The 126,777-nt window shown below is 43.0% G+C and overlaps 9 protein-coding genes and 3 non-coding genes across 41 annotated transcripts; 2 read left to right on the forward strand and 10 right to left on the reverse strand.

Annotated features, from left to right (window-relative positions):
* Positions 1 to 2,557: 2,557 nt before the first annotated feature.
* On the reverse strand, positions 2,558 to 28,249 carry LOC119034415 (diacylglycerol kinase delta-like). Of its 11 annotated transcripts, none has more exons than XR_005079561.1 (32): positions 27,915 to 28,248; positions 24,270 to 24,380; positions 23,935 to 24,015; positions 17,734 to 17,838; positions 17,521 to 17,653; positions 16,917 to 17,023; positions 16,615 to 16,740; positions 16,204 to 16,306; positions 15,912 to 16,074; positions 15,732 to 15,840; positions 15,350 to 15,489; positions 15,183 to 15,267; positions 14,909 to 15,003; positions 14,702 to 14,801; positions 13,923 to 14,232; positions 13,613 to 13,771; positions 12,273 to 12,401; positions 12,079 to 12,172; positions 11,860 to 11,970; positions 11,504 to 11,600; positions 11,242 to 11,349; positions 11,044 to 11,157; positions 10,815 to 10,949; positions 10,457 to 10,629; positions 6,955 to 7,066; positions 6,393 to 6,485; positions 5,993 to 6,112; positions 4,616 to 4,733; positions 4,380 to 4,510; positions 4,108 to 4,207; positions 3,560 to 3,903; positions 2,558 to 3,436 (listed from the first exon to the last, which is right to left on the reverse strand). XR_005079561.1 is itself a non-coding variant. In XM_037125441.1 (32 exons), the coding sequence occupies exons 5-31, from the start codon at positions 17,785 to 17,787 to the stop codon at positions 4,118 to 4,120; spliced, it is 3,309 nt and encodes a 1,102-aa protein (XP_036981336.1). In that variant the 5' UTR covers positions 17,788 to 17,838; positions 23,935 to 24,015; positions 24,229 to 24,380; positions 26,067 to 26,162; positions 27,915 to 27,938; the 3' UTR covers positions 2,558 to 3,903; positions 4,108 to 4,117. The 11 variants fall into 11 exon arrangements, 10 of the variants coding, with proteins under 10 accessions (XP_036981336.1, XP_036981287.1, XP_036981274.1 ...); XM_037125441.1 differs by adding an exon at positions 26,067 to 26,162 and having other exon boundaries at positions 2,558 to 3,903; positions 24,229 to 24,380; positions 27,915 to 27,938; XM_037125410.1 differs by lacking the exon at positions 27,915 to 28,248 and adding exons at positions 26,067 to 26,162; positions 27,309 to 27,504 and having other exon boundaries at positions 2,559 to 3,903; positions 24,229 to 24,380.
* A 7,094-nt stretch (positions 28,250 to 35,343) lies between these two features.
* LOC119009540 (complement C1q and tumor necrosis factor-related protein 9A) lies at positions 35,344 to 39,307 on the forward strand. The gene is made up of 5 exons (XM_037080908.1): positions 35,344 to 35,447; positions 37,159 to 37,495; positions 37,644 to 37,724; positions 37,803 to 37,883; positions 37,983 to 39,307. The coding sequence occupies exons 2-5, from the start codon at positions 37,162 to 37,164 to the stop codon at positions 38,873 to 38,875; spliced, it is 1,389 nt and encodes a 462-aa protein (XP_036936803.1). The 5' UTR covers positions 35,344 to 35,447; positions 37,159 to 37,161; the 3' UTR covers positions 38,876 to 39,307.
* Positions 39,308 to 40,789: 1,482 nt separating this feature from the next.
* On the reverse strand, positions 40,790 to 53,057 carry LOC119013625 (S-arrestin-like). 5 transcript variants are annotated; one of them, XM_037088328.1, is made up of 18 exons: positions 52,985 to 53,057; positions 50,016 to 50,149; positions 49,569 to 49,618; positions 47,664 to 47,732; positions 47,471 to 47,531; positions 47,348 to 47,392; positions 46,862 to 47,061; positions 46,514 to 46,573; positions 45,947 to 46,014; positions 45,710 to 45,845; positions 45,305 to 45,389; positions 45,079 to 45,151; positions 44,675 to 44,812; positions 44,510 to 44,587; positions 42,997 to 43,011; positions 42,842 to 42,894; positions 42,313 to 42,322; positions 40,790 to 41,372 (listed from the first exon to the last, which is right to left on the reverse strand). In XM_037088328.1, the coding sequence occupies exons 2-18, from the start codon at positions 50,074 to 50,076 to the stop codon at positions 41,279 to 41,281; spliced, it is 1,296 nt and encodes a 431-aa protein (XP_036944223.1). In that variant the 5' UTR covers positions 50,077 to 50,149; positions 52,985 to 53,057; the 3' UTR covers positions 40,790 to 41,278. The 5 variants fall into 5 exon arrangements, with proteins under 5 accessions (XP_036944223.1, XP_036944232.1, XP_036944253.1 ...); XM_037088337.1 differs by lacking the exon at positions 42,313 to 42,322; XM_037088358.1 differs by lacking the exons at positions 49,569 to 49,618; positions 52,985 to 53,057 and having other exon boundaries at positions 40,793 to 41,372; positions 50,016 to 50,544.
* A 1,409-nt stretch (positions 53,058 to 54,466) lies between these two features.
* atg16l1 (ATG16 autophagy related 16-like 1 (S. cerevisiae)) lies at positions 54,467 to 67,266 on the reverse strand. 11 transcript variants are annotated; one of them, XM_037119656.1, is made up of 22 exons: positions 67,072 to 67,266; positions 66,250 to 66,361; positions 66,073 to 66,166; positions 65,793 to 65,898; positions 64,944 to 65,017; positions 64,790 to 64,859; positions 64,640 to 64,721; positions 63,971 to 64,181; positions 63,823 to 63,888; positions 63,654 to 63,740; positions 63,339 to 63,398; positions 63,162 to 63,209; positions 59,831 to 59,936; positions 59,214 to 59,319; positions 58,994 to 59,064; positions 58,699 to 58,770; positions 57,858 to 57,978; positions 57,593 to 57,698; positions 57,052 to 57,201; positions 56,735 to 56,782; positions 56,535 to 56,636; positions 54,467 to 54,902 (listed from the first exon to the last, which is right to left on the reverse strand). In XM_037119656.1, exons 2-22 carry the CDS (start codon positions 66,353 to 66,355, stop codon positions 54,809 to 54,811), a joined length of 1,980 nt encoding a protein of 659 aa, XP_036975551.1. In that variant the 5' UTR covers positions 66,356 to 66,361; positions 67,072 to 67,266; the 3' UTR covers positions 54,467 to 54,808. The 11 variants fall into 11 exon arrangements, with proteins under 11 accessions (XP_036975551.1, XP_036975543.1, XP_036975536.1 ...); XM_037119648.1 differs by lacking the exon at positions 67,072 to 67,266 and adding an exon at positions 66,868 to 66,997 and having other exon boundaries at positions 59,831 to 59,933; XM_037119641.1 differs by lacking the exon at positions 67,072 to 67,266 and adding an exon at positions 66,868 to 66,997.
* On the reverse strand, positions 58,095 to 58,373 carry LOC119013855. Its single transcript, XR_005072843.1, has one exon.
* Positions 59,408 to 59,678, reverse strand: LOC119013842. The gene has a single exon (XR_005072838.1).
* LOC119013850 lies at positions 64,371 to 64,640 on the reverse strand. The gene has a single exon (XR_005072842.1).
* A 2,152-nt stretch (positions 67,267 to 69,418) lies between the features above and the next one.
* spint2 (serine peptidase inhibitor, Kunitz type, 2) lies at positions 69,419 to 79,697 on the reverse strand. Of its 3 annotated transcripts, none has more exons than XM_037119729.1 (11): positions 78,978 to 79,695; positions 76,789 to 76,959; positions 75,846 to 75,926; positions 75,720 to 75,794; positions 75,470 to 75,493; positions 73,371 to 73,532; positions 73,220 to 73,276; positions 72,961 to 73,131; positions 72,564 to 72,596; positions 72,177 to 72,285; positions 69,419 to 71,066 (listed from the first exon to the last, which is right to left on the reverse strand). In XM_037119729.1, the coding sequence occupies exons 1-11, from the start codon at positions 79,399 to 79,401 to the stop codon at positions 70,976 to 70,978; spliced, it is 1,398 nt and encodes a 465-aa protein (XP_036975624.1). In that variant the 5' UTR covers positions 79,402 to 79,695; the 3' UTR covers positions 69,419 to 70,975. The 3 variants fall into 3 exon arrangements, with proteins under 3 accessions (XP_036975624.1, XP_036975643.1, XP_036975633.1); XM_037119748.1 differs by lacking the exon at positions 78,978 to 79,695 and adding an exon at positions 78,382 to 78,418; XM_037119738.1 differs by lacking the exon at positions 75,720 to 75,794 and having other exon boundaries at positions 78,978 to 79,697.
* A 1,770-nt stretch (positions 79,698 to 81,467) lies between these two features.
* ppp1r14ab (protein phosphatase 1, regulatory (inhibitor) subunit 14Ab) lies at positions 81,468 to 85,749 on the forward strand. Its single transcript, XM_037076367.1, has 5 exons — positions 81,468 to 82,034; positions 82,252 to 82,452; positions 84,766 to 84,846; positions 84,935 to 84,967; positions 85,097 to 85,749. Exons 2-5 carry the CDS (start codon positions 82,270 to 82,272, stop codon positions 85,250 to 85,252), a joined length of 453 nt encoding a protein of 150 aa, XP_036932262.1. The 5' UTR covers positions 81,468 to 82,034; positions 82,252 to 82,269; the 3' UTR covers positions 85,253 to 85,749.
* Positions 85,750 to 86,362: 613 nt separating this feature from the next.
* On the reverse strand, positions 86,363 to 89,211 carry LOC119009894 (transmembrane 4 L6 family member 5). Its single transcript, XM_037081622.1, has 5 exons — positions 88,449 to 89,211; positions 87,781 to 87,849; positions 87,527 to 87,681; positions 87,136 to 87,328; positions 86,363 to 86,764 (listed from the first exon to the last, which is right to left on the reverse strand). The coding sequence occupies exons 1-5, from the start codon at positions 88,623 to 88,625 to the stop codon at positions 86,744 to 86,746; spliced, it is 615 nt and encodes a 204-aa protein (XP_036937517.1). The 5' UTR covers positions 88,626 to 89,211; the 3' UTR covers positions 86,363 to 86,743.
* A 1,879-nt stretch (positions 89,212 to 91,090) lies between these two features.
* On the reverse strand, positions 91,091 to 106,504 carry rnf168 (ring finger protein 168). 2 transcript variants are annotated; one of them, XM_037122311.1, is made up of 8 exons: positions 106,167 to 106,504; positions 103,923 to 104,086; positions 98,906 to 99,116; positions 97,507 to 97,577; positions 97,267 to 97,422; positions 96,309 to 96,403; positions 96,021 to 96,078; positions 91,091 to 92,937 (listed from the first exon to the last, which is right to left on the reverse strand). In XM_037122311.1, the coding sequence occupies exons 2-8, from the start codon at positions 104,046 to 104,048 to the stop codon at positions 92,302 to 92,304; spliced, it is 1,353 nt and encodes a 450-aa protein (XP_036978206.1). In that variant the 5' UTR covers positions 104,049 to 104,086; positions 106,167 to 106,504; the 3' UTR covers positions 91,091 to 92,301. The 2 variants fall into 2 exon arrangements, with proteins under 2 accessions (XP_036978206.1, XP_036978199.1); XM_037122304.1 differs by lacking the exon at positions 106,167 to 106,504 and having other exon boundaries at positions 103,923 to 104,096.
* A 1,712-nt stretch (positions 106,505 to 108,216) lies between these two features.
* On the reverse strand, positions 108,217 to 116,244 carry LOC119032757 (zinc finger protein 883-like). 3 transcript variants are annotated; one of them, XM_037122289.1, is made up of 7 exons: positions 115,910 to 116,244; positions 114,633 to 114,763; positions 112,688 to 112,877; positions 111,847 to 112,235; positions 110,558 to 110,606; positions 109,709 to 110,471; positions 108,217 to 109,492 (listed from the first exon to the last, which is right to left on the reverse strand). In XM_037122289.1, exons 3-7 carry the CDS (start codon positions 112,788 to 112,790, stop codon positions 108,703 to 108,705), a joined length of 2,094 nt encoding a protein of 697 aa, XP_036978184.1. In that variant the 5' UTR covers positions 112,791 to 112,877; positions 114,633 to 114,763; positions 115,910 to 116,244; the 3' UTR covers positions 108,217 to 108,702. The 3 variants fall into 3 exon arrangements, with proteins under 3 accessions (XP_036978184.1, XP_036978175.1, XP_036978167.1); XM_037122280.1 differs by having other exon boundaries at positions 114,536 to 114,763; XM_037122272.1 differs by lacking the exon at positions 114,633 to 114,763.
* Between the last annotated feature and the right edge of the window lie 10,533 nt (positions 116,245 to 126,777).

The raw sequence follows: 126,777 nt of genomic DNA on the forward strand, positions 1-126,777 counted from the left end.
TCACATCATACTGGTTTTGGAAGGGCTGAGGTTAAGACTGATTTTGTGGATTTTGGATTCACTATCTGGAATGATGGCTTAGATCAGGGGTGTCAAACTGATCCAGTAAAGGGCCATGTGGCTGCAGGTTTTCATTCCAACCAAGCAAGAACACACCTGATTTGGATCAGCCAACCAATCAGCCAACCAAGCAAGAAGACACCTGATTTGGATCAGGTGTGTTCTAGCTTGGTTGGAATGAAAACCTGCAGCCACATGGCCCTTTACTGGATCAGTTTGACACCCCTGGCTTAGATCATGATCATCATGGCTTCAGAGAGACCTTTGCACATCCTGCCACGCTATATAGTGGATGGTGATTCTTGCTATAGAAATACAATTGCAAGCCCTCAATAGAATTGCTGTATTTGTATTTTGAGACACATAGTGCCACCTTGCATTATTGAGGGAAGAGAGGTCCAGAAAAAGAACAGAAGTTTATGTGCATTATTGGCTTCTGCAGTGAATACATTCTGGAAAACAAGTCCTTGGGTCATCTCATGCCCTAACCTGATCTGTTACACGATACATTACAATCCATTAATTTGACCATTTATTAATCTTGAATTACAACCGTTGTTAAAAAAAAAATGAACCTGAATGAACATACTTAATTTGAAAGTATTTCTCTGAAAACCCACCAAACTCGTCCATTTACAATTAACTAAATCTGGTGATTTTGGTAAATACCTGAATATTGGATAGGAGCCACCTTGAATCTAACTGATTATCAGCTTAAATGTTTCAGAACCTTTAATGTGAACTAAAACAAATTGTGACTCCCTCCCAAGCATGTGCAGACGCAAGTGTTCCTTTTACGGGTTTATTGAAGTCTCCGTCGTCTCTCCAACTCTCCACAACCATCCAAAGACCTCCGCAAACCGTGAAACTAGCAATACACAGTATTACAGTTCACATTAGCAAACTCTAAAGTCTCAAGTACAAAGATTCATAACGAAAATAAAGACAAATAAATACCTCGTTGGCTGCATGCTATGAAAGGAAATCTGTAGGTCTTCTATCTTCAGTCTTCACTGTAATTTTAATATTTAACCGTATAGTTTATTCTATGTTCTTTTGATATCAACTTGACTGTCACATCTTAGCTGTTCACACAAAGTGACCATGTTCGCAGCTCTCTGCTGTTAGACAAACGCTACAGGCAGCCTCGCAGCAACGTAGGTGTCAAAATAAAAGTACCCTTGACTTTCATAATAAAAGCATGTAAAAATTACAAAAAATCTAATAATTCACAAAATGAGTTTCTTATACAAGATGAAAAGAAATCTTACATGAATATGAAAATAAAAATAGCAACAGTTACACAAATCAAAACACTTCAAAAACCATGAGCTAAAGGAAGCTGAAAAACTGTGCCGCAGCAGAGACAAAACATTGAAACCTGTTGAAAAAGTGGAGACATTATCTACTTTATTTCTTGCAGGACATTCAGATGTTTCTCTGTACACAACACAATGTATTTACACTGAGCGCCCTGCAGGGGGAGTTCTGTACAAAAAGTCAGTATCAGATAAAATAATCCAAAAAAAATACACCAGATGGTTAAGAGAGACTCAATTACCAGCGGATGAAGGCACTCGCTCATGAAAGCATCTGAAAACAAGAATAAGAGTGGTGCACACTACAGATGGGAGCTAACAAGTGTTAGCACGTTAATTGTAGGATTTAAATGTATACACAATTTAACCCACTTAGAAATTGTCACACTTTCAGGATGAATCACTGCACTATTAAGTAATAAATCCATACAATGTGTATCTGACTTCATCAACTTTGGTGTTTACAATATCAATTTTCGGTGAGGACAAAGTTTATTAACTTGGTCAACAGTGAGTGGAAAGTTAAACTGAACTCACATGAACAAGATGTCAGGTGACACATGACTACAGTTCTCTTTACATGTGTGCAGAGACATAGGTTAAAAATAACCCTTCCTCTGAGGCTAGAATACAACACATTAGACTATTAGAAATATTAGAGTATTTAAAAGAGTTGGAGAATATTTTATAAATATTTCAGCTTTACACTTCTGCTTGTTTAATATTTACATAAAGTCAACATATTGACACATTTATAGAGCGACTGAATATTTCATCTCAGTATCTTCTGATATGATCTGAACACGAACTACAAACAGGAAAAGAATGACTTCATCAGACTGAGCTACAACATCTGACACATTGATAACTGATTAATTTATTAACACTGATGACAGTCTGTCATGTTTCTGTGTTCAGTGATTCAACTTGTTTATCTGTGAGACTCCCAGTTTAATGATAACAGTGACAATTGAGACAGTGAAGGCAGTGTGTTGAGTTCATTGCTCTGGTGTAATCGATGGGATATTTAAGGCAAAAACTATGTGTTCAATCATGTAAGCACTTGCTTCACTGCTGATTTCAATCACAGAGTTTCTTAGCAGAAGTCAACCACCTGCACTGATATGATGAAAGATGATGATGTGTTCAGGTATAAATGATCTGATGTCTGACACAAGCTGTGACAGGATCAATTCTCAATTGATCATTTGGTTTATTAGATGTAAAAACAATGCAACGTCATTTAACTACAAAAAACTCAAGAACGTTAAATCTGTGATGACGTTTGATTTATTAAGAGGATGAATTGATTCCGCAGTCATCTCAGCTGAAGTTATTAAGGCTCAGAGTGTGAAGATGAATCATTAAAAAAAAACAGTTCTGAGTTTATCTGATTAACAAAACATGAATTTTTGTGAGGCTGAATGTGTTGACTTTGTTTGGTCCCTAAAACAGAAGGACACACAGGCAGACAGACGGGAAACATCAGACAGGAAACACAGCTCCTTTACGTCGCTGCAGAGTCTTCGTCAAACAGCCTGATGTGTTCAGGATTGTCTCTCCAAGCGTCATCACTTCCTGTTTTACTAATGAACTCTAAACATCAACCAGAGAAATAAATGTGTTTTAACAGAAAACTCTGTCAGTCAGTCTAATCCAACCTCAGTGTCCGTCCCTAAACTGTCTCCACTGGGTGTCATTAATGTCTTCTTTAATGATATAAAACGGTTCTTAACATTTTCCTGTGACAATTTAAAGGGTTCTGTTGCATCCCGGTACATCAAGTTTGGGACCGGAGGAGGTTCTGATTGGTTGGCTGCTCAGGTGAGCCCTGGTTCAACAGTTAGGCACCTGACATGGTGTGTGGAGTAACATTGAACAAAACCCAAGCCTTGTTAACTCCAGCTGGTTCAGTCTAACAAAACCTGAAGCAAAGGTAAGAGCCATCTATAGACGTGATCAGGCTCTGATCTGGTTCCATGTGAGTCAGGCTCCTCATGGAGTCTCTGCTGCTGTCAAGGATTTCAGGACCAGCTGACTCCCGATCCTCATCACACCTGGTGGACAAGTTCATCGTGGGGTGAAGAAGAACCATTTACTGCCAAATCTGAACCATAAAATAACAACAAGAGGACAAAACAATTCTGCTGACAGCATATTTATCAGTGAGTTCATCTAACCAGATAGCTCATTTCTTTCTCATCTGTCGGCCATCTTGTTTCTGTAATCACAGCCCAGTGTGTTTATGGTTCTGGTGCAGCCCTTCATGTTTGCCCCTGAATACTGATGATCTGATTTGTCAGTGGGTGAGATGACAAGGCACTAATGGATCTTCTGATTGATTCTCTCTGAAGGTGTATTGTGTGTCACCAAGCTGAGCAGAGACAGACTGAGTCCCGGTCCAGTAACAGAGTGAGCGAGTCAGGGTCCTGGTTCAGTCCCAGTGTTTGAGTCCAGATGTGCTGGTTCGAGGTCAGAGTTCAGTTGAGGTTGTCGATGGCAGCAGAGGTAGGAGGAGAGCTGACTGCTGGCAGAAAAACAGAGGTCGTTCATCATGCCCTAAACTAATACAGATGAGGAGTTTATTGATTTGATCAGATCAATATCAAATAAGATCACTAAAACATTAATTAGACTATTTGTATTTTCCTCTTGACATTGCTGAGAACATTATCAGTTGTCAGAGAAGATTATTAATTATTATTCATTGATCATAAATAGTAATCACCTGTGTGCGGTCAGGCCTCGCTGGCGCTGCTGTTCCTGTTGAGCTCTCTGATGCCCTGAAGGATCCTTTTCATGTGACCCACCTTCGTCACGCCAAGGTCCTGGAAACACCCATGCATGCATGCGTGTGCGCACACACACACAAATAACAGGTGTGTAAAAAAAACATAGAAAAATCAAACACCCTTCATGCAGTTAATCCTCCATGCAGCCACCAGTGATTCTGTTAGCACTCAACAGTTAGCAGTTTGCAATCTGAGCTAGCAGGAGTACCTTCAGGTCCCTCCTCTCCAGGTGGATAAGTTCAGCCCCCTGGACGTCATGGCCAATAAAGATGTCCTTATATTCAGTGAGGCAGAGAAAGTCCAGCCACGCTCCAACTTCCTCTGTCCCCCACTGGTGAACTGAGACACCGACAGGAGGTGCATCAGACAGACAGGAAACACCCCGACACAGAAAAAGTGCTTTTATAAGCGTCAGAGAGACAGAGAGAGAGAGAGCTCACCCACCTGGCAGTGAGAGAGTAGCACAGGTCTCTTTGTTCTTGTTGTTTTTGTCCTTCTTGAACTTCGGGACGAGACGGAACTTTGCACTTCGACTTCGCTTTGAGAAATCTGTCAAGGGACCCTTATGACAGACAGGTAGACAGAAGAGACAGACAGGTGGACACAGATGGTACCCAATAGCAGACATTAGTTTCTGATGAATTCCCTGAGCTACAGCTACAGTTGTAATTAAGCCACCAGTCACTCGGGTGACAGTGTACTTAAATTAGGTTGTCTTTGTTATCTCCATTACATGCTGTCTGCTATTACAGAAAAGACACGGATGATGTTGTTCCATCACTTCTGTTTGACACATTAAACTGAGTTTGAGTTATTGGCCTGTATTGATAATTATTAGACGTGTTCTCAGCACCAGCAGCTGTTGAGACAGCAGCCTCAGCATTCAATGTCATGAGGTCACATTTATCAGGATTTACATTGATTAACATGTATTTATATTTACTGGATATTGTCACAAGTCATGTTTGGAAGTGAAGTATTAAAGAGTTGACAGCTTTCATCAGTTCTGTCTTAGAGTTCTGCTGTAGGACCAGATGTGGCCCAACACTAGCCCCATTCACACTGCTGTTGGGATTCTGTGCCAATTCTCCGCCTCATCCTCTGTGTGAATGTCTCGGTGCTGATCCGCCTCTGGAAGTAGAATCAGAGGCGTACCAAACCAGTGTGAATGGATAAGCCAGCAGCACGTATCAAGGATGTGTTGGTCTGACAGTGCAGGGTTCTCCCCAGACGGTGGAATGGTGGTGCTGCGCCGCTATACTGCTAGCTCAGCACCACTATACTCACTGTCATGTTAGCTGCTTTGTAGTGGGTGCGGGTGACCAGCGAGCGTCCGTCCGTCTGTCCCCCGCCAAACGGCAAGGACAATCTCCCCCCCCCACCGTCCGACAATAGCGACCGTCTCCCCCCCCCCCCGGATGACGGTGCGCCATTACACTAAAAATTTCTGGGGAGAACGCTGCAGTGTGATAACTACATGGGTACTTCACTCAACTAAATGTCCCACTAAGCAATGTTACAGAACCAAACAACAATAACATAACACAATAATGCAGCAACTCCGTGTTAAAAGGGCTACTGACACAAAGTCTGGTGTTGTATGCTCTGAAATATTCCAGGCTGTCTCCTTGACCAGGATATTAGATTTAAGGATTATAGGTTATTCTGTAATGTCTCAAAATGACTTAACATTATGCAGGTGAATACTCGAGGAATCAGTAGTACTTGATTAACAGGACTACATACCGACAGTGTAACTAAGAATACCACCAATAAAACTGGCACTAGCAGGACTGACAAAAGCAGTATTTGGTGGTTTACCTCATGGTCTGAGGGGTCGATGATGGAACACAACCAGGGAACGTCAGCCAGCCGTCTGAGCTGCTGGGCCACAGAACTCAGAGCTGCATTCAACTGTTCCTGCTGAGGTGGATCCAGCTGCTGCACGTGCATGTACGCACACGCACACACACACACACACACACACACACACCAGGATATATGGACTTGAGTACTTGAAGATGTCTCAGTTATTAAACTCAGTTTGAATTTGATGGTGTGACCGAGATGAAGAGCAGGGTTTAGCTGCTCTCAGGTAAGTTTCACTCCTGAAAACAGGCAGCATCACAGGGACTTTGTGGTCAGGACAGAAGAAGAGATGGATGCAAGAAGAGAGGACACAAGGAAAGAAGGACAAAAGTAGAGCACTGGAGATTGTTACCATGGACATCTTCCCTGCCAGGAGCAGCTCAGTCTCACTGAGTAAGGCTTTGACATTTTCCACCATCTGAAGGACAACGCTGCAGCTCAGAGCCTGGAGAGAAACACAGGAAGAGAGACGGTTAGATAGGGATATAGGAAACAGGGAGAGAAAACAAGAGACAGAGTTTATTTTTTGATTCCTGTAAAAAAAATCACATTTTAAAAATCACTCTGAATATCATCAAAAACTTCAAGGGACTTTCACATTCTACATAATCAACATTAATGGTGAGGATAGCAAAGAGCAGGAAAACAAAGCTGCCATTAGGAAAGGACAGCATCAAAAAGAAAGGACGGGAGAGACCAGAAATGGACAGCCATGACGATGAAAGGAAAGCAGCGAACAGGAAAGTACAGCAGTGTATAAGATAAGAGAGCAAAGCCCATGAAAGGACAGCAGCGACCAAAATATGACAGTAGCAACCAGGAAAGGACATGTGGAAGAGGAGGGGATAAAAGACACAAGAAATTGACTGCTGTGACACAGGCAGGACCACAGAGACCACTATTGTGTTTAGTACCCCTGAGCTCTTGGAGTTGGCGTAGACCACGTCCATTGCTTTTGAGCTGGCGTTGACAGCATGGGCCAGTTCCTGTTCCAGACTGTGGTGAGACTGAGCGACTTCACGGATGCTGAAACACAAGAACATCAACATCAACCTCCATATCTTTCAATGACCACACACTTATACATGACCGAGCTATATTTTATATACAATATGCTGTCTGTAATAATTGTCATTTCAAGGTCTGGATTGTATTTATTTTTGCAGCTGCAACATTAGGACAGTGATAAAGTGAAACTCTCTCGAAAAAGCAACCAAGGCTTTATTTGTGATTGAATATGAGTCAAACCTTTGTGTCAAAGCATAATTACGATGAAAGAGGCACTTTAAAGATTTGCCGTGGTTTCGTTTTTGGGTCAAGCTCATTTTCAATCGGGTGCCGGGGCACTTTGGCGCCAACATAAAAATCTCCATTTTTAAAACAGTAAGAGAGCTCGACACAACATGAAACTTCAATCGTAGTATTACCAGGGTCTCTAAACATGAACACCAGCATTGAGAACATTGTTGTATACACAGAGTTTACTAAAATGAAGGTTTTTGAGCAACTCACGTTGGTAGCTGCATCTTCAGCGCGCCGCCGTCATGACAGACAAAAAGTGTTGAGCCCCGAGTGCGACCCAACAGGAAGGAGAGTAATGATGGCCCGCTCCTCAAGCCTGTCTGTTAGGTCGCCCGAAAACGAAACTACGGTAAATCTTCAAAGTGCCTCTTTCGTCGCAGTTATGCTTTTACACGGAGATTTGACTCATATTCAATCACAAATAAAGCCTTGGTTGCTTTTTGGCAAGAGTTTCACTTTAAGGTATAAAATACATCATATGTGGAAAAATAACCCTTAATAACAAATTTGATTAGATGTAGTTTGTTAACAGTGACTTGAGCAACATGTAAAATGAGAACATGATATATAATCTTGTCACAATATGATTCTACTATAATAAATGTATGATAATATTTCATGACAGTCTGATGATCCTATAATATCACAATGTTTAGTCTCTTTTCTGTTCAATTATTCACAATAATTATTTTGAAATGTATCCCATTGTTTTACTATATACTTATATAATATTTTTATTAGTATTAAGAGTGCAGCAGTCACTTGTGTTATTATGATCATTATTAACATTATGCCAATTATTTGCTCCTTTAACTGTTTGATCTTTTAAATGACACATCATAGTGAAAACGATCCAACACAATGTCGTCGGGCGTCCTCATATTTAAAACCCAAACAGATTTAAAAGAAAAGAATCCTGAGGACTCCAAGTGCTGCATTGTAGGCAATTGAGTGTGCTTCAGTTTGTTGAAAACATTTCACCTCTCATCCAAGAGCTTCTTCAGCTCTAGCAAACTGGGGGGGAGTGACAGGCTTTTAAACTCTGTTTGGGAATGTCCTTACAGAGTCATTAAGGACACGTGAGCTCTGAGATAGGGACACTTATGGGTTGTTGACCCAACCAGTCATCATGTGGGTTTGTCTGTGTTAGGGTCAGGTGTGAATTCTTGTTATCTATATACAGAAGATGTAAATGCTGTGGACAATAAAATCAAGTTAACACAGGAACATTTGGAGGAGACAGTCTCCCCTTCTTGGGCTGTGCAGTACACACTGAAGAAGACAGAAGCAAGTTGTACGGAAATCATAAACATAAAGATCAGTACGTGCTGTTAGACTCTCTTCACCCACTGGAGCACAAGCTTGAGGTCATCGGAGCCCTAAACTATTGTCCACTAAGTGAGAGGGGAAGGAGAAGGAAAACAAGCACATCAGGGGAGCACTTATAATTACGGATGTCCCAATCCGATCTGCAAGATCGGGATTGGGGCTGATAGTGGTATTTTTCTGATTGGGGGTTAGGGCTAGACATGTAATGTCTGCAATACGACCATTTCATGAGGGCAAACAAAAGAGCTGAATTAATACTACTGATTTGGTTCGATAAAATATTACAGAGCAGGTAATTAAATTGATGGCTCTGGATAACCAGCTCGTCTCCGTGGTAGAGTATCAGGGGGTTTTTTTGTCACCTGGAGTTGGTGAATCCCCGGTTTGCCCTACCATCTCTGCATTACATCACACTGACCACTCAGTTACAGCCTGTCATATGTGCACCAGTTTGGTGGCTCTCATACAGCAGAGCATGTAAAACAGATGCTGAACACTGTGAAATAGATAAGCAAAATGTCCACGTCATTTTACATGACAGCGTAAGGATTATGTAAAAGCAGTGGATGATATGGAGGCACCAAGCGTGGCTGCGTCTCACACACTGCAGCTGCTGTACACGAGGGTCTGCTGTCACACTGCAGCGTCACACACTCACCTGCTAACACAAGGAAGGTGGAGGCCAGTGTTTGAATAGCCAATGTGCAATAAGACAGAGCCATATGAAAGTATATACTTTGCTTCAACAACATAAAAAACCTATTATGGAACAGCTTGTATGAAGGTAATTCGTTTCTTACTGCAGCTGTATTATCCAGGAAAATATTAGTTAAGGCTAGTATCAGATCAGGACTCAGTATCAGCAGATACTAAATATTAAAAGACTCAGATCGGATCAGGGTAAAAAAAATCTGATCAGGACATCCCTACTTATAATATGTGCCTACCCAAACTGGATTTTTCAGAACCCCTAAAAGATCCAGAGCAAACACAGAGGAGGAGATGAGAAAACCTAACAACATCATCATTCTATGTCGCAGGAACATCTGACAGACTCGGGAGGATCTTTAATAAACATCATGTCCTGGTCAACTTTAAACCCACCAACACACTGAGGCAGAACCTTGTCTATCCTGAGGACAAAACACCCAGACATAAACAGAGAACTGTAGTTTATCTGGTTCAGTGCAACAGGAATGCACAAATTTGTACAAAAGAATGGCACAACAAAGGAGGACAGATTCTGCTGTCCACTTGCAAGTGAAGGAGAAAAATCATCCCTTTAAGGAAAACAATTTAAGAATCTTGTCCAGAGAAGACAGATGGTTTGAAAGAGGAGTACAATCTCCCCTGACATCTTGACAACCAATCACACCTGGGCACACCTTGCCTTAGCAATACACAGGCCGGTTTGATCAACAACCTAAGAGTGGCCCTAACAACTCTTTAAGGACACTCCCACACTGAGTTTAAAGGCCTGTGACTTCCCTACAGTTACTTAGAACAAAAGAAGCTTGGATGAGAGGCGAAACATGAAAAAATTCAAACAACGTTAAAAATTCTTGTTCTGTTCATCGGCTCATCAATTAATTGATTCATCACTGCAGATCTAATTTGCTAAGAATTATTTCAGGGTCAGTGGCTGCTGACTGCCATCTATCCCTGTGATCAATGAACAGTTACATTTATACAAATTGAAACATATTACAATCACTTACTTCTATGATGATAAAAATATATCTTTTATCAGGATGATTCAATAACAATGTTATTGAAGAGTGTTACCTGTGTATGAGAGCTCCTGCTGCCTGACCAAACTCACTGACGAGTGATGCCTCTTCCTCAGAGACAATTTCTGGTTGTGAGGACAGGAGGGGCTGAGGGGCCTGAGGTGGCGGGGTCCGCGGAAACTCACACTTCTGTTTGTCCTCCCACGATTTCAGGGTACTTTCAAATGCCTGGAACAAACACACACACACACACACACACACAGAAAACATTGTACATTGTAGTTGAACTGTTTTTATTTTATGCTCGCCCCCTTGGTATCAATAACGCTGGACGTAATATTACGAAAAGCTTTCCGTGGTATCAGACTGAGTGCACCTTATAAAGGGGAAACTGAGTGTGTGCTTGGACTGACCCTGTCCCTGGTGAGTGTCTGGGTTCGGTTCTTGTGGATGATCTTGATGTAACCTGGAGGCTGGACCCAAGCCTCTCCATCCACCTGTACTGGGACACCTTCATCACCCAGGATAGTGATCTTCACCGTCCGACACTGAGATAGTCAGACAGGTGAGACAGAGAGATAGTTCAGACAGAGAAAGCGAGAGAGAGCGAGGAAGACAGAAAGGTCAGACAGACCGGTGTACCTGAGCGATGCGGTGGTGCTGCAGGTTGATGACTCTGGAAACAGCCATCTGCATGCTGCCAAAGACCGCTACTACCTCCAGGATCTTATCATCGAAGGACGGAGCCGTGAATGTCTGAGATACAGATGGACAGACCAACGGTTAGAATGACGGACAGACAGGCTGACAGAGAGGTAGTCAGACAGGTTGATTTCTCACATCATCTTCTTTAGTTCCTCCCCAGAAGTTGGTTCCTCCTGCGTAACTGGGGATGTTAAGCACAGCGATGCCTTGCAGACTGGGCAGAGGGATGGGCCTCCCATCACACTGATGACAAATCACACTTCAGATTCAGGTTTTTTTTTTTAACACATTCCATGTTTGCGACAGGAAGTGATATCAGTGACAAGTTCTGATTAAATAATGTGTTTGAGCTCCGTGACTGTGACCATTTACTGGTCCAAAACTAGGTGTGCCTCACCTCGAGTAGGACCCTCTGCTCCAGGTTCTTGTAGGTTCTGTGCAGCAGCTCTTTGGTTCCCAGAACACCATACCACATCATGTTCTTAGTTCGACTCCTGAACAAACAACAATAACTGATTATTAAATAGATTTCTTGATTCAAACCAAACTACAGCTGTGACATCAAATACATATCAGTTACTCCTCGAGGGAGGTTTGATCTTAAAATTTCTCTGATTTCTGTGTAACTGAACTCTGTGTGCTGTTATTTTTTCAAAGTGTTAGCAAATCTACACTCTCACAAGGCCCAGGCAGACGTCAATGTTAAGTTAAGATTAAACAATTACATTGAAGGAGTTATGTTTTGTTTTGTACCTGCACTTCTCTGGATGTTCATCTCTCTTGTTATTGAAGTCCAGAGAGATTTTAGCATCCAATCCGATTCCAAAGTAGTTGTTCATGACACACTTTTCAGTATAGCAGTCCCTGAATCACACACACAAACATGTACACATACATATACTAACCCATTAAACCTCCTTATAAACTGAAGCTATGTCATGTTTAATGATGTCAGATCACAGACAGACTTACATGTTGTCAGGGTCACAGCTGAATGGGTCGGCATTCACCAGCAGTCGACTGATGACTGAACTGCTGGAGAGAGAACTTGAGATACCCCTGAGACCTACACACACACACACACACACACACACACACACACACACACATCAGAAAACTGTCATAATGACAAAATGAAATTACTATTTGATGTCACACTTTCTTACCTGGATAGAGGATCTTTGTGTTGAGCATGGGCATGTTCTCCCTACTTCCTGTCTGGACAGGAAGTGATGCAGAGCTGCCAAGTGACAGGCTGCCTTTACTGATCAGCTTCTCGCAGGGCGTCTTACTGACTGTAAACACAGACAGACAGGTAAATTTGTAACTGGTCTGAATTAAGTCCTCAGTCCAAGGACTCAACTGTCCTAGTCCCTGTTTGTACATTAAGTAGTTGATGTTGGTGTACTTATCAATGAGGAGTTCCCGCAATAATCACATCATCAATGGCGACCACAGTTATAGGTCTGTGTTATAAAAACAACAATACAAAGTGTTCCCGAATGAAGGATCAGCAGAAGAGCTTGTGTTTGTTTCTTTTTTGAGATTTGTGTGCTGGCGTCAACACGGAGTGTTTTATCTTGAAAAGTAACCCAATGTCATATTGTTGTTTCGGTGCAAGACTTTCTGTCTGCTCGGTGCTAAATTCAGCGGAATTGCTGTGTTGTTCTCTGCCATTCACCAGATATAGAAGTCCTGCTTATTTGTGCCAGAGGGCTCCGGACTGCCAGAGCTTGACGGAGCAGTTACGCAGTGCAGTGGACCTGCTGGAAGTGAACACAGAGACTAAACCTATCAGCTCCGCTGGCGTGGCGGAAACGTAACGCAGTGGAAATGGATCTGGTAGAATCTAGGCGTCAGAGCTCACACGTGTCCTAAATGACTCTGTAAGGACACCCCCCACACAGAGTTTAAAGGCCAGCCAACTCCTCTCCAGTTAGTCAAAATCACAGTCAAATCACATGACCAATTTTATGACATTGCCCCAAGATGCAGTCGCTGAGGCTCCGTTTCAACTTGTGTTGAAAGTGCAGACTTCAAAATCTATACCTCTTTTAAACCAGTTGTGTTAATAGGCAAAGTAAAACCAGACTCAAACAACAGTTGTATATAACTTTGTAAATTTCAAAAACTACTACTAATTTACAAATTTAGCAAACAACAATTTATATTTGCATTCTAAGTTTAAAAATGGTTTAAAAAACATTTTCCTACTCAGAGTCTATGGTTTGTGTTTGATTTTAGGTCCAATGTGTTAATACGTCAAATGAAAAAATAACTGTCAAGTCGCATATGTGAGGTTACCCTAACCCAAACCAGCTGAAAAAAATGACACCAAACACGGCAAGATAAACCGTTTTGACGGTGAAATATACAGGTAAAATCAGAAGTGGTAAAAAACAGCCAATCATACCTTCAACCCATAGTTAAAAGCAGCATTACTTTTATTCATAAAAGCAGCAGAAGTATCAGCAAAAGTATTAGTATCAGAGACAGTATGACTGACCTCTGCGAGTGTTGCGGTGTTTGATGCTGTAGGATGACTGCAGAGACATCTTATCGTCCTCCTCCATATCCTCTTCCTCCTCCACTAGACCCTCCTCTTCCTCCTCCCGACTGACAGGGAATAGCTGCTGCCGAGTCTGAGCATTCTGCTCATCTACAGCTGGAAACAGACAACCTTATTTATGAAAACACAAAAAAACTGAACACTGTGGATTTCTCTCTGTCTGGCCTGTTTCTCTGACCCCTCCTGTCTGTCTGCCTGTCGTACCTATCTCGGTGTGTTCAATGACCTGTCTGTCTGCCTGTCATACCTTTCTCAGTGTGTTCGATGATCTGTCTGATGGCTTTCTTCAGACTGTTGGCTCTCAGCATCAGTTGTTCTCTAGGTTTAAAGATGGCTGCGGCTGCAGAGGAGGAGGAGGAGGTGTTTGTCCGTGGGGAGCAGGACGTGTGAGGAGGATGATGATGATGAAGGGGAGGAGGAGGCAGTACAACTCCCTCCACTTCCTCCTGCTCTTCAGCAATGGTGGGTGGAGGAGCCTGGTGGGGCATGGTGGAGGCCTGAGACTCTTCATTCAGAGTCTTCAGCAATGAGTCGAGTTTCTCCTTCAGCACACCGCACTGACAGACAGGAATCACCAGTCAGGACACAGAGTGGTGAAATACGTTAAGACCTCTGCATTCAATCACTCACTCATCCATTAGAAGACACAGAATGAACACAAGAAACAATGTCATTCAGTTTGGATTTTTGATTTTAGAGAAATGATGAAACAGCAGCGGAGTTCCTGCCTTCAGATTGCAACCATAGTTTTGATTAAACAGAGCTAAACCAAATAATTATTACTATCAGAGCCAAAAGCTGTTCTGGAGCTTCTGGTCATGTCAGAGTGTTCTTCAGCAGTTGTGATGGAAACATAAATGTTTACCGCTTCTCTTCAATTGTCAACTGGTGCATGTTTTCTGACATGTATTCTCCTGACACATGTCCATTCGCTATCTCTGAGGGCTTTTAGTTATATGTGATTCAGACTGGGTTCCATTTCAATGAACTCTGATTACAACATTCTGTTCAATCACATAAAGGTACCTTCTTGGCCATGGCCTCCGACTCCTCTGAACTCTCTGTGTTCTTCTCATATGCTTTACCAACACGAGCCACAAAGTCCTTCACGGTCTCACACAGGACCCTGAATACACACAGACACACAAACAAATACACAAACATATATTCAATTAATCAATCTAGGGAAAACAGACAGGTCAGGCAGACAGACAGGCAGACAGAGAGGCTTACTTGGCAGAGGAGATGACGACAGAGTGTTGGTCTGAGCTCAGAATTTTGGACAGGTGAGCAGCCACTGAGTCCTCATAGGTGAGAATCTGCTGCACCTGGATCAGAGGAGACAAACAGTGATGTCACACAGGTGTGCATTAGTTTCATCTGATTTGAAGTTCTCAGACAGAAAGCGGGTGTCAGTGAACGTCACACTGGTGTATGCGAGACATCAACTCCTCACTACTCTCCTCAATCTTAGGACACAGCAAGAAACAATGTCATTTCCTGTTACCTCAGAGTCATCACTGCAGTCCTCAGTGACGGTGGAGGCAGAGTGTTGCCGTGGAAACTTGGTTTCATAGACCATGATACTCCACCTGAAGCAGGAGGAGAGAAAACAGTTACCTGTCTCACATCACTCACCTGTTTCACATCATCTACCCGTCTCACATCACTCACCTGTCTAACATCTTGGTGCTCGCTCTCTCCAGTTTCTCCAGTATCTGAGGCAGCTGAGTGTCATCATCACAGGCAGAACCCCAGCCCAGAACGCGGGCCAGATCGTTCCCGGTCCCCAGAGGAAGAACTCCCAACTGACACTAAGCAACAACAAAAACAACAACATGATGAGTTCACAATTCACAGTAATTATAAGTGATATCTAAACTGTGTGGACCCCCTTAGAAAGAACTGTTAATGATGGAGAGCGGAACATGTTATCATCACAGACTGCAGAGGGTGATAGACTCCAGAACATTTCCACAAGACTTACACACTGACTCTAACTTGACTGGAACTGAAGAGTCCTGTCTCTGACAATCACATTGTTTTCTCTCTGTACCTGTTTGTGCAGTGTCAGGGCGTCGATCTCAGACAGAACCCAGCCAACACTGCCGTCTCCTCCACACACCAGGATCCTGAACGTATCAAACTTCTGGAACAAACGCAGACTGACAGAGAAACACATTTAAGTTGTTAATATCTCTCTCTCTGTCTCTCTCTGTCTCTCTCTGTCTCTCACCCCAGGTGTGGTCCTCCATTCATCAGGTCAAACACCTGCGCCGGGTTCAGCAGCTGTTTGAAGCGTCGCAGGAACTTGACACCCTGATTGTCTCCACTTTTAGAGTTGACAAAGACGAGCAGAGGACTGGTGCAGGATGGAGGACACGAAGCCTTCCAGAAACCTGAACACAAAAGAAAAAATGGCCTCAGCATAAACTCAAGTTTTCATGGTCTCTCAGGTGGATTACAGAAGTCAAAGTGTATATGAAAACAGTATCTGAGCATCCATCAGTGGATCATGTGAAACTCACCATCAGAGTCGATGCTGTTGAGAGCCGTCGGAGGGATGACGGACACTTTACACTGACCCAGAGGACACTTAGAGGACAGCTGCTCCTTACAGCCTGAATGCACCTGCAGGACAGAGGGACCAAACACACGTCAACAAACACTGTAAAAACCTGACTATGCCTGGACCTGTTACATGACACCTTCAGTATAATGCTAACAGCAAATCTTGACACACTCACCACTCTGTTAACAAAAACACTGTTCTGACTTGAATGGGTGTTTCACAAAAAAATCCCTCCACATGATGCTATTGTTCTTCTGGAGTTGAACTAAAAGTGTCACAGCTCTACATCCTACCTTTGGTAAAAGGGTTTCTAGTGTGAAACACCCACAGGAAGTGATAATAGTAACCATGGTTACCAGAGTCTCACCATGGCTTTACACCAGAGACACCTCCAGTCCTGCAGTCGGAGGACGCTGCCACATGTCTTGTCACAGACGTTACATTTAGCAGAGACCGGCAGGTTCCCCTCCAACCACTGATGAGGCATCGACACCTAAGGACAGAGGAAACAGTACAGAAGTCGGAGGAGAGAACACAGAGGACAGAGGACACAGGAAACAGGAAGCGCGTCAGAGGAGTGAGGACACAACACAGAGGTCAGAGGTCAGAGGTCAGTGGACAGCAAGGCGTTGAACTCTTTTAGTCCAGGAACATTAATTTGTGTCTCACCCCATCCTCGTCCTCAATGATGTCCCTCCCAATAGAAGCCAAAGTGGTCCACTTACAGTTGTTGGTGGCTCTGACTGCACAGCGCTTATGAGCCTTAAATTTACACACTGACACACACACACACACACACACACACACACACACGGGTGTCAGATGTTCTAAGTATTGAGGTTCTTGATTAAATGGTGGGAGGCCTCACTGATACTGTCACCTTAGCCTGACATTAGTGTGTATTGTGTGTGCTGTGTGTGTGTAGTGTAATGTGTGTGTAGAGTGTGTAATGTGTATGCACTTTGAGTACTGTTTGTGTACTGTGTGTAGATTTTGTCGTGTTTACTGTATGTACAGTGTGTACTGAGTGTGTACTGAGTGTGTGTGGAGTGTGTAGTGTGTGTGTAGAGTATGTAATGTCTATGCACTTTGTGAACTGTTTGTGTACTGTGTGTACTGAGTGTGTGTGGAGTGTGTACTGTGTGTGTAGAGTGTGTAATGTGTATGCACTTTGTGTACTGTTTGTGTACTGTGTGTAGATTGTGTAGTGTTTACTGTATGTACAGATTGTACTGAGTGTGTGTGGAGTGTGTACTGTATGTGGAACGGGTACCTTCACAGGACAGGCCATGTGATGTCACTCCTGACAGTGCCTCTCTGCAGACGTTACAGTAGGTTGGTCTGGCGTGAGAACAGGCGTACCAGTTGTGCATCCCACTGAAGTGGTCCATGCTGTACTGGGTGGACTGGGACAGACAGAATCAGACAGTTAGCAGCTCATACTGGGACTCACTGGCCACACTGGTCTTACTGGAATAACACAGACCTCATAGTTCTGTCTGTTCTGGACGCTGCGCAGAGCTGCCATCCACTCCTCCATCTCCTTCCTGTTGTCTGCACACAGAATAAGACGTCTGCAGGGGGTGATCACCTGTACACACAAACACACACACACACACACACACAGGTAAAAACACTGGTTAGCCTTCAGTTAGTCAAGGAGGTAGAATTGCAGCCATATTTGACTAAAGCGTCCGAATCAATCCAAAATCGAAAACTGACCATAACTCATTTGAAATCCTTATTCTGCGTCTCTCTCACCCAGACTGGAAAACGATACAGCCAATTATGTTTGTTATAGTTTATAGTGGTCCTGGTTATTATTCTTATCAGACCATTATTTAAAAACATTTTAATTCCCATTACTGGACTACACGCCACAATGCAAACAATTATATTTTAGATGTCTGTCTGACAGTGCTGTAGCTAAATATAAGGGAAAAATTCCATTAGCTTTTCAGTGTCATATCAAAGTCGACTTCAGTGCTCATACTAATCCCTCCCAGATTGATCATCTTTGTGATAGTGGTGCAAGCTCTTTGCGAATAAACTTGACTCTACTGCCCCTCTGAAAAAGAAAACAATAACATGTAAGAGATTACCTCAATATAATAACCCTTAAACTTGCATATTAACGTAGACATAGAGAAAAGTGGAGAGGAAATGGTGTTCCACCAAACTGGAATAATCACAACAACTCTGGCTAGAAAGTTTAAAAACATCTAATAAAGCTCTCTGTAATGACAGAGCAGCTTATTGGGTGTCTTTAATGATTAAATTCATGCAGAATTATTTTCTACCAATGACCTTCACCAAATACCTTCAACGATTTCTTCATCTAAACCATCAATGTGTCTGTTATACCCAATCACAACTACAGCGTCTAAAGATGTTTGACCTTTTCTTAGCAGCTCTTTACTCAACGTGATCATTCTATCCCTTTTATCAGGTTGTGTACCATAGTCTATTAAAGTAGCTGTAATTAAACCACTTCTTAAAAAGCAGGCGCCAGTCAGCTTTTTGACCTTCTACATAACAAAAGTTTCTAAAAGAATTTCCAGTAGGTTTCAGAGGTCATCATGGAACCAAAACAGCATTGGTTAAAGTTGCAGATGATCTCTTAAGTGCATCTGACTCGGGTCTTTTCTCTGTGCCAGTCTTCCTAGATCTTAGTGACATAAAAATCTGGATGACCTGCAATTATCTGCCTCTAAACTCAGACAAAACAGAAGATATTGTGCTGAGCCCCGAAGCATCTTAGAGACGCATTATCAATTGACAAAACTACTCTGCATTACTCTTGCCTCTAGCACCAGTCAGGAATCTGGGAGATATTTCTGATGAGGATTAGTCCTTTCACTCACACATACAACAAATGTAAAGGACTGCCTTCTTTGACCTACGGAAAATTGCAAAAATCAGGAACACCCTGTCTCAAAGAGATCCTGAGAAACCAGTCCACACTTTTGGGACCTCAAGGATGGATTATTGTAATTCCCCTTATCAAGCTGCCCGAATACATCTCTGAAGACTCTCCAGCTGACCCAGAATTCAGATGCGCAACTCATGTTAGAGAACATATTTCTTCAATATTAACTTATCCACACTGGCTCCTGTACAATGCAGAGTTTAATTTAGGGTGTCTGTAAATACATGAATCAAGGAGTTTGGTTTAGACCTGCGGTGTCATGAGATGACTTTTGTTGTGAAATGCAGTTATACAAATAGTATTTACTGGTTGTTGTTATTGCAGTTTACAGGTCCACTGTTCTGATTCTACGAATAAAACACACAAACACACTTGGTTAAAGATGGTTTGGGTTAATACCCCAAGACCCTTTCAGAACATTCATCATGGTTAGAAATGATAACTTTCTACATGTTTGTATTTTTTCGGCTCATTCTCCCCCTAGTCACATAGCTGTGACATCACAAAAACGTGACTGTTCAGTTTTAATGACTGTCCCGGAGCAACATTAATGATAATGTACCAGGAACAACACAAGCAATGATATGAGATCATGTGAGATTCAGGCTGGAACACTTTGTGTATTCATACTGAACCATCACAGTACCAGCGTCACAGAATACACCATCTGCACACTGAAACATGTCATGTGGAAGCAGAGTTCAGAGGCATCGTCAGCAGCACATGCTGAGGTTAGCACAAGAAGCTGATTAGTGTGTGTAATACCAGCCTAAGTCATTCACAATATCTGTTTGGGATGGTTTAGGTTCCCTTCAGATACAAGACCAGGTGAGTGAACAGAAACTCATCAGACATCCTAACACACATTCATGTTATCCAGATTAAAGGAAAAGATCTGTATGTATTTGGGTTTTGGTCACTGAACTTTGCCTCCGAGACTAGATACAAAGCAACCAAACATCATGTGTGGCATCCCACACCTCAGACTGAATCAGACTGCTGGGGGAAAAGAGAAATAAATACATTTTTATGATATATACTATCAAACACCAGGGAGAACGAACCAAGGCTTATTTAATAAGAGAGGAGACAGTTAAAAATGTCATAGTAATAACCACCACTTATCATAAATTATATCCAGAGGAAACACCAGCAGATCGGACTGAGAGATGCTCAGGATCAATAACTGTTTAAGAATACTAACAAATATAACTACATAGAGTGAACAGTTCAGATTCCTTTGGTCATACCAAGTGTCTGCTGGTAACAACAACAACAACAACACTACTCAACAACATACACTCAAACCAGACAAGAAACGACAATAAATGTTCACAGAGGAGCAGACTAACACTGGATCATGGTTTTTGTAATGTGGTGTCAAATTCCATAAGTTACAGCTGACATCAGAAGGGAGGAGCTTCATACTGCATCCAATCAGAGTTCAGTGAATGTTTTCCCTGTGCAGACAGATGCAAGCGGGGCAACCGGATGTTGGTGTTTCCTATTAACAGCTTGCTGATCTTAAATGGTCACCAAGTGACGTCTTGTGATCTGTGTTGAAGTATTCAGAGATTAAAATAGCTTCGGGAAACATCCGCAGACATCACAAATCTGTTCTCAGATCTGTGGTAGACCACCGAGCTGCAGCTCAGCTCACATGACTCCAACACAGACGAGCTTCATCTGAGTGGTCTATCTGGAAATAATGAGCCAATATTAACAATAATGAACCAAAAATGAGCCAGTTCTAAGAATGATGAGCCAAAGAGTCAATATCTACCAAATGAGCCAATATTTGACATGCTTCCTGTTTCTTTTCATCTTCAATCTCCACAACAACAAACTGGAATCTTCTCAGGAATTCACTTTTCTTTTGAGACATCAAGAGTGTTTGTGTTGGTCATTTTCTGTCTTTCTGCTTGATTATGATAATTACTTAATTACACTGCATTCATTTTTACTTTCTGTTCCAACTTCAGATATGACGTTCAGCTTTTTTCCGTCTTATGCGATGGCCTACTTTTAAATCAGAAAACAATCTCACAGACATCCTCAGGTTAAAACAAGCTGCCTGTTTGTGTCAATTATTTATCATGAAAAATTATAAATATATAAAAAAAACTCAATTTCTGAGGCAGAAAAATACGTTTTACTTCCAGCTCAGTTTGTTCAGAGATGCTTTATGTTTTCTATGTTACTAAAAATAGTGAAATAACTGAACTCACAGTTTTCTGCTCTCATTAAATCCACTGACCTGATATGACATCACAGTCTGTGAGCGATGACCCTGACCAATCAGCTTCTTACCTCACAAGACGTCAGTCTGAGTCCTGAACCACCGACACTAAATCCACTTTAAATGCAGTCCTAAACCAGGCCGGTTCAAATCTTTAAGAGGTTCTGGTCTTTCAGCAGAACTGGTTCAGGTCTTTTAGAATAACTGGTCCTAGTCTTAAGCAAACCCTGTTCTGGTCTCAGTGACAGTCTGTTGTTGCTCTGCTGCCCTGTTAATGCCCCCCGCCCCCACACACACACACACACACACACACACTAGCTCCACCCACATCCTCTCGTATGACTCAGGGTGACTTCCTGTCTGTTGTCTTCCCGACCCCCTTGACGTGGAGGAGGAGAAACTGACAGAAGAAGAAGAATCTTTAGACACACACACACACACACACACACACACACACACACACACACACACACACACACACAGAGTCTCTATTAATACACATCAAAGCTGAGCTGCAGGCTCATTTACAGAAAGTGACAAAGTTCACCAGAATAATACTATATAATAATCACTATATAATAAACCGTTTCACATTAAAAGTTTCACTGATAAGATGGAAGAAATCTGATCTATCACAGGGAATGATCGGTTTCGTGGAGACACGGCAGTCCAGACCTGTGTGTGTTTCTGTTTCCTTTTTGTTTTGTTTCTTTATGTATATATCTATATGGTCTTTTTAATAATGGAAAATCAATAAAAGAATAACAAAAAATATTATATAAGTTTCGCTCAATCATTTCTGATCATAGTGTTATCAGGGATGTCAGTTTTTTGTTGTTTTTTTTACCACGATCCAAGTCCTTTAATATTAATATCTGCCAAAACTGAGTCCTGATCTGATACTTAGCCCTAACTTATATTTTCTTGGATAATACAGCTGCATTAAGAAACAAGCTACCTGCAGCCAAGCTGTTCCTTAATAATTTTTTTTATTATTATTATTTTATTGAAACAAAGGAAACACTTTCATATGGCTCTCTCTTATTCTGCATATGCAATTGCAACATTAGCTTTCAACCAATTAAACAAAGTCAGTAACTAAAAAATGTCTTTGGATCTTCCAGTTCTACTCAGTGCAGCTTGTAGTAAAACTATAACATTCAAATGAAGAACACCACAATTCCACTTCAAAGTGGTGTAACAGCTTATTCTAACTTTGACATTCACAAAAATAAAATTCCACTTGGTGCAGCATTATAGTAACACAAACATATGTGAACAAAAATTTAAATCTCTCTTAAAAGTGTAAAAGTTTTATCTGAAATGTAATGTGGAGACGGTGTACTGAGGTGGCATACCGTGGATTCAAAAACTCGGAGATGAGCTGGTAATCCAGAGTGATGAATTCAGTGACCTTCTCTGTATTAATTCTGGCCATGTCATTGTCTCGAGGATGTTTCTCTTTCCTTTGAAAGTATCTGCGAGTGTTTGCCGCTTCGGTGTCTTTGCCTGTGTTGCTTGAGTGAACTTGTTGTATTCCTCTGAGTGTTTTGGTTTTTTCATGTGCCGAAGCAAATCTGTAGTGTTAACTGCAGCTCTTTTGTTGGCCACTCGCAAAACAGACGTCTTACAGATGTTGCATGTTGTAGACTGCTTTCACTTTCTAATTTGAAATATTTCCACACAGTGATTGTGCTCCATTTACGACAGGTGATGTAAAAATCTTTAGGCTTGGGTCAAAACTGTCGATCCTGATCAGTGAAACAATGCCCATGTCTGCCCTGATCCCGATCCTTCAGATCAGCTAAGGACATCCCTAATTGTTATTATCAGTGACATGTTAATCCATAGTGAAGGGATTAGTATGGTATGATTCTGGCATTCATATCATCAAGTTAGCTGGTAACAAGTCTTGATGCATCTCATGAATACCATCCTGAATTTTCTATCTTTCTTTTTCATCATTTAATATGAGCAGATGAACCTGAAGTCTGTTATTAACCCTCCCTCCATGACTCATTAACTCTCAGTATTCTTCATGTGTGCAGACGTTAGCTTCGGGTGTGAACAGCTGACATAACTACATGTTTGTTTGTGAAAGGATTTCATTGTTGTGAGGTAGAATTCACAGTGTGTCTCATACAGTTTGTGCTCCACAGGAAGTTCAGGAAATCTGAAATGTTCCCAAATATCTGTTTTAAAAATACTGGGTATGTTTTTTTTATCACTCACTGATGATCTCTGACACAAAGGACAGCTGAGCTGAGGACAGAAAATCAAGAACCAACATCAGCAGGCAGTAAACTCCTGCCTATGTTCTTGGATACAGATCCTCTGTGTCCAGATCACCACGCTTCTCAGAACAGATATTTAGTCTATAAAACAGCTGCTGACTGTGGTTTAGATGAAACTGACAGGACATAGATCCTCTGTTGTGTTCCATGACCAGGACGATTGAGCACCTTCATAAACGAATAATCTGAGAGACGATTCAGCAGCAGATTAAAGCTTTTACTCACTGTGAAGCTGTTGTTGACGTTCTTGGTGCTCGACTCAGCCACACTGGCATCAGTCAGGTCCACTTCATCAAAGATGATCGACTGTGAGCACATGCACACACACACACACACACACACACACACACACACACACACACACACACACACACACACACAGTGGGTCTGAGATCAGTTTCATTAAAGAACATAAGTTTAAAATTTAACACTAACTCTTCTCTGTTACTGTTTGTGAGTCAAACCTCCCAACCACACCCACATAATAATGTCACCATGTAGCTCCCAGGTGTGTTGTACCTGACACCATGAGCTGCAGGAGCAGTGATGTCATGAGTCACCTTGGCAGTCTGAGCGTAGTACAGAGTCCTCCCTCTCAGTTTGAAGTATCGTCTCTTCCAACGCTGGAATGAGTTTGTCTGTTTCAGTAGATTCCCCTCCTTCAACACCGTCTGCAACACACACACACGCACACACACACACACACACACACACACACACACACACACACACAGAGTTCAGTGATCTTATCTTTGGTTCAGTTCTGTGGAGGCTCTATAGAGAACACAGAGTCAACTCTGTGACAATAATCAGATGTTTTCTTGGAAACAGTCGACTGATCATCTTGTGATCCAGATAAACATCAACACACAGAGACAGATTTATATTGATTGTCTGCTGACTCATCTGACCACTACATGACTCTACTGATCTATACATATGATCATATTTGTGGAAGAGCAGATGTGATTGAGTAAATCTGATTTACAGTATCTGACAGTTTGACACTGAACGACATCACTACCAATAACAGGATCAATCAACAGAACAATAGTCAGCCAATACAGTGATGATTGATGTTTTTTTTCATGTTTCTGTCATGTCAAGATGTGAGCATCATCACGATTAATACCACTGTCAAACATGACGTGTTGTGCTCGTCAGCTTTACATGATTTCAGTCTCACAGTTATTAATATAAACTGAAGTTAAAGGAGTGAGACTACAGACAACCTCTGCAGTCTCATTTAGACACTTGTTAGCAAGTGCTAACTGTTTTTTCAAACGGAAGAGCTGTATAATTAAACTGTGGGACATTAATGATGGATCTTATGTCAGAGAACAAAACGTCTAACCACACACCATATCTCACACATTTAACTGAAAATACATTCAGCAGACTCACAGACTTCGAGATGAGGGAACAGGAAGTGCTAACATGCTAACAGGCTAACTGATTTCCTGGTTTTAGAAGGGCAGATTACACCACTCTATTCACTATTGTACTCAAGTAAATGTAAATGTTTCATAATCACCAGCTTTAATATCATGTTTATCGTGAGAACTATGTGAAAATGGTTCATCACTGAAGGCTGAATGTTGACAGTCAAACATGTTGCCTGTCGACCAACGCTGACTCATGTGACATCACCTGAGGGACACTGAGGGATTTAAACTACTTTATCTACTACTAATATCTGCAGCAGAACACCTGGAAAGACCTGCTGAGTCCATCAGAGCGTCTGAAGCTGAGAAGCTAATGTTAGCAACAACTACAGCTTTCTTAGGATCACAGCTGCAGCTAAGGATTACTGTCATTATCCATAAATCTGTTTATTGTTTACATGATTAACTGAACATGAAGGGTCAAAGAGACTACTTCAGATTTCTTCTTTTGTCCAAAGACTCTTCAGCAGGCCCTCACATTACACTAGCTGGAAGCCGACTATGTTTGACTGTTTCTACTTGAACTTCTACTAAACTAAATATTAATTCTGTTGAATGTCACAATTATTGATTGGTTGGTACTGATACATTTTCTATCGACTCTGACATATTGAATCATTATATTTTCATTACTACATTTAACTGAATTAAATCAACTCTTTGACAGAAATTTTTCCAGACATGACTCCACACAGCTGTTACAGATGATCACCTTTAAGACATTTTCAATCATGTGTTAGTGCGTGTTTAATTAGTGTGCTCTCTCCTTCTAACACAAACTAAGTTGAACTGCAGCCTTTAAGTGCCTCGTTGCTTCCTCTTGCCTCCATGTTCATGTTTGTGTCTCACACCATTAAATTTCCCAAAACAGCAGCTTTAAATAGAAACTCTGGGGCCTGGAGCCAAACTCACTTCCTGTGACTCAACCCTCCACTTCAGGCTGAGCTGCTGCTGCCTTCAGGGACCATCGTACACATCGCTGCTGCTGAGGACTTAACGGCCCTGACACTGTGTGAGGGGAATGGGCCTGTCATACCTAGATCTGACTTCAGTCTGAGTCACAGCAACATAAAGACTCAATAAATCAATAAAACTGAGAATAACACAACAAAACAACTCTGTGAGGTGATTCATCAAGTTGTAAAATGTCTCACACAAAATAAATCAGAATAACAATATAAAGCATCAGTGTTCCTGCCAGCAGTCAGGCTGAATGAACACAAACAAAGCTTCACATTTGCAGAAGAAGAGACGGCAGGATTTTATTCTACAGTCACAACAGACGTCACACACACTCTTGTGGATGTAGAAAACTACTAGAACCATACAAATCACTTTAACTATAAACCTAAACTTTAAACTTAAGCAAAAGGCTTTAAACAGCTTTCAGTATGATGAAACTTTCATGTCAGTCACTTTTCATTTAACAACTCTAAAAGAGACTTTGGTATTTCCGAGCTTTAGAACAGCACTTGAAGGCCGTACACAGTTAGTAAATTGCAGTGAAGTTGAATTAAACTTCATCTTAAGGGTCAGGGTTAGGTCATTAAGCTTCCCATATGTTAATGTAGTTGAATACAGCTTGTCTGGTGTGGGTTACCGAGCGATCAATCAGATTACTTCTGACATTAACGTGTAAATGAGTTTATTATGAACAAACCGTTAAACCCGTCAGCCTGTGTGAACACTGAGGACCGTTATGTCATTTGACAGACCGACACTTAACAGCTTTCTACAGCGGTTTGCTGCCCGCTCTTCCCCCGACCTGAAGCCCCTCTCTCACGGGTGGGCTGCTCTGGGAAAAGGCAGGGCTGTCCGCCGGGCCCTGCTGAGACCCTGCAGCTAGCAGCAGTTAGCAGGGCTAGCTTCGCCTTTAACTGCCGGTTTTTGTCCGTTTAACGGTTGAAAGATAAATTACACCGTGTAACATTCACATGTTTTAACTGTGTCTGGGTACATTTTCTCCCAGAATCTCGATTTTAGACCCGGGGTTCACCCTGGTTCCAATTATATCAAGTTGCCTAGCAGCTACACATTAAGTCACGGCTAAAGACATTTAAAAGAGACTTGTAGCGCTGTATTTGTATGTTTTATCCTGGACATCAACAAAATAACGAGTTTTATATAACTCAATTTAACGCAAATGTTATTTACCAGGAGTGTAAGTGAAGCAGCTGTGGCCGTTAACGTACTCCAAAATGTACCGTTTGCTATCGAAGGTAGGAATAGTGGATCCAAACTCCATTTAAAATCCGTCAGGTTTCAAGACACGTTACTCATTAGAAATGTGCGTCAGATCTAAACAAAGATTAAAGTCGTTTTACGTTCAATCACATCCAGTCTTCGAATCGGCAAAATCTAAATCAACCAACCAGAGGTGATTTCAATTAAATGTCCTTTTTTCTAAGATTATCTCTCCTCGATAGAACCGACCGCAGGGAGTTGGGGGCGGAGGGAGACGTGGGGAAAAGTTTCAAACCGGTTATAAAAGATGACGTATTATAGACACACGAGATGTCTGGTGTGAATGGTGTGTGCCGTATAACACAACAGGCCCTTTTTATTCAGTTAAAGTCTTAAACTAAATTGGACATTGTGCACAATCTGTCTAATCAGTAAAGTAATATAAAAATGTGACATTTCCGTATGGAGTTCGGTGTACCGCTGTCTCCCTCGGTGGCCCTCCCCCGCTGAATGAAAACAGACACTGACCACAGATCATGTCCGCTCTCAGACTCCGGCCTGTCAGAGACTCTTTACCTTGCTGCGAATCTGACCGGATGTGGACACTTTTCGGATGAGTTTCTGTGGAGTTCCGGGCTCCTGCTCCGGCTCGCTGTCCGACGACTCGTCCAGGCACCGGACCGCGGCAGACTCCGGTACCCCTGCCTCCGCCATCCTTCCATTAGACCCCCGGGGAGGACCAGGGGAGCGAGCGCCCCCCAGCGGCAGAGAGCGGGCATCACACAGGGCGAGATAAGAGAGGCGCTTCCTGACCCCTGCTGGTCAAAATCTGGTACTATTATACCTCAGCAGGGGCGGGCTGGGGTTGAAAGTCAGCCCGGGAGCTTGGTTTGGAGAGGCCTTTTAACCGATCGCATGACGAACGCAAGTGGAACTGTAATTTTAACATGAATACTTGAATAAATTAATACTATTTGCACTATAATAACTGCAGGAGCGGATGGGCTTATTGTTTCTGTGTGACTGGAATTGGAACATCAACATATGACATCTTGATATAATTCTATGCAAAGACCTATTGCCAACCCAGTCCTGTACACCGCACCTATTCCTGGCACTGTTTTTGTGGTGGTTCCTGCTCCACATGCCTCCTCTTCATCCTTCTTCTCCTCCTCCTCCTCTTACATCTCCTCCTGTCCCTCGTCATTTGTCTCTTCCTCCTGCTCACTCCTATTACTGGCATTATCCTGTCCCTCTGTATCAACTCCACGACTGACACTGACTTTGTCAGCCAATAATAACAATATCAGCAACAATGATAAACGTTATGGCACTTTTGCAAAGAATCCATTGGGTTAGAATACAAATATAATATAAAAGTCAACAAAACAGAAGTGCCCCCCACACACACACACACACACACACACACACACACGCTCACACTGTAAACAAATTACTCACTTTAATGTATTTTTCTTGAGCTGGTAAAATGGCTATATATTAATGTAGAAACAGAACAGGAAAACAGGATGTATAGCCTATATTTTCAAGTATTATCGTTTTAACTTTGAACACAGACTTTCTCCTGAAATATGTTTTCTTTGCAATAAGGAAATGTGTGTGTTTTTTCTGGATTTTGTTTAAAATTGATATTTAGTCCATAACAAAGACCATGTTCAAGCATAAGGGTGTCCAGCAGTGCATGTGGCACCAGGATGCCCGAGGCCGGAGGTCAACGATCGACTTTGTAGTTGTGTCATCTGACCTCAAGCCTTATGTCTTGGACACTCAGGTGAAGAGAGGGGCTGAGCTGTCAACTGATCACCACCTGATGGTGAGTTGGATCTGCTGGGAGGGGAGGAAGCTGGACAGACCTGGCAGACCCAAATGCAGTGATTCAAGATTCAAGGTCTCCCAACGGATCCTGATTCCCTTCTACTCTTCTGCTGTATAGGGTTTACTGACTGGAGCCATATCTGTCTGGTATGGTAACAGCTCCTGTGGGGGCCAGCGAGCCCTGCAGGGGGTAGAGACTGCTGAGAGGACCATGGGTAACCCACTTCCCCCTCTGCGTGACTTACGTATGACTGACGTACCACACGGTGTACCAACAGGGTACTTATCAAGGATCCCCATCACTCCGGCAACAAACTGTTTGTGACCCTCAGGTGAGGCAGACACCTGCGCTGTCATAAAACACGCACAGAGAGCATGAGTAAGTTTTTTCCCTGCAGTAATCAGAACTTCAACATTTGTACATCTGCCTGTCGATCTAGTTTTAACATATTATAATATTCTTCATAACTATTGCACATGTAAATTAGCCATAACCACTTCTACTAAAACCTTTATTGTATTTCATTGTATTCTATTGTATTTTATTTTACTTACACTGTATTGTATTTTTACTTCAATTGAGCACATAAGTACAGTACATGTCACAAAAACATTTTACTGCGAATCCTGTATGAGTATGTGACAAATAAAATCCTTTGAATCTTGAGGGTTAGGGTTAGGACCATGTTCCCCACTTCCATTGTTGACACGGTGTCAGACTCTGACAAAAAGAGAGGACTCAGATGCAGAATGGCAGAAGTAATGTCAGGTTTTATTCATCTGAATTGCAACTCTTCAGACAGAATGATAAAGTAAACTGCTATGAAACTCTATGAGATACAGACAAGACAAACAAGACATAAAACACAGAAGAAACAAAGGACGCTCCCGAAGGAGGAAAGCCTACACTATTTAAAGGTCTAGAACTATGAAAATTAAATAAACAAAAAACACTCTGAAGAGGACAGCACACAGGCTATGAAACTTAACTACTCTAAATAAATAGAAAAGGTACACCAAAAGATGTTCCACAAGGAGGAAAACAAAAGGCTATGAAAAACGATAAACTGAAAATCAAATCCTGACCAGAAAACTATGAAATCAAAATTACTCTTCTCAAGAGGAACAATAACAGAAAATAAAACTTGGCAATACTTAACTTTCAGATATGCAAGACTGTGAACAGGGCTTCAGTACACAACAGGACGACAAAATATTTTGGCAATACAGACAGGGGAAGACAAAGACTTTATACACATGGGGAGGGGAACACAGGTGAAAACAATCAAGGATTAGGAATGACGTCAGACCAGGGACACAAGAGGAAGGGCAAGTGACCTGAAACGAGAAGAGAGTTACTTTTCAAAAATAAAACATGAAATTCACAAGACAAAAAACCCAAGACAGGACATCCCTCACCGCGTGACACGCGGCTGCTCAGAGCTATGGCCATAAGGTCTCTGGTGCCTGTCATGGCGGCAATCCCCGAACTCGGTGGTGGACTTCGGAAGTAAGGGATGCTGTTGAGCTGAAGAAGGAGTTCTATCAAGCCTGCCGGTACTCATCAGGCAGCTGACAGGTACCGGCAGGCAAAGCGCGTGGCAGCACAGGTGGTTGCAGAAGCAAAAACTCAGGTCTGGGAAAAGTTCAGGGAAGCCATGAAGGAGGACTACCGGTCAGCCTCAATGAAATTCTAGCAAACCATCCGGCACCTCAGGAGGGGGAAGCAGTCCTCCACCAACACTGTTTACAGTGGAGGTGGGGAGCTGTTGACCTCGACTGACAACTTTGTCGGGCGGTGGAAGGAATACTTCGAGGATCTCCTCAATCCCACTGGCACGCCTTCCATAGAGGAAGCAGAGGCTAGGGACTCAGAGGTTGACTCATTCATCATTCATGCCGAAGTTACTGAGGTAGTCCGGAAGCTCCTCAGTGGCAAGGCACTGGGGGTGGATAAGATCTGCCCTAAGTACCTCAAGTCTCTTGATGTTGTAGGGCTGACACATCTCTGCAGCATCACCTGGCAGTCGGGGACAGCGCCTCTGGACTGGTAGACTGAGGGGGTGGCCCTATTCAAAAAGGGGGACTAGACGGTGTGTTCCAACTATCGGGGATCACACTCCTCATTCTCTCTGGGAAAGTGTATTTGAGGGTACTGGGGAGGAGAATTTGGCCGATAGTCGAGGATTCAGGAGGAACAATGCCTTTTTCGTCCTGGCCACGGAACACTGGACCAGCTCTATACCCTCCGCAGGGTGCTCAAGGGTTCATGGGAGTTTTCCCAACCAGTCCATATGTGCTTTGTTGACTTGGAGAAAGCATTCGACCGTGTCCCTTGTGGCATTCTGTGGGAGGTGCTCCAGGAGTACGGGGTCGGTCAGACCTGTTCCTAATGCATGTTGGACTCCGGCAGGGCTGCCCTTTGTCACCGGTTCTGTTCATCATTTTTATGAATTTCTAGGCGCAGCCAGGGGCTGGAGGGGTCTGGTTCGGGAGCCACTGGATTTCATCTCTGCTTTTTGCATATGATGTTGTCTTGTTGACTCCTTCGAGCCAGGACCTCCAGCATGACCTGGGGTGGTTTGCAGCCGAATGTGAAGCTGCTGGGATGAGAATCAGCACCTCTAAGTCCGAGACCATGGTTATCGACTGGGAAAAGTTGGCCTGCTCCCTCTGAGTTGGGGGAGGGTTCCTGCCTCAAGGACACCCAGGACACACTGGAAGAGCTGGAGGAAGTGTGAGAGGGAAGTCTGGGTGTCCCTACTCAGACAGCTGCCCCTGCACCCTGGCCTCGGTTAAAGCGGAAGAAGATGGATGGATGGCATTACAACAAACAAACCTATCTACCAAACACTTTAAATACTGATAATGCCTTTAAAATTAAAACAAAACCATATGTGGTGATCAACATTTTATATGTCAGCATTAACATAATGTATTGGTGTGTTAATGACCCCTAACTATTAGCTAGCTAATAATGATAATATTAATAACATTACTATGGGTTCAATAACAGGTTTACCTCTCCACGGTCCTTTCAACTCGAGATAAACCAGCCGCTTCTCCTCTTCCTCCACAAGCAGGAGGATTAAAAAGGACATCAGAAATTCCTGTAGCTCAAACAGATCTGACAGTCAAACTTTACTCTTCTTGTCACTTTTGCGGACCTAGGCTGCATAAATAGTGACGTATGGGTAGGGGTGGGAACATCTGGTGATGCAACCAGGAAATCTTCCGAAGGCTAGACTGTCCCATTTAATAACGGCTGACGCAGCCTCGCAGGTCTCTCCAGCTTTGCGGGCTGCAAAGTCTGGGTCCTGCGAAGGATGCAGACCTTGAATTGAGACACAGCAACTGTGTCTTTACTGTCTCTCAGGAGGTTCATGTCAATGTTACGTGTCATCATGACTCTGGTGGGTTACAGCCACTGCAGCATTCAAGTACTACAAGAAGGCTCAATAGTTGTCTCCCGACTCAGGGGCTGCATCCTTCGAAGGACACACTTGAAGGCCTATTACATCACAACACAGCGTGAAGGCTCCCACAAATGCAGCCTTGCTTTTTGGAATATACAACGCTACGATACTTTGCAGCCTGCTATATCCCAAGATTTGCCTGGGCAGCAGAAATTGTGACGTAAGGGCAGGAACATCTGGTGACACAACCAGGAAATACTCCGAAGGCTTGACCGTCCCATTTATCCCATTTATTTGCACTAGGCTCGATGTGTAGTCGGTCTTCCAGGTGTTACGCTACTGAATTTGCTTTCTAACCCTAACTCTATCTAACCCTTTCCCCCCTTGCCGCCGTAATTAAGCTTTTTTTTTAAACTGATAGTTTGACAACAGACGCTATGATCAACCCAGCACAACAACTCATATTTAACTTTTACCGTAGAGAGAGTTAGGAGAGATCCAATCGGAGACTTTAGCACTCAGAGTTCACAGATATTCAACTTGGACATGTGACTGATGATGCATCAACTAAACAATTACAACAACTGAACAAGTCAATAATCACAGAGACATTGTGTTTTTCATCCGTCACATGTGGAATAACATTAGTCATCTCCCACTTTTCATTAACTGAGACTTTGTGTTGTTCACATGTTGAACAGGAAACAGCCAGAACTGAAAACCCACTGAGCAGGAAGGAACTCTTCAGGATTTCAAAAACTGTTTGTCTCAGTAATGAAATCAGGCCTTGAGTTTGGCAGCTGAACATGGCACTCATGATATGTCTGTCTCACCTCGCTCAGGACCACAGAAGCCCACAGCTGACCTACATGAATCCTCCCATCCTGATTCCCAGGACCCTGTCTCAATAAACCTTAACCCTCCACCTATAGACGGTTTGTTGTGAGCTGGATCGGGTGACAGCCTTCAATCAGCTCCATACGGAGAGAGATCAGGGTTACACCTGAGCATTATGAAGACGGCCTCTGAAATCACAACCAGGTCACTGACACATGAAAGAGGCTCAGTGGGAACAAAACAGCTGATACGCTTAAGGAACCGACGCTTTGTAAAAGTGGAACATTCATGACCTTGTCATCGAGGAGACGACACAGGCTGAGTCTACATGTGAAAATCATGACAGTCGTTATGGAAAATAACGACACAAATGGACTTTGTGATGTCCATGAAGAGACAGAACACTCCAACGCTGAGTCCCTCCTGGACGCACATTAAGAAGTCATTTAGGCTGCGCAATGCATGAAGTGAAAATAAGGAAGTTGCCTACAAGCCCATGACAAAGCCTATGAAAAGATATTGGATAAAGAAATGTATTTATGAGGAGAATTAAGTGCACCCCCCCCCCCAAAAAAAAAAAAATAAAAATAGAAGATTGCAATGAAAAACATGCCAATAAAAGCGGCATTTGCTCGAAAAGCTGCAGAGGTTGTCTGTGATCTTAATCCTGTGCGAATCTGCCATGTCCGTAATTTAGTAAAGTAAAAATTCCACTGCAAATTACCTACCATATTTTGCCAAACACAGAGGTTAAGTGATAGTATTAGTCTCCTACAAATCGGCATCTCTGTGATTTGGGGTCGTTTTTTGTTTTTCTTATGTTTTTTTGTGTTTCCGCACCTTCTTTCTGCCTTTTTCCAGTCGAGAATTATGGAGGCTGGACTGGGAATTATAAATTAAAGTTTTGACAGCACTTTGGGTGTAAATTCAGGAGGCTCATCAGAAGAGCGAAATCTCGAAAGATGATTAGATTGATTACATGCATGGCAGCATGTGGTGAGGAACATTTTTCCATCCTTCAACAGGCTCACCAGTTATTATATATAATATCCATATCTAACTGTTGTGCTGCTCCAGCAAGTGCTCCGGTGTGATCGACCCGGGGGATAATGTCAGTAAATTCAAGTTAAAACACAGAGTTTGCTTATCCTGTGCGAAGCTCTGTGATCCGTCCTGCAGCTTTGTCTCTATACTCTGAATCCACAGCGTCACATTTATCTGTCTGGATGTGTTTCTTATTTATATTCATCATCAGTTTGAGTTTTCAATGACTGACAGTCCTTATCATGCTACAGTCTTTGTGTCTCAACCAGAGGAAAGTCAATGTCTACCAATCATCATCGCATCAGGACCATCACGTTAATCCTGATGTCTCTGAATGACCTGACCCGACATACCGTCAAAGAAAACAGCTGTTTCTGTACACTTATTGTAGTTATTGAAGTTACATATTTGTTGTGCTTATTTAAGTTACTATAGTCATTATAATGAATATATTTATAGTATTTGTCTATTAGTAGTTAGTAATTAGTAGTTAATTCATCATTTAAGGGTTATGGTGATCTAGGTTAGGGTTTCCTCAGTCACAATGTCACATTCAGACTCACTTAGCTTTGAACACATCATAATATATTAATACTTATGACCTGACAGCAGCTACTTTGTAGTCTGCTGCGCGCACAATCAAGCCATAAAAGATCCTTTAACATCTATCACTGATGTGAAATGGGTCATTAAAGCAGCTGATGAGGCTCCTTCACAATAAAAGCCTCCAGTGATGTCACTGTGATGTGACACCTGTGAGTGTTAACGAGGTCACATTATGTATAAAAGACAAAACACAAAGACACAGGCCTACTTACCCAGCACACACACACACACACACACAGACACACCAGAGAATGGGTGGAGCAGCAGGTGGGCGGAGTCCAGGTGTTTTATTAGCAGCTGACAGGTGAGTCTGCAGGTAACTCTGAGGCTTCACTTCACGTTGGAGACACAGCGAAGCATCGACTGTTTGGTGAGTGACACGACGGACTTCACTTTAGATATTGTTTTTAAAGAATAAGTCAAAACTAATTATTTTCTAAAAAAATAATATCATATTGAATTACAAACATTTAAACATATTTACAAAACTCTAAAATGTGAAAAAGGACAAACTTTTTTTAAACATTAAAACATAAAGAAGAGTAAAGATGATTTTGACACACTTTAAAAATGTATTATCACAGTGTTTCCTTTGCAAAAGAGTACTAATAATAATAAAACACTACTGTTTATTACCTATTTTTTGTAGAAAGAATTGTATAGTATCTATATCTATCTAATCTAAAGCTATCATTCTAATATGCCTAAATTATTGATAATAATAATTCTGATAATTGAATAACCACCATTCAAACACTGACCTGTAAAACAACACCTCCTGTTTTAAGCATGTTTAAATTAACACCAGACTGAGTGGAATTACTTTTTACCATTAACTATTTATAATTAGTTTTGATACTTTTCTTGGTCGGGTTAATAAGTACAATACAGGAACAACATGCAGCAGCATTCATACAGCAAGTTTATCAGTCAGTGTGATACAAGTCCACAGAAGAACTTTTGTGTTGATCACGTCAGTCACTCTGTTGAGCGTGTGCTGATGAGAAGGTGTTCTTGTCATCATACATGATTGTTCTGATAGTTCAGGAGATTTGGATGTTTCATCCTTGTGGCCACTGTGGTGCCCAACATAATCACTGAAAATTCTCCATTCAAATGTTGTGTATTCAGGTTTTGACCAAGAGTAAACCCAGTCCTTCCCAATCAGTGGCTCATATTCCAGAATAGTCCTCCAGCAGGGTTGTATAACAGATGCAGGGTAAGAGGGTCTCTGGCATTTCCAGCCCAGGGCCTTTTACTGTGTCACTCTCTCTCTCTCATCCTGTTTCCTGTCATGTCTTCAGCTGCTCTGTCAATAAAGCCAAAAAGCCCAAAAAAATCTGTCGGTTAGGGTTATGTTTTGTCCTTCCAATTGTCATAATTTCAACGATTCATTGTACTCAATTATAGTCCTGGTGGACTTTTAATATTTTATATTTGTAAGGTCTCACTGTCCCTCTAAAAACAGATGAGACAAAAAACATTTGTAAAAGACAGGAAGTAAAAGTTTGCTTCAAACTTGTATAAAAAATTAAACTGACAAAAACTTTAATATATGTCACCTTTCAAACTCACTCAGTGGCTCCATACTCCCTAGACCCTAACTAAACCTCACAGGCCAGCTCCGGGTTTGTCTTGAGGAAATTCACAGGTTAACTTTATGAAATAAATGAAACATTGAACAATTTTACAGCTGTATTTTAGGGTTAGGGTTAGTCATTCATTTTTGAGCTGAATGCCATCGATATGCAACAAACCAAACAAACTGTTAAAGTCCTGAAATCAATCAAAAACAGGCTATATATCACATACACACAGACACACACACGCAGACACATACAAACAGACACACACGCAGACACATACAGACACACACACACAGAGACACACGCACAGACATGCAGACACACACACACAGAGTCACATACACAGCTACATACAAGTTTGTCTGAATTGACTTAAAAAATGTTGTTTAGATTTCAGCCAGTTCTTGTTCTGTTGGCTTTTGAGACTCCTTAAATTAATAAATAAATCAATGAAACAGAACATGTGATGTCATCACTGTTCTTCCATCTCCGCAGACCATGCTCAACTTTCCTCTTCACTTCCTGTTGATGGTGGTTTCCCTCCCCATTGTCATGGCGATGCCTGAGCCCTCCTCTGGGGACTGGGAGCTCCCGTCCATCGACCCTTTTTCACCTCCTCCCTATATGCGCATGGATGAACCTGAACGCAGTTTCAGCCCCATCGGAAACAACATGACGGAGCCGTCAGCCGGGGCCCTGGAGGCCTACTGCCTGATGCTGCAGCAAAGCCCAGGATCCATCACCCCAGACCAGGTCCCCTGGTTCTGTCGCTGCACACAGTGTCAGACAATCAAGGGGCCCAAAGGAGACAGAGGAGACCTCGGACCAACGGGTGAGACATCACACAGAGACACATATGTAGTGAGAGTAAAGACTGCAATTCCGGGACGGACCTGATCCAGGACTGTGTGATGTTCCAGGATATTATCATTGATCTTGATGTGATGAAATTAATTAGAGCTCATGTCTGTCCTGCTCAGGTAGTCCAGGCAGTCCTGGAAGACGAGGGCTGACAGGGTTCAGAGGTCCTCCAGGTTTTGTTGGCAGACAAGGAGTCAAAGGTGAATAACTTCCCATAATCCTCTGCTCTTATCTGTGAATCTGCATCTGTGTTGACTCTGTTGTATGTTCAACATCAGGGCAGAAAGGAGACGAGGGAGAGAAGGGACATCAAGGACCTCAGGGTCTCATGGGACCCAAAGGAGAGCGAGGCTTCAAAGGTAAGTGACAAATCAGTTCCAGGTATCAGGTTGTTTGATGTTACTAGTCCATCATAGTCTCAGATCCAGTTCCTGACATGGGTTTTTGCTGTCCTGAAGGTGCTAAAGGTGAGCAAGGTCTGGATGGACGTCCAGGTGATCAAGGTCCTAAAGGAGACGATGGAGTCTGCATAGAAACCTGTGAGTCCAGCCAGGGTCTCCCAGGACCAGTTGGTGTGCCTGGTCCAGTAGGACCCAGAGGTCCATCTGGTAGTGCAGGAGTGATGGGGCCCAAAGGCATGAAGGGTGACATGGGTGATATGGGTCGCCCTGGTGTCCCTGGATCTGTGGGTGAGAAAGGAGAGCTGGGGCCCCAGGGAGAGTGTAACTGTACAGATGGGATAGATGGGGTTAAAGGGCCGAAGGGGGATAGGGGAGATAAGGGGGAGGAGGGACAAATGGGGCCTGAGGGTCAAACAGGACCACAGGGGGCAAAGGGAAACATGGGGGACATGGGGATGATGGGTCGTCCTGGTCCCTGCATGCCCAGCATCCAGTCCGCCTTCGCTGCAGGGCTGACGTCCAGTTACCCCCCACCAAATGCCCCAGTGGTCTTCACCCACATTCACTACAATGTCCAGGGGAGCTATGACCCCAGCAAGGGGATCTATACCGCCCCAATCAATGGCACCTACCTCTTCAGCTACCACCTCACTGTCTACGAGAGGGTCCTCAAAGTTGGCCTCTTCCTGAACTTCAAACCGTTGGTTAAGACCACAGACACCAAAGTGTTAGGGACCACCTCGCAACAAATCATTGTCCACATGGCCCGTGGGGACCGTGTATGGATCCAGGTGAAGGACAAGGTAACTAATGGCATGTTTGCTGGTTCTGAGTCCAGCAGTACTTTCTCTGGCTTCCTGCTCCACCCAGACACATGTGACATGCCCTTATTGAGAGGACCAATGCCTACAAGTGCCCCCACCGAGGACATGTACAGCTGGGGCGACTGAGTCTTGCACCACCAACCCCCGACTCCACCTGCCAATGGAGAATCCAGGTAGCTTCACTAATAAATAAAATACTCCTGGACATAAATTATTGTAGATAACATTATCCTTAAATGATTTTCCACCAATCAGCCATCAGAGATTCAGTGTGATGATCAGGTTCAGAAACCAGAGACATGAAGACAAGACAACATAACAACACATCACTGACAGCAAACCAGAAGAGTATTTACACCAAAATAATCATCAACATTGACCATCATAACTGTCCCAGCCAAGAGAAGATCCTGAACTTGTGCATCCACCCCAATTCTAAAAGTTTGTCTTCTATGTGAAACAAAAATAATAAAAGTGAGTGTGGCTTTCATAGGACTCCCTAAAATCTCTGTATTCTTCTTTCTTTGTTAACCATCATGGAACAAAGAAGCTCACCATGTGTAGAGACACTGGTGCATAGAGACACATGGGTGTGGAGAATCAACCAGTATCCCTTTAACTGGTGAGCTGTTTGTTAGTATCTGTAAGTTGTTTCCTGGTTCATGTTGTTGTCTCTGTGTTTGGCCCCTCGTCGTCGTACTGTTATGGAGCAGCATGTGTTTGTCATGAGCAGCTGTTGTAATAACATCCTTCTGTTTTCAGCTGATTGTTTATCTTGAGGTCATTTCAGTCTTTGTCTGAACTGGTGTGATTATGCTGAAGTCTTCCGGACAGCAAGTCATCTGATGAACTCCTGCCACTGATCCTACAACAGCTCTGTAAAACGATACACCACCTCACTTTAGATCCACATTGTATCAGCTGGGCGGGGTTTGGACAAGTCTCTCTACTGTGTTCTCCAACAAAGGAACAAAGACAACCTGAGTCTGCAGGTGTGCTAGACTACATCACACCCCAATGAGTTAATCACAGGAGCTTGTTTTCAAACAGATGATACAAAAAAAAAATGCTGATGGACCTTATCTTCATCTGTCAGCTGATCGTCACCTGTCAGCTGATCATGTTTTGATGACTTGAGTGTGAGGTTTATGATATGGTATTTACATCTGTTATTCTTTAGTTTAGAAAAAGAAATGGTTTGTTGGTTTGTGGTCATTCTGTCGCTTCACTTTAGATGAAAAAGAAACAGCTGAATATTCTGTTTCTGAGAGAAATGCAATAAAACATGAAAGAAACGATCAGCTGTTTGTCTGATCGATAAAATGATGGTGATCCAACAGATCGCTGATCTTTGTTTCACATCATCTCGCTGACATCACATCAAGTCATTCTTCTTCTCTTCTTCTTCAATTTTCTTATGGCTCAGGGGATACAGCGGGTCATTTATTAATCCAAAGGTCAATGGTACGAATCAAAGTGTCCTTGGGCAAGATACTGAGCTCAAAACTCCTCCTGATGATGCTTTAGAAAAAAGCTTCTGATAAATGCCCTCAAACATCAATGTAAATGTTCTTCTTCTGCTAGACTCACTCAACAGCACTACCTGGTGGCAGAAGGCTACAGCACATTCATCTACAAAGTCATTATCAACATTAATTACATACAATATCAAATATATAAACATTGTTTGAATGTAAAGGAATAAGGATGGAAATGCAGATGATTGTGTGTCCTGTTGGGTCTCACATTAATATTTATGTCCATGTTAATGTTGGATTCTGTCCAGGTTTTATATTAACAACACACCTACATGATAAATTCACATCAAACGTAAAGAATATACTGTGTAAATCCACATTGATGACAGATTCAATTTGTATTTAAAGTGCTTTTGTTTAACATAACTAGTTTGTTAAATTATATGACCTGACAGAAGAACTATGATGCAGTTACACACTAACTGATTATCAATTGTGTGTGTGTGATTAATTTGTATTGCTCTTAGAAACAAACAGATTCCTTCACGTAAATGAAACTAAATTGTATTTTATTAATATTCTGTATTGATCTATCAGCACAGATAAACACATTGAAATCTTTTTCACCTATTTAATGTTTCACCTCCAATCAGATGATCTCGTCATACTAACAAGCGTTTTTAATTATAACAGAACAACAAATTTCCATTTTTCAACATATCTACAATTACTATGTTCTCAGTGAATGTTTTACTCTGAAGTCTGAAGTCACAAGTTTTAAACTTTTTACAGTTTTCTGATAAAGGAAGAAAATAATAAACTGACAAAATAATAATCAAATTATTAACAACCATTTGTAAGAACTCGTCTGCATCCTGTCAGCAGCATTGTGTAAGACGGGTCCCTAGTCAATTACAGTGACAAACATCCTGGTGATTTCTGACAGTGAAGCAGTTTATCCTGAGGGGGACACTACAGGAAAGTACATCACTGGGCCATGGAAATCCTGAGATCAAACCTGAGGTCCGACTGAAGTCAACCTCATTGTAGTTTATGCCTCTGTGGGAGACTCATCATCATCTCCATAAACAATGCCCTTCAGGTAGGCTCGTTTAAACTCCTCAAACACCATGTCATCTGATTCGCTGCAGGACAAAGAGGGGAGGGGCTCATTAGTCGAGTGTTTATACCCAAAAACTGATATTAGCAGTAGCTTGTTCCGCTCGCCACCATCCTGCCAGTGGAGAAGTGTCGATTTCCAAATGTGACGTGACATGGCGGACAGTTAAGGTGGAACTACTGTCTTTTGGCAACAACTGTCCACACGAGATCTCATGTGACTTTTCTGGCCTTTTATTTTAGTATTGTTTCTCCTTTTTCAACCTCAAGGTCAATATTGTTTTCGCTGCTGACAAAACAACAAATTATCCATGCATTTATATAGAACTAAGCTTTAGAAGCATTCCACCTCAACTGTCCTTGATCGACCCTTCACCACTGTCAGGATGGCAACGAGCAGAACTGCTAACGTGAGTTATTCAAACACTTTCTTTTTAGTAAAGACTGTGTACACAAGCAATGTTCTCAGTGCTGGTGTTCATGTGCAGAGACGACGAGCAAAGTTTCATGTTGTGTCGAGCTTTCTTAGTGTTTTAAAAATAGAGATTTTGATGCTATCGTAAAAGTTCCCGTAGCACTCCCATTGAAAATGAGTTTGACCCGAAAACGAAAATACGGTAAATCTTAAAAGTGCCTCTGTCATCATGATTATGCTTTTACACAAAGGTTTGTCTCATACATGTTCATAAAAAAGCCTAGGTTGCATTTTGGTGAGAGTTTCACTTTAACAGGTGAAATTGGGATGTGTTCTCAGGTAACAGACAGGTGAAACCTGCTGTATCATTTCATGAAAGGAACAATAGCAGAGATGGAGACATCAGTCTGGTACTTTGAAGGACCTGTGTTGAGGTGTAGTTGTCATCAGTGAAGTTAATAAAAGTCACAAAATGTTTTGTTCATTCAGGACTGTGGCTGTGATGACGTCAACTGAATCATTGATTTAATGAAACTGAGCAGTGATCTTACCCCTCCTTGGCTGAAGATCAAACAGAAAATGTGATCAAGAAAAGAAAATAGAAACATGATTATGGTTCAGCTATAATTCAAATCTGATGATTCAGACTCTCTCTGTCAGTGGTGAGCTGTTCTGGACACATTATCGATAAGCTTTCATTAAACATTGTGAGTTTTTATTGATTTATTCTTTGTTCTGATGAACTTCTGAATGAGGAGAGAACTGAGGGTCCTCACAGGTATACACGTGTGCGTGTGTGTGTGAATATATAATCTGTATTGATCAGCAGAATGTTAATCTTCAGGATGTGACTCATCTTGTTGTTGAGATGATAAACAACTGACTGCTGTCAGCGATACACAACAAGCTGCTTAACACAGTCAGCAGTCTTCTCTGTAGCTCACACACACACACACACACACACACACACACACACACACACACACACACACACTCGAGTAATCTGTGTGCAGGCTTGTCAATGAAGAAACAAACTGTAACTGGACTGACACAGGAAGAAGAGGAAGATGAGGTCTGTACCTGGTTCAGGTTTCGGATGCATCAGTCTGAAAGGAAGCTCCAAAGACACCTCGCTGTAACACACACACACACACACACAAACACACTCATTGGTCAGAATGTATTTTCACACATCAACATACACAGACACACAGAACGTGTTTATTAGATGTTACCTGGATCCAATTGTCCTGTCAGAACACAGAGAAACAAAAACATCAGTTTTTATTTTATACATAAGTTCAGTCATATTTAACAACAAAGATATAAAACTCACTGATGATGTCACAGTGCACAGTAATGTCACAGTGGTGTCACATGGTACAGTGATGTCACAGTGATGTCACAGTGATGTCACAGTTATGTCACAGTTATGTCACAGTTATGTCACAGTCTGCCAGATCAAACATGACAGATTTGATTGCATTTGGGGTTTTTGGTGGATAAATAGTTTTGAAGAAGGGCAGAGAATACTGGCAGGAATAGTGAAGCTGAAGTTTCACTGAGCAGAAGTCTCTGACATCAGCTGTCAGCTGAACTCTGGCTCACTCCACTGAGACGGGCCTCCTCACGGTGACTGAGTCACTCATTGCATCCAGAACCTCTTCCCAATCATCACTGGCAGAATGGCAACAAGCGGAACAACGACTGCTAATGTGAGTTATTCAAAAACTTTCTTTTTAGTAAACTCTGTGTACACTCTGTGTAGGAGTCCTCATTCTCCTCGACTTATCCTCTGCGTTTGACACAGTCGACCACTAAATCCTCCTCTTGACTCTGACTGAACACTGCTGACTCTGCTCTAACCTGGTTCACATCATACCTGACAAATCGCACCTTTCAGGTCACATGGAATGGCTCCTTGTCCAAACCCTGCTCTCTGGAAATTGGCGTCCCTCAAGGCTCAGTATTAGAACCGTTTCTGTGTTCACTATATACTAGATCACTAGGCTCTGCAGTCACTCTAGCCCATTTGGTCCCCCGCCCACACACACACACTCACCACAAAAAAAGACCAGCACTGTATGCTGACGACACCCAACGGTTCCTATCTTTCTCCTCATCCTCCTCTAACAGCCAAGTTGTGATGCTCATCTCTGAATGTCTGCATCATCTCTGCTTGGACACCTGCTCATCACCTCAAACTCAGCCTTAGTAAACCTGAATTCCTCTTCATCCCGGGAAAAGACTGGCCTCACATGGACGTGTCAGTCACTGTTGAGGATGTCATGGAATCGCCTTCATCAACGGTGAGGAACCTGGACATAATCCTCGGACTGTCCTGCACCCCCAACATCACTGCTGTGCCCCGATCCTGCAAATCTGCCCTCTAAAACATCTGCAGGATCCGGTCTTTCCTCACAAAAGACGCAACTCAAATCCTGGTCCAAACACTGGTCATCTCCTGCCTGGTTTACTGCAACTCCCTCTTGGCTGGACTCTCAGCCTATCGTATCCAGAACGCTGCAGCGCACTTCGTTTACATCCATCCATCGTCTGTAACCGCTTCATCCCAAAATCACTCTGTCTTCAGCTAAACACTCGAGACTTACTTGATCAGACTTCACCTTGACCCCACATGGCATGACTCCCTCCCAACCAACCAATTTTTTCTTTTCTCATTATCGATGGTGATATGAAATGTTGATGTAAATGTAACTTCCAGCCTGCAAAGTGGTTCACACTCACCCAGAGGCAATCATCCTCACCACGACCTTATAGGAGACAAGCATCCCCTGCACCTCCTTAAGCACCTCCTGCTTCACTCTGAGACAAACACAGAGAGACAGTTCCACACATTTAGTCTCTATCAGCAAGGGAGAGTTATCATCTGAGTGTCTCGGTGTGTCTCACATGCTCGATGATGCCAGGTTGGTGTCTTCGTGTTTGAGTCGTCCATCAAGAGCAAGTCCCCTTCTGTCCTTGTTGTGAGCTAGCAGAGGATAGAGAGTGTAGTCCTTCTTCAGACTGGTACCGGAGGGGACAGAGTCACTGCAAACAAATGAATAATTGGTCATTTATTGTATCTCAGATCGACATTGTGTTCATATTTCCCTCATCTGAAATTAAACCCTAAACCACTGTATGACCAACTTGCTGACAGGCGCCATACAAAATAAATACAACTGTCAGTTATAAGACAAAGAAAATAAAAATAATTCACTGTCATCACTAAATTATATTATCAAATATACAAAACAGGAAGTCATTTATTCAGCTAAAGTGACAAAATCAGGTTTAACAGAGGGTGGACTCACTTTGTCTCCTCTTTAGCCACGGATTTGACGTATTTATCATTGGAATAAAGAACAACATTGGTCACCTGTTCAACTAAACACAGACAAAAAGACCTAAATTAATAACAGATTAAACGATAGATTAAACAGACAAATATATACAGATATTTATTACATAAATAAACAGACATGTTTGTTTTCCTGTGATGACGAAAGCTGATGTGTCAGAAACAACACAAGAACACACCTGAAACACTGATGTCTTTGATATTCCTGCTGGACGAGTTAGTGATTTCTACATTCACTGGGACAGGTTCACCATGGTAAAACGTCTGCAGAAAGACATTTACATTTAGAACACTTATCAGAAACTTTGTCTGACACTGGTGTCGACCAGCACATCAGGAACAGTTTGGGGTTCAGTATCTTGCCTAGGGACACCTCGACATGCAGACCAGGGGTATCAAACCAGTAACCTTCCGATAACAAGATGCTGGCTCTACCCCTGAGCCACAGCCGACTCAGTTCAGAGAGATGGACAGATAGACAGACAGCTGGTCTCTCATTGACATTTATCTTCATGTCCCATCCCATCTCTTTGTACACTGACTGATCTAGCCTCTTTGGATAGGCTCAATCTGTCCTATCTCACCTCTTTGGGCAGGCTCAATTTGACATGCAGTGGTTTATCAGACATCAGGAACTCGAAGGTTGTCTCTGCTACTGGAACCAGTTTAGTATTCTCTGGACTGTGTTGGATCTTCCGGATGGTGAGACGGACTGAACTCCTGGAGGGACACAATGTCATGTTTCAAACTATCTATATAATGAAAAACAATATTCAATAATTTCATGACAATCACAGATTACTTATTAAATAAAAACTGACTGCTTGTCGATCTTCTCATCCTGGTTGTCCCCACAGAAAGCTTTCACCTCAAACTCCACAGCACATTTCTGTCAAACACACAGAGACATGAGAAGGTTCACTTAGTGATCTGTATTGGATCTGACACAGTTGTGTTTATTTTACTGACGAGAGATTAAGCAGATGAAAGTGTAAACTGTGTTCAGGACCAGGTTCTGGATGTGTAAACTGTGTTCAGGACCAGGTTCTGGACGTGTTAACCTTGTTCAGGACCAGGTTCTGGATGTGTAAACTGTGTTCAAGACCAGGTTCTTGATGTGTAAACTGTGTTCAGGACCAGGTTCTGGATGTGTAAACTGTGTTCAGGACCAGGTTCTGGATGTGTAAACTGTGTTCAAGACCAGGTTCTGGATGTGTAAACTGTGTTCAGGACCAGGTTCTGGATGTGTCCTCTGACCGCAGGATCATTAATGACATTTGAAAAGGTTCAAGGTTTGACGTCACGGTGACACATCTGAACTGACTCAATGTCCTCGTCACTACTGAAGCTAGTGATGATGATGATGATGATGATGATGAAGGAGATACCTTTCCCACATCAGAGGGTCCAGGCTGCAGAGCAACAGAACACGGCAGGTTGTCTGGAAACTGAAACACAAACAAACTGTTCATGTTAAACATGTTCTACACATTTTCAGTTACATTGCTGCAGGTATGAAGTGTGAGACTTTGTGTTGATGCCTCACGTGTCAGACATCAGTGTTTACTAAGATAATGATCATCCGTATGTCAATTAATTCTTTAATTGATTGGTTCTCCTGAAGAATTGGTTGCAGAACCTTTTCTTTCCAAGTCTAATGAGGAAAGCATCACCACATCAGAAATAACATTAGAGTTTGGATCCGTTGGATCGAGGTGAGGATGTTTTTTCCTCACCTCGAAGAAGAAGGGGAAGGCGTTGTCTCCAAGTTTTCGTAGCAGTTTCTGCTGGATTTTGGTATGAGTCAGCTTCTCTTTGTCCTGCAGCTCAGGGTAAACCTGCCTAGTCACCAGGAACAGGTCCCTCCTGAAAGCCACGCCCATCACATCCATGTCTTGACGGCCGTACCGAAATGTGCACGACAGCATCACGTACACTGAGGACACATCAAGACATCATGTTAACTATGATGACACGTAATCAATGAATAAACCAGCACACCAACCAACAAATCATCCAACCAACCGACACATCATCCATCAAACCAACCAACCAGTGTTGGTTGATGTTTTCTGCTTGTCCTTTGTGTGTATCCCTTTCTGTAAATACTTGTTTAAACCCTTCTATGTGAGGCTACATGACTGTAACATGATGACCACTATAGATTGTGTTGCTTTATCTGCTGATCTATGATCAATAAAGTTTTTTAGAATCATACTGACCTTTTTTTCCTTTAAGCTGCACTGGGTCGATTAAAATAACTCCATCTGAAAGAGGCAGAGAATGATCAGATGTTTCTGAATGAACCAATCATCATCCTGCTGTCTGAAAGAAACCTGACTCACCCACTGGATCCACGGTGTCACAGTGATCCACAAAGTCTCTCTTGGCCATGTAGACGGCCACCTGAAACACAGAGGGGTCACAGGCCTCTTCAGTGCCTTGCTCAAGGAAACTACAGTGGTAGAAACAGAGGAACCTCCCCATGATCCTCTTTGATCTACTGCTATAACCAGAGTCCATCTGTGCAGAACTCACCGACTTGTCCCGGGAAACTTTCTTAAAGACAACATGTTTAGGAGTCATGGTGATGACTGGTGTGATGACCTGCAGCACAGAGAAGAGAATTTAAAACTTCAACATGTTCAAATTAAAATTGGTCTCTAGATGTAAAGAATCCCTTAATGTTGAAAATGTTGAAAAGAAAACTGACCTGAGAGCAGATGTGATGTGTGCCGAGTAGAAAGTGGAAGGCAGCTTTCTAAGCTGATCATGCTCAGAGCTGCATTTATACTGGACACACACACACACACACACACACACACACACAGACACACACACAGACACACACTCACAGAGCCTGGTCAGCAGGGTCATCATTACAGTCTCAACACACACAGATAATCCTGAACAAACAGGAAGATCTGCAGTTCTGCAGGAAGCCTTCACCATCATCATGTGAACCTTCTTCCTCAACCAAAGAACAGATGTTTGATCATCATTAGTTTTCTTTCAAAAACTCTATGATGTGTTTGTTTATCACTCACTGAACCAGTGATTCAAACTTTGTATTTGGACTCCTGGTCTCAGGTTTCAATATCGACTCTTCTCACATACACTGACCTGTTAACTGTGTTGGGCCTGGGCCTTCTCCATGCACATGTCTCAAACAAAGAGAAGGCCTGTAGCTGAAATCAAAAGCCCAAACTACTAGGGCCTTATTGCCATGAGGAACTGCAGAGCAAAAGAACGAAACCAAGGCCCAAAAAGGTGTGAAAAACTGTGACTCAGGCTGACCTGCCCCCAAGACGTTCACCCAGTCCCTATTGACTGTGAGCCCAGAAGCTCTGCCAGGATCAAAGTGACATCACTCCCGGTTTATAGGTCTTGGGGTCCAAGTGAGACCCCTGGTTTCACGGAACCACTGCCACAAGGGTGCAACTTTGAGAAACGTTCTCCATTTTGATTGAGCTAATGTCAGTTCCCTCCTTGCTGGACGAGACAGAGACTGTTTTGTTTTACTTTCGTTTTTGTCTTTGAACATTCGTCATTATTGTTTGGATCCAGGAACGCTGCACAACCCAGTCGTTCCTCCCCGCCTGCAGAAGGAAGAGATTACCTTCAGAAGGAGACGGAACCCCCGAGGTCTAGACCTTCATCAGGTCGATTCGCAGGGTGATCGCTGCCTGCCTTCGTCAACTGTTAGGACGATACAGCTGACCCCGCACTTGCTCCAAAACAAGTTGGAGTTTCAAGTCAGATGGGACATGCTAGTCCCAACGAATGACCCAAGTAAGAGGCTTTTGTTTGGGCAGAAACAGATAGAGAATCCCCCGAGGTCCGTTCATTCCATCAAGTCGACATATCGCTGTGATAAAGCCTGCCGTCAGCGTTGAGGACCCTAAAGCTGACCCCGCTGACACACACCTGCTCGTGCTCCCAAACAAGTTGGGAGTTCCAAGTCAGACGGGACACACGCCAGTCACCATGAGCAACTCAAGTAAGAGGCTTTTGTTTGGGCAGAAACAGTTAGTAAATAGCAGATTTTTCTTTGTTGTGCTTTGTTTTGTTGTGAAAGGACTGCCGAGTCCAATATGGTTTACTGTACTGTGTGCTAACTGTGTTATTGCACTAGCTAGGAGCTCATTCAGGCTAATCCAGCCTGTACAGTTGTGCCGACATGTGTGATTACAGTACGTCATGTTCCGGCTCACATGGTCAGTGTCTTGTCTTTGTTGTCTGCTAAGTATTAACTAAGGTTCCTTTCCTTCGACTAACTCACTCACGCTCACACACACATACACACCTAGATACACGTAGTTTTATGAGCCACCTGTTATAGTCTGAAACTATGCTAACAACACCGCTATACCCTAAGATACTGGGTCTAGTATATCCCCTTTAATGAGTTCAGAGGCGGACTTCTCTCAGTAGCACGAGTACCTTTATGGAACTTTTTTTGGCCTTTGTATCTTTGTAGTCGAAGGGACTTCCTGTTACACACACACACACACACACACACACACACACACACACACACACACACACACATACATATGTTTGGCTTGGTTATGTTTTTGATGTTGCTAGTTGTTGCAAAATGTTGTTTGTTAAAGTAGGTGGTTTGTGTTTTGGAAGAACTCTTTTATAAACACTGTTGATTTTAACTGAGCAGCATCTGTGATTAGTTTGCACAGTCCCATATTATAAAAACAGCTGGCTGAGATGGTCAGTCTTCGGATTCACGCCTTCCCTCTCATCTAATTATTGATATTTTCATAATATTGAAAATTTGACTAATTTTCAGGCTTTGAGACTCAGCAATGGCAGTACCATCTGGCTAGCTGATGTAGTGGAGCGAAGTGCTCTCACTGGGGCGTGTGGTCTGACCAGTGTTTGGAGGTAGACTGGTAGATCGGGCCACAGCAGTGATGTTGGGGGTGCAGGACATCTGCCATCGAGGATTACGCCCAGGTTCCTTGCCACTGATGAAGGTGATTCCGTGACATCTTCGACAGTGAGGTCTATGCAAGGATGAGAGAGAACAGCGCTCTAGAAGGAAGGTTGACAAGAGGCGTGCTCAATTTGCAGCCAGGTAGACTGATCACCCAGCTAAGGGTCCTGACCCCAAAAAGATAGAGTGGGAACATTTCAGGCCTAGTCATAATATTGAAAATTAGGCAATCCCATTCCTCCGACACGTTTTGGCCTGTGTAAAAAGTAGTTTTTAATTCTGGGGGGGGTTCTTATTCCATAAAAAACTGCTGAATTCTCTAACTGTCTAAAAAAACTACTTATTAATGAAAATGGGGATACACTGAAAAAGAAAAAAAAATTGGGGCAGAATGTTAATTTTTATTATATTAACTCTTACTGCCAAAGACAGATGGAGATGGAACCAATGACCAAAATCATTAATAGTTTTCTCAAATAAAGGTTTGAAGTTTAACTTAAGTCGAGGATGGTTTTGGTCACAACCACTCCGAGGTATTTGAGGGACTTTTCAGCCATCTTGAATCGGAATTGAGAATATGACAGATCCTGGGCAAGTTTATTAATTGGGAGCAGCTCACTCCTAGATAAGTTGAGTCTGTACCCAGAGATCCGACCAAACCTCCTCAACACAGACATGATACTCGGAATTCATTCTGTCGGATTCCTGACACACAAAGGTAGATCATCTGCATATAAGGAAACCTTGCTCCCTCTCTCCCCTAAGTTTCCCCTGATAGTCACCAAGGGAGTGTGGAGCAATAGGTAGGGGCTCGATGGAAAGTGTAAATAGTAGGGGGGAGAAGGGGACATTGTGCCACGCTGCAAAGAAAATAATTCAACCTAAAGGTATTATTCTGAACAGAAGCCAATGATGAGACATAAAGGAGGCAGACCCAAGAAATACATTTTCCGCCAAACCCAAACCTCTCCAAGGTAGAAAAAAGTTAATCCTACTCAAACAGTCAAATGCTTTTTCAGCATCTGGGGTTTGGACTAGATGTGTATGTAATATTGAAAAGTCTACAAAGGTTTGAAAATAAAAGTCTATACTTGATAAAAACCTGTTTGATCCTGTGAAATAATTGTGGGAAGTATTCTTTCTCAACATGTGCCCAAAATTTAGCTAATAACTTTGCGTCTACATCCGAAAGACTGAGGGGTCTGTAAGAGCCTGGGTTGAGTGGGCCCTTATCTTGCTTATGCAGAAGGGAGATGCAGGCCTGGGAGGAAGCACGACAAATTAAGTTATATCTTAGGTTGCCAGAAATTAGAGATGTCACACCTAGGATAATATCCTTTGGACCTGATCACTGCAAAGAAATAGCACAATGCAATCATCCTTTAGACAGTCAAGTAGTGAAGGTCTGAGCCTCAGCACTATGAACAGCTCATGTCTGGTGACAGAAGGCGATAACACGCTATTAGGCACCAGACCCATCAGAAATTATATTTCTTTTTCCCCCTCCAGAGGCCACTGTACTCCATAATAAAAAAGAAAGGAGGAAAGTCTCCTCCAGTATGAAATAAACGCATTTCAATACATAATAATACATTGTCCTGGATTCAAATGTCATAGAGGGCCAGTAAATAAAAGTGTGAAAATAACTTAGAAAAAAAACTCCTGGTAAATAAACACTTTCACCCACATAGCAGTAGCCATGATAGCTATCATTGAGGTTACTCTGGTACCATGGCTATGTTAGCATTAAACATTCGGTGGTCCAACGACAACAAGTCAACAACTTGGATCAAGACAGGCTTGTCACATTATTTAGGTAGTGCTATCTTTGTGTGGTAAAACACAGCAGCCAACACTGGCTTGTTGAATTTGTGCCTTATACTGTTGAGGTTCACAGAGAGGACCGCCAGGAAGAATAGACTGTACTCAATCTTGGCCTCACGCAGCTTAGTTTTAGCCATGTTGAAGGCAGCTCAGAGCTTGTCGAACTCGGCGGCGAGATCCGGGAAGATGTGAACCGGCGAATCCCAGTAGAAGAGCAGTCCTTTGCCCTTTGATATGCCAAGGATGCACTTCTTTTCGGTGAAGTAATGCAGCCGTACCAAGATGGGACAAGGGCATTCGCCATTCTTTGGTTTGGGGGTGAAGAACCGGTGGGCTAGGGATAGGGTTCACATCCCCGGTGATTATAGATCACCGGGATCATGAGTGATTATGTGACTATAGTAGGAACTCCTCAGTCTTGTGACTCAAAACGCAACCGGTGGGGGTCGCCAGACAGCAGAGCAAAACCAGATCAGAGCTGTAACACACCGGACACATAGCTGGTGGAAATTGCTGGGTCAAGTTTCACTATTGTTCAAGTGAAACCTGCTCCTTCCATGCTCCCAACAACTTTAGGCCATTCCCCGCCACACATTAACCACTCACAGTGCCATGTCCTGCCACCTGTGATTCCAGATTCTTTGATTCGCCCCTTCCACACACCAGCAAATTGACTGTTCTCACACGCACGACTGATTTTAGTCACACCGTCTCGAATTTTGGTTGCAAAATGTGACCATTTGGTCTGGAGCCCTGCCTAACAGATATGTTGCGCCACATTTAGATTCACACCTGCAGCTCTGTCGTGTTAGAGATGGACTTGATAGGATTAGACACAATGTTTTTTTAAACGTAAAGGATGTCAACTTCCTCTGGTAGACACCTGAAATAATAACATGATCCTGAAAATGAGACAATATGGACCATAAGTATTGATTTTTATGTTGTTGTTCTGACATAATGTGATCAGCTGTGAGTCTCTGCTGAGCTGATAAGAAGCTGTCACTCAGACTCAGCAGTCTGTCTGCTGACGCTCACACACAGACACACACAGACACACACACAGATACACACAATTTACCTTTTCTTCTTCTTCTTCTTCTTCTTCAGGGCATTTATTCACAAAGACTTTTATCTTAGCGTTAGGAATACTCCTAAATGGGAATAAAGGGGATAGTCATTTAGGCTGGGTTAGTGGGTTAGAATTAAGCCCCCCCCAAAAAAAACACGGGCAAAAATGACAAATTAGAAGATTGCGATGAAAAATATGAATTGCTAATAAAAGCGGCATTTGCTCGAAAGGCTGCATCAAACCACTCCCATTAAAATTTGGGAATCGTGTGTTGATCCGAGCCATTTCTTAACAATGTCCAGTATATTGTATAACATGCGTCAAAGACAATGTGTGTATTTGTGTATTTTTACGATTGGAGGCTGCCTTGGGAATTATAAATGAAAGTTTTGACAGCACTTTGGGTGCAAATTCAGGAGGCTCGTCAGAAGAGCAAAATCTCAAAAGATGATTAGATTAGATGGATTACATGCATTGCAGCATGCGGTAAGGAACATTTTTCCATCCCTCAACAGGCTCACCAGTTATTATATTAAAAATATCCATATCTAACCATTGTGCTGCTCCAGCAATGGCTCCAGTGCGATCGACCCTGGGGATAATGTCAGTAAATTCAAGTTAAAACACAGACTTCACCTGTGCGAATGCGCCGCACAAAACACAGACATGGTGAGATAATTTCTAAATCATTTGAGGTCCCCAGGTAAAACTAGTCCCGTGTGAAGAGCTGCATTTTCCCCGTAGCCAAATACCGTAGTGTTGCCAAACATTTTAACTCTGGCATTATTGGATTGTTTCAGTTGGTTGGGGACGTTATTGCGTCCCTCACCAACTCAACCACAACTTGAATCCCTTCGCGGTCCATCCAACGTCGTTTTGATAATTTCCTGTCATTTAGCATCTCCAGAACATTCGGCTGTGACTAGATCTTAGCGAGTTAGGAGTCCTCTGGACTACCTCTAAGGTCTCCCAGATTTAGGTGCTAATTTAGTCCTAAAATGTTTCGTGAATAACTCTTATTTTCAAGAATTAGAAGTCCTAAAGTTACGACTGACACAGCCATTATTTTTAGGAGTTGCTCCTAAATTCGCCTGTTAGGAGCTACTTTTAGCCTTAAGATTCTTTGTCAATATGGGCCCAGGTCCTTTTGGTGGAACAGTTCAGCTTCAAAGTCTAAATTAACTTCATGTCAGCCATAAACAAAAAACATAGCATCATCGTGTGGACCACCAGGACGCCTTGACACAAAGGCTGATTTTAATCAATACTGTAGATTCTCTCTTCTCTGCTCTGATGCAAACTTCATGTCAGTTCAGTTCATTCCCAAGTCCTGCAGCGGGAGAATATTGGCCTGAATCTGCTGCTTAACACCTGAGTGACACCTGCTGGTCACCTGTGAGCACTACAACACTCATGCACAAACAGGAAGTAACACACTTGTGTCCTCACAAGAAGAAAAACTTTTCAGTTTAAAAAAAAAAACATGACAGATATGATTCTGACTTTATTCTGTTTATATACACACAACCACACACACACACGCGCACACGCGCACACACACACACACACACACATTAGTGAGACACTGTCCACTGAACTGTCCATTGGAGCGTCCACGGTTAAAGAATTTACTGAATCCTTGTTGACTTCAAGCTGATGAAGTTTGACGGCAGTTTTTTTTTTGTCAACGTAAACATGAGATTGAAGCTGAAGGCAGAACAAGCAGCTGTCAGCTGAGTCAGTCTGTCAGCTGGTGACCAACTTCATCATCCTCCTCGTCCTCACCGTTTCCATCATCCCCCTCAGTGTCTCCGTCTCCACATCATCAGCCAATCACATGTCAGACCACAGGATGGCCTTGCTGCCTTTCTCCACACTGGCGACATACGCTCCTGAAGGTGACCAGGACACCGAGTTGATGGCAGAGCTGCAGACAACAAACAAACAATCAACCCATTACACAGTAGATCTACTACTCTACTGCCAGCCAACGACAATCAGACAGAACCAAGTGTTGACCCGTTTAATGCCCATCAGCAGCATTAACTCAGTTCAGCTTCACTGGGCGAGTAACCTGATTACAGATCTTGTGACCAGGGCTCCAGAACGAATGGTTGCATTTCACAACCAAAATTTGAGAGAGTGTGACTAAATTTTACATACATGTTAGAGCAGTGAATTTGCCGGTGTGTGGAGGGGGTGAATCAAACAATCTGGAATCACAGGTGGCAGGAAATGGCACTGTGAGTGGCAAATGTATGGAGGGGGAGGGGCCTAAAGTTGTTCCGAGCACGGAAGGAGCAGGTTTCACTTTCAGCGAACAATGGTGAAACGAGCGCTTGACGTCACCCCGTGATTCCACCAGATACGTGTCTCCTGCATGGAAAATAGTTTCTGTGTTAACTTCCAGCAGGTCCGGTCCGCTGTGTATCTGCTCTGGCAGTCCGAAGCCCTCCAGAACAAACATACAGGACTTCTATGTTGCAGCACGACGCAGCAGGAAGTCACACACCGAGACAAAAATATAACGTTCGGTTTCTTTTCAAAATAAAACACTGTGTTGATGCCAGCACACAAATCTCAAAAAAGAGACAAACACAAGCTCTTCTGCTGATCCTTTGGTCGGAAACACTTTGTGTTGTTGTTTTATAACACATACCTATAAATGCAGTATATGATTATCGCAGGAACTCCTCAGTCTCGCGGTGCCAGCTGTCTACCGTACTGCGCCATGGCAGACTCAAAATGCAACCAGTGGGGATTGTCGAATGTGTTCCTAGTAAGAAAAGTTAGTGGAGCCCCGTGTAACTGTTAAAGGTTGACAGGTTGGAAGTCTTGTCTGATGTCCTGAGTCAGGCTGCACGATAGTGGAAAAAACTGACATTGCGATTTTTTTAACCCTGCGATATATATTGCGATATGAAAAAATACAGGAATTTTCATCAGATGACCTGAACAGTACCTGTTATACTGCACTGCTGCTATCTTGTGGACAATTAACCTGCACTGATCTTACCTCTTCTTGTTGTACTGAGCTGTGTGGTACAGACGTAAATGGTCAAACAAATTAGTTGTGTTATCTCTCATTGTGACAACAGATGCAAGGCACTGTCGACACAGAAGACGTGTTTGGTCGATATCTTTCTGCTTGTAGCTGAAATAATTCCAGATAACTGACATTGCTTTTCTTTTTGGCACCAAGTCTCCGTTTTTTGTGATTTTCTCTTGTTCGTTCCTCATTTTTCCTATCATTTTACCAGTGACTCACTCCATGTGCAGGGGTGTGGTCTGCTTCAACACAATGAATTAGAACTAACGTGATTGGTGGATCGCTGCGCATTGCAGAGTCTGCATGCACAGTGTGTGAAATTAGATGAGTTCATTTGCCTCCCACATCGCAGGCTCTGTGATGTGACTATTGCACACACGTACATTGCGATGGTGATACTCGAAAGATATCATGCACCTCTAGTCCCGAGGCTCTCAGCTGCATTCTGATTGGTTCTCCTTCTTTAATAAAACAGATATAAAGTCTCATCTGTCCAGTTCTGGTACTTACTTGTGGTTTCGGTCCAGAGTCCGATCCACTTTCCCTGTCAGGACATTCCAGACGTACAAAGCTCCATCAGCTGATCCCCCAGCCACATAGCTGCCATCAGGACTGCACACAGAACAGAAAACACACACACCTTTTAATAGGGGGATGTCAAACTGGACCCAGCAGGAGTCACTGAGATATCACCTGAGAAATTAACTCACCTGAAGGTCACTCTGGTCCAATCAGCGCCACACTTGAAGCCCTGAGCACTGCGCACACAAACACACACACAATCAGAATTTCCTTTATTTGTCCTGCAAACAGGGAATTGTCTTCATCACAGCATCGAAAGAACAAAAATACTGTAATAAATAATAGTAAAAAATAAACAATACAATAAAAAGTAAAAAACAGAAACATATATATTGTATATGCAGACACTTTTCCGTTACGTTTACTTACGTTACCTTCTATGTATCAGAATCAGATCTGATTACTTTTCATCCAAAAGCTGACCTGTCTCAGGTGTGTCACTCACCTGAACGTCTGTCTGACAGCGTTGCTGCGCAGGTCGATGATCTTCACCAGGTCGTCTCTGGAGCAGGTGAGCAGCTCTGTGCGGTCGTGGTTCAGGTCCAGAGATGTCACCCTGCCCAGCAGCTCCAGCTCCCGGACTATACTCTCCGCTCTGAGAGAGAGAGAGAGAGAGAGAGAGACAGAGAGAGAGAGAGAGAGAGAGAGAGAGAGAGAGAGAGAGAGAGAGAGAGAGAGACAGAGAGAGAGAGAGAGAGACAGAGAGAGAGACAGAGAGAGAGAGAGAGAGAGAGAGAGAGAGAGAGAGAGACAGAGAGAGAGAGAGAGAGAGAGACAGAGAGAGAGAGAGAGACGGGGAGGGAGAGACAGACAGACAGATTAGTATTAATATGCATCTTCACATACCAAATATAAAGTTAAACACATTTAAAATGATCCGATTGTTCATTTTGTTTAAATAATTACTTTGTTGAACTGACTTGACCCTGGAGAACATCAGGCCCCCCCCGCCCGGCCAAATTACTGAACTGGACTCTGTCACTGACCTGATGTCCCAGAATCGAACCTTCTTATCAAAGTGTCCGCTCATCACACACTGCTCCGTGCACACAATGTCATTACAGCTGGAGCCAGCAAACACCGTCTTCATACCTGCACAAGTGAGACAGCAGGTGAGGCACAAAGAGACGACAGCTGCACAACACTTCAATTCAGTGCAACAGACCTCACAATCCCGCACAGAAGGAACTGTCAGACCTGAACACCTGGTCTCAGGTGGAGTAAACCTGTACAAACTGTCCGATCACATACAGACTTTGCTGCGGAGGTCCCACAGTTTAAGCGTCCGGTCGTAGCTCCCAGACACAATCCGAGCGTTGTCCAATAGGAAGCGAGCTGACAGCACTTTCCCACTGTGACCTGTCAAGGTGTGCTGCCACACACACACACACAAAGACACACACACATACACACATTAGTAATACATTATTATACATTCTCCATGATGAATCAACATCATCACAAAACAAACAATATCTGTGTCTTTGTGGTCTCAGCAGAAGATTAAGATCAGCTCTCAAGCCCCGCCCCCACATCCTCAGGCTTGGTGCCAAATGGTTCTGTTGGATGTCAGTCATCATCACTGAGCCTGTAGTTTCTCTGTAAAAACTCTGTGATGTCACATCCAGTCTGTGTCAGCAGCTCCTGGGACCACCACTGCACTACTAGAGCATGATGGGAGCAGAGTGCAGGGGCTGCTGAGATCAAAGATGGCCGACAGGAGGGGGGGGGCCTGAGGTTCAGACCTTTTACATCACATCACTGACCATCAACACACTCATAAAAGCAGTGGGGCTCCTTTAACCCTCTGAGGGTATCAGCGAGACGGTGCCTTGGTTCTGACTTATGTGTTGGAGTGGCCTTCAAACTATATACCAGTTTTTAAATTGTGTTGATAGGCGAAGTAAAACCGGACTTATAATAAATGAACGCCACAATTTTTCACTAAGGTTGCGTCACGTTTGGTGTAACAGGTTACGTGTGACTGTTAACCATGCCCCTATTCTCTGTTTAAGAAAGAATGTCGACCCGAGACGAGAGAAAAATTGATTGGACTTAGACTTTTAATGTTGCAGGTAAAGGTGAGACTCACCCTCAGTCTGTAGTCGTCCACAGTCCAGATCCGACTAGCAAAGTCGTTGGAGGCAGCCAGAAGGTACGAGCCCTGAAACCACAAGGACATCAACATGTCGTCCTCATGATGACAGAAAATTACAGATCTTCCCAGGACGCCTCCAGGACCAAACAGGCTTTTTAATTATAATTATGTCTAACTATCGCTTAGCAACAGAGCTGTTTGATACAACCTTAAAGTAATGTCATAATATTTGGAGTTATTGTGTTTTAAGTGGTTAAAATAAGTAGGACAAGAAATCAAACAGACTCACAGCACTGTCAAAGTCAATGCTGGTGATTCCAGCGTTACTGCCCGTCAGAGCTCCTTTAGGCTCACAGCGACCTTCTCACACACACACACACACACACACACACACACACACACACACACACACACACACACACACACACTTATGTCATGTGATCAATAATAATATCAACAGCTGCATGTTATTCATATTGTGTCACTTCCGGTTTACATCTTAAACTCACCGGCAACGACCTCCCACAGCTTCACCCTGCGGTCCATTCCTCCTGTTGCTAGGAGACGAGAGCCAGGGCTGAACCTCACTGCGTTCACCTCACCATCGTGGGCTTCCTGCAGGGCGCATGCACACACATACACACACACACACAGTTAATGTATGAGCCAATCACATCAGTCCACTCAGTGCTCAGTTTGTGTTGGTCTCAGGTTGAAAACTTGTGATCAGCTCCCTCCTCCTCCTCCGCCTGACACTCCGTGCTGATTGGTTCTGTTGGATGACAGTCATCATCACTGAGCCTAGTTTCTCTGTACAGACTCTGTGATGTCACATCCTGTCTGTGTCAGCAGCTCCTGGGACCACCACTGCACTACTAGAGCATGATGGGAGCAGAGAGCAAGGACTGCTGGGAGCCAGAGGGCAGCAGGAGGGGATTGTGGGCAATCAGACCTTTTACTGCTCATCACTGACCAATCAGGTTTCAGCTGTCAATATTTCTATTAAATCTACCAAAGAGAGGCATTGTGGGAACATTAGGTCATTGATAATGTCACTGATGAAACACTAACAGACTCAGTCTTTAGACTCTACAGGCAGGCTGACAAGCTGAGGACAGATACTCACAAAGACATGCAGTGCCGTGGACGGGACTCGAACCTCTGCACACACACCTGACGGAGCCTCAGTGTTCTCCGGTGAAGTGCTGAAAGAGTTGGCAGTTCGACGCCTGCTAAGGAAAAGGAACAGCATCACAAACACCATCAGCTTTAGACCGTTAACACGTGTCTGCTTAACATACCTGTAAACTGTGTGTGTGTGTGTGTGTGTGTGTGTGTGTGTGTGAGAGATGGAGGGAAATTAACTTTTTGTCCACCTGCCACTGGGGCTGGTAAATTATAAAATCTACTGGCCACTTTCATATTTAAGCATTGATGTGTTCAGTACAATGCCTAGAAACATATTTTTCTTGTACAAGACTTGCACATAGTATGAACCCTAACCCTCCCAATCAGTACTTGTTACCAGAGTTGATCATTCAGTAATTAAGTGATACCAGGGTCACCTTCTAGGTCGTAAAGTGGTTCAAAATGAATGTTGGATAGTTAGAAATCTATGTTTATATCTCCCTGCAACTACAGGAACAGGAACAGCCAAGACGGTCATTTTGATGGTTTTCAAATTTATATATGCAATAACTTTGTTGAGTGAAAAAAATGACTTTTCCTGAAAGTGACTTATTTTAATTTAGATTAGTTTTTTATATAAATTACACAAAAAAAGAACATATATGTTTTACCTGTTTTAGCCATAAACAGTCATATTAACCACAAGTCATTTCGCAGAGAGTCATTGTTACATTTTTCACGTGGTTTGCTGCTTTCATTGACTCTCTTGTGTCTAACTGTGTTAGCAGTCTCCAGCTGTGGGTCTTAGGGTTAGGGTTAATCAGAAGTGGGGGACTCAAGTCACATGACTTGACTCGAGTCGCAAAATTGAGGACTTGAGACTTACTTGACTAACACTGATGAAAGACTCGACTTGACTTTGACTTGGCATTCATAACTTTAGACTTGACACAGATGACTTTAAAGTCTTGGCTTTTCTTTCTTTCTTTTTTTCTGCATATTAGAGACATTAATTTAGTTTTTAATACTTTGCCCTCTGTCGCTGTTTGACGCGGGGCGAGCCAGAGCAGCACTGTGGCAGACAGGATCCGAGGAGGAGAGGCAGCATGGAGGGAGCTCCAAAAATCATCAAATTTGGATTCAAAGCTTATTTCATGCCTGGGTGATTTTGGTGATGAGGCAGAACATTATGACCACCGACCTTATATTGTGTTGCTCCCCTTTTGCTGCCCAAACAGTTCTGACCCGTCATGGCATGGACTCCACTAGACCTACCCTAGACACTAGACTACTGGTATCTGGCACCAAGATGTCAGCAGCAGATAGTGTAAGTCCTGTAATTTGCGACGTGGATCCATGGATTTGTCCAACACATCCCACGGATTCCCTGTTGGATTGAGATCTAGGGAATTTGGAGGCCAAGTCAACACCTCAAACTTCTTGTTGTGCTCCTCAAACCATCCTGAAACATTTCTGCTTTGTGATTCATCATCCTGCTGAAAGAGGCCTCAGCAATCAGGGAATACTGTTTCCATGAAAGGGTGTTCATGGTCTGCAACACTGCTGAGGTAGGTGGTATGTGTCAGAGTCACATCCACATGGATGGCAGGACTCGAGGTTTCACAATACACTAAATCACTCTGCTCTGCAGTCACATCTCATGGATTCTCTGACCACTGTTATGCTGACGAAACCAGCTGTTCCTCTCTTTCCCCTCATCCTCGTCCAACACCCACTCATCTCTGAATGTCTGCATTATCTCTGCTTGGACAGCTGCTCGTCACCTCAAAGTCAACCTGAGTAAACAGCCCGACTGCCCTCACATGGACCTGTCAGTCACTGTCGAGGACGTCACAGTATGGCCTTCATTGATGGTGAGGAACCTGGGCAGGGTTCTCCCCAAACAATGGAACGGTGGCGCAGCGCCGCTATACTGCTCGCTCAGCACCACTATACTAATTTTCAATGTTTGCTGCTTTGTAGAGGGTTAGGGTGAAGAGAGCGCGAGCGGCCGCCCACGCCCATGTGAGAGTGTGAATCAGAGTAACTAGCGATACTGCAATAATCAATACAAGACAGGCACACACTCACACATTTACTGTAAGTTTCAAACAGTTGAACAGTTCTGCAGTTCAATGTTTGAACATTTTCAGCACGGGGAGTCATGAGGTGACTCTGTTACAGCCTCCATGTTGTTATATTGATATTTGGTGCCAGTTTATCAATAACTGTTTTGCAACATGAAGCAATACATTATCGTGGTGGTACTAAAAACCAACAGATTCCACACTCAGCATGTTTTAAAGAACTGACCACAGTAATCAATGTAATGATGAAGCAGGTTATTATAGGGTGTGAGATCACACAGCAGTCTAAATCAAAGCACTGACAGGTACAGAAGCCTTGAATGGACAACGAGCTAAAGAGCCTCAATGGTTAAATTCATCATGTGTGTTTTTTATCGGTGAGCTGATAAGACAGCCAATGTGACGTATAGGTGTGCTCCAGGTGACATCACTGCACTGACCTACAGGTGTGCTCCAGCTGACCATCAGCATGATCATGTTGTTAAATCAAGGCCTCTGTGACTCTACCACAAGGGAACACAAACACTATTCTACATGTCTTGATTATTTACCGATAGTATTGAGATTAGTGGCAAGAATAATCAGTTCACTACAAACGTCATTGTGTGTTCACACTGACAGCACAATGATCAACATGTCAACAGACAGCTGATGTGTTCAGACTCTGCTCACATATTACTCTGCTGACAGCCAATACAAGTTGACCTGATGGTGCCGATGGACGAAAAGTCAGAGGATCACCAAAGTTATTCAAGTTCAACCTGATGAGAATGTGAATGAAACTAAGGCTTATATTTAATCTTCCCACTCTTTCTCATCATCAATGAATTAATCATGTAATCATTTTAGTCATTTATTGATCAAATACAATGAAAAAATGCAAAATTTCTCAGTTTTCAGATTTTCTCGGGTTTCTGTCTCAATAAACTGAATCTCTGAGTTTTGGACTGTCGGTCAGACGAAATGAGACATTTGAAGATCAACATGGACTCTGGGAGGTTGTGATCAGCAGTTTAGGTTTTTTCTGACATTTCACAGACCAAACAAAAACAAATTATTCAATAATGATAGTTAGTTGGGGTCTATGACAGTCCATCCAATAGTTGTTGAAATATTTCATTGGACAGACAAAAATCAGTAAAGCTCATTGGAACTCTGCTGTCAGACTTCTATCCTGTGACAGTGCTGAAAGCCAATCACAGAGCTGACAGTGTGAACAGGTGAACACACACAGTCCTTCACCTGGAGTACAGTTGTGGGACGAGTCCAGGCTGAACACACTCAGACACACTGTAGACAGACAGACAGGTAGATAGACAGGTGGTCAATCACAACAGTCCAAAACTGCAGAGACCTGGGCAGACCTGCGGAGACCTGGACAAAGTGACACACTGGACAGATGATCCTACGGCTACATACCCAAAAATGTTAGAGATGGAGTCCAGCAGACCACCAGGAGGAGGCTGGGAGATTTTCTTACTGCACAGACACACAAACAGAAAGTCCTTGTTAACGTCTTCACGTCTTACTGGACCAACACTTCAAACCCTGAGAGATTCAGTTACTGGGACAGAAAACAACCTGGGAAGAGATCTGGATCTAAAGAGTTGTTCAGAAATAAAACCATTGTTTCAATTTGAACTGTGATCATAATTACAGTGAACGGGAACAGTTTCAGGGTCCACCATCTTCCAGTTTACCCAGTAGCTACAGCAAGACAGGTACAGGTCTCACCTGGGCGTTCTGCTGAGTGGTCTGTTAGGGGAGGTCTCTCCGCCGGCCTTCCCCCCATCTTCAGTCAGGACCTCAATGTCGTCATCTCTGTAGACACAAACAAAGTCAGTACTGACCCTAAACTCTCTGATGCTCATAAAGCTGATGTAAAGATCATTCAAGTACTGACGGGTCGACGGGCAGAGGCTCTTTGGCAGCATCAGCCAATTCTTTCTGCAGTTTGGCTTGTCTGCGTCTGAAACACCAACGGAACACAATCAGTCAGAGTCAGTCAGAGGATCAACCACAGGTCCATCACAGTTGTCCTCCAGGTTTACCTGCTGTCTTTCTCGTTCTCAGCGTTCAGTTTATTGGCCTCCTGAGCCTTCTCAGCCATCCAGCGGGACACCAGCTCCTGGTTGTCCTCGGTGGTCTTCCTCAGTTTTTCCTCTAGAGCAGAGAAAGTGATCTGTAGGGCATCGTACTCGTCCTTCAGGGTCTGGTTTGCCCTCTCCAGGTCCTGCAGAGTCAGAGAGTCCTGTTGATGCTCTGAAGCATCCAGCCACAGATCAATTGTCTGACTGATTGCATGTTTACAATGCGTTCATGTTACCTTGGTAACAGGGAACAAAATCCCATTAAAAATGATTTTAGAGACTGATTTGTTAGGATAAAAAGACATGTTTCTAATAGAGGACAGACCCTGTGGAGTCTGTATCTAATGAAAGAGACTGTGAAGGTCTCAGGTTGAAAACTTGTGATCAGCTCCCTCCTCCTCCTCCGCCTGACGCTCTGTGCCGATTGGTTCTGTTGGATGTCAGTCATCATCACTGAGCCTATAGTTTCTCTGTACAGACTCTGTGATGTCATTTCCTGTCTGTGTCAGCAGCTCCTGGGACCACCACTGCACTACTAGAGCATGATGGGAGCAGAGAGCAAGGGCTGCTGGGAGCCAGAGGGCAGCAGGAGGGGATTGTGGATCAGACCTTTTACTGCTCATCACTGACCTTCAGCACATCTCTTACAGCTCAGAAGATCCAACACACAGCTGTCAGTTAAACGTCCTGCTGCGTGATGGGCATTAACAGCCTAATGGGACAATAACTTGACATCAGCTGCTCGTCAGGTACATGTGATGGTGTCAGCTGGTCTCCTACCTGCAGGTAGCTCCTCAGGTCCCGACAGTCTCCCTCCAGGCTGGCAATCTGCTGCTGGTACTCCAACATCCTGATCACACACACAAACATCACAGACATGATTTATGTTGGCTCACCAGCTGCAGGTAAACATGCTGCAGTGTGTGTTACCGACTTTGCCTCGTTGCTCTGGATCTCTTTGTCTTTCTGCTGAATCTGGTTGTTCAGTTCAATCACACTCTGAGCCAGCTGCACGACAAACACAAACAACATGTTTCTACAACCTTCCAGGAGCATGACTCAGCACTTCCATCACCTGAATCTAATCCACCAGTTTTAGCCAGAGTTGAAAACCCAAAGACTTGTTGATGGGATAATGGATGTAAGGGTGCTAAGATTTAGGTCTCCACACAAACAGGATATTTGTTTAAAAACATCTGAAATATTAAAGAAATGTCAAGGAAGTCACTGACAAACTAGTAAACAGCATGTGAAGAATAAAACAGGAAAAGCAGATCATCTCTGAACAAATCAATCATCTCTCAACAAATCAATGACTGAGACAGTCGGAGTCATTCGGATATAACTGCTGCGTGTTTCTAAATTACATTTCCTCTGTGACTTGTCCTGAATCTTCAGTCTGATCTGAGACAAAGTGAAGATGATCAGCACTCTTCAGTTTCTAACATCAGCTTCATGTCAGCAGTTTTTACAGGTTTACAGGTTACAAGGGCTGTAGGGCTGTGGTGATCAGGGCTGCTCTTATTGAGACTTGATTGATTAAGTCATTAATTAATGAGCAAACAATACTTGTAACTGTCACCTTTTTTAAAGAAAACCAAAATATTAAAATTTGCATTCATTTGTTAAATTTTACATTCATATTATATCGATACAACTGATCAAACTATAAACCACAACTAGTTGCTTCTGACTGAGGTTGACTGATGAATGAACCCCTGAGCTGTTTTATCAGGACAGGTGTAGGTGATGACATAATTTCCTGTGTGTGAATGGGACCAACCTCTCCTCTTTTCTTGTGCAGCTCCGTCAGCTCCTCCTGGTGTTTGATTCTCATCTGAGCCATTTCCTGCTGCAGGGCGTCGCTGCGACTTGAGTCTGCAGCTGGACTGAAGCACAAGACCAGGACAAGATAGAGGACAAGTCAGAGGGACACTTCCGAGGACATGTCCTAAAATACTTCAGAGGGTAAAAATGACACTTCTAAGGATGCGTCAGAGGGACACATGAGGAGTCTGGTCAAACGTCAGGGGGCAGGTTAGGGAAGGGTTACTTGGACTCACCCGGCCTCGTGTCCTCTCTGGACATCATACTTGTCAGTCTGGTATCTCTCTGACAGAACAGCCTGCAGGTCTGACTTCTCAAGAAGACGATTATCTAGGACACAGAGACGGACAAAGAGTCAGCCTGACGCAGAGACAGACAGAGACAGGAAGGAAGTGAGAAAGTGATGGACTTACACTGGTGGACAATCTCCTCGAAGGCCTGTCTCTGCACACGGTCTCTGAGCTTCAGCTGCTCTGAGACGTGTCTCTTCCACGTACACTCCACCCGCCGCTCCGCCATGACCACCTGAATAATGACCAATTAAACTGATCAATTGAGTGTTACTGCAGGAAGACACTGCTGATTGGCCGTTCATAATAAACTCCTGAACATTTCTGTCAGCCATCTTTGTTTCAATAACCAGGTTTCCAAACAAATCAATAATCTATATTCATCCATATGTTTAGATCTACGGAGTTTGTTGTTGCTATTTTGTTGTGTTCGGTTCTGATGTCATAACGATTAATGTTCTGTTTACATTTGCTTTTATAAATATACCGATACTCAATGACGTCACATTAACCCAGGTGACTCAGATCACCTGTACAGCTTCTGGCGTCGAGCTCTGATACAGTCAGCAGCGTCAGAGACACTTTAAAAAACTGTTTCAAAGTAGAGACACATGAAACGGTTTAGCCGCTAGAAGCTTCTCGTTGTTAGCATGTGAGGCTAAACAGGACCACAACACAAAAAGAAAGACACCCAGGCTAAAAGGCTAACATGCTAACAGAATCCAGTCATTAATCACTCACATCTGTCATTTGTACGACGGTTAGATAGCAAACAAAATGTCGGCGACGTCGCGTCGGTATTTTAGTATCTTCGTGGTGTTAACGGACCGTTTCACACGGCAGCTCCCGGGACACAAACCCCCGTGACTCGACATGTTAGCATGCTAATGTAGCTGCTAGCTGCAGAGCTTCGCAGCGTTTCAAAGGGATGAAAATATAACTTACACCATCTAACTGAGTCCCGGACTGAGGCTCGTTTCCTGCACCGACCCGCAGAAAACCTCGGGGATGATGTCTCAGGCCTGTCGGTGTTTAACGCTCCCGTTTATCTCGTCGACCGACATCAGCTTCTTCAGCCACCAACTACAACACTGGTCCATTTTGGCTCCGGCGACTCACTTCCGGGATGGAAGCACGAAGATGACGTCATGGTTAATGAGGAGTCGCTCCTTTTTTATGTCACAACTTCATGAGTATTTCTCGACAGAACACCAGCACGAGTCACCAGAAGGCAGTGAAGAGTTGATTTAAAGCTTTCAGTAAACTTTTCATCAACCTTTAAAAAAACAATCTGATTAATGTGCTCATCTTTATACATTATATACAGAATCAGAATTTCCTTTATTTGTTCTGCAAACGGGGAAGTTTCTTCATCACAGCAGCAAAAGTAAAGAAATATTAATAAACAATAATAATAGTAAAAATAAACACTATAATACAAACGGTAAGAAATAGAATTAGACTCATATACATTGTATATACATCATGTTTTACACTGTGAACAGTGTGTTGTTGAATAATAACTAATATGGGACGTGAAAGGTCCGCTTGGACCTGTGGTACTTCTCCTTCAGATAGACAGATAGATACTTTAGTTATCCCGAATGAAATTCAAGTATCCAGTAGTATACAAAATACAAAACATACATTAAACATACATTAAACTAAAATTAAAAATGCTAACCTTAAGAATAGAATTAAAAATAAAATAAAAGATAAAATATAAAGTATTATATATAATATATGAAATGAACAATAGACAGTGCAAACAGTTAACAGTGCAAATGGATTTGCAAATAGAGGTAGAAATTGTCCATTGTCTATTATCTATTGTCCTCCCTGCCTTTACTGAGAGCTGTTGTACAGTCTGATGGTGAGGGGAGCGAAAGAGTTTTGAGTCTGTTGGTGGAGCTGGACTGGGACAGCAGTCTGCCACTGAACATCCTCCCCTGAAGGTGTTGTGCAGTATGGACAGCAGTTTGTCCAGGGTCCTTCTTTCTACTTCTGTTGGTCCAGCTCCAGCAGTAGTTATTAGCTTGTCCATCATCCTGCTCTCTCCCACCTCCTGCACCGGGTCCAGAGGATCCCAGGATGGACCGGGCCATCTGTCTTCCTGTCTGCTGCTGAGATGCTGCTGCTCCATACAAAATGTCTGATGCCACCACAGAGTCATAACGAGGTCCGGAGGTCCGCCTGCAGTCCACAGGACCTGAGCTTCCTCAGCAGGTGGACTCTGTTCTGACCTTTCTCATATGTTGCTGCAGTGTGATCAGTCCAGTTTATTGTTCAGGTGAACTCCCAGGTAAGATGTCACCATGTCAGTGTTCGCTGGATGTTCACCTGCCTGCAGAAATCCACCACCAGCTCGTGTCTTCCAGGTGTTGAGCTGGAGGTGGTTCTGCTGGTGCCAGTCCACAAAGTCCTGAGTAAGTTCTCTGTAGGCTCCGTTGTCCCTGATGAGGCCGACGATAGTCGTCAGAGAACTTTTGTAGACAGCTGTGGGGTGATTGGTGGTAGAAGTCTGCAGTGTACTTGGTGAACAGGAAAGGGGCCATGACTGTTCCCTGTGGGCCACCGCACTGCAGATTATTGTGTCCGACACATAGTCCCGAGTCCAGTTGACATGTCAGCGTCTCAACACTAGCCATTCACATAAGTGTCAGCTTCCATGAGGGACTGAAGTTCTTCAACAGATAAATATATATTATATATACTGTGTAAATTTAATGTTGAACAATGAGGTAAAAACAAACTGTTGTCTTAATTTTTTTTTAAGTTTGACTGTCTGAAGTATTTTGAGTTGATGAAAGCACTTTGAGTGTCTTGAAAAGCACCATACAAATCCAATCCATTATTATTATTATTATTGATGAAATCAAACATTTTGTATTTATTAACCTTTATTTCAAGGGAAGGTGCGTGTTGGATACAGTCTAGTAGTGAGGCTACACACTGCAACCAACTACACACCCCTCATCTCACTCGCCCCAGTCCCTCTGCAGTCAGTGTTTGGTTTGTCCATTCTGAGCTCCTGTAGAAACACAACATGGTGGAGTAACCGAGATATAAAAGATAGTTTTGTTCTATTTTGACCTTATTTTTGTGTCTTTCATATCAATATATGTCGGTCATGTGACTGTCATCCTGTTCAATCTTGTCTCAGTATGTGTGTGTGTGTGTGTGTGTCTGTCTGTCTGTCTGTAACAATAAACCTGCAGATCAATAAATGTTACTCCAAGTTCAGAACCAACATGAGGGTTAGTTGAGAAGTTGAAAAATGTCAACAGGTAAATAAAGTGTTAATAAAGTTTTATTGAGTGTTGACAGGCAAGAATAAAAAAAAACTTCATCAAACACATCATTAACAAATTAGTTTCACTTATTGATTGATCATATTTCAGCTCTTCAGTTTTCATGATGTAACAGATCAATAACTGATCAATAATCTGCAGTTTGTTTTTTATGTTATTCTTTCTGACCAAATTAAAATCAACTTTTGATTTCTATTTTTCTTTAAAGTAAAATAAGAGAATTATTGATCAGTTGGTGCAGACTGTTCATGTGACTGCAGGGGGCGCTCACTCACAGTGGTGGATTGTGGGAAATGAAGACCGCTCTGCTGCTTCTAAACTGTTAATTCTGTTTTTGATTTGATAATCAATAACTTAAAATGGAGACAAAACAAACTGCAGGTCAACATGTTTTCATTGATCACAGGATCGACAGGAAGATCATCTCTCCTCATTGGCTGAATATGAAACTGTATCGAAGACGGCAAACGGACACTTCACAACATCGTGCTCATAAAAACACATTCAACTGTTTCATCCATCAAATATAAACTGATGTCAGTGTGACGCCTTCAGGTTGTTGATGTGGTCGAAGTAGAAAAAGAAAATATTAAAAAAAAAAGATTTCCAGTTTTAAGACTTCAGATGATTTAAAGTGATTTAATTCAGTTTCTGTTTCTAAACTTAATATATAATCAGCAGTTTCATAAAATGAGTCAATAAAACCTGAAAAATAATAAAACAAACACATGAACTTTAAAATGATTATGAAACGTTACTACAGACCTACACCTGTGACATCATCATCTTTCCAACATTAACCTGGACACTTCATTAAATGCACAACGCAACATTTACTCAACTCTTTCTTCTGCTGATGTTCAGACCGACTCTTCTCCAACAGCCGGTTAGTTTAGCTTAGCTTAGCTTAGTTTAGCTTAGTCTGTTGTAGTGTGCAGCTTCACCACTAGATGGCACTGAATCCTACACAAACACTGGACCTTTAAAAAAAGTTAATTTATACAAAATCCTCTAACTCTAAAATACGTCAGACAGTCACACTTCTAATTAAGAAACCTCATAAATTAACATTCATGTCACACAATATATATGATATAAATCATATCTGTTGATGTACTTTAGTCCCTCAGTCTTTATGCTAAGCTAAGCTAAGCAGCTGCTAAATGTGTGAGAGAGGAATCACTCAACAGAAGTCGAGTTCAGTAAATGTTCGATAATTGATTGATCAATAAAAGCTGAATGATCAGGTTCGTTCCAGAGACAGTCTATAAAGATAAAGTTAATTACGTTAATTTAAAGGAGTAACAAATGGTTTCCTTCAACCCACAGAGAGGATGAGGATGATGATGATGATGATGATGACTAACTCTATCATAGTTAAAACAAACACCACAGCACTGAATCGCATGTTGATCCTGAGATCATGCATATCTTTGCATGGAGTCAATATTGATCGCAGGAAGAACATCATTATCAATCAGTTCTGAGGTGGAGTTCCACACAGACCCCTCGGTGGTCTCTGGTGGATCAGGGTCTCCTCAGGCCTTGTCTGGTTTGGGGTTGTCGGGGACGCTCAGAGACTCCACAGAGGTTTGCTCATCTGGCTCAGGAAGCAGCTCCTCTTTATCACTGCAGACAAACAATCCCCACATGAAGTTGATCACATCTGAAACATCTTCATTTCCACCACAGACGAAGAAAAGTCTGGTTTGTTGACGACTAAACAAAAACAAACTGACCATTTACTTAAAGATCAAATACTTATTATTATTATTATTATTATTATTATTATTATTATTATTATTATTATTATTATTATTATTATTATTATTGTCATCATTATCATTAATAATAATAATAATAATAATAATAATAATAATAATAATAATAATTTGAAGTGGAAGGGCGCCGGGCCGGGACTCAAACCCGGGGCTGCTGCAGCGAGGACACAGCCTCTGCACACGGGATGCTGCTCTATCAACTATATGCAACTGCTCAAAAAATGAAGGGACAACTTAATCTTCACAGTTTAACATTAAATCAGTTTAAGTACTGGGATATCAATCTGTCCATTTTGGGAACAAGTGATTGTGAATCAGTTTCAGCTGTTTGGTGCAAATGAAAGTGACAACATGTGTAGTGGAGAGGGAAAAGCAAGACAACCTCCAAAAAGGGAACCGCTCTTCATGTGGTGGCCACAGATAGTTGCTCTCTCCTGAACCTTCCTGACTGATTCTTCTCTAGCTTTGTGTTCTGCTAGTGTCCTTGTCACTGTTGGTACCATGAGGCGGTACCTGCTGCCAGGGTCAGGGTGCACAGGTAGTCCAGCTCTTGTAGGATCTTTTACTTTGATTGACTTTGATTGTACTTTGATTGTCGTTGTGATTTTGATGCAGCCCTCAGTGTGTTGATGACTGTGGTTGTTACATGATTTAGTTCTCAACAAGTTACACGATGATACACTCAGTAAAGCTTTTCAAGTAAGTCTTTCCTCAGGATCTGACATGTGATTAATGGGTTGCCTTAATTTTTTAGTGTATGTATGTATGTATGTATGTATGTATGTATGTATGTATGTATGTATGTATGTATGTATGTATGTATGTATGTATGTATGTATGTATGTATGTATGTATGTATGTATGTATGTATGCCTGAGGGGGGCGCTGCTGTGACACAGGGGACTGAAGTGCACCTGTTGATAGTGACATCAGTTAGTCAGCGACAGCTGAGTGTTACCTGATGGAGGACAGACGGCGGGACCGACCGCGGCGTCTCAGCACTATGATGATGAGCACTAGCAGCATCAGAGCAGAGACGGTCCCCAGGGCTACAAAGAGGAAGACACCTGGAGGATGAAGATAGTGTTAAACTCAGCTACACACTGAAAGATTTAGTGACATCACACACAGGTGACATCACACACCGGTGTTACTGTAGAACAGGAAGTGTTTGAGGTGTTATTGAAGCAGCGGTATGTTTTCTATAGCTTCAGTCCGAATGTGAGGAAGTGACTAAAACAGTTGACATTTATCAAACACACTCAAATGTATTGATGATGAATGTTTACTTTATTCTAAAGATCGTTACTGATCTCTGACTGGGGCTGATCAGATGCGAACTAACCTTCAGATCTTTCAAATCGAAGATCAATGGAACCTGCAGAGAGAAAAAAGATATTCATTATACACATTAAACGGGGCGGCTGTAGCTCAGCGGGTAGAGCAGGTCGACTAGTGATCGGAAGGTCACTGGTTCAAATCCCAGCTCCGGGCAGGGCTGAGCTGCATGTCGAAGTGTCCTTGAGCGAGACACTGAACCCCACATTGCTCACTAGTAAGGGTCCTGCGATGAGCTGACGACTTATCCAGGGAGTACTCTGCCCTCGCCCTGAGACAAGGCTGGGATTGGCTCCAGCAGCAACACCCCGCAACCCCATGGAAAGGGATAAGCGGTTCGGACAATGACATGACATTATACACATTATATAAGAGAACATGATGATAATTATGATGAAGTTTACCGGTTGGAGGTCCACAGCTCGCCATGCACTCCTCCACGCTGCTGTAACGGTTGTTGTTGCCTCGACAGCCTCCGTAGATGAACGTCTGACAGGTGGAGGTGCTCGCATCGTAGTAGAACATGGTGAAGGCAGCACGACAGGGCCCGGAGTCAGGGGCCCCCACACAGCGGCCTACAGAGGGAGAGGCAGGTCACAGAGAGAGAGACAGGTCATTGAGAGACAGATTCAGAGAGAGACAGGTCACAGGACATTTGTTTACCTTTGTGTTCTGTAGAATCTTCAACACCAGATTTCTTGGAGGAGGGAAGCACTGAGACTGCAGGAAGAGAGAGAACAGCTGGAACACTGACGCACACGAACACACAGGTGTGCATGTAACCTGTACAGGTACACACAGGTGTGTATCTCACCTGTACATGCAGCCATGCAGCTCTCCTTGCTGTCGTAGTTGTTCTTGTTTCCTTTGCAGCCTCCGTAGATGAATGATTGACAGCTACCTTTCTTTCTGTCGTGGTACCAGCGCTGAAAGGACGCTCGGCAGGGACCCACTTCAGGCTCCGCCCCACAATGCTCTGATTGGACACGCCATACAAACACTTGTAGATTTATGTCATGTTTGAATCAAGATCCACACAAGCTCTTTTCTTCAGCACAAGGATGGAAGTAAAGAAAGATGGAGGTCTGTTTGGCTGAAGACTTCCTGTCATGTGTTTTCTTTGTATCAGGGCTGATCTTCTGTTTGTGCTGCTCATTATAATGATTATAATATTATAACTGGGCTATATACCAGTACACCCTTGAGGTGAGGGGGCTGCAGGGGGGGCACAAAAGACATTTTGATGAGTTATGCGAGTGTGAAAGGCTCAAATGCAGAGGAGCACTTCAAAGTGTCAGCATTTGACGCAGCTCTAGACACTGCCATTGTGCAGGTAACACAGGTTTCAGGGCATGCAAGAGCCGCATGGAGGTTTGGGTTTTTACGCCCACAAGAACTCTGACTAAAATCCGATGGTGAACTGTTTACATCAGCAAGTGCCTGAGAGGGCCAATACAAAGATGACTTGTCTGCAGATTATGCAGAACATGTTCTTTCATTTAGAAGCGTCCACCATAAAAGAAATCGAGCTTGGCTCATCTCAAGATTTGGCACACACTCTATTCATAAAGTACCACTCCATATTACCAAGTGTGCCTGATGTCGCCACGGCTATTAAATTATTTCTGACTCTACCTGTAACTGTCGCAAGCGCCAAAAGCTCCTTTACAAAACTTAAACTAATTAAGACGTATCTGAGAAGCAGCATGGCACAGGAGAGACTGTCGGGGCTTCTGGTCACTAAAAATAAACACTACGCAGTCTAGACCTGAAGAGGGCGGGATGGGATTCTGCTGATGTTGTTCTGTGAACGTTAATCACAACTGACAATTTATTTACTTGAAATAACTTGAAATAAAAATAATTTGGCTGTAAGGGAAAAGCTTGTTTTGTCCTCAAGAGTCTGAGTGGACTTTTTACAGACAGTACCTGTGATTATGAACTCCTGCACTCTGAGACAGAGTAATGAGAATTACACATTTCCCCGTCTGTGGGACATTAAAGGATTTCTGATTCTGATTGAGGAGGAGTCAGAGTCACAGACAGCAGCTGAATCACTCATGATGTGTGTTTATGTGTAGCAGCAGTTTCCCACATAAAAATAAATGTGATTTAATGTGTGTTATCTAGCAAGTGTTGGACGGTAAATGTACCGGTTACAATTCTGTCCTACCAGTCTTGACATGATGTGCGCATTGTATTTGCTCGTCAGTGGGGAAGTGAGATCCAGGTGGTCTGTCAGACGCATTTTAATGCCTGTGAACAGACGAGCTGAGAGCTTCCACTTGTCATCTGATCACAAAGCTAATAAATAAGGTGATAACAGCAGGTGTAAAGAGCCTCTGAGACACATGTTGCAGACTGCAGACCACTCACTTTACATATAACTTGTATCAGACTTTCTGTTAATGTAACTTGCAAACTGTGATTTGTTGCACTTTTCTGTACACGCGACATCTATTGCATGTCTGTTCGTCCTGGAAGAGGGATCCCTCCTCTAAGGCTCTTCCTGAGGTTTCCTACATTGTTTTTTTTCCCCATCAACATGTGAAGTTTTTCCTCACTTGAATCGAGGGTCTAAGGACAGAGGATGTTGTTTAGTGTACAGATTGTTAAGCCCATCGAGGCAATGTGATTGTGATTTTGGGCTATATAAATAAAATTGATATGATTTGATTTGACCGCCCGACAACGCTTCAGAATAAAAAATGTTTTTAGTTTTTATGGGGTTTTTTTAGGGGCCCACTCAAGCATAGTCACAAGGGGCCACACGTTTACGTTAAAGTGCTGGATTATAATGATTATCCTCAATCTCCTGAAGCTCTTCTGTTTTTTGATTAGCTGCTGTGACCTCTGAACTGAGACACAGTTCAACCTGATGACACCATGTTACAGATCAGATGTTCAACTTACCAGCAAAGTTTTCAGCCGTCATTTCTGTAAGAGAAGCAGAAGATATAGCGCAACACACAGACAAAAACACACTCTTTTGTCACACACTTTTTTCTCAAGCAATCAATCAATTCATCGCCGATATAATATCAGAAAGCTGAAAAAACAAAACAAAATAACGTCTTCATTTTCTGATCAACTGATCAATTAATTAATTCTCCTCTATCTGTGTGTCCAGGTGTGTGTGTGTGTTTGTTTGTGTGTGTGAGACCTTTCTCTTGAACTTCAACAATCTCTGTAGCAGCAGGCTCAGAGTCAACTGGAGCTTCATCATCCTGAGACACATCTGGACAGACAGACAGGTCAGAGAGACAGACGGGTCAGAGAGAGGATTTACCTGTGTTGAAAACAGGGACCATGCGAGCAGCTTTGACAGGAATTCGAGGAGGAGGAGTTGAGTCAACAGGAAGAACTGGACCTGAAACACACACACACACACACACACACACACACAGATTACCAGCTTACGTGATCGTCCGCAGCAACATGGCACTGGATCGAATGTGCATTCCTCTTGGCGCACCTGCTGGATGTGACACTCGGGGGTGCGTGTGGATGGTATTTTGTGGTTTAATACATGTTTGTTTTAGTTTCAGAGTGTGTGAGAATCATCCAGCGCATCTCAGAATCAGAATCAGAATCAGAAAAAGCTTTATTGCCAAGTACGATGTTACACATACGAGGAATTTGTTGTGGTGATATTGGTGCATGCATCAAATAACTATTAAGTGAAAATATAACAAATTAACAATATAAACTATTTAAAGAATAGAAAATATAACAAATTAACAATATAAACTATTTTAAAAAGTAGAAAATATAACTATACAATATAAATATATATACACAATCTGTTTTTTGGGTAAAAGGATAAAAGGAGCAGACCAGCTGGCAGTGAACAATTACAAGAATGATGTGCAAATGAAAATGTGCAAATGAACAGGATGTTCAAGGTGAGCGTTAATGTAACGCATAAAGTTATGGTACTGTCAGTGTGACAGTAGAGTCAGTGGTAGACAGTCATGTGATTGTAACAAGAGGTTTTCCTGCACAGATCTCATGATATGAATGGATTTATTAAATTCATGAAACATCAGTCGAAGAGTCTGAACATCTTCCTTCAGGGGACACTGTGGGGACTGTTTGGTATTGATTGGCTATCAATCATGATTTGGAATCAATTAGGAGAGTTTGAATTTGATCAACAATCACATAGAAAACACAGGAAAATGCCAAAGCGATCAACCTGACTTCAGACATGTTGAGTGTGTGTGTGTTACCTGAGATGCCACTGCAGACGGTCTCACACTCGTCCTGAGTGTCAAACTTGTTGTTGTTGCCCTCACAGCCACCGTACACAAACTTCTGGCAGCTCTGATTGGTCACATTGTAGAAGAACTTGGGGAAGGAGGCCCGACATGAGCCGACCTTCGGCGGCAGACGACAACGAACTGAAGGAGACAAACAGACAACACGCTGATCCTGGAGCTGCGGCTGATGCTAACAGCCTGTTAGCAGACAGCATGTGCACGGCTGCTACAGTCACAGCTGCAGGATTTTACTGACTGTTAATATTCAATTTACAGATTTTAACTTTACAGATTTGATCATTTTCTCTTGGAGAGACAGTCTCCTTCCTGTGCATCAGTGTGTGAGGTCCACGTGTGAAAGATGTTTTCTAATTAGAACAGAAAACCTCAATGACAACAAATTATTTGACCAACGGGAGCCTGTGACTGAGTTTCAATGAACGTCTGCTGAGCAAAGAGTGGAGACAATAAAGTGTGATGAAGTGAACAATGTTATAAACTGAACATGTTCATGAGCACCAGCAGCTGTTTGTCAGATCAGCGCTTCTTTTATATCCAGTGCCGACAGAAGAGATCTCACAGCTTCTCACTAGAGGTCTCGACCCCTCTACGCTAACCACAGAGGTCTCGACCCCTCTACGCTAACCACAGAGGTCTCGACCCCTCTATGCTAACCACAGAGGTCTCGACCCCTCTATGCTAACCACAGAGGTCTCGACCCCTCTACGCTAACCACAGAGGTCTCGACCCAACTCTTTACTTCATTCATTTACCAACCCTTCCACCAGAAGCAAACGCCTGCCAACTGGGGAGAGAACAAACTGCTGAGTTCACGTTCAGCATCTGTTTTCCTTCCAGAAAGCTGACAAACCGGTCCAACCAGAAACTCTCAGAAACTCTCTGTGGTGACTCACTGTCTACCTGGACAGGTACGTACGAAGGTGACAAACGATGTCAGAGGAGGAAATCAGAACATCAACAGTCTGATGATAAAAGTTTGCCGAAAGTCAACGGTTTGTGTCATTTTAAAACCGACGTGAAAAAATCTGAAATGATCCTTTCAAGCAGGAAACTGACAGGAACACCTGCGGCAGGTAAACAAAGTCACTGCTGCGTATTAAAGAACAGTTAGAAGAACAAGAACAAATAAGAGTATTGTGAGAGTTTCACAAGAAACCGACAGGTGTAAAGTTCATCATAGGTGATTCACCTATACAGGTAAGTCTTAACTCTACAGGTGAGAGGACACGTCCAGCAGCATTCCTCATGTTTGTCTTCACACCAACCAGGAACATACTTTACATGATGCCAGATTCATTTTCCTGCTGATCATTTGATTGATCAGCTCTAAAAGAAAAACTATTTAAATATTCTTTAGTTTTTATTTGATCCTTCAAAATGTTTCAATGCAAAACCAGCTTGCAGTAAATCAAAATGGCCGACGTCCTACAAACAACTGCTACAACTCAAGTTACCATCAAAGGAAGATCACATGACCTGGGATCCGCTGGGATCCGCTGGGATCAGCTGGGATCCGCTGGGATCCGCTGGGATCCATCTTACCTGTGCGCACACAACTCCACATAATGAAGCCGATGAACAGCTTTAATAAAACTGTGTTGACTTCTTATGAAACATTAACTCAACACAAACACACCTGCTGACCTCGGTCACTGTCACACCTTCAGCCAACAGGAAGTCAGTGACCATCAGGACTCTCAGACCTCCGACAATGACACCACAGAAGAAAAAGTTTTAAAGGAAAACAACTGACAATTGAGAAACTTCTGTTCCAGATTCAGACAGGTGAACAACAGGTGGACAACAGGTGTGTGGTTCGACTTTAACGTGTGGTCGTTGTAGGACTGAAGTCATATTGGAATTCTTATATTGTCATTTATTATAAAATATAAATCATTATACCTGGTCTAAGTTGAATTATCATAAACATCACCATCACGGATGAGCTGGTTTATCAATTATCAGTAATTGATTCCTGACGTGTTTCTTATCTCCTCACCATCATCTGACTATCACGAAGGATGAAGATTAATTTACCTAATCAGTTTATTAAGTTTAACATTTTCATTCGTCTCTTCTTACAAATACAAACACAATGAGATCAGTAACCATCTGTTTATCATCAATAACCAGCTTACTGTTGTTGCTCTCCTCGTCCTTCGGTTCCTCCTTCAGCTCCAGCAGCGGGGCGATGTGGACTCTCTCCCCGCCTTCTGTCGCCTCTCCGCCGGCCTCTCCGTTCCCCTTCTTGCGGTAAACACTGAACTGTTTGTTTTCCTGTAGGACGCAGACGTTCCGGTGCCGACAGTCCACCAGGAAGCATTGCGGCCCTCCGTCCGACGGGTGACCCACCAGGGCCAAGTCACAGTCCGGCTGGTCGCAGCACGCCGCCTTGCAGCCTTCCGAGTCGGACACATTCTTCTCCGTGAGCCGCCCGGACTCAAGGAAGATCATGTTCAGACCATAATCCGAGACTTGGTCCAGCTCACAGTCCAGAGCCAGACCAGAACAGACGAGTACGCAAAGAGCCACCAGACTGGACCGAACCCGCTTCATCTTCATGATGACGACCTGGACCTCAAACTGAACAGGAATAAATCGGGTCTCTGTGAAAAAACCTCGAAGATGTTGGACTCTCGTTATTGTTTCTTTGCTCCTCGAGGACAAATGACTTCCGTGTTTAGTGCCTCTTTGTTGTCGCAGATAAATTACCTGCGCGACAGGTGAGGTCACTTTAACCACGCCCACCGGGCTGCGTCACCACCACCTGAAGGTGCCTCAACACAAACCCCATGAAACGTCTGTGTTCTGTTGTGTTACTTCATGCCAATATTTAACAAGTGACAGAATATTTAATGTGTTCATATTGAAATAATAATCGATTATAATCAATATATTCAAATTAAATTTGTAAAATTTTGTTCTCCTTTGTCGTTGTTGTTGATGTTTTTATTGAACATGACCTCACTGTAAAACAGCATCAGTGAAGTCCTCATGCATCTGTGCCCAGGGGGACAGTAGTTCATAATCCATCACTGTATTAATACAATTTATAATGTAACATTATAGTATGATATTTGTGTCAGTAATTGTCAAGCACAGGTGACTCAAATTCTGCTTAGGGCCCCTCAGAGCCTCAGGCTGGCTTTGTCATCACCTGACCTTTCATCAAAATTTAATTCAGGAGCTCATGTTCATATAATGACATCCCCAATAACATCACTGATCCCCGCAGCACTGACAGTTATCAATTCTGTAGATCAGGAATTTCTTCAGATTTGTGCGTCACGACCAGGTGACATGTTTATGAGCTGTCAGAGTGAAACCGCTGGAGGTTCCAGCTGTGTTTGTGGAGACAGAAGCAGGAGTTTGAAGATAAAACATGATGTGAGTGTAAACACAGTAATGTCACAGTGATGTCACACAACGACACGCAACATAAAGAAACATAACGTTTCAACATCTCTAATGTTTTTTTTACTGGAAATGTGTCATGTTTTCTTCTGAAGATTTAATTCATCCACAGCTCATCACGTCACCTGACTCACAGCATCGTTACATCTACTACAGTTACTTCATGTGATTGTAGACCACCATCAGGTGTTGCTGTTCCTCCTTTATGCTCAGACACCTGCCATGAACGCCAGGAGCACTAGGACCCAGCAAGTTCCTCTTATGGTGCATTTAATATCCCCTCGTAAACCCGAGCATCACAGAACAGCCTGTGTTGGTAGTCAGCTCAGTGATTGAAGCTGCAGCTGATGTAATCATCTGTTCAGAGATCATGTTGTTTAAAGTTGTACAATTAAAAAAAATCAATAAATCATTCGTGATAATGGTTTAATTCTCCTCCCAGGTGACGGAGCTCCTCACCCTATCTCTAAGGGAGCACCGCGCCACCCTGCAGAGGAAACTCATTTCGGCCGCTTGTATCTGGGATCTTATTCTTTTGGTCAACCCAAAGTCTATGACCATAGGTGAGGGTAGGAATGTAGATTGACCAGTAAATCGAGAGCTTCGCCTAACCCTAACCCACCCTGCGGAAGGTATGGAGCTGGTCCAGTGTTCCGCGGCCAGGACGAAAACCACGTTGTTTCTCCTGAATCCGAGGTTCAACTATCAGCCAAATTCTCCCCTCCAGTACCCTGGAATAGACTTTCCTAGGAAGACTGAGGATAGTTGGAACACACCACCCCAGTCTACCAGTCCATCATTATATTGTAATAATAATATTAATAATTATTATTATTATCATTATTATTATTAGTAGTAGTAGTATCATTATCAACAAGAGATTAACGGATGAGATGAGACCGGACTCATTCATTTATTTGGATTCAGTTTTTTTCCCTTTTTAATCTGAATGTGAACCTTTAATATTTAAATATGTTTTTATATTTTATTCTTTTATTCAGAGTTAAACAAAACAAACAAACAAAACAAGCTTAATGTGAACAACACATGACGTTTCATAGGAGAAATAAAAAAAACGAATCAGTTTCATATACACAGTCCAAAACCTGTAAAGCACACTGTAAAGCCTCGATGGGCTTTACAGTGTGTGAGTCCTCAGAGCCTCGAACCACGGGAGGAAAAACTGGATCTCTCTCCAGGACAGAAAGACAGGAATAGATGATCACATGAACAGAACCACAACAACAAAATCACAGCTTACAAACTGCATCGACAGAAAATCTGATACATCAGTCATATAGAATATATGTGAGGAGTGGATCCAGGAGACGACTGAGCAGGGCGAGGCATCAACACAACTTCCCCTCCACCAAGGGACCAGCACCAGGCCAATCATATGCTGTGATGAGGATGGACAGATGTGAAAAGGATGAGACCGTTTACAACACAAAGGATTTCTGCAGACGCTACACCTGTGAAACGTCACATGAGCAGAAGCTGAATCAGCTGTTTTGATGCTACATTAAAAACAAAAATCAAACTTATGAAGTTTTAAATGACAAAAACTTGATTTTAATGAGATCAAAAAGTTTTTTATATGATTTCGTTTTTCAGTGTCATCATTTTAATGACAACCAGGTCACAGATAAGTGTGGAGCTCATTCTTCCGACAGCACGTGAAGGCAGCAGCAGCAGCAGCGGCGGCGCGTGGTCCCCGCCCTGCTCCGTCCTCATTCTGCACGCGCCCTCCGACACACAGGACTCACCATCACTCATCACATGTAAAAGCTGGAGACACACATTATTATTATTATTATTATTATTATTATTATTATTATTATTATTATTATTATTATTATTGTGCCTCTCAGTGGAGCTCTCTTACTATTTTTATTTTTTTTCTTTTTGTTTACAAACTGAATATCACATTTTAAAATCAGCCTCAGCGTATTTGATCCGGTTTTAGGAGTGTTTGGGGTCTCTGTCTGACCTCCTCAGGTTCTGGTCCTGGTCCTGATGGCAGCTCAGAGGGTGGGGCGGCGGGTCAGTAAGGTCTGTGGCAGTCATAGGTCACCGGGTCAGAGCCTGCAGCGGCGACAGGCCCGGGTTACCGTCAAATACAACCGGAAGGAGCTGCAGAGGAGGCTGGACGTGGAGAAGTGGATCGACTGTGGACTGGACCAGCTTTACCGGGGACGGGTGAGTTCTGCAGTGCTACTGCTGCATACGTGTAGTCTGCAGGCTGCAGGCAGCAGTACTGCTGATCCAAGAATACTTTGAACTTGTACTAACACTGCTTCTCTCAAGGGTTACCAAGGTTACATAACAGATGCAGTACTTGTACTGTCACTGCTGCCTATTTACCTAGAATCAGAACCACCAATAAATCCTGTGACATTCTTCATCTTCAGCCATTCCATTATTGATGAGTTGACATCACTTCCTGTTCAGCCTGATGGGGTCCAGAGGAGACGGTCTGTGTTAGCAGCCATGACGCTCGTTGTGTTTGGACAGACAGCCGTCAAGTCCATCCTGCTGCACGTCCTGCTGCACACACACACACACACACACACACACACACACACACACACACACACACACACACACGTCTCATTATCATCATCATCATCATCACAGGATGAAGATGAGACAGTACTGATCACTGTACTGTAACACAGATGAGTGTTGAATGTGTCCTTATATGGTCATAAACAGTTTGTTGGTTTGTGTCGAGTGACGTAAGATTTGTTTAAACATTTCCTCATAGAGACACTAAGAGCTGATCTGAGGTCACAGATATGAACATCTAAATCATTCATTTTATTTAAATTGTTCTAAAGTTATTAATGTAGTCGGTCAGTATCTGTGTTATCATGTATTCAAACTAAAACTACTGCTCAGACTAAAGATGAGTGCACACTTCAGTAGAAACACGCAGGAAGTGATGCATACATGTAAAGTCTGAGTGGACTCAGTGTGACCCGTCAGAACCAACAGGAGCTGACAGCTCAGAGCAGCACTGCAGCTTCACACTGGGTTATGTAGGGCAGTTACAGTGTCAGAGGATGGGGCAGTTAAAGTCAGTCTGGTTCTTGTAGAACCAGAGTCAGAGCTGTCTTAATTGTCGTGGGCGTCGGTTCCAGCAGGACTGTGCTGTTGTGGTTCTGTAGCGGTGTCAAGCGTGTCCAGTGTGAGAACCTCAGAATTTTTATCTATAAAAACATCACACCTTCATTTTCTCACCATGTTATTGTCTGTACAAATGGAATCATGGTCAACATAGAAAAATAAATACTAACAAAAAAATATAGAAAAGAACCTCAAAGTTCAAAGCGAAAAAAGATTTCTATAAAGTAATGTGAGTTAATTAAAAATGTCTTATGAAGTGAGTGTATTAATAAAAGCATTAGAGGGGTGAATACATCGCATGAGGCCCAGAATCAGTCACATGGCCTCAGTGGGCTTTATATTGAGAAAAAAAAAACGCATTTAACGGGAGAATAAAACATGGAAGAGCCATCAGGAGGAGCCGCAAAGTAGGGCCCATCTCCCAGGACGGACCATGAACAGAACAGAACAACAACATCGCAATTTAAAAGTTGCACTGACTGAATATCTGATACAGATTATATTATATGTAAAGTGTGTGGATCCAGGAGACGACTGAGTGGGACAGGTCATCATGGTGCCGAGCCACACATACAAGAACTATCTTGCCCCAAGTCATTTCAAATCATGCTGTGTGATCCTCTGGGTCGGGTCAGCTGGTCACAGGTTCTGATCAGGATCTCTCTGTTTGACTTCTCTATGCAGGTTTAATGGGTTCATCTTTGCATCCTATACTCTACAATCTAGAATTTTAAATCCATAATCTATGATTTATAATCCATAATCTGTGATTTATACTCTACAATCTATAATTTATAATCCATAATCATGATTTATAATCTATAATCTATGATTATAATCCATAGTCTACGGTTATAATGTATAATCTATCATTTATACTCTATAATCTATGATTATAATCCATAATCTATGGTTATAATCTATAATCTATTATTCATACTCTATAATCAGTTATTGAAATCTATAATCTATGATTTATAATCTATTATTTATACTCTACAATCTATGATTATAATATATAATCTATGATTTATAATCTATAATCTATGATATGATCTATAATTTATAATCTATTATTCATATACTACAGTCTCATTTATAATATATAATCTATGATTTATAATCTATGATATAATCTATAATTTATTATTTATGATCTATAATCTTTTATTTATACACTAATCTAATTTATAATCTATGATTCATAATCTATAATCTATAAAATACGTTTTTCACAGACTGGTCGGTTTATTTCTAATTTGTTTCTGATGACTTCACCTGTTCATTATTCAAACAATTCTGAGTGTCAGTTTAATATGACTTAATGATAAGATATGTATTGATGACTTAATGATGAATAATTTGATGAGGTGTGTCGTTCAGGAGGATGAGATGCCGGAGGAGGTGAACATCGACGACTTGCTGGACCTGAAGACAGACGAGGAGAGGACACGCAGACTGCAGGTAACACCTGTCTGCCTGCCTGTCTGTCTGTCTGTCTGACCGTCTGTCTGACCGTCTGTCCTCACAGTGTATGTCTCTGTCTCTACAGGAGACCTTCCTGTCCTGTAACAACAACACAGAGGTGAGCGCTGTAGACAAACAGCTGGTCGTCTAACTGTTGTGACTGTGGATGAATGAGTCCTGTCTTTGGGTGTACTAACCGGTATGGCCTGTAGGGGTCACTAACACGTCTGAGCTCTGGTCCCGGCAGGTGTTCATCAGAGACCTTCTGGTTAAACTTCACGGTCTACAGAAGCAGGAGGATCTGCACAACGACGGCATCGACCTCCCTCAGCTCCACATCTACCCGAGCCGCTCCGGATCAGCTGACAGGGACGTCCTTCACCGAGACACCAAACTCTGCTGAGGACAGGAAAACAAACACACCTGCAGTCTGCAGCAGTCTCATCTGTCCTGAGTTTATCAAATCGATTTTATTCAAATATCCATCACTTCCTGCTGTGACGCCTTCAGAGACATTCAGGCCCAACATGATGTTTAAACTTTGTAACAGCCGACTCTCGCTGGTGTTTCCTACCTGAGAGAGTCGGCTCCTCAGCTGACATGAGGTCAGTGTGGACACACTGTTTCTCTCCACCAGAGGGACTCGCACGTCTTCTTCAATCACACAGAAACTTCAGTTAGTTTAAACAACGAGCAAAAACACATGAACATCATCAACAGTCCTCTCTTCACTCAACAACTCCATCTGTCCTTGCTCTCTGGTCTGTCCTTGTTCTCCAGGAGAGTCTTTTATTGTTTGGACATGATTTGAAATAAATCTTTGCATTTGAAATAACTCATCCTTCAGACTCCCCCTGCTTCTTCTTTCTGTTCTGCTCATCATTTCTGTCAGTACTCCAGATCACAGCCGCGGCTCAGTTCTGACAGGTTCTGGTTCCTCTGACAGACAGATTAAAACAGAAATCTGAGCTGGAACACCAGATCTTACGTTTCCCATAATTCACCTGTTATCATTCATCAGAAAGAACAGAGAGTAGTTAACTTCCTGGTCATCATCTTGGTGTGGAGCAGTGCATTGTGGGATCATTAGCAGACATTTAGATAGTAAATTGTGCTAAACAGGAAGTGATGTCAAGAAACAAATACTGATGAGCTCATTGACAGCAGCCAATCATCATCACACTATACATGTAGAATTAACACCGTGACAACAACAACACTCATCTTCATAATAATGTTATTGTTGTTGTTGTGAAATACAGAGAATCAAAAATCAAACGGGCCGACAGAGAAGAGACATGATGGTGTCACTGACGTCAGTGAGGTCACTTCCTGTCTGACAGAAAGGACGTTTAGTCACAGGATGAAATCAGAAACACAATTTGATACAATCAAACAATCAGATTTTATTTTAATAATAATGTACAAAAACATGAATAAATAAAATGTTCAGAGAACCAATCAATTAAATATTCAATCATCAATCAATCAGTGTCTCAATGAATACCGACAGATAACAGATCATTAAATAAAACAAATTAAAAACAACCAACTGATCAAATAAATTCATCACAAATGAATAAATATAAATGTGTAATTTAGTTTATTATTAAATTGTGGAAAGTTTATGAAATATTTTTCATATGAATCATTATTGATTTCTTAATTGATTTGTTTTATTCATTTGTTAACTAATGATTGGCTCCACTGAGCTTCTGTAAAACAAACTTTAATATAAAACAATAACTAATTTTAATATTATTGAATAAATATTAAGTTATCTAAATTATTTCTACCTAAAGTGCAGAAAAAACAACTTTAATCTAGGAAACCCACCAAAATAAAAGTTCTTACAACTTGACACTGTGAGCTGGTCTTCATTCAGTGAAGGAGGTCAGACCGAGACTGGACTCACCTGTAACACACACACACACACACACACACACACACACACACACACACACAGCAGATCATTTATTTCACACTTCATAAATCTAGAGGATGTTATAGTCCTCCAAATTATTATTATTGTTTTTTTCTTATAATTTTCTTCAGAACTCATTGATATGTTCTGAGGCTTAACCTTCTCAAAAACTCACTAAAGTCATTCAGGTGGAGCACGTTTTAATTTTCTCTGGTCATCCGTCAACGACCTCATCGTGACGGATCACTTTGGTCTAAACTGTGATTCTTTTGAGTTTGTTACGATGTATTGCGGCGGGGGCATTGCCATGGCAGCAGAGGCGTTGCCATGGAAGCATGGTGAATTTAGTGTTTTGTCACTACCTTATTGTGGCCAAAGCCACGTCCCAGGATCAGTCCCAGCGCCGTGTTCAGGATGCTGACTCCACAGAGGACCGTCTGCAGCCCACTGGCACCGCCCATCACGCTGAACAGAACTGCATTCCACTGAACTACACCTCTGGGCTCCAGACACACTCCGGTCCACATGGTCCTGTTGTACAGATACCCTGCATGTCTGAGAGACAAGAGTCAGAGAGAAAAGAGACAAGAGACAAGAGACAAGAGACAAGAGTCAGAGAGACGTCAGTCAGCAGAGTCAGTACCCATTAATGTGTGTGTGCTTTGTGTATGTATGTGCTTTGTGTGTGTGTGTGTGCTGTGTGTGTGTGTGTGTGTGAGTGTGTGTGTGTGTGTGTGTGTGTGTGTGTCTCACCTGTTGGGGACAGGTTGCAGTGGGACCCCCCAGGTGGGACCAGAGGTTGTGTGGAACAAACAGAGAGGACCCTGAGAGAGACCGGTGGCGCTGACAAGGCAACAGAACCCCGAAACCAGCAGACACACACACGAGTACACCACCTGAAACAACATCTGGATACAGACAGATTGAAGTTTTGTGATATAATCAGAAAACATCTGTATTGATGAGCTCACTTAATGTTTGGCAAACATCTGCACTGCTGAGCTCACCTGAGTCCTGAAGGCGCAGCAGCCGGTGGTTCTGCTACTCTGGATGAGCCGACACGCTGTGAACAGAACCTGAAATCAAACAAACATCGGTGTTTGGATCAATAATCAGTTTGCCTCTTATTGGTTTTATATTTATACCATGTTGATGAGAACAAGATTCTGCAACATAGAACTGAGAGTACCAAACCTGTTATAAAGCTGAATTATGCAGGGCCTCTGGTCAATTCAGTCTTGATTATTCTGTCTGAAATTTAACTTGCAGCAAACAGACTGTGTCCAGTGATTTACTTTTTTAACGGGTTGTTAATAAAAGACAAAACTATCATATTTTGTGTGCCAAGAACTTTTCATTTTGTTGAGTTATCAAAAGAGGTATTGTGTATCATTGACGGCAAAAAATAATTTTTACTTTACTTTTGTACTTAAGTACATTTCAGAGCCTGTACTTTCTTTCTTAAACTTGAGTAAAAGAGCTGAATCAGTACTTCTACTTTTACTAGAGTCATTTTTTACACAAGTATCTATACTTCTACTTAAGTACCAAATGTGAGTACTCTTGCCACCTCTGTAACTAAGTAACTAAAATACCAATATTTACGTTATGTTCAGTCTGATGGCATCACACTCACACACACACACACACACACACACACACACACAAATCGTACCACACAGCCGGACCCCCACAGGCCGGTGGCCCAGGTGGCCTCTCTGGTCACATGACCCTCCAACAGGAAGTGGACGCTGAGTTCAGGAAGCAGCAGCAAGATGTTGGACAGCATGCAGACGATAGCTAATGGCAGCAGAGAGACGCCGACACACTGGAGACACCTCGACACACACATCTGTCCACGTGTTAGAAGAGTTAGCACGCTATTTTAACGCTAGATAAACATTCATATCAAAATTAAATATTTCATAATAATCAACTACACTGTGACTCCGGGGACTTTTGACCAGCAGACGTTTGTACCACAGCTGTTCACTCTCAACCAACACTAACACAACCATGATGAGCCACATGATGCTAACACAACCATGACATGACTCAGCTTCAGTTTATAAGGTTTAATGTGTGTGTGTGTGTGTGTGTGTGTGTGTCTGTGTGTGTTGTTGATGTTGACAGTTGTCACTCAATAAAACACTGACAATATTAAATTAATTGCAGATTAAATTGTTTACACACTTTTCTTATTTAACCATTTAAACTAGAGACAGAAAACAACTTCACGTTCACAGAAACATGTTTGTGTTCCAGCTGCAGCCTGCTGATTTCAGATTGGACCAATAATATTAATTATAAATCATATAAATGATATAATAATGTTTGAATGTGCGCTGATGAGAACTCACCCTGCAGAGCTGCCTTAACAGACATATGATCAACTTCAAGTCATTCTGAGGAACCAACATTTATAACTCCCAGGGACACGCCCACGGCCAAATATGGAAACAGGAAGTACCCACACTGGCATTATTTTCAAATATCATGGATGGAAGTTTTAACACTAGTTGATGTAAAGAATGTGTACGTGAGTCACAGGACAGCCGGAAGTCAAAGGTCACTGATTAGTACAATGAGCATCAGAGAGGTTTGGGTTCTGGTCCGGGTCGGGATGTTAGTGATTCTACTTCAGCTTTTCTCTATTTTCAGTTCTTCTTATTTTAGCTTGTCTGTGAGTCACAGGACAGCAAAGACTCATGGGAAACATCATCACCATCACAGAATGATGTGTTCTGGTTGACCTGGTTTCAGGTTTGAGGTCGTCTGATAGTCTCATGTGACAGGTGGTCTGGACCTGTTCCACCACACCAGAGTCTGACTCCAGATCAGAACCCTGACCCAACTCAGGTGGCCTCTGTGGGTCATCAAGGGGTGGAGCTTCACTGCTTCAATTAGTTGTTTGATTGGTTCGAAGCATTTTGATTGACAGATGCCAGCTGAAAGGACCAAAACCAGTTTGTGGTGCAGGAACAGCTGAGAGGACGTTCTTCTTCTGTCTCCTCCTCATCATCATCATCGTCATCATCGTTTCTTCTCACGTTGATGGATCTAATTAATTATCATTTATTGATTAACTGAACCCATCAAAGATCATCTGTGAGTGAAGATGCTCTCCTCTGTAACACCGCTTCTCTCATAAACCATCAGCTTATGTTTCTGAACCAGGACTGTCAGGATCTGGTTCAGGATTTTATCTCAGCTGGTTCAACATCTCAGTGACTATTAGTTACAGATCACTGTCAACAAATAATCAATATTAATTAGCTATGATCAGGCCATAACAAGCTGATCAGGACAGAAAGAATTGTCACTGATCACACAATGAAACTAGAGGAGGGCTTTAAACATCCTGACTCAGCAGGTCCAAACACTTCATCTGATTCACCAGGAGACGTCAGACGGTCTCGGCTCCTTCAGGGTCACATGACCACAGTGACACCAGAGACGTCACACTTCCTCTTTCTCAGACCACTGAGCTTTACCAACAGTCACTGATGAGAGAAAGAAAAACAAGTTCACGATGTCATTGTTCTTTCTTTAATCATTTCTGATTTCAGATCAGCCGACAGTTGATTCTGGAACCAGCTGATCAAACTCACGATTCAGTTCTGACCCCGGAGGTAAAATTTCCTTGAGTGTTTTGGTGTAAAGTAGTGGTTCAGACAGACGGGCCTGCAGTTGGATCTTTGATTCACTTTGGTTTATTGATAAATTAGCATCTTCAGGTAACAAAGACACCTGAGCTGAAACATTTATGTGTAAAAGCATAATTACGATGAAAGAGGCACTTTTAAGAGTTACCGTAGTTTCGTTTTTGGGCAAGCCAATTTTCAGTAGGGTGCAGGGGCACTTTTACGCTAGCATCAAAATCAGGAAAGCTTGAGGAGCGGTCCACCATTACTCTCCTGCCTGTCAGATTGCACTCAGGGATTGACACTTTTTGTCTGCCATGACAGCGGCGCACTGGAGGTGCTACTGCTAACGTGACTGCCCAAAAACCTTCTTTTTAGTAAACTCTGTGTACACAAACATGTTGTCAATGCTGGTGTTCATGTATAGAGACCCTGGTGGTACTACCAGCAAAGTTTTCTGTTGTGCCTCTTTCATCGCAATTATGCTTTTACATGAAGGATTGACTCATATACATTCACAAATAAAGCCTTGGTTGCTTTTTGGTGAGAGTTTCACTTTAATATCTGAACAAGCCATTTGTCTGATTTCATCTGAAAACTAAATAAAGAAAAAAAGAAATAAGGAAAGAAGAAATAAAGAAAAAAACATTAGTTTCATGTTTACTGTCTCTGATTCTTTTCTCTGTCTGACAAAAGATCAACTGAAGGACCTAAACTGTCATCAGCGCCCCCTTCAGGCAGGAGGGATCGCAGCACTCACAGAACTCCACTCAAAAGGAATCTAATAGATGCTAACATGAATCTGATAGATGCTAACATGAATCTGAAAAATGCTAACATGCTAACATGAATCTGATAGATGCTAACATGAATCTGATAGATGCTAACATGAATCTGAAAAATGCTAACATGCTAACATGAATCTGATAGATGCTAACAGCAACATTCAGTTCCTGTTTGTTAACCACAATGTTGACAGAACCAATAAATCGGGAGCCTGTCCAAGCTGTGAAATGAACTGTTAGCGCTCCTGTTTCTATGTTTCTGTTCTTTAGAAATGTCCCTGTTTGTTTGCGGGATAAATAAACGTATTCTGATTGTGAATGTAATTGATTGATTACTTTGATACGGAACAAATCTTAAAAATATGAAGACTCTCAGTTCTAAACCATCTTCCTCTGATTCCTAAGAGGACTCAAGGATGTTTATTCTGGAAGGACATAAAAAAAATGATGTCATCAGGACGTGACATCACACTGAATCACATCAACATGATGGAAACTCAGGTATCATTGCAGACATGATGTCAACATAACTGTTTTTATTCCACCTCTGGTCCAGAGTCTTCATCAAATGAATATTTCTCACAGGACATGAACGCAGCATCAACATCCTGACCTTGAGCATCATGACATCATGATAGTGTCATGTGACGCCAACTAACCGTCACAAGTTAACATGTTTACAGAGAAAAACATCTGGTTTATTAGTTTAACATTCAATATTCAGCTCAAACTCTCATTTAGTTCACATCATATGGCCAGAAGTGTGTGGACACCTGTTCTGAAGGGAAATAATTAGTGGGTTGGGTTTGTCTCTGAAACAGCTGATGAACCCACTGGAGAACCTGACGGACCGTGAAGAACCCGACTGACGGTGAAGAATATTCAAGAACGCCATAGGGAGGGCTCAGCTGTCCACATATTTCTGTCTTGTCTCTCCACAAGTTGAAGGAGCAGAGTTCTGTCGGCACTTCTCACTTTAAATTCTCTCAAAATATAATAAACTACTTTTATTTTAAACAAAGAAGAAGAAATGATGACGACCTCTGACCTGAGCCCAGTGATGGTGGAGAGACACTGAGACACAATGCAGAGAGAGAGTTCATCTGTTCAGGCCTGAAAACATCTCGGTCAGAGTCGCCTGTTTACTGCCTCTGATGGAGGAGGTGGAGGCAGAGGCGGAGGAGGAAGAGGAGGAGGAAGAGGTCTTTGTAGTCTTTTTGAAAGCTCTACTGGGCGTGACAATGCTCCTGCTGGCCTCCTCCCTCCCCGGGCGGTGCTGACGGAGCGGGTAAGCATCTGTGGATCCTTTCCGTCTGTCTGTGGCTCTCTGCCTCTCCTCCTGGTCCAACTCCTTCTGCAGGAGCAGAGCCAGCCTCCGGTCCTCATCCTCCTGCTGCAATCTGCTCAGCAGCTCCGCCTCCAACTCAGTGATCCCTTGCAGGAGGGAGGAAGAGGAGGACATGGTGGTGGAGGAGGACGTGGTGGAGGAGGACATGGTGGAGGAGGAGGACGTGGTGGAGGAGGACATGGTGGAGGAGGAGGACATGGTGGAGGAGGAGTGACAGACCTGTTTATGGACTGTCACCTCCTCTTCCTCAGGGCTTTTCCTCTTGGCCAATGGCGAAGCTCCTCCGTCATTAGCGAGCCTGAAAGACGCTGACGGAGCGTTCAGGTGGATGTCCACACTGTGATGCTCCAGGTGAGGGAGGGGCCGCCCAGAGACCTGGATGTTCTCCTGAAACAGGAAGTCAGACAGGGTTCTAATACGTTCTACAGCCTTTCTAATGCTCCAACAAAAGTTTGATCATGATTTAACACACTATCACTATGTTCTAACACATGTTCTAACACATGTTCTAACAGTCTAACATGTTCTAACACATGTTCTAACAGTCTAACACATGTTCTAACACAGTCTAACGTTCTAACACATGTTCTAACAGTCTAACACATGTTCTAACACAGTCTAACATGTTCTAACACATGGTCTAACATGTTCTAACACATGGTCTAACATGTTCTAACACATGTTCTATCAGTCTAACATGTTCTAACAGTCTAACATGTTCTAACACGTTCTAACACAGTCTAACATGTTCTAACACATGTTCTAACAGTCTAACACATGTTCTAACAGTCTAACACATGTTCTAACACAGTCTAACATGTTCGAACACATGTTCTAACACATGTTCTAACAGTCTAACACATGTTCCAACACAGTCTAACATGTTCTAACACATGGTCTAACATGTTCTAACACATGGTCTAACATGTTCTAACACATGTTCTAACAGTCTAACATGTTCTAACAGTCTAACATGTTCTAACACGTTCTAACACAGTCTAACATGTTCTAACACATGTTCTAACAGTCTAACACATGTTCTAACAGTCTAACACATGTTCTAACACAGTCTAACATGTTCGAACACATGTTCTAACACATGTTCTAACAGTCTAACACATGTTCCAACACAGTCTAACGTTCTAACACATGTTCTAACAGTCTAACACATGTTCTAACACAGTCTAACATGTTCTAACACATGGTCTAACATGTTCTAACACATGGTCTAACATGTTCTAACACATGTTCTAACAGTCTAACATGTTCTAACAGTCTAACATGTTCTAACACGTTCTAACACAGTCTAACATGTTCTAACACATGTTCTAACAGTCTAACACATGTTCTAACAGTCTAACACATGTTCTAACACAGTCTAACATGTTCGAACACATGTTCTAACACATGTTCTAACAGTCTAACACATGTTCTAACACAGTCTAACGTTCTAACACATGTTCTAACAGTCTAACACATGTTCTAACACATGGTCTAACATGTTCTAACACATGTTCTAACAGTCTAACACATGTTCTAACAGTCTAACACATGTTCTAACACAGTCTAACATGTTCGAACACATGTTCTAACAGTCTAACATGTTCTAACACATGTTCTAACACAGTCTAACATGTTCTAACACAGGTTTTAACAGTCTAACACATGTTCTAACACAGTCTAACATGTTCTAACACATGTTCTAACACAGTCTAATGTGTTCTAACAGTCTAACACATGTTCTAACAGTCTAACACATGTTCTAACACAGTCTAACATGTTCGAACACATGTTCTAACAGTCTAACATGTTCTAACACATGTTCTAACACAGTCTAACATGTTCTAACACATGTTCTAACAGTCTAACATGTTCTAACACATGTTCTAACACAGTCTAACATGTTCTAACACAGGTTTTAACAGTCTAACACATGTTCTAACACAGTCTAACATGTTCTAACACATGTTCTAACACAGTCTAACGTGTTCTAACACAAGTTCTAACAGTCTAACACGTGTTCTAACACAGTCTAACATGTTCTAACACATGTTCTAACAGTCTAACATGTTCTAACACATGTTCTAACACAGTCTAACATGTTCTAACACAGGTTTTAACAGTCTAACAAGTTCTAACAGTCTAACACATGTTCTAACACATGTTCTAACAGTCTAACACGTTCTAACAGTCTAACATGTTCTAACACATGTTCTAACAGTCTAACATGTTCTAACACATGTTCTAACACAGTCTAACATGTTCTAACACATGTTCTAACACAGTCTAACATGTTCTAACACAGGTTTTAACAGTCTAACAAGTTCTAACAGTCTAACACATGTTCTAACACATGTTCTAACAGTCTAACACGTTCTAACACAGTCTAACGTGTTCTAACACGAGTTCTAACAGTCTAACACATGTTCTAACACATGTTCTAACACATGTTCTAACAGTCTAACACATGTTTTAACATGTTCTAACACAGTCTAACATGTTCTAACACATGCTAACAGTCGAACACATGTTCTAACACAGTCTAACGTGTTCTAACACATGTTCTAACACATGTTCTAACAGTCTAACACGTTCTAACACAGTCTAACGTGTTCTAACACGAGTTCTAACAGTCTAACACATGTTCTAACACATGTTCTAACACATGTTCTAACAGTCTAACACATGTTTTAACATGTTCTAACACAGTCTAACATGTTCTAACACATGCTAACAGTCGAACACATGTTCTAACACAGTCTAACATGTTCTAACACAGGTTTTAACAGTCTAACACATGTTCTAACACATGTTCTAACATGTTCTAACACATGTTCTAACACAGTCTAACGTGTTCTAACACAAGTTCTAACAGTCTAACACGTGTTCTAACACAGTCTAACATGTTCTAACACATGTTCTAACAGTCTAACATGTTCTAACACATGTTCTAACACAGTCTAACATGTTCTAACACAGGTTTTAACAGTCTAACAAGTTCTAACAGTCTAACACATGTTCTAACACATGTTCTAACAGTCTAACACGTTCTAACAGTCTAACATGTTCTAACACATGTTCTAACAGTCTAACATGTTCTAACACATGTTCTAACACAGTCTAACATGTTCTAACACATGTTCTAACACAGTCTAACATGTTCTAACACAGGTTTTAACAGTCTAACAAGTTCTAACAGTCTAACACATGTTCTAACACATGTTCTAACAGTCTAACACGTTCTAACACAGTCTAACGTGTTCTAACACGAGTTCTAACAGTCTAACACATGTTCTAACACATGTTCTAACACATGTTCTAACAGTCTAACACATGTTTTAACATGTTCTAACACAGTCTAACATGTTCTAACACATGCTAACAGTCGAACACATGTTCTAACACAGTCTAACGTGTTCTAACACATGGTCTAACATGTTCTAACACAGTTGACTGTTAGTCAAACTGACCTTGTTGGCTGTTAAATTGCAGGTGTTGCTACTGATGGACTGACGAGGAGACAAAAACCTGAAACACACAGGAACCCTCATCATCATCATCATCTTCATCATCATCACTCTGATCAAACTGTGTCTCAGCTGTGATCATCTGATAATCATTATAGAATAATGTGACATCACAAGCTGATATTAATGATGTCTATTCACACCACTGGACCAGGCAGCCGGTCAGTCAGTCACACTGGTGTTAGTGGATCAAGCCTGGGCACGTGATTCGAATGTTCACAGTCGACCTACTTCTCGATCTGTCCGACCTCCTCCTTCTTCTTCTTTTTCTTGGCTGGAGTGGCATCAGCAGGCCGGGGGTTCTCCTGAGAGACCACAGGGGAGTTCTGATGGAGGGGAGAGACAGAGGGGCAGGAGAGAGAGAGAGAGAGACAGGAGGGGGGCAGGAGAGAGAGAGAGAGAGACAGGAGGGGGGCAGGAGAGAGAGAGACAGGAGGGGGCAGGAGAGAGAGAGAGAGAGACCGGAGGGGGGCAGGAGAGAGAGAGAGAGAGACAGGAGGGGGGCAGGAGAGAGACAGAGAGACAGGAGGGGGCAGGAGAGAGAGAGAGAGAGACAGGAGGGGGCAGGAGAGAGAGAGAGAGAGACAGGAGGGGGCAGGAGAGAGAGAGACACAAACGGGGGCGCAGCAGAGAGAGAGAGAGAGACAGGAGGGGGCAGGAGAGAGAGAGAGAGACAGGAGGGGGGCAGGAGAGAGAGAGAGAGAGAGACAGGAGGGGGCAGGAGAGAGAGAGAGAGACAGGAGGGGGGCAGGAGAGAGAGAGAGAGAGAGACAGGAGGGGGCAGGAGAGAGAGAGACAGGAGGGGGCAGGAGAGAGAGAGACAGGAGGGGGGCAGGAGAGAGACAGAGAGACAGGAGGGGGGCAGGAGAGAGAGAGAGAGACAGGAGGGGGGCAGGAGAGAGACAGAGAGACAGGAGGGGGGCAGGAGACAGAGAGACAGGAGGGGGCAGGAGAGAGAGAGAGAGACAGGAGGGGGGCAGGAGAGAGACAGAGAGACAGGAGGGGGGCAGGAGACAGAGAGAGAGAGAGATGACAATTGTTTACAATGAACAATAAAGTTGGTCAGTTGAAACACTGAACATGTGAACAGTGTTCAGGTGAAATGAAGAGGATCCGTGTTGTATCAAAGTACCGCAAAATAAATTAACTTCATTGAGACACGGAATATTGATTACTGATCACCACTGACCAGCTGATCACTGAGCAGTCGAGCCAGCCTCTCATCTTCTTCCTTCCTCCTCCTCTCCTCCTGCAGAAGCTTCTCCTCCTCAGCCAGCAGCCTCTGGATGTACTCCTCACTGGCCCTCCGCTCTTCCTCCTCCAGCACCCGCTTCTCCTCCGTCAGCTGACAATGACATCATCACCATCATCACCTTCACCATCACCTTCATCATCACCATCATGATCAGAATGAAGAAACTGAACTTACTTTGGTCACCTGGTCCTCATATTCCTGCCTCAGCTCTCCTGGTTCACAGACTCTGGGAAAACCCAATGAGACTAAACACGCACGCACGCACACACGCACACACACACACACACACACACACACACACACACCCTTGTTACACAGAGAGCCAATGGAATAGCAGCGTGTCACTGAAGCTTCACCTCTGCACCACCTTTGTTTGTTCACACTTGTTGGGCCTCACCCCACATGGCTCAAACAAAGAGACGGCCTGTAGGTAAAATCAAAAACCTACAGGGGGGGTTGATGATGCAAAATCACTCTTCTTAATATGACTGTGTCGCACTGGCTAACCCTAACCCTAGGGGCCAAAAGCGTTGTCCATCTGCTTTTTACTGATTCTACTTCTGCTTCTTTCCTTTTTCCTAAGTCACACACACACATATAATCTTAGGAGCAATTAGTTGGAAACATACAGTTAATAACACCACTATAACAAAACTAGGGATGTCCCGATCAGGTTTCTTTTTTATTACCCTGATCTGATCTGAGTCCTTTAACATTTAGTGTCAGCAGATACCGAGTCCTGATATGATACTCAGCCTTAACTCATATTGTCCTGGATAATACAGCTGCATTAAAAAACAAAGTACCTGCATTCCTTAACAGTTTTTTATGTTGGTGAGACAAAGTAAATGCTTTCATACGACTCTTCCTTACTCTGCATATGCTGTTCCAACACTGGCCTCCACCTTCCTTGTGTTAGCAGGTGAGTGTGTGACGTCAGTGTGATGTAATGCAGAGATGGTAGGGCAAACCGGGGATTCAACAGCTAAAGGGGACGAAGAAAACCCCGATCCTCTGCCACAGAGATGAGCTGGTTATCCAGAGCCATTCATTTAATGCCTTCTCTGTAATATTTTACCCATCTGGGTCCAATATTTTAACATTTTAATTAATAATCAATAATCAAGATCAATTCCCAACTCACTGACCCAACAAACAGCCTGGAAAGTGACAAAGAGAAGTTTTCTGCTCTTAATGACATCATGACCATCAGTAGACAGAGGCCCCTGTCAGACAGGAGGACAGACAGGAGGACAGACTCTTTTCCACAGAGACATTCTCTATGTCTTCCTCATATAAAATTCTGAATTCACAACCTGCTGCCACATTACTGTAGTCGGGTCTGTATTGTTGCTCTGTGGGTGAAAGTGTTTGTCAGACCAACACACACACACACGCATGCACACACACACACACACCTCTCACAACCAAACTGTCCCCCAGTCATCTGTGGCTTTCACAGACGGCGAGGAGGATAGTGGAGCAAGATTCAGTGATCAGGATCAGTAATCTTTGTCTCAACCAGTTTCATCCTTGCAGATTATTGTGGGATACCTGTGTGTGAGTGTTGTACCTCCTGTGTGCTGCTGGTCATCCTCACTGTTGTCGTCCTGTCCACTGACTCGTCTCTGACACAGCAGAGGGAAGCACGTCTGGATCTGAGTCCAGAGCTGCTGGTTCACCAGCGTGTTCTTCCTGCTGTTCAGCCGAGCCCACGTGGAGACTCTCTTCCTGCAAAGAGGACAGCAGAGCGTCGCTTTGTCCACCGACTCCAGAAAACACTCCTGAGAACACACACAAACACACAAATGATGACAACACCATTCTTGGGACCGTCCACATGGTTCTGACATCAGAGCCGCCTGCATGTAGCCCACAGCTCAAAATGCGGGCTCACTGCATTAACAAAGGAAAGTGCATCGACCCCAACATCCAGTAGGTGACACCTGCTTGACACAAACCCAGAGGTTTGACAAACTGCTCGGGTTACCATGCTGTACAGCCAACGCAGGATGCTGCAACTGCCTTTAATCCACGCCGAGGAAGCTAGCTGGATTATTGAAAATGCAACTCCAAGTGAGGCTTACTGTCTGGGCAGATACTAGAAATTAGTTTGACCCTCTCCCCACTGAGAGGACGTGTCATCTTAGCTGCTGCTGGGGGCGTCAGCCGCTTTGTCTCTCTCTTAACTAACCCACATGTGCACGTACAGATACATTAGGGGTTACATAGTAGGGCTGTAAACGAATATTCTAAATTTGAATATATATCCGAATATTTTTTAAAAATGCAGATTCGATTGTGAAAATTAATATTCGACTGTGGAAAAAAACCATCAGCGGCTGCTTTGCGAGTGGGCGCACGGAATGACGGGTCAGGGACCGGTCACAGAAGTCGCACAGCATAACACACTGTGTGTTCAGACCAAAAGCAATAAAATTGCCTGTGGTCGCTCTGGTCGCTCACATCACGTCATGCAGTCGCCTGTTGTGTGGCAGCGACTGCAGCAACCAAAGTGACCGAAAGGGTGGGTCTTTCAAGCAGCAGGCATAGGCCTGTATGATAATTCATCTATTACATCAGTTCCCTCTTTCACCATGGATCGCACTTTGGACAGCCTTCTTTGTGTTCTATCAGCATATCTGCGATGGAAACGCAGGATCTGTTGCCGTCGGTCCATCTGGGTCCATAAAGTACTGAGAACCCGGCATCTCCACGGAGAATTTCACAGGCTGACTCAGGAGCTCTGCTTTGATGACGCTTGGTTCCAGTGTTATTTCCGGCTGGATAAAAGCCAGTTTGATGATCTCCTCACCAAGGTTGGTCCACGGATCAACAAGATAGACACGAGCTATCGCCTAGCTATTGGTCCTGGTGAGCGCCAGGCTATCTGTCTGCGGTGAGAAAGAAACCACACAGAGAGAGAGAGAGAGAGAGAGAGAGAGAGAGAGAGAGAGAGAGAGAGAGAGAGAGACAGAGAGAGAGAGAGAGACAGAGAGAGAGACAGAGAGACAGAGAGAGAGACAGAGAGAGAGAGAGACAGAGAGAGAGGGAGAGAGAGAGAGAGAGAGAGAGAGACAGAGAGAGAGAGAGAGACAGAGAGAGAGACAGAGAGACAGAGAGAGAGAGACAGAGAGAGACAGAGAGAGAGAGAGAGGGACAGAGTACTGTACACAATATATGATTATGTGTGTATGTGTATGTGAATGTGTGTGTGAATATAGCATAATCATTTATCTTTAACATTTAAATCTCTCTAATTTAACAGATACCTTGCAACTAGGGATTTTTTTCACACCATAGCATACAGCTGTCGTGTGGGGCATTCCACAGTGTGCAGCATTGTGGCAGAAGTAGCCCGGGCAAAATGGGATTGCCTGGAATAATGTCTATCCCAACAACCGAAGACTGGAGAGCCATTTCTGCCGACTTCTACCAGCACTGGAACTTTCCAAACTGTCTGGGATCCATAGATGGAAAGCATGTAGTCATGCAGGCGCCAAACAACTCCGGCTCACTGTTCCACAACTACGAGGGGACATTCTCTATTGTCCTCCTGGCAGCTGTGGATGCAAAATACTGCTTCCGTGTGGTAGATGTCGGCAGTTATGGCAGGACCAGTGATAGAGGGACCCTGGCAAACTCCACCTTTGGTCAGGCACTCGTGGATCACACTCTCCAGCTCCCTGAAGATGCCCTGCTTCCAGGAGCGGATGGCGCATGTACCGTCGGGTCATTGGTGTGAGCCCTGAAAATGTGGATGCGTGTGTGAAGGCCACCTGTATCCTGCACAACTATATCAGGAGGGAACCAGTTCCAGTGTCAGAGGGGGAGGTCTCTGTGCTGCAGGATCTGATAAAAGTGGGTGGCAACGATGCTGCACGGGAGGCCATCCGTGTGAGGGAGATCTATGCTTCCTACATCTCAGCTGAGGGTGCAGTGCCATGGCAACCGAGGTTCTTTTAAGAACCAACTACATTAAACTAAAGAGCATGTTCTCCTCCTCCTCCTCCTGCTGGTGATATTTTTTCTTCATTGTCTCATTCAGAAATAATAGTTATAATAATTTATCACAGAGTTGCATTCCAAGCATCATTGTGATTGCAAATATTGACCTTGTGTTGATTCTAGTAACTACAATTTATAATGCAGTCATATTTTCAACTTTCTCTGCTTCAGGTAGTATGAGTACAACATTATTACTACATTTGGGTGCATATGAATGTGTAAAATGGTCTAATTCAATCATTCACTCTCTTCCACTACTTGGGTACTGTAATGACTGAAGTCTTTACAAAAAAAAACATTTTTTGGAAGAGGAAGTATTTATTAAACAATTTCATAGTAGAACGGAACATGCTTTATAAAACGAAATAACGGTTTTAACAGTTACAACAAAAATAAAAAAGTGGGTGGTTTATGAAATGTAAAACATTGAAAAACAACTTGGAAAAACTTGGAACAAAAATCTTTTTAAGAATGATGATAGTTCTTGTTCTTTTTCAGCAAATTCCAGGCAGGTGGCATCAAAAATTATTCTATGTATTTTAAATGTAACATCAGCCCTCCTTCTGGCTGACAGGGCCTTCAGGTCAGAGAGAAGGCCTTCAAAAAACTGCCTGTCTGGGTCACAGCCTTCTCCACAGCACCCATCAGCTGCCTCTCAAAGGGAGAGAGGGACTCCTCATGTGGCCTCTTCTGTCCCCTAAGCCTAGATCTCTCCCTGGAGGTAGATGGTGATGGTGTGGGTGTGGACGTGGATGTGAGTATAGATGTGGACTCCACGAAAAGAGTAAACATATCCTCTCCCTCTACCTCACTGCTGGCCCGGCTGGTCGTGGCGGTATCCTCCCTTGTATCGCCTGCAACCTCCCTGACTTGCCGGGAAGTTACTGGTGGTGGCCCTGTCCTCCATGAATGGATTTAAAAATGCCATAATTTGGCTGTAGCGCCACGGTCGACTTGTGGATGCCTCTGCCCGCTCCTGCACCTCTACTTCTCTTTCTTTCTCTCCGTTCTGTGAGTGTCCCTCACATTTTTCCACCTCTTCCTACAATCAACTGTAAACATACACAACATCACTATCTCTCCCTCTGCATCTGCATTTATTTACATGTAGCCTTCCTACAGTGACCTACAACTCACCTCACCACACAATCACAATCACAACCCCACAATGTCTGCAACCTTCCTCCAAGCCTCATTTTTTTTCCTGTTGTCTCTGTAGACAAACAGACTGGTGTCATATAGTTCCGGGAAACCGGAAACTGCAATAATAAGTTCCACCTTTGGAATCCAGATCAGCCCCCAATTGGCTGTCAGCGTGGTCGCGCCGCTGCTCATTTGCATAAAGTTGAGCGTGTGTCAACTTTCGTCGCTTGCATCGCGTCACTCACAGAGCCGGTTGTTCCAGTCGTTCCTCGTCGCCAGCGTACACTGAAAATGAATGGCAGCTGGTCGCATCAGTCGCTTTTGGTGTGAGCGCCCAGTCACTGCTGAAAGTGAGATGCGACAAAAACCGTGGCAAATGCAGATGGCAGAGAGAAAGACGAAATGGCAGAAAGTTCAGAGCCCAACTCAGCAGCAGAGAGAGTGGTTTGGTCTCCAAGACGCCTGAAAAGCCCCGTTTGGAAATACTTCGAATTTTGGTCAGTAGATGGCAAAAATGCAGTCTTGAGATAAAGTTGTATGCAGGCTGTCTAGGCTACAGTTAGCTTAGCATTCCACCACTAACATAAATAAAACTACCTTATGTCTCGTTGTATTAGTTTGTTTTTGAGGGAATATTCGAACGTCATTTTAGAGCCATTATGACAGCCCTGTTACGCAGATACGTATTGATCTTATGAGCGACTCCCCAGAGACTTATGGTTAATAACCTCGTTACAACATTTGATACGTGTGCTTTGTGAGAACCCCCATTTATATTTTACATGCCTCGTGGTAGCACTGCTACCTTTTTGGAACAATATCTTCTGTTTGAATTCAAAAGTGCACATGAAGCCAACGGCCATTTTTGTAGTCCTGTCGTGGAACACTCCATGACGTCACCTTCCAAGAGATCGTGACCGCCATTCTGGCTCTCCGTCATTATGTGTCTTTGACTACAGCCGCCATATTTAGTTTCATAGTTTAGCTGCTTTAGTCGAGTGATGGACTTTGTTCATTAAAAGTATTATTGATTTGATCAATGTACTTATGTTAACAAATTCTATTATATTGTACATATCAGTGCTCTGTGATTATTTTGTGCATATGTTTGTTACGTTCTCTGGTTGTGAAGGTTGGTGCTCGGATTCATTTCTCTCACGCTTCCTTTAAATGTTAACATTTTCCAAATATTTACATCTGAAGTGAACCCCTCTATGAGACTATTTTGGACTGGTTATTGATCGCTGATTCCAGGGTGATGCCCCGTTTAATGCTTTAATCATCATTTGTATTCATTTTCATTGATCTAATTTTAATAATCATTATCAATAATTGTTCATTTCTAATAACCACACCTGCCCTACCGTCCATTGCCAACACCATATTAAGATTCTGTGATGACCAATATAAGACAATAATTGTGCGTGTGTATGTGTTACCTTGCAGAAGGTGTGTGTGCAGGGCAGTGTGACGGGCTCCATGAAGATCTCCAGACAGACGGGACACCTGCAGTCATCCAGACTCAGCTCCCCCCCCATCCCCCCTCTGTCTGACACCACAGCCATCTTCGTCTTCTTCTTCTGTGGTTTAGCTCTGCAGCAGCCTGCAGGGACACAGACAGTGTTCATTCCATCTGACTGAAGGATGTGAGATCTGTCAGCTGAAACCTGCAGTGTTGTTTAGAACTGTAGAGTAAAATAATCATAGTAAGCAGATAGTGGTCAGTATAAAATAACCACAGTTAGTAAACAGTGATGAATGGTGACTGATAGTAAGTGTTATAGTGATAAAAGTAAGAAGCAAAGGGTAACAAGTGTAAAGGGGTTGCTGAAACATACTACTGGGCACCAGCTGACTGAAAAGTGCATCTGCTGATTAAAGCTGCTATAGTCAGATAATGTCAAGTGTGAAGATGTAACCACAAATCTAAGAATAACATCATATAACCAAATATGTAACACTTTCATTAAGTTTAAAAATACAGAGCAAAGAGTGATCAGATATAATGGGATGCATCAAGAAAGGGAGTTAACTGAAGGCCAGAGTTTCTAAGAGCCAGTGATAAAGACACAGTGAGAGCACCTTCTTAAAAAAAAACAAAGCAAGGCGAAGAGCGACTGGTCGACATGCAGTTCTGCACGTACGCCAATATTCACGCAAGCGCAGAAGGTAGTACTGTGTTTTTCCACTAGAGGTACAGGGGTTTTCCATAAGAAAATATGGTGTTTTTCCATAAAGACATAACAGTGTCAGCAGAAATTAAGCAGAATAGTGATTGGTTGAAGCCATGTCGTCCGAACGGACACACCAACTTTTCTGCATTTTAAAAGAGGATTTTCAGGGCTTTGAGCCTCGGGTCAGTTTGGTTTTTCATGGATTTTGTCTGTCTGATCCCGTTCTTTTTCGCTGGCAAATAAAGTCCTACTGCACTCAGCCTTGAAGACTCCTGGTGACTTTATGATCTTTGAAATCTTTTGGACCAACGAAGAAAAGAGAAGTCGTTTATACGACAGAACCTGCCAGTGTTTGCAACAGACATTTGTGATGTCCAACCACTGAACCAGTAACACAGCATCATCTGACTCCCTTAACAAGTGTGTTGATTTTAAGAGTTGTTGAGTTGAAACAAACTTTATAACGTAGTGAAACTGTGTCTCTGACAGATTCTAACTCATTGTGTCCTTGTTGTAAATTCAGCATTAAATCTTTCAGCTGAAGTTGTTTGTCTCCTTGTAAAAAGTGTCAGTTTGTGGCAGCATGTCTGTACCAGACAATGGTGGGGGTTTAACATCAGCATGTGTTTGACTGAGGAGGTGAGAATATGGGCCATGGGTCTATAATTAAGTAAATCTATCAAGCGTCGTCACATTTCTTCTGATGCATATGTTGTACGTCACTGTTCACGCCCAACTTAATGCTTCATGTCACATCACATGTTTATGCCTACCCCGTGGCAGCTTTTTGGGAAAGAAGGAATATTAAACCTTCCTTTTAGACAGACAGGGCAGGTGAGTGCAGCCTTTTCAATCTAACAGGGGCTAGTAATTCCTCTCTCAACCAGTAGAAAATGCTGTGAACACCTGATTATGCATGAAAAACATACTGTCATGTACCGTGAAACAGGATTTTGAAAAATATCGTGATATACATTTTTGGTCACACCGCCCAGCACTACAGTAACAATACAGGCTACTTCTTTGTTCCCGTGGAGAAAGTCCCCAGACTCCCTTAACAAATGTGTCAGTTTAGTGAGTTGTTGAGTTGGAGACACTTTATAAACTCTGTGAAACTCTGTCTCTGACTCATTCTGCATCATTTGGACCTTCTTGTTAATTCAGCAAATGTTCTACATGAACTTCTTTCTGTCTTTGAGTAGAAATGTGGAGTCTGTTTGTCTCAGTGATGCTTATGTAGAGATGTACAGCAGAGCGGGGAGGTGTGTTAACACAAGGTGTGAAGTGACTGTGACAGCTAGGACAGGTGAGGCCTCTGTGTGTCTAACCATCACTGTGCAGACTGATGTGACGACTTCAGTTTGAACACACGCGATGACAGCTAACTGCTAACGTTAGTTAACTTTACCTTTGTAGGTAACCGACTCACCTGAAGTCCATAAACAAACTCACGGGTACAGGACAGATTACAGAAGAATACCTACAGATACCGAACGTGTTTTAACTCACCAGATTTCTTTACACCTGGACGTTTTTTCTCTTCAGTTGATGCTAACGTTAGCTTTTCAGCCAAAACAAGCAGCGTTAGCGTTAGCTCTGAGACTAGCCTCGGCAGGCTAGTGCTGGTAGCAGGTAAGATTTAGCTCTTCGATGCTAACTGTTCGCTCTTTAGTGTTGACAGTTAATCTATGGACCGTGCTGACAGTCCGTCCTCACACACTCCTGTAGGTTCATGTGTATCGGAACCTCCTGGTCTGATGGGACGAGCTGACCGTCCGACCCGCGTGAACATGGACGCCACGCGCATGCGCACAATCTGTGTTTGCTCCTGCACCGATAATCACAAATTTAAGACCGAGTCCAGAGAACCAACAAGTCAGAAGATGGTCCTGAACTGTGTGGGACCTGTCGGTCTATCAGAACTCTGACCCGTGTGTGTTCGAGTTAGTGACACACACGAGTTAGGATAATAAGCCCCCCCACTGTCCATTTTTAAAACTCATCTTAAAACCTATTTTTATTCTTCGGTTTTCAACCCAGAGACTCTGTTCTTGTTTTGTTTGTGTTTTATTGTTTTTATTGTTTTTTGTTTTAACATTTGTATTGTTTTATTGTTTTTATTTTGTCTCCTATGTTTTTATGTGTTTTGTTCTATGTCTTTTCATGTACAGCACTTTGTCCCAGCTATGGCTGCTTAAAGCGCTTTATAAATAAAGTTGAGTTGAGTTGAGAATAAATACATAGTTGTGTTTGTAGCATCGCCACCCGTCACAAGTGTTGCTGTTAAAGAGTCAGAACTAATTAGTTTGGACCGACCATACCTCACAGTCCATGTTCTGTCAGGTCTGCTGTGAGTCCATTACAAGTCTTCAGGATGCAGCAGTTGGAGTCTGAACAACATGTACAAGAACATGTGATTATATTACACCAATCCCAGCGTCCCTTCTCTGGCTCCTGATACAAGATCAGACTTTACTGAACAGTTCACGGCCTTGTGGTACGGGTCAGATCTCATTCCACCAGATATTCCAGCTGGTGCATTCGGCCCTCAGGATTCAGGCTCCTGATGCTTCCAGGTTTCAGGAAGTCAGCTGGCTGCAGGCTTCCTCCTCTGGAATAACCTCCCAGCTGACCTCAGACCAGCTGTTTCTACCAATGCCTTTAAATCAAACTCAAAACTCACTTCAACTGCTGGCTTCTTCAGTGGGTCGGTCTCAGTCCTGCCCACCAGAAACCACCTGCTTATTTTGATGAACATCATGTCTTTAACTTTTGTTTTTGTTTGCTGTGTCGCTCTCTACAGCTTCCTCCTCCTCGTTTTATTATTATCTGGCTAACTGATATTTTTCTGCTCAACATGCTGCGTCGTCTAATTTTAAATGACTATTTGTGTGACTAACCTGCTCACACTGATCATGTGACAATGTACCAACCTGCAGTCTGTCTTGTGGTTATCTAGACTAATCGTGTTACTGCTCATCTGTCTATACTGAGCATGTGACTCTGCTAACCTATAAGAGCCCAAAGGTAACCATGTTGTAGCCTCGATGATTGCTGTAGTGGCTGAAATGTGTAGGCGTGTTTTTGATTTTGATTCAACAGCCACGATTAAAGGCTTTTGAACTCCTCACCCTCCAGAGTGTCTCAGACATTTTCTACGGGTCAGGGTCATTTAATGTTTGCCAGTGTGAGTCACATGAAACAAGACTGAGTTCTTGAGGTGGTTTAAGTGGAGATGCACATCCGCACACACTGTCAGAGTAGTTGAGACCCAAACACCAGGGTTATAGTCAGCTCCTCTCAGCTACACCAACTCACAGCATTCAATAATTAAATGTTTGAATACAACTTGAATGTGACTGGTTATCTTACTCACCTGTGTCCTCTGTGTCTGTTGGTCTGATGCTGTTTGTGATGATCTGTATATATGTACTACGGACGTGTGTATTCATTTAAGGTGTAAACAGTGTGTTTGGATCAATAATCAACTGTGGAGTCTGTTAAGTTTCTAATGAAGAGATGAGTGAAGATGGTGGGTGATCGTCAGGAACAGGAAGTGTTTTTAGATACATCGGCAGCGTGAATCAGCCCTTTAATTAATAACTCAGCTAAAAGAAGTAAAGCAGAAACGTTACAACATGTGATGTCTGAACACAAAACAAACTGACCTGAAATGTCAGAGTAAGAACTTGTTCCACCAACAACAGACAGAATAATGATATTCAATCACAAACAGGACATTTCCGTGCTGTAAAAAACAGCAACATATGCTGGTCTTGCTGGTGACCAGGATGTTGTGTTTTGATGCTGGTCTATGCTGTTTTTTTCAGCAGGGCTTTCTTCAGCTTCATCGCTGATTTCTAAAGTTTCTTTTTAAATACTGGAAAGAAGGCAGAATTGTTTGATGATTCTGTGTTTCTGAGACGAGACGATCATTTCATGTCTGTCCACATCTGTACTCCGGTGTTTGTTACAGATTAGCTGTCTGCAGTCTTTATGCTAGGTTTACCACTGAACACTTGACAGGATTATGTTTCCTGAGCTCTTATTGGTTGGCTAAGCCTTCACTCCAGGGAAAGACGCTCTTCTGCTTCCTGCGTTTGCTTGCTGCCTCGGGGCTTTGGCTGCTGTCTCCACAGCAATGTTTCTTGAGCTGCCGGGAGTCAGAGAATCCGCGCCCGCAGCGCTCGCAGCTGTACAGCTTCACGCCCGTGTGAATCTGCATGTGAGACTTGAGCTGGTTAGACTGCCTGAACTTCCTGCTGCACACGGCACACTCGTAAGGCTTTTCTCCGGTATGGACCAGCAGGTGGCGGTGGTAGTTCTGCGGCGTCCTGAACTCTTTGCCACACTGTTCACACCTGTGTGGTTTGACTCCGGTGTGCAGTAGCTGGTGCTGCTTCAGCTGCGATGACAGCAGGAAGCCTTTGTGACAGACGCCGCAGACGTACGGCCGGTCGCCGCTGTGCTGCCTCATGTGGTAAAGGAACAGGTGGCGAAGGTGGAAGGACTTGCCACAGGTGCTGCAGATGAACTCCTTGTTTTCAGCATGGCTCTTCTCGTGCGTTCTCAGCGTGCTGGTGCTGCTGAAGCTCTTCAGACAGACCTTACAGCTGAACGGTTTGACTCCGCTTGGTCTCCGCCGCCCCACTGCTCCTCCACCCGTCTGTCGCTCCTTATTGTGGTGGACGAGCTGCTGGTGCTTCTGAAGCTGACAATTGTAGAAGAACGTCTTTCCACACAGGTCGCACATGAACGGCTTCTCCACACCGTGAACCAGCATGTGAGTCTTCAGAGCCCACGTGCCTGTGAAGCCCTCGCCACACTGATCACACCTGAGATGACAGAAAAGACAACATGCTGAACCAACGAGACAAGACGGACTACATGCTGGTTCAGGAGAAACAACAGACAGTAAAACAAACACCTAATTGGACCCTTCCTCACATAAACCTGTTGCTTGGTAACAGGTGACTTCAGACGAACACAACTTGTTTGATACTGATTAATAACTTTTTTGAAACAGGGTCCTAAGTACAGGTGAGACATACCTGAAGGGCTTCTCTCCATTGTGGAGCCTCAGGTGTCTTTGGAAGTTGTACTTGAGTCCAAAGCTCAGTCCACAGGTCTGACACATGAATGGTTTCTCTCCTGAGTGGACAACTCGGTGCTGCAGCAGGCCCATCTTACACTTGAAGGCCTTGTCACACTCGCTGCACTTAAACGGCCGCTCCTCCGAGTGTGACCTCTTGTGGACACGCAGGTTGCTGGCGGTGGAGAAGCTCTTCCCGCAAGTCGGGCATGGATATGGCCGTGCACCAGTGTGGACGGTCTGGTGCTCGCGGAGGCTCTTCTTCCTGGTGAAGCCTTTCCCACAGACGTCACACATGAAGGGTTTCACCTGTGCGTGTGACACCTCATGGTACCTGAGCGCGCCAGCTGAGGTGAAGGTGCGGTCACAGACACCACACTTCAACGGGGCCTTCTGCAGCCGGTGAAAGGCCTGGTGGACTCTGAGCTGGCGTAGCAGTCTGAACTTCCTGTCGCACTGATCGCAACGCAGCAGTTTGTCGGGGTCGTTCTCCTGCGCCGCCCTCAGCTGGTGCGTCAGCTGGTGTTTGTGCAGCGTCTTGGCCTTGTAGAAACCTTTATCACATGAGCTGCAGGGGAATGGTTTGACGTGACACGACACGTGTTTCCTCAGCTGGTGCTTCTGATGGAAACCTTTGTTACAGAGCTCACAGAAGAACCTCTTCTCTTTGTACAGCTCCCTCCTCCTCTTCCTCTCCTGCTCCTTCTGCTCCTCCTCACTCACTGCAACAGAGGAAGAGGAGGTCAGATATTAAACACACATACAAAAAGGTTTGATCCACAGCTCAGGGTGATGTCACCTGTCTCACCTGATCCACCGACCGTCTGCTCCTCGTGCTCCACCTTCATCTCAGTCTCCTGGAAAACATGACGAGTCATCTTTCATCACGCTGCTGCAGATCTTCTGTGTGTGTGTGTGTGTGTGTGTGTGTGTGTGTGTGTATAGATAGATAGATATAGATCTATAGATTAAGTTAATTACAAGATTACACCAATTTGTGGACCTCTGGATTGCCCTAAACATCCTGCCAACTGGCTGATGGCCTGATTTTAAAAGTTATTAATCTGTTGAGTGAAGCTGCCATGCTAATACTTCCTTCACAGCATCTTCAAACTCTCATAAAAGTTCAAAGGTCAGTGCGAGATGCACAAATACATCAGCATAGGGTTGCTAAGCAACATGCCCAATAACGCCAGAAAGATTTACAATGCAACGTCAAATCTAAAAGGAGACAAATCTTTCCTTTGGGGACAACAATGTGAACTTTTTCCACTGATCGGGTAACAGCAATTTTGAACATGGACCCAAGCCCTTTTTTTAAAACATTTTTTTTTCAAACGTCACAGCACAATTTCTGGCAGAACATGTAACATCTGCAATACGACCGTTTCATGAGGGGAAACAAAAGAGCTGAACATGAACTACTTATTTGGTTCAATAAAATATTACAGAGAAGGCATTAAATGAATGGCTCTGGATAACCAGCTCATCTCTGTGGCAGAGGATCGGGGTTTTCTTCGTCCCCTTTAGTTGTTGAATCCCCGGTTTGCCCTACCATCTCTGCATTACATCACACTGACTCCACTCAGTTACAGCGTGTTGTATGTGCACCAGTTTGGTGGCTCTCATACAGCAGAGCATGTAAAACAGATGCTGAACACTGTGAAATAGACAAGCAAAATGTCCACGTCATTTTACATGACAGCGTAAAGAATATGTAAAAGCAGTGGATGATATGGAGGCACCAAGCGTGGCTGCGTCTCACACACTGCAGCTGCTGTAACGAGGGTCTGCTGTCACACTGCAGCGTCACACACTCACCTGCTAACACAAGGAAGGTGGAGGCCAGTGTTTGAACAGCATATGCAGAGTAAGGAAGAGTCGTATGAAAGCATTTACTTTGTTTCACCAACATAAAAAACTGTTAAGGAATGCAGGTACTTTGTTTCTTAATGCAGCTGTATTATCCAGGACAATATGAGTTAAGGCTGAGTATCAGATCAGGACTCGGTATCTGCTGACACTAAATGTTAAAGGACTCCGATCGGGATCAGGCTTAAATAGCTGTTAGTAATTACTATTCAGTCAAACACTCACAACAACAACAGCGACTTCTTCAGGTGTGGGTGGGTCTTCACTGGCTGTGACCTCACTGGTTGGCTGGTCATGAGACACAGGAAGTGATGTCAAGTCTGTGGAGGATGGCGATTCGTCAGGCTCTATCGTGATCACCACCTCAGCCTGCGTGGCAGCTGATGAAGCAGTGGCAGCATGGCTGCTTTGATCGGGTTTCTCTGGCCGTACCTGGGGCGCAGGGCTGCTCTGGCCTGTGACTGGTCCGGGGAGCGGCTGGCTGATTATGACCAGAGGAACCTGAGGACTGCTGCTTGCTCGACGTCTGGATTTGGCCGAGCTGAGGATGGCCATGGTGAGGGCGGCAGGGTTGGCAGCTGGTTGGCTGATGTCAAGTGAGAGGGCCGTTCCACCTTCAGGAAGACAGAAAGTACATCCAATAACCATCTTTACCTGCTGGTTTAAACTTGTAATGTTCGGACACCATTAAATCATGTTTGACATGTTCCAAACATTGTACAGCTGCTTATTTAGAGACAAACATCGTAGAAATCATTATCTAACTCGACATCATGTTTATTTAACACTATGAGATCATCATTTAACTTGATGACATCAAATGTGTTGATTGTAGAAGAAGAAATGTCCAGAATTCAGAAGCAGATCCTGAACTACAGAGAGCAGTACAACAGCTAACTGCTGGTCACTGTACTCTTTGCAGTAGTGACTAGCATCTGTTAGCATGTAGCTCACACATTTACAGTGCAGTTTAACATCCGTTTCCACAGCTGGTTTAAACCCAGCGTGGTCCCTGTCATGATGAGATGTGTTCAGGTTCTGCGGGGCAGTTCATTGTCAAACTGACCTGATGGTTTGATCTTGTAAAGCGTCTTCTCTCCTCCACAGTTTGACAGCCGCTGAGTCTCCAGATGTCTCACTCTGTCCTTCAGGTCTTTGTTCTCCTTCATTAAACTCTTGCGCAGCTCTCTGAACACTCTGCAGATCTGACGGACAGCCTCTCTGCTCGTCACATGCAGGATGGCCGTCAGCTGAGCCTGCACAGGAAACACATCACCAGATTTAAGGTACAGTACACTTCTGCTTACAGAATGAGATTATTAATACTGTGACATCACAGAAGGGGTATAATCCAGCTGATCAATTCACCAAAACTACTCATCAATCAGCTGACTTTCAGAAAGTTGGATTTTTTTCTTCAGTCGTATTCTCTGTGTTAAACTCAAACTGAGTACCAGAAGTCAAACTGGAAACAGACATTTCACAGAATAAACAATTAATCAAGAAAAAAAAATCACTGCAAATCAAAATAAGAAAATAAGAGTTATTTTCTTTTAGTAGTGATGCACTCATGACAGAAAATACAGACACTTATGGTATTGTATACAATAACATTTCATAGTAAAAAAAAAACAAAACAAAACAAAAGGAAACTTGCAGGAGGCTATTTTTTTTTTCTTAAATATGTACAGTATATTATGGAGGTCAGGTGTCCATATTTTAATTGATCGGTATAATATGAGGACTGAGTGCTTGAGACATGCTGACCGGTAAGACAAGTGAAGGGATGAAAAGTACCAATATACTTAATACCAAATACAACAGATTAATTCAAAATTATCTTAGTTGTCCTGAGGGAAATGTAGTGGACATAAAGGCTGCCACATGATGAATACATACACTCAGTATACAGACTCAAGTGTCAGCCTGTTTAAAGGATCTTACCAGTGTTACTATTAGTCACTGTCTACTGTCAGCATATTCATGAACGTAGCCTCCTGCTGTTCCTCTTAATTAACCAAGAATTGTTGACTCATACAATAAAAACATGTCTCTATTTTTGTCATGGAATATATCACTGACTGATTAAAGAAAAGAAAGCAGGCTCACTGCCTGTTGCAGTGTCTTTTTTGATTTGCAGACTTTGCTCATTTTTTGTCTAAACGATTGTCATAATTAGTACTTAAATGAATATAAAACAATTCATCCAAATTAGTTAAATGCAAACATTGATGCTTTTTCTACAGTTTTCACTTCTACATGTATTTAATTACAGGGCAGACCAGAGTGCTAGAGTAAACAGAGTGGCGACACTCCCATAGACCACCATTGTAAAAAATGGCACCGCTTTTTACCGCCTACTTTCGGGTTACGGAGCTCGGATTAGTTCCAAACACTGTCATTTGGGCGCTGGACCTCATTCACTTACATTACTGCGCATCGAATAGTTCCAGATGAAAGTTGCTAAAATATTGACCTCTTTTGCATTGTCAACTGTCTATGTTGTATCAGAGGCCCTTTGTGATGCTTACACTGGTCTTCATTTGTATATGCACAGCATAATTATCTATATTTTAACTTGGTTGTTGTTACAACCAGTTTTAAAGCATTGTCTGCTAGCTAGTTAGCTAGCTCAACTTCGCCAGCTGTGAAGGTAACGTAAGAGTCCGGTAATGAATGGCTAGCAACTTTTATACTAATGATGCTGGGTAACTAACAAGCAGGATTTACACGTATTATCAAGGAGTTTAATTTATTTTGGCTTTTATCTGATGAACCTGACCGTGTCAGCCATCTTTAGTCGGTTATGTGTGTGATATAAGACTAGTTCTAGCTGCTAGTACTAGCAGAATTAAGGGGGCATTTGTGATAAATATCTAATTTAATATTTCATTGAATTTTGGGACATACTAACTTTTCATTATGTGATGTGCTGTTGGCTGTACTTAATGTATTGTACTGTTCCGTGTTCACTTTAACATGGTTACTCTCTTTCATGTAGGCTACTGCACTTTATTTTGAGTGGCTGCTGCTGGTGGTGACGGCAGCTGGCGATAATGGTTCTCCTGAGGTTTTTTTTTTCCCCATTTGGTTCTTCATGGTTGTGGTATCATGGATCAACTGCCCCTGGTTTTTGTTTTTCCTGTTCACACACACACACACACACACACACACACACGCACACATTCTTAGTGTCTGTCATTGTTTAATAAAAAATACTTTCTTTGAAAACCTTCATTTGTATCTGCCCTCTTTACATTGGTGTCTCAATAAATGTAACAGGTCATAACAGGTCATCAACTCATAACACAAATTTATTTCTGCTTTACACGGACTTTACGTGTTTTGTTATAATAGTTAATTGCTGAAGTTACTTGGGTTGAGTTACAGCTAACGTTACCACAAAGGAAAGCTAATAACTGAATCGGAATTTATAAGCCAAATCACAATCAATAATACAGCCCAGATGCGCTAAAATGATAATCATGAGACGTCTATCATAAGATGACAGATATGGAAAAGAAAAGTTAAACATGAACACAAAGCTTTTCCCTCCAAAAATGTAAAACTTCTCTACGCAGCTTTTCGTTGTCACTCTGCCTCTCAAAGTGCAAAACTGACATTAAAAAAATGTAATAATGCAATGCCAGCTGAAAAAGTTCTTGGGTGTTTTTTTTTTTTTTTTTTTAATATTAACCCTTCAGTAACGCAATCTCTGCTGTCTGTCCCATAGAAGAACATGACAGCCAGCCTGTGTTTTGGAACTATTGAGGCTTCCATCAACCACGTGACTGCTCCGGCGGCGACATCACAGAGTGTCTCAAGACGTAAGATCCAGCGAGTCAATGCGGCGTCTGCGTATATATGTCTATGGTGTACACCATTACAGTTTAATACCGTGGTGAACTGTCACATTACTCTTATTTAGTTACTTTAAATTACTGTTCCTACTCATGTCTCCTGGACGGCCTTTAACGCTCTTATGTTGTTTTGTGGCCGCCATGATACACAAGATGGCGCCCTTCCCCGTGAGAGTAAAATGTTCTTTCGTAGAGGAAGTGTCTGGATTACTTTCACGTAATCTTCTGAATTCACTGTTAATTTGATTTTCTACATTAAATTGTTTTCTACATAATCACAGATTACGTCATGTTGCTGTCACTTTGTCTCGCGCGGTTTGACATCCGCGGTTCTGCAAAGACGGAAGTGACGGCGGGATTTTCCTCTGAAGGTCTTTGGTCTCTCAGACAAACTTCTCACACTTATTTAATTCGAAATATGTCCTCACCCGTCGGTCCTCGCTGTCCGTCCCCTCATGTCCCAGACTTTGCTGGAGGACAGACACGGCACACTCCACCGCCACCTCCATGATCCGCTCTGTCTCACATACAAAAGTTTGAGTCGCCGCCGTATCGGTCGGCTCCATTACGACCCACGAGCCACACGGATGGTGTCACCGGAGGAAACTGGGACGTTAAAGTCTGTGCAGGTGCGTCAGTGCGGTTCGAGTCCAGGTGTGTCTGAACCTGAGGGAGAACAATCCAACACAGACAGTCAGGATGGCAATCTGATGTCTGCGCGTCCAACATGGCGCTCTTCTACAATGTTTACATCCGGGTAACTGCCGGGCTTCACCGGAAGTATTAACAAACACACAAAAAGTGACATTAAAAACTAAATGTATAAGTACGGAAGCCGAGAATGGCCATGGATTTTTCTCCTTTTAATACTCTGTTATCTCGTGATAACGCCTTATTATCTCGTTATCTCCATATACCAGAGATTGTTTTCTCGTGATAACAAATTAATTAATAACTAGTGCATTGCCCATAGGAAGTATGTATTCCCATAGAAAAGTGGGAGGTTAAGTAGCTTTTTCATGGAGGCCAAATGAGGCTGTGTTTGAAGGTGGGATGTCAGGGATATTCAGGTTTGTTGTGAAATCCGATATTCCAGGGTATAATTTACAGTTTTTGCCCATTTTTGAATTTGCCATTATATTTCACCTTAAGAACTATTTACTCGGCGTTGTTATTTCAGCACAACCTCACATGTGTGACTGTACAGTTATTTTTTATATTTTGACATTGTGTATTAACACAATGGGCCTAAAATCACAAAAAAAAAACATAAAATCCAAGTAGAAAAAGTTACATTCGTTTAGTCTCATTAATCCACAACAGTCAGTTTAGATGCACAGAACAGAAGGGGACCAAACCGCTGGTAAAATCCTGGTCCAGCTCGCGATGCTGCAGGTATAAATCTGCTTGTTTCTTAAGGTATGTTGTGGGTTTGAGCTCTGCAGTGATTGGCTCTGGTGCACACGTGACTGTGGTGGCTCCGGCAATGCTCGCGGAATTTGTAAAGCATTTATGAAATAATTTATTAACGGTATTATTGCAGTACCAACTAATCCGACGTCGCACACACATAGATTCCTTGATTTTATAGAGAGATGTGTTCGTCTTGATATCCATCTACAAGAGCTGCCACAAACGGCTTCTGTACTATTAAATGAATTAATAAACATTTAATTACGTTTCACATTACACTGCAAAGTTAACGTTAGCCTACATTTACGTTACCTGAAGCAGCCGGATAGATGGTTACGGAAGCCGAGAACGGCCATGAATTTTTCTTCTTTTTTCATGCATGGGGATGGTATTGACTAAAGCATAACCTGCTTTATGTGGATGAACATCATGTTGAAAAATACTTGAAAGGAGAGACTGAGACCATCAACACAGTTCTTGTATTAAAACAAAGGACCAACAACAACAACAAAAAAAGATAACTGAGGAAGTTTTAAGTTTTGATTGGTGTTTGTGAAATCAGTCCGACGATATGATAAAATTAATCATATTTAAATTGCTGCCTACCTAAATATTGTTAATATTTATTTAAATTGTTCCATAACAGTGCATTGAATATTATATAGTTAAATTAGCTTAGTATGACTGCTTTAGAAATTGTTGATTAAACATTTGGTAAACATTTTGGTTAAAAACAAATGATACAGTGTCAGAAAAATTCAATTAAAATATGTCAGAATTGGGGGAGGGGTGATGTAGGCAGGTGGATAGTCACGTTTTGCTGGAGCTCTGGCACACCCGTTTATTTCTCGATATTAACTACTAATTTTTCACAACCTAAGTCCATACGGAGTATCGACTCCGTGTAATGTCTCTGGAGCACTTTTGGGGCAATTCGACCGGCAAAATGCCCTCGAAATAGGCTAAGAAGTCCATTGCAGAGAAGTCGCTACCCTGCCAAAATGGCGACAACTCAGGCAATACACCTGAAATAGACCCGGTGATTGCAAAAGTTATGGAGGTAATGACGGCTAACATCACCAGTCTGATTGATGACAAGCTGGACCGTATGCTGCACAGTATCAATAATAACATATCGCAGCATTTTAACGAGATTGGTGTCCGGTTTGACGAAGCCGAGAGGAGGATATCAGCGGTGGAGAATGCTGCGGTTGAAACAGAGAAGCAGGTTTCTAGCTTAACAAAGTCAGTTATGGAACTAACAGAGCGTCTTCAGGACCAGGAAAATCATGGCCGGCAAAAGAATCTGAGGATCCTGGGACTCGGTGAGAAAGTGGAGGGGAGCAACGCGGTGAAGTTTATGGAGCAGTGGATCCCCTGGATCCTGGATATCGAGGCCAAAGCAGATCGGATAAAACTGGAGCGGGCTCACTGTATACCTGGGTCTGCCGCATCGAAGCTGCCCCACACCATGATCGTCAGGTTCCACAACTTTTCCAACCGCCAGAGTTATGGAGGCTGCACGACGTAAAAAGGAGGTTTTCTTCGAGGGAGTCAAAATATATTTATTTCAAGACTTTGCTGCAGAGACGCTGAAACGGAGACGGGAATTCGTGACTGTTAAAAGGGAACTGCAGAACATCCCCGGGGCTCGCTACGCCATGCTGTACCCGGCTTTACTCAGGGTCACGGTGAACGACTCCACGAAAACATTCCACACTCCGGGTGAAGTGTCTGCATATACTGACTCTCTAAAACTGTCATAGATGGTTGTGGTGAGTGCTATCATTGTCTGATTTAACCCCTCTAAGTGGGACAGTCTGCCTGTTGTTCTAACAAGGTATATATTCACCTAAGTTTCCTAGGAGAGATGGACACTTATGTCAGTACACTTAACTTTTGCAGGAAGGAGCTTGATGTTCTATCTCACTAGGCAATATTATCTAAAGTTGTTATGTTACTATGATAACTCATACTCATTCTTTTCATTACGGTTTTCTTTTTCTCAAAACAAAACAAAACAATCGCACCTAGGCGATCTCTCTGTGGGTTTTAGTTTCTTTTTCGGCTTTCTATCGTTTTTTTCTCTTCCAGGACCCAGTAAAGGTAGTTGTATATAGTTGTTACAGGAGTGTTGTCATGGTTTCATATTGTTTTGAATCTGTATTGAACGTTAAAGAGCATTATCTATGGAACAGTCCTTACCCCAAATGGGATTGTGGCTAAAATGATGAACAGGAGAGACAGTATCCATATAATCTACAGCAATAGATATGTTGATAGCTACACCTGATATAAAATTTTGCTCTTGGAATGTGCGAGGAGTTCACCACCCAGTTAAAAGGAAGAAAATTCCATCATCTCTTAAAAAGGAAGGAGTTAAGATTGCTTTTTTACAGGAAACTCACCTTAAAGATACAGAGCATGTCAAACTGAAGCATGAATGGGTGGCTCAGGTTTTCTTTTCATCCTTTGCCTCCAATAATCAAGGGGTATGTATTTTAATTCATAAATCATTACCATTTAAGGCTGAAAGGTGTATTCAGGATGTTGGAGGACACTACGTTATTGTTAAAGGTATATTATTCGGCAAGAGCATCACTGTAATGAATATATACTATCCCCCTAACCACCCAACAGTGCTAATAACAAAGGCTGTCGCTGAGTTTGCGGAGTTGGAATGTGAACGGGCAATAATAGGGGGGGGGGACTTTAACTGCCTCTTGGACCCTCTAACGGATAAATCGTCTTCAGAGACACAGCCCCTCACCAAAAGAGCCAGGGCAACTCTGGAGCTATGCGAGGAGATGGGATACTTAGATGTTTGGAGGACCACGCACCCAGGGGAGAAGGATTTTACCTTTCACTCAAGTGTCCATAAAATTAGCTCAAGAATAGATTGCTTCTTTATTCCTGAACCTAATCTGAGTCCGGTAACCTCCTGCTCTATTGGAAATATCACAATTTCAGACCATAGTCCTATATTCCTTCAGCTTCTACTCAAAGGAAGTACTCAATGTTACTTGGTGACCCAAACTTTATCTCTTATTTTACCTCTGAACTGAAAATATTTTATGAAATTAACAACACACCTGATGTCTCTCCCTCTACCCTTTGGGAGACCAGCAAAGCGTACTCTAGGGGCTTAATAATATCCTGTGTGAAAACTAAAAGATGTAAAGCGCTCCACCGTCAGAGGGAGTTGGAGACTAAATTGTCAGAGGCTGAAGGAACATATGCTAAAAATCCCTCAGACATCAATATTGAAGCAAAGTTGACTGTAAAAGCTTCTATAAATACCTCACTCACACACAAAGCTGAACAGAGTATCAGACTGGCAAGACAGAGGCAATATGAATTTGGAAATAAACCTAATAAATATCTGGCTAGGTTGGTTAATAAGAAATCTGACTCACGTTGTATCTTCACTATTAAAGATGGTGGAGGTAAAAGAAGAATCGATTTAGATAATATTAACAAAGTATTTGAGGCATATTACAATCAATTATATGAGAGCAACCAGCCTGTGCCAGATCAGAAGTTCTCTGATTTATTCTTGTCTGATTTGGTCCAACCAGAGTTCACAGATCTACAGAGAGAAACACTTAATGGACCGATGACAGAGCAGGAGGTTAAGGCTGCTCTACACTCTCTTCAAGCAGGTAAAGCACCAGGCCCGGACGGATTTGGCTGTGAATTTTATAAAGAATTTAACTCATTACTTATACAACCCTTGCTCAATATGTTTCATGACTAGTTGAAAAATAGATCTCTTCCCAGGTCACTAACAGAGGCCAATATTAGCCCTATACTGAAGAAAGGAAAGGCTGACGATGAATGTGCGTCTTATAGGCCTATAAGCTTGCTAAACACAGACCTTAAGTTGTTGTCCAAGACTCTCGCTCTGCGTCTGGAAACAGTCTTGCCTTGTATTATTAATAATGACCAAACTGGATTTATTACTGGCAGAAATTCATGTAGTAATATGAGGAGGCTTCTCAATGTTATCCAGCTGTCCCAATCTATAAAACTTGACTGTATAGTCGTTAATCTGGACCCAGAGAAGGCCTTTGATCGGGTCGAATGGCCATATTTCTTTTCTACCTTGGAGACACTAGGCCTAAGTGAAACATTTCTTAGCTGGGGGAAACTATTATATGACAACCCATTGTCAGCTGTACTAACCAATGGCAAGATATCGCCTTATTTCCAGCTGCATCGGGGTACTAGGCAGGGGTGCTCTCTGTCCCCATTACTATTCGCAATTGCTATTGAGCCTTTAGCAGAGGCTATCAGGCGAGCCCCCTCTACCTCTGGTATCTCAGCTGGGGAAAAAACTCACAAAATATCTCTGTATGCTGACGATGTTCTCCTGTTTCTCACCAAGCCAGAAGTTTCAATACCAGCAGTGCTTGACCTGATTGGCTGCTTCAGTCAATTCTCAGGTTACAAAATTAGTTTTTCGAAATCAGAGGCACTTCCTCTAGGAGGTCTTAGCCACAGAGATATATCTCCCCCTCTGTACTGCCCATTCAGATGGACACCACAGGGTTTTACATATTTCGGTATTGCGATAATTCCATCCCCTCATCAATTATATGCGGCCAATTTTACACCTGTGCTTAAACGTATATATGAGGACCTTGAAAGGTGGACTTCCTTGCCGCTATCTATGTTAGGCAGGTCTTCACTACTTAAAATGAATATTTTACCTAAACTTCTGTCTGTATTTCAGATGCTTCCAATTTTGCTCCCTAAAAAAGTGATCAGACTTGTAGGTGGCTGTGATGCCCCTGTGGGCCTGTGTGGGTGTGGTTTAATTCCAGGGCTGATTACAATAACTCAGAGCACCTGTTCCCAGTGCCCTTTAGTCTTTGGCTGCTCCTCCTTTACTTTAAAAAGAGGCTGTGTGGGGGCTCACGCGCTCTCTGTGTCCTGTGTACTAACATCCCTCTGTTTCCCTCCCGCAGATGCCACCGGAGTGATCCTCAATTTGTCTGTTGATCATTAAGAAAAAAATAAACTTGTTTTGTCAATTGCTGACATGGTGCGTCTACCTCTTGTTGCGGCCACTTGAGCCAGGTCATAACAAATGGGGGCTCGTCCACTCGTATAAGGTTTTTGGAGATATCAGGGCGCATGGTGCCGCTGATTATCTAATTTGGTCCAGCGGGGTGCTGGTTTACGATCCTTTGTCTTGGGAGATGCATCATGTGTGTTAATTTCCAGGGAGCCGTATAGCGCGGATAGTTATTGGGTTTTTGGGTGCGCCGATCAGAAGGTAAGTGTTACTGTTTTGATACGCCTTGTGCAGGGATTTCCCCGTTAGGCCGAAGTGGCGTTTACCCCTTTGGGTTACGTCAGTTGTTTTGTTGTTTTAATAGTGTTGTGGTGACGTGGCTAGTGTCAGCTGTTTTCGGACAAGCTGTCTCGGGGGCACATCTGTGTGACGTTGTGGGATTGCCTGGATACAGGTTGCTCCACATGTCCGCGGTTTTTCGTGTGTAAATACCCGCCACAAGCCGCATGAAGTATAGGGGTGAGTATTAGTTAGTTCTGGCTAGGCAGTTAGGGGGAACTGTCCCTGTTGGGTTGGTGGTTTGCCCGTGCGTATCGGCAGATAACGCTGTGCTGTCTGATTGGTCTGGTCTATAGTTATCATTATGGCTTCTTTGGTTGCGTTTTTTGAGGCTCCTTCGAGGGCGTTTGTTGATGGCTGCAAGAAGGAGCAGTTAATCAAAATAGCAGAGCATTACGGCATTGAGGTGTCAGCGAGCAATCGCAAGGATGACTTAAAACAAACAATATTCTCGGCTTTGGTTCAGCAGGGAATCCTGCAGAAGAGTGAACTTGGTGCTGCAGAATCAATGTCTATTCCGGTATCTGCGCCCCCGATGACTCAGATGTCGGGTTTCTCGTTTGAGCAGCAAAAAGAGATGTTGGTCATGCAGCTGGAATTGGAGAAACTTCGGCAGCAGGATAGGGATAAGGACAGGTGGCTCGAGTGTGAGAAATTTCTTGAATTAGAAAAAATTCATCATAGCACAGAGAGGATGAAATTGGAGCTGGAACACTCAGAATTACAGCTTATTAGGGAGGGTAAGCTTTCCTGTCAAGAGTCGGGTCCTGGGAGTTCTGCATTAGGTGGTGTTGATATAATTTCGGACTTGCGCCTAGTGCCAAAGTTTAATGAGTGTGACCCTGATACATTTTTCATCCTGTTTGAGCGCATCGCAGAGGTGAGGTGCTGGTCAGATGCAAATAAGGTGCTGTTGCTTCAGTGTGTCCACACCGGGAGAGCACAAGAGGCTTACTCAGCAATTTGCGGTGTAGCGAATTTGGGTTACGATAGGATAAAATCGGCCGTGCTAAAATCATATGATTTGGTTCCTGAAGCATATCGTCAAAAGTTCCGAAATTGGGTTAAAGGTGACCAGCAGTCAAATGTGGAGTTTGTCCGCGATTTAACATCCCATTTTAAGCGGTGGTGCGCAGCGGCAAATGTTAACAATTTTGATGATCTTGGGGAGCTGATTGTATTAGAGCAGTTTAAAAACACACTTCCACAGCGCATTGCCATGTATGTGAGTGAGCAGAAGTCCACCACTGCATTTAAGGCAGCCGAGTTGGCTGATGAATTTGTGCTGACACATAAAACAAGTTTTTTGGATGCGTGTTCTGGAGCGGGTTGGAAAGGGGCATATAGCGGCACTGTGAATCCTTATAGTGGTGCAAAGTTTGTCAGTTCTGGTTCCTTCAGTAAGCCTGTAGGGACCGGGCGAGCTGGGAGTGCCATGCGGTGCAATTACTGCCATAGGGAAGGTCACTGGAAGAACAAGTGTCCGTTGTTAAAAACAAGTGACAACCATTTTTCATCTGATGCCCCAGCTATGTGCTGCTCTGCTGTTTTAGAAAAGAAAAAATCAGTTGCAGGTCAGAGTGTGGGTACAGGTGTTGCACCTGGCAAAGTGGTTGGTGCCGACCCGAATGTTGAGTCTGGGTTTGAGCCATTTATCACTGATGCCACAGTGGCTCTGGTTGGTAGTGACAAGCATGTCCAAATTAAGGTTTTGCATGACACAGCTGCCAAGTACTCTTTTATTGTTGAATCAGCGTTGCCATTTTCAGCAGAGTCAGCAACGGGGGACTTTGTCCTGATGAGAGGGATGGAGATGGGTTTAGCGGCTGTGCCGCGCCATACAATAGTGTTAGATTGTGACCTGGTGCAGGGTGTTGTTCCTGTTGGGGTATGTCCCGCTTTGCCACTTGATGAGGTACAGATGATTTTGGGCAACGACCTAGCTGGCAGTGCTGTGTGGGCGGGTGTGCCACCACCTGTGGTTGTGTCCAGGCCTTTGATATCGGGCAATCCGAGCGAAGATGGTTTGCTTCCGGATGTTTTTCCAGTTTGTGCTGTGACACGTGCACAGAGCCGTAAAATGTCCGTCCCTGATTTGCATGTCCCAGAGAGTGGTGACATTATTAGGGAGCAGGGGGTTTCACTGCCAGATCTTCCTCCATTTGTGCTCAAGGAGGATTGGGTGGAAAACCAGAAGACTGATTCATCTCTCTCTGCACTGTGGGAGGAGGTCTTGTCAGCTGAGGAAACCAGGGAGGTAGCCCGGGGTTATTTTGTTCAGGGGGACTTGTTGGTCCGTAAATGGGTGCCCTGTGTTAGGGTTAGGGTTAGGGGTCTCAAAGCGGGCCCAGGAAATTTCAGCATTCGTTACGCCATTTGGCCTGTATGAATACACAGTGATGAGCTTTGGCCTTCGCAATGCGCCGGCGACATTTCAGCGCCTCATGAATCTTGCCACAGCAGGTCTGGTTGGTTGTGCAGTTTACCTGGATGATGTGGTTGTGTTTAGTGACACATGGGTTGACCACATCCAACGCATTGCTGTGCTGTTCAGTCGTTTGGCCGGGGCACATCTCACCGTTAACCTGGCCAAGTGTGAGTTTGCCAAGGCAACAGTTACGTACCTTGGTCGTGTGGTTGGACAGGGGCAGGTCCGCCCAGTGGATGCAAAGGTCAGGGCCATCTGCCTGTTACTAAAAAGGAGCTCATGCGATTTCTGGGCATGGTGGGTTACTATCGCGCCTTCTGTAGAAATTTTTTTACAGTGGTGGCACCGCTGACAGATCTGCTGAAGAGTTCAGTCAAAATTGTTTGGGCTGTGCCATGCCAGGTGGCATTTGAAAATGTGAAGACCTTGTTGTGTGCTGCTCCGGTTCTCACAGCACCACGCCTGGAGGAGCCATTCAAACTGGAGGTTGATGCTAGTCATGTTGGGGCAGGGGCAGTTTTGTTGCAGGAGTGGGAGCAGGTTGACCTGTTAATTACTTCTCAAAAAAGTTTAACACATACCAACTCAATTATTCTACGATTGAAAAAGAGGCTTTGGCATTGTTTTGGGCCCTCCAGCATTTTGAGGTTTATGTTGGGTTTGGAAGTAGCCCAGTGGTGGTGTACACTGACCACAACCCCCTGACTTTCCTCTGCTCACTCAGTTGTCCAAACAGACGTTTGATGAGGTGGACATTGTTCCTACAGTCCTATTGTTTGGAGATTAGGCATATTAAGGGCAAGGATAATATTGTAGCAGATGCTCTTTCTTGGGCTCCAGTGGAGTAGTCCAGTTGTCTCTGGCTCATTAGTGGGCTACAGTTGGTACAACTTGGTACCTGGAGTTCTTTTGGTGGTGGCGGCTTGTTGTGGTTGGTGGGTCTGGGGATTACCTAATGGATCCAGGGGTCCCTGTTAGGGCCCCTGTTTTAAGGGGGGGGGGGGGGGGGTGTGATGCCCCTGTGGGCATGTGTGGGTGTGGTTTAATTCCAGGGCTGATTACAATAACTCAGAGCACCTGTTCCCAGTGCCCTTTAGTCTTTGGCTACTCCTCCTTTAGTTTTAAAAAGAGGCTGTGTGAGGGCTCACGCTCTCTCTGTGTCCTGTGTACTAACATCCCTCTGTTTCCCTCCCGCAGATGCCACTGGAGTGATCCTCAATTTGTCTGTTGATTATTAAGAAAAAAATAAACTTGTTTTGTCAATTGCTGACATGGTGCGTCTACCTCTTGTTGCGGCCACTTGAGCCAGGTCGTAACAGTGGCACCTTCTTCTTTAGGTACCTACAGGCCCTTGGTGTCTAACTCTCAGTGCAGACCTGGGAAGGTAGCCTAGATCTCATTCATACTTCCTCTTTGTGCCTTAGACATAGTCTGATACAATTTAAGATCATACATAGGCTTCACTTCTCTAGGGATCGGTTGGCTGCCATCTATCCAAATACTGACCCTCACTGTTTGCAATGTCGTCAAGGTATAGCTACTATTGGACACATGTTCTGGACCTGCCCAGCACTGACACATTTCTGGATCCAGATATTTGAGGCTTTTTCACATATATGCGGTAGGCCCATCTCACCAGACCCTATTACCGCTGTCTTTGGTGTTACAGCTGGGAGGTTCAGATTTCTACATCCCAAGCACGTGCCATTGCATTTGCTTCACATTTAGCTAGGAGACTTATCCTACAGCAGTGGAAATCCACCAATCCCCCATCTTTCCTTTGCTGGGTAAGAGAAGTCCTCGCTTTTCTACCCCTAGAAAAACTTAGATATTCTAGGGGTAAATCCTCAAACAGATTCTATAACACCTGGAGTCCTTTCTTACAATTCACAGACAATCTGCCCTTCTCTTGATCTGGACAGCTGGACAAGTGAGAAGCCAGGCGCAGTGTAATAACATTGTGCATCAACCGTAAGACCTCCTTGTTTTTCTCTTTTGAATTGATTGATTGATTGATTGATTGATTGATTTATTTCTTCTTGTGTATATGTGTGTGTATTATGTGTACCTTGGATGGGTGGGTGGGCTTGGTGTTT

This window comes from Acanthopagrus latus, chromosome 2, assembly GCF_904848185.1.
Source record: "Acanthopagrus latus isolate v.2019 chromosome 2, fAcaLat1.1, whole genome shotgun sequence".
NCBI classification, from domain to species: Eukaryota; Metazoa; Chordata; class Actinopteri; order Spariformes; family Sparidae; genus Acanthopagrus; species Acanthopagrus latus.

Bases quoted from the DNA above. Each gene is read 5' to 3' on its own strand.
- LOC119032757 (XM_037122272.1), bottom strand. From the start codon at position 116,047: ATGGAGCCGACCGATACGGCGGCGACTCAAACTTTTGTATGTGAGACA. The intron at 112,878-115,909 runs GTGAGGACATAT...TTTCCTGTGCAG, and splicing joins CGGACAGCGAGGACCGACGG to GCTCAGCTGACGGCCATCCT. The intron at 110,472-110,557 runs GTGAGACAGGTG...CCTCTGTTGCAG, and splicing joins GCAGACGGTCGGTGGATCAG to TGAGTGAGGAGGAGCAGAAG.
- LOC119009540 (XM_037080908.1), top strand. From the start codon at position 37,162: ATGCTCAACTTTCCTCTTCACTTCCTGTTGATGGTGGTTTCCCTCCCC. The intron at 37,725-37,802 runs GTGAATAACTTC...GTTCAACATCAG, and splicing joins TGGCAGACAAGGAGTCAAAG to GGCAGAAAGGAGACGAGGGA. The intron at 37,884-37,982 runs GTAAGTGACAAA...GCTGTCCTGAAG, and splicing joins AGGAGAGCGAGGCTTCAAAG to GTGCTAAAGGTGAGCAAGGT.
- LOC119009894 (XM_037081622.1), bottom strand. From the start codon at position 88,625: ATGTGTGTGTCGAGGTGTCTCCAGTGTGTCGGCGTCTCTCTGCTGCCA. The intron at 87,682-87,780 runs GTGAGCTCAGCA...GTCTGTATCCAG, and splicing joins GCTGCGCCTTCAGGACTCAG to ATGTTGTTTCAGGTGGTGTA. The intron at 87,329-87,526 runs GTGAGACACACA...CTTGTCTCTCAG, and splicing joins CTGCAACCTGTCCCCAACAG to ACATGCAGGGTATCTGTACA.
- LOC119034415 (XM_037125392.1), bottom strand. From the start codon at position 28,052: ATGGCGGAGGCAGGGGTACCGGAGTCTGCCGCGGTCCGGTGCCTGGAC. The intron at 24,016-24,269 runs GTGACTCATGAC...ATGTGCTCACAG, and splicing joins ACTACGCTCAGACTGCCAAG to TCGATCATCTTTGATGAAGT. The intron at 15,004-15,182 runs GTAACAGGAAAT...CCTCTGATCCAG, and splicing joins ACTGCAGTGATGACTCTGAG to GTGCAGCAGATTCTCACCTA.
- rnf168 (XM_037122311.1), bottom strand. From the start codon at position 104,048: ATGGCTGTGGTGTCAGACAGAGGGGGGATGGGGGGGGAGCTGAGTCTG. The intron at 99,117-103,922 runs GTAACACATACA...GTGTGTTCTCAG, and splicing joins GCACACACACCTTCTGCAAG to GAGTGTTTTCTGGAGTCGGT. The intron at 97,578-98,905 runs GTACAACACTCA...GTGCGTGTTTAG, and splicing joins TGACCAGCAGCACACAGGAG to TCTCATTGGGTTTTCCCAGA.
- LOC119013625 (XM_037088328.1), bottom strand. From the start codon at position 50,076: ATGTCCTGCACCCCCAACATCACTGCTGTGGCCCGATCTACCAGTCTA. The intron at 47,393-47,470 runs GTGAGTCAGGTT...TGCCTCTTTCAG, and splicing joins TGACACCGTGGATCCAGTGG to ATGGAGTTATTTTAATCGAC. The intron at 45,152-45,304 runs GTGTGTTCTTGT...GTCTGTGTTTAG, and splicing joins CAAAGACATCAGTGTTTCAG to TTGAACAGGTGACCAATGTT.
- atg16l1 (XM_037119641.1), bottom strand. The intron at 65,899-66,072 runs GTGAGTCCAAGT...CTTGTGCTTCAG, and splicing joins CAGAGAGGACACGAGGCCGG to TCCAGCTGCAGACTCAAGTC. The intron at 64,722-64,789 runs GTAGGAGACCAG...TTGTCCCATTAG, and splicing joins ACCTGAGGAGCTACCTGCAG to GCTGTTAATGCCCATCACGC.
- ppp1r14ab (XM_037076367.1), top strand. From the start codon at position 82,270: ATGGCAGCTCAGAGGGTGGGGCGGCGGGTCAGTAAGGTCTGTGGCAGT. The intron at 82,453-84,765 runs GTGAGTTCTGCA...TGTGTCGTTCAG, and splicing joins ACCAGCTTTACCGGGGACGG to GAGGATGAGATGCCGGAGGA. The intron at 84,847-84,934 runs GTAACACCTGTC...CTGTCTCTACAG, and splicing joins AGAGGACACGCAGACTGCAG to GAGACCTTCCTGTCCTGTAA.
- spint2 (XM_037119729.1), bottom strand. From the start codon at position 79,401: ATGAAGATGAAGCGGGTTCGGTCCAGTCTGGTGGCTCTTTGCGTACTC. The intron at 76,960-78,977 runs GTAAGCTGGTTA...TGTCTCCTTCAG, and splicing joins GGACGAGGAGAGCAACAACA to TTCGTTGTCGTCTGCCGCCG. The intron at 73,132-73,219 runs GTAAACAAATGT...CTCCCTCTGTAG, and splicing joins AGATTCTACAGAACACAAAG to GCCGCTGTGTGGGGGCCCCT.